Here is a 144179-nt window from a genome sequence, read left to right as displayed (position 1 = left end):
AAATTTTTACGGATAATTGTAATTTTCTCAATGGTCTCCTGAATGAAGTCTACTCCTAAGTAGCACTAGTTCCCGACTTCACTCCAACAAGTAGGGGAACAACAAGACCTTCCATAAAAAGCTTCATACGAGGTCATACTGATGCTGGAATGGTGATTGGACGTTAAAGGTAGAAGGAGAAATCAATTATTTCCAGAAGATTCTTAGTCGAAATGTCAATAACTTTGCAATTTTTTAACGTGCAGGAAAACTAAAGAATGGTCTATGGAGTTAGTTGTTATGAGATCTAATCATGGTTACAAAGAGAAAGATGAAACAAATTAGCAGAATCCTCGTCACATGATTGCAAAGACGGTCCAGTCATAGTAGCCCCCTTTGAAGGACTAGTTTATAGACATAGAAGTAGGAATCAGATTGTGGGGAGTTGAGAAAATTTTATTTATTTTCCAAGATTTCCATCTTAAATTTTATTTTCTGATTTCTCTGTAACAAAAAATAATTTGCTTTTCTTAATTTCTCTAGGATTTTTTTTTTTCCCTTTTGTAGTTGCACATGCGTAATTTGCTGTTATGACAATAAAAGACACATAACAATGCAACAAATAAAATATCAAGCACTACTTTTCTTCTTAAGTTCCTGAATTTTTGTGTAACTCTAGTGATGGATGGATTGCCTAGAATGAACCCTCACTAAAAGTTCATGAAAGGTGGTAGAGTTCGAAAAACAAAAAAAGGAGAATAATTATTGCTTACAGCTTTATATATGATAAAGACAAGATATCTTAGCCTATAAAGTTGCAAAAGCCATCAGCAGAAAACGTCAAAGTAAGCTTGAATCTTATTGCTCAAAGGTCATTCCTAAAAATAGAATCCTTCAAAGTCTCGCATGCCTGAAAAAACCTTGTTGTCTTTCCTATCAATTTAGTTCTATAAAGTATGAAGTTATAGCCTTATGGTTACCCCGTGAGTATTGGTAGTTTATATAATCTAAGCAACTAGACAAATCTTGCTTAAGCGAAAGTAGCTTAAAGCACTAAAAAGTGCAAACCCATAGACGAAAGAAGTTACAAGCCTAGCAAAATATTAAGAAGGTTCCCCAAATTCTCAGATGTTGACTCTTAATAAAAAAACTCAGGGTTAGCAATCAAGAGACCTTAATTCTATCAAAGTTGTCAATTGTTCCTTCAAAAACCCTGTTATTTCTCTCTTTCTAAATGGATCAAGAGTTTACCAATGGAATAAGTCTAATTAGCTTATTACTTTAGATGGCTCTCCACATTCAAATCTCCTCTCTCACGGTGCCTACTATAACCCAATTTAGATCCAAAAGGCAATAAGCCAACAACTATTGGCATGCATAAAAAAGAAGAATGTGATTCCATGTCCCTGCACCACTTTTTCACAAGTAGCGTCTAATTAACATATTACTTTATATGCCTCTCCACATCCAAAGCTCCTCTCTCACAGTGCCTACTATAACCCAATTCAGATCCAAAAGGCAATAAGCCAACAACTATTGGCATGCATCAAAAAGAAGAATATAATTCCATGTCCCTGCACCACTTTTTCACAAATAGCATCCGTTAACCAAAATCATGCCTCTCTTGATCAACTTATCCTGAATGAGAATGCATTCTCAAACCACTTCCCAAGCTAAAAATGCCACCTAGGGAGACTCCTTTACCTTCCCCACCAACTTCCACAGAGACCTTTTACTCTACCTATCCTTGCTAGTCTGAAAAGACAATACAATAAGACTGAGAAGAGTCTTTTAGAATTTAGGCTCTAGCTAGTGTAAGAAAATTTGATACAAATATTGAATTCAACACATCCATTCAAATATAATACTATCATAGCGTTGTTGAGAGACTTTTTGATAAAATCCTTAATTTGCTAATTCACGTCTTCTCTCTATCTAACTATTATACACAAAAATTTTAGAACTTTAGTTGATGGAAGACTCAAATGAAAGGAGAATTTATACTCCTTTTATAGATGAAAGAAGATGTCAGAGTACATTTATGATCATTGAATGTGTTGATAATCGTTTCTTTTATTATAATTTAATTCTCATAAAATTTAATAATTTATTTTAAGATTACTCACTCCATCAATATATTTTTTTCTTTATAATAATTATCTATTATTTTATGTGTCCTTTCTGTTAGCTTCAACCGTTATGAGTCTACGAGAAAAAATAAAACGTCAGGTTAATTGATTATCCACTTAATTATTTGAATTAATAACTAGTTTCATCTTTACTTTCCTTGGAGATCTCCACCTGTGATGCATTAAGAATCCCCACATAATCCTCCACCTTCCAATTATTTAAATTTCTTATCAGATCAACAACCAATTATCATAACAAAAATTTCAAATAAAAGTCCCCTTCTTCCAATCAACTGTCCTACATAAACTCATCCTCTCAACCAACCAATTCTCCATCAAATCCAATTCTAGAAGACTCACTCATTCATAACAATTCTATTCCACAACCGTATACCATACAGCCCCTTTAGAATTTTGGTATACCACCTCAAATTCTCTACCCAAATTTGGCTCCAGTTATCTTCCTACAGAAAGTCTCTCTTTCCTATCATGTTTTTGAACTGAATGCCTTTGCCCTTCATTGGCTTTCCACTAAATAAAATAATTCTAATTTATACCCTTAAAAATTTGTTATTCTTACCTGAAATAATACTCTAAGAAGGAAAAATAATTTATAACATAGTTACAAAATATTTAAACCATAATTATAAAAATATATACATTTATTACATTCCTAAAATATACATAGAAAGTATTAACTCTCTAATGACCTGTCCATATTAATTCTCTAATGAGTTGTCCACCTCGCTAACATCTCCCCCCTCCCCCCCAAATTAATGTTGGTAGATCAAGATGCATCAATTTGCCAACCAGGAATTGATGACGTTACCTAATCATGGATTTTGTAAGCACATCAGCTATTTGGAGAGCACTAGAAATATGTGAAAGAGAAATGACACCAGTATCCATAGCTTCTCGTATTGAATGATAATACATTTTGATATGTTTGGTACGCTCATGAAAAATAGGATTGGTAGCAATCTGAATAGCACCTGTGTTGTCTGCACGGAGAGGAGTAGGATTGGATTGACCAAACCCAAGTTCGGCAAGTAGCCCATGAAGCTAAACTATCTCAGAGCAAGTTGAAGATATGGCTCGATATTCAGACTTAGTGAAAGATTTTGAAACCCGATCTTATTTCTTACTCTTCCAAGATATTAAGGAATCTCCAATAAACATACACCAGCTAGTGACAAAATGACGAGTATCAGGACATCGAGTCCAATCAGTATTACTAAATGCAACAAGACAGATTAGAGAACCAGTCGAAAAGAATAAGCCACGACTAGGTGAGCTTATAAGACACCAAATGATGTGATAAATAGCTGTCAAGTGCAGACGACATGGGGCATGCATAAATTGACTGACCTATTGAACGACAAAGGAAATATCTGGTAGTGTAATAGTAAGATAATTCAAGCTCCCAACTAATTGTTGAAATGTAGTAGTATCAGGAAGAAAATCCCCTTCCTCATGACGATATTTCGCAATATATTCCAATGGAGTATCAACTAAAGAAGAATCTTAAAGACCAACTAAAGCAATCAGATCTTGAGTGTACTTGTGTTGATGTAAAAACACACTAGAAAAATCAGAATAAACGTCCAATCCAAAAAAATATGTAAGAGAACCAATATCTTTAATATGAAAAAAATCCTTAAGATGTTGTTGGAGACTAGTGATCAATAAAAAATCAGTTCCTGTGATAACAATGTCATCTACATACACAAGAAGAAGAACATAACTTGTAACTGTTTTACGAAGAGACAAAGATGAGTTATATTTATTCTGCATGAAAGAGAATTGGAGCAAAGTAGCCCGAAACTTGTCAAACCAACCTCTAAGAGCCTGTTTCAGGCCATACAAAGATTTTTTTAATTTACATACATCTGATGTAGGTGAGAAAGCAAACCAGGTGGAGGTTCATATAAATATCTTCTTTGAGATCACTATGGAGGAAAGCACATCCATCTAGTAAAGTGGTCAGCCTTATAAAGTAGCAATGGCAATAATAGTTCGCACAATTTTCATTTTTGCTACAAGTGCAAAAGTTTCCTTATAGTCTACGCCATACTCGTGTTTGTTCTGAAAACCAACTAAGCAAGCTTTATATCGATCTAGAGTTCCATCTGAATGAAGTTTAATTCAATAAAATCATTTATATCTAATTGGTCGAACAGATGGAGGACAAGATACTATGTCCCAAGTATGATTCTCTTGGAGAGCTTGGACTTCCTCCTTCATTGCTTTCTGTCAACACTCATGTTTGGCAGCTTGTGATTAACATGATGGAATAGAAATAGAAGATAAAGTAGAGGAATAACGATACCAATTAGGAGGATGAGATACTCTGGTAGATCATCGAATGATAGGCTCTGGAGGGATAGCCGCATATGAAATATAATAGACAAGTTTAGGAGCAATCTCGGGAAGGAATAAAGTAGGTTGACATTGTTAATAGACACATTCAGGTTTGAAATGCTTAAAAGATTGTGAGTTCTCAAAGGTAGGAAGAAAAATACCAACAGGAGATGACTCCACATAGGTAGAAAAAAAATATTGATTCTTAAATAAAACAACATTCCTAGAGATAAGAAATTTATTAGAGCTATGATCATAGCAAACAAAACCTTTTTGTGAAGTACTATACCCCATAAAAGCAAATTTAACAGATTGAGCAAAAAGTTTATGACGCTCATGGGAAGGCAAATGTACAAAACAAATACAACTGAATGTATGTAAGTAATGATAGGTATGATGTTTATTATAAAAATGATAGTAAGGAGAGTCAAGTTTTAACACCTGATATGGCAGTCTATTAATTAAATAAACGATTGTGTACAAAGCTTCAACCCAATATTTTGATAGAACAGACGACTCAATTAATAAACTACGAGTTATATCTAAAAGATGTCGGTTCTTACGCTCAGCAACCCCATTTTACTGTGGTGTATATGGACATGATCTTTATAAAATAATTCTCTTCTCAAATAAAAAATTAAGAAATTCATGAGACATATACTCTCCACCAGAATAAGATCTTAATACTTTGATACGTATAGAAAATTGAGTCTCAATATAAGCAAAAAAAGTCTTGAAAACAGAGAACACTTCATATTTAACATAAAGAAAATACACCCAAGTAAACCGGCTATTATAATCTATAAATGTAACAAAATACTTATACTTATCATGAGAAATAACAATTGTAGGGCCCAAAACATCACTATAAATAACATCAAAATATTTTATAGTTCGTTGACCAATATATGGAAAAAGAAGTGTTTTACTCTTGCCAAATTTACATGTAGAACAATCAGAAGAAATATTCAGAAAAGGATTTTTATTACTCAACAAACTAGAATTTAGCAAATGAGATAAAATATTAGAGTTTTGATGTCCTAAATGTTTATGCCATATTTCACTTTTACTATCAATAGTGGTATAAGCAAAAGATAAGACACGATTAATGAAAAAATGAATAGAAAATAATCTCCTGACTTTAGGCCCCTTCGTGATTGTTGTTCCCGACACCTAATCCTGTAAAAGAGAACCATTACGAGAAAAATGCACATCACAATTGTTATCTACCAATTGACCAACTGAAATAAGGCTAGCTGACAACCTTGGTGATATAAAAATATTTTGAAAACTTAATTAATATCCCCAATTTTAGTAATTAGTAAAGTACTCCCATTAGCAATCTCAATTTCTAATGAACCATAATACTTACGAACATTTTTAAGCATACGAGATGAGTTAGTCATGTGATTTGAAGCAGCAGAATCAACAAGCCAAAATTGAGATTTAATATCATTATCTTGTAAACTGAAAGTTGAAAAAGCTGAAACAATTATTTGTTGTACCATTTCAGGAGTAATTACAACTGGTCCAGCAGTTGATGGAGTTGTTGTAGGATTTATAGATCCAATTGGTGCAACAAATTGATTGTTGATACTTGCTGAAGCAAAATTATTTGAACTAGCTTCAAAAGCATTGACTTAGTGATTTTGAGGACATGTGGGACATTTTTTAAGAATGTGTCATTGTTGCTTATAGTAATTACAAAACTTTTTTTCATAATTGGTAGCAATATGACCATAGTTTTTGTAACTGTAACATTGCGTTCTGCTCATATCTCTATCTTTTCTTTTTTCTTGTGCTGCAAAAGCAAAATTGATAGTGTTATCTTGCTAAAAAGTGATTTGGGTTAAAATGCGTTATTCTTCACAAAGCTCCAAAGCAAACATCCAAGGAGGGAGAAGGAACACGATTCATAAGTTTGAGCAAATATTCTCAAAATTAGGCTGCAATTTCATCAAAAATTGATCTTGCTTATTATATTCATGAAATTTTTGAATTATAAATAGAGATGCATCAGGTATGTCAGCATAAACAATATCAGTAAATTAAGTCCATAAATTTTGAAATTCAAAAAAATAATCTTGAATAGAGAGACTTCCCTTAGAGTAATTAGTAATGTCATGCTCTAACTGAAAGTGTCTTGTACTGTTGTTTTGATTGTATACCTTTTTGAGATAATCCCACATGATTTTTTCATTCTTATATGGCTTTAGATTAAGTACAATAAGAGAACCAACTGACCCTAAAATCTAAGTCATCACCCTAGCATCTTTGACATTCCGCTGAAGTAACTTTTCGGGATCTATAGGAGCTGAATCACTTCCATCTATATGACAGACTCGAACGTAATCTTTTTGAAAGTCATCTTTTTGAAATAACAAAAGAAAACAAAAAAGTAACGAAGATTCCAAGATGAAGATCACAAAGATATATTAATTATTAAAGCACTTAGAAAAAAACACAGCTGAAAAATATCAAAACATTTATGAAAAAATACAAATTCATGCTCTGATACCATATCACGTTTTTTAGCTGAATGCCTTTACCTTTCATCGATTTTTCATTAAATAGAAATAATTCTGATTTACATCCCTAAAAATCTATTATTCTTAGCTGGAATAATACTAAGAAGAGAAAATAATTTACAGCATAGTTACAGAATATTTAAACCATAATTATAGAAATATATACAGTTATTACATTTTTAAAATATACATGGAAAATATTAACTCTCTAATGAGTTATCCATATTAATTCTTTAATGAGCTGTCAACCTTGCTAACATTTCCCTCATGAATTTATTAAGCCATTTGCCTTGGAGAACTATGTTGAGTTCAACCAAAGACCTCACTCCCAAGCCGCCATTTTGAAAAGGATGTTTCACTATCTCCCAAGCCATGAGGTGTTGTCTCCTTTGTCATTCATGTCACCCCACAAAAATTTGCATTTAATCGTCTCTAGTCTCTTTGCCACGTTCAAAGGAATTGTGGCAAAGACATGAAATATATGGGGATGTTACCATTAAGGTTTTGATAACGATGAGCCTTCCACCTTTCGAAGGTAAAACCCCTTGGAACCTGCCAACCAGTATGTGAATCTATTTACTACATGATCTCATTCTTAGTGGAAGACCAAGTATTTGATCTGGAGATTAAACTTTTTACAATCCAAATAGTATCTTGATGCTCATCTTCCCTGAATTCCCTCAACTACACCAATTTTGACTTGGCCAAGTTGATATTAAGACTACACAGCTTGGAAACTCAAGAACACACACTTGACATTGTGGATTTTTCTAGGAGGCAGCTCACAAAGTAGTTGTGTGTCATCTGTAAAAAATAAGTAAGTCACCTCCACCTCTTCGCTTGTCCTCCCCACCATCACCCCACCAAAAAGGTTAAGTTATCTTGCTTTGATAAGTAATTTGCTTAAAGCCACCATGAATAATAGAAAGAACAGTGAAGATAAGAAATCACCTTATCTTAAACCTCGAAAAGCCTAGAAAAAAACTGACGGTCCTCCACTCACTGTAACTGAAAAGGAGGAAGTAGTAATTCAAGTCTTTATCGAGGTTTGCCTCTTGTGCCTGAAGCCCAATATCTTTATAATGTAAAACAAAAACTCCAAGTCACATGGTCATATGCCTTCTCCATATTAAGTTTACATAAAACTCCACCAATCCCTATCTTTCAATAGATTTTCCACGATAACATTTGCTATAAGGGTTGCATAGGGAATCTACCTCCCTCCCGCAAAAACATGTTGGCGTTTCCCACTAAGTTCCCAATCACTTTAGCGAATCTCTTGTCAGGACTTTAGCATGTATTTTGCACACTCATCTCACTAAACTAATGGGCCTAAAGTTTTTGATAGTTGATGTTTCTTAGATTTTTGGGATAAATACCAAGAAAATGGGATTTTAAGCTTCTTACATGAGTACCTGAAAAATGGAATTCATCAATGATAGGCTTTGCTCACCCTTCAAAATGTCCTTGTTTGGCTGAAAAAAAATTTAATGTTAAATTCATTTGAATCTGGAGCTTTATTCCTTTTTGAGCTCATGATAGCCTCAAGAATTTCCTCTTCATAAAAAGTCTGCTTAAAAGCACAATTGTGATCACTCAGCCTGCTGAAGTTAAGCCCATCCAAAGAAGGCCTCCACAGCTCTACCTCTTTGTATGGATCTTTGAAAGAAGACTTAACACTCTCCCTCAACTCCTCATTCCGTTAGCACTAAATTAAAATCTCCTCAAATTACCCATGATAGGTCTCACTTCCTTTTACAATCCTCCCAAGTCCCTCAATTGATTCCCCCTCCTACTACTCTCTTCAAGCCTATGCACCCAAGTAAAAACCCACCTCGCATTTAAGCACACAAGAGGTGGAGCTTATTAAGAAGATCCTAAAGCATGAAAATCCTCAATCATGAAGCTTGATTGTCTTGATTGTTAGCTTGTCAAGCTCATTGTAATCCCCACACATCCTCCAAGAGTTGGCTTTTTCCTTTACTAGGAAAATGGCTAAGGAAAGTGGGCTAGTACTAGGCTAAATTATACCTACTGCAAGCAGCTTTAATATAATCCTGTTCAAGATTAAGCTTATTTTGTTGACCTCATTCACCTTTTGTCTTTGATCTTATATTGTAAATATTTTATATGAAAAAGACAACCTCTTAGTGAACTTTCATAAAATTTATAACAATTTGAAGAACCAGATACTTTCGAAGTTGAACGTGCACATAAAGAACCCGCCTCGCACTTTAGCCACTATGATATAAAGAATGACATGAACCCCCCCCCCCCAAACAAGATGTCAAAAGATTTTCTTTTAATAACGAAGATTTGTTTTCCCAAGAGAAATGACATGGTTAATAAACTTACCAAAAAATGAACTAGAGACAGCCTAATGAGCCATATTCTGACTTTTTAACATGCTTAAGAAGGCAAATTATTAGAATTGCAACTACTACAAGCTAATGCATATTCCCGAGCTAGAACAAATCATATGGAGCTTATAGGTTTATACAAATCCACATATTGTTACAACCACTAATTTGGAGGATCTAGTAATGGGTTTTTTGTGAAAGAGACTGTAGGCTCATTAAAACTGAACCTTTTAATTTCTTTGATAGGCTGGTTAGGATGAATACTTTGATCCCTAAGCTTATGAAAGAAACTCACACCTCCTAAAAAAATTCTGCTTGTTATTTAGTCATGAGAAGTACTGATCTATAACTCCTAGAAACTACTGATCTGTATACAACTTCAAAGACAAGGTACTATCCTGAACCTCCTAAAAGATATATAAAACTCAAACTATCTGGTTAACTCCCAAACTATTTGGAATAATTTCTTTCTATATCTAAGAAAAATGAAGAAATACAAATAGTTTAAGACATAAATAGTCAATTAGCTAGAGAAAACTTAATACACTTTTTCCTTATCACTTCCACGTGTAAATTGCAGATTTGATACTAAACATATATACTAGGAAATATCTCTTTATTAGCAACACAAGGTGGATATCAGTTTCAAAGAGATTATTTTTTTAAATGGAAAAGGCATAATAGTAGAAGAGGAGGAATAAATACAATTCTAAAGAATAAGGAGTCCTCCTAAGAGATAAGAAGGATAAGAAAGGAAAAAGCCAAAAAAAAGGATCAACCCACAACATCATCCTAGTCCCTCTGCAAAAAAGCCACAGAAATATCCCTACAAAAACCATGAGTCTTGGACCACAAAGCAGCACGAAGACTATCCTGGCCCATAGGAGATTGAGATGAAACAATGATCCTTACAGAATCTGGTATTGACACTCCAACAATACTCACAGGCTAGCAAATAGAACTACTTTACAAAGCACATTAGCTTTTTTCTGTATCGACCTCCCTAAGAAAGTGTGAGGAAACCATCAAGGGAAAGGGAAATGACTCCATGATACCAAAAGTCCAAATGCCTAGACTAAAGCCTCCAGACCACCTTATAATGCAAAAAGAGGTGGCCACCTACATCGAGAGTCATAATACAAACATCTGGAGAAAGTGCAAAGCTACCCTTACGAATTTATAATAAATCACTAGAGTTAACTTTGTTCAAAATAGATGTCCAAAAAAAGAACTTTAACCTTAAAAGGGAACTTTGGCCTTGTAAATGCATTAGTGAAAGTCTCATTGTAGGCACTAGAATTATGAGCAAAGTGAGAAAAAAAAGACTTGGAAGTATACAAATTAGAGGAGTCCACGGTCCAACTTCTTGCTCTCTTGATGTCAAGAGATGCTAAAAGGGGAAAGGATGTTCGAAAAAGAGATCATATCATTAAATATAAATCATTAAGGTTCCTGAAAAACAAAGACAAGAATTCTAAGAGAGTTGGCCATCTAACTGATTAAGAAACTGAATGATGGGAGCATTATAAGATAGAGAGCGCTAAAAGGCAAGGGAAAAGATTAGCAAGGGGTAGATCACCAACCCAAAGTCTTCCAAGGACAATATGTGGCACCCATAACCCAATTTCAAACAATAAAGAGAATGAAGATATCATAAAAGTAGAAATGGATTTCCAAGGGCTCTTTAGAGTTGTGGAACTCCTACCTATAGAATCCTAGCCATTCTTATGCAACCCATAGTTACTCTAGATCACCTTGTATCATAAAGAACAAAATTCAAAAGGAAAATATCATAGCCATTTAGCCAATAGCGATATCTTTTCAGTTAAAGATGCCCAAAAAACACACTCTCATCTCTTCTGAAAGCACAATAGATTTCCAGCAAATCAAATGGTCCCTCAAGGACTCACACAACCCAGACCAAAGAAAGTTGCTCATGATCCTTCCTAATTTTTTTGGTGCCCTTTTGGAGATACTACACAAAAAGAGGTAATAAAAGAATAATAGACAAACAAGCCTAGGCACTCTCAACCAAAAAAGATGATGAACTCGGCAATTTGTTATTATACAGCATTCTTAAGATCTTAAAGGCTACCAAAACAGAGGACCTCGGATATTCCTTCTCTTCAAATTGATACAGATTAAATTTCAAATTGATTCTCAAGGTGCAGAACAGAGGATCTCATATTCTCCTTCCTCTTCAAATTGCTACATATTAAATTTCAAATTGATTCTTATGGTGCTACATAAAATTTTAGTAGACTTTGCAATATTACCTGTAAGTTCCTTTGATTTTAATGTTCAAAGATGATGTATTTCCTAAATTGTGCTACAAGATGGAAATGTTCTTTTATTTTACAGTTAACAAAAATTCTTTTGAAATTTAGATTGCGGCTGTTGCCATGAAAATTGTGGGACATGATTGAACAAAATAGTCTAGTACTATGTTTGGTGATAAAAGATATGAGAATTTAACAGTACAAAAGTCCTAGTTAATGGACAATTTTATTCCTAAAAAATGGTGGAACAAATTTGTCACTCCAAATGTAAACGATACTTTTTCTTAAATAGCCTTCCTCTATGCTCTTCTCTATAATTAGTTTATTTTAATTTTTGCACTAATTAAAGCTTTGTTCTTTACTTTATTATCTTTCTGTGGTAAAGATTTTCACTTAATATTTGCAGCTTCAACACCATTGATAACATCAACGTTTCCTTTTCTTATTTTTCTAAAATAAATGTAACATTAACAAGGAATAACTATTTCTTAGTTAAAGAAATGTAAAATGATTTTATAACTTAAGTATAAGTAATTTAAAAATATATATATAAACTGTTAAAGAATACAAATGTATTTGAGTAATTATATATTGTGTTGTTTTGTCAATATTTATATTCACCAAAAAATTTATATAATGTAACAGATTAACATACGACGTTACTCTGAAAAATTGAAAGAGAACAAAGATTGTTTGAAGAAAGAAACTTGTCAAAACAAATCTAGATATGCAATTCTGGCATGTCTTGCACCATTACTAGTATGATAATGTTTAAGCAACAATTCTTTTTCTTTAAAAAAATTCACGCCATTTTATAACTTATTATATAAGAAAAGACGAACCTGGAAGAGATTGACTCTGTGTTCTTCTCCTCTTTCTACTTTCTTTCCTTGAGAGATCAGATAAAAATTTCGAAAGGAATTAAAGTTGATAAAATTTTTTTTGGAGATGATATGGCAGAAACCAATTTGCTCTCCAGTTTCAATAGGGTTGCCGATTGGACAGATGAAAATGTACGAATTAGGTTTGTGTGGGAAAAAGAAATCTATCAAGCCCGTTTCTCCTGAGAATTGAGTTGTTTCCATGGGAGATCAGAGCATCGCCTCCACCGTAAGAGGAGATAGAGAAATAAGTTTCTAAACTAACGATAGCAAAATTCTTTGCCCATAATCGAAAATGGTGGGAAGACTTGGACTCAGCTGTTTAAATGAAAAAGAAATTTTCAGCAATAACAAACAATTAAGCCAGTATTTTTTTGCATGAGTATGGTTGTCTATTCATTAAGTTATTCACATCTTATTTAATATTTGTTTTAATATACCTGATAATTTTCTATAATGTTTATTTTAAATAATTTAATATTTAATTTATTAGTGTATATATAAAATTAAAATAATTAAATTAGAATTTGGCATAACAAAAAAAAATTTAACCAATAAACTTTTTTAATAAAATAGAAAAAAATAAATAATACTTAATTCGACCTGCAATTTTATAAGAAATAAAATTAACAAATATTTTTTTCTTTAAATAAAACTGTGACATCTCATATGCTAATTAAGGCAAATGGGTGTCAGATACAGTAACGAGTGCATGAGAAAATTTTAAGTAGTAAAATAATTAATAAAAATCCCTTACAAATATATATGAGTTCATATTACATACATATAACTGAATCCTGAAGTAGCTATAAAATACAAAAAAATAAAACACAAAAGAGTACCACTTTTTTTACTATGCTATTGGACTTATTAAAGTGCAGAAATAATCATGCATTTAAATTTTGTAGATCCACGGGATCCTCATAAACTTTTAAGGTAGTTCAACCTGCGGTTCCTCATTTTCTTCCTCATCTAGGGGATGACATGAAAAGAGTGAGTTTCATATGCTTAGTAAGGAAAACAGTATTAAATTAATATCGTAAGATTTTAAATATAAATTATTTTAAATTAAAAGCTTACCATTTGGTAAGCACATAGACTGATTCTACATTATGAAAATAATTTATTTATTAAGAAAATAATACATTAATATGAACAAATTAAACATACATCATGTCAAATAATAGAAAAAATTAAATAAATCATGAAATGCTCAGATTTTCGTGTCATGCTTCGCGAAATCATTACAATTTCTATCTCTGAAGGCAGATATAGATTTCCAACTACCTAGGTGGAATGATCAGATCAAATACAAATACGGTCATTTGCTCAGGTTTATTTTCAACTGGTCAAACCATGATACGATTTACGACCACCACCATACTAACCATAGTGGCTCTATAAGATATCTACAGTCACGATAGTACTTAGTCAAGGGTGATCCCTAACAGATATTCGTATTACCACTCTCATCAGAGGGTACGCTGTCATCTACTGAGAGCGGTTCTCTTCTATATTTTCAAAACAAATGGGGGAAGGGGAAACGGATACCCCGAAGGATTAGAAAAATAGATACCCCTCAGAGATAAAAATTCTAATGAGACACTTGATGCAATCTGCATGTGAATACAGATATATATTTTGAACCATTCATGCTTTATTCTACTTTTCTCTTTTTTTTTATTATTCTTTATTTTTATCAGGCAATAATACTGATTTCATATTATATTTTATTACATGCAAATCATCAAGTATCTATAGTTCACATAACATGCTTGAAAATAAGAACAATTCGACTTTTCTAAACTATAAACGCAAAGACATACAAGCAGACAAAATCATAATTATCATATTTAATAATTTTATTTTATCTAAAAATATCCTTTAAGATGTCGAAAGAAATAACAAATTTCTTACCGAAACCTTGATGTTTTCTTCTTCACCGTTCCTGTTTTCTTTTCCTCCTTCTCACACTAGATTACTCTATCTCTCTTTTTCTCTCTTTAAATCTAGAAAATTTGAAGAATGGAAGCGTGGAGAATAATGGGATGGGAAGACTTATTTATAGAATTTTGAAACCATCATATTCGTGTTAAGTGAAAAAATCCAGTGAAGAGAGAGAAGAAAAAGATGTTTGGCACGAAAACGAGAGAGAATAGCCTCCTCCACCGGCGACGGAAGCACGCCGCCCGAGGCGACAGCGGTGCACTGGCCGAGGCAACAAGGCCCCGGCCGGTATGCAAGGCCTTGGCGCGATGGGCATCGCGCGCGCAGGGCCTATCCGCACGCAAGGTGATGCACGGACGACCCACCTACGCGCGAAAGGGACGTGCACTCTATGTGCACGTCCCGTGCATTCATGCGTGCGGATGGGACATGCGCGCTGTGCGCATGTCCTGCGTCTGCTGTGCATGGCATCCGCGCAAGTGGCTCTGCTTCCCCGCAGGAATTTTTCCTCGGGATTTTTTCCTGTTTCGTAGTTTTTCTGATTTTTTATAATTTTTTAAATTAAAATTAAATAAAAATTAAAAAATTAAAAATCAATCAGATTTACAAATTATAATAAATAATATATGTGTAATTCAATTAGTTTAATGCGGCCAAAGACCTTAATAAATAGGATTTTTCAAATTAAGCACAACGATAGGTGTAGTATTACAAAAATAACTTTATTTTCTTTTAGACAATAGAAAATTAATTTTTTTTTAGAAAGTGGTACTTTAGGACTTAAATTCAATTTATTAATTCTTTTGTAATAGTGTTGTCATATAAACTAGATAATTTATTCATTTTAAAATAATTTATTACTCATTCCTAAATACTAATATGAAATAAATTAATTATTTTAATAAAACTTTTAGTGTTGTGAAGTGTTTTGATATATTTCCATGCACATGTTCACATTTTTCAAATTTCTAATTAAATAAAAAATAGAATGAAAATTAAATCAAATAGATTATAAATGATTGACTAAATGCATGTAAAGTACTCGAAGAAAAACGAATGCATCCAAACTACTCAATCTTTTTTTTTTTTTTTGGGGTCATTATGAGGGTGAAAACCACCTTTTTTAGCTTTTGAATTCATGTACTTTAAAAAACTGTTGGGATATATGAGCACTCTGCTATTATGCCATGATAGTTTAATCTTTAGCTTTTGCTTAATGAAATGTTAAAATATCTAATTTTATTTATGTTTAATTTTTAAATTATAAATAGGGCCAAAGGTAAATCAAATGGAAGAAAAATGATTGAGTAAATGCTCTCCAATGTGCTTAATCTTTTTCATTTTGTTTAATTAAATGTTCGACATTTTTCAAACAATTAAATTTTCATTGTTTTCTATTATAATTTAGTTTAATGTCTAATTTTTATTTTGAACTCATTATTGTATTTAATTAGTTAGATCTATTAGTTATAAACTTTTAAATATTAAACATGGGTATTATGTGAAATATGTCATTATTTAAAAAATTAATGTTAAAATGTGAAAAAAAACAAAAAAAACAAAATCGTTAAAGAAATTAAATTACAGCTTCTCCCCTATCCCTCAAATCATTGTGCACCTCTTTTCAAAGCAAAATGCATAGTGATTAAGGAAATGTTGACAACAACTGTAGTTTACCTCGATTTTTTTTAATCAGACAGTGATTTACATTTTCTTTTATTGATTTTGATATTTTGTATGTGTTTAATATGATGTTTAAATATTGTAAATGATTAGTATATTATGTATTTTTTAATATGCCATTTGAAATGTAATATGATAGCAGATTTAATATTGTTAATATGATAGTTAAAAGAGACATTTAATTAAGTACACTAAAAACCTTAGACTCCATAAAACACAATAAAATATGTTTAGCACAGTGACTTAAAATCCAAATTAGAAAATGCAGAATGACGAAGGAGATGAGAGTGGCTACTATTACTGGCCTTGATTGTAATTTGCATTTTTATTATTGGTTTTGCGTTTTTTGATAATTTTTTAATATATTAATATGAATATTTTGAATGACATAATATGCAATTTGGTTTTAATGTACCAACTATAATCAGCCTTGATTTTAAGTGACAATAGATCAATATTGTTGGCCTTAATTGTATGGCAGTCCAAAGGGGATGAATTAGATTTTTTAGATATTTATATTTTTTTCATTATTTTTTTCTTAAGGGATGATCAGCCGTCTACAAAAATTTCACATAGCTAACTCGTCAAACACCTTTAGTTCCCGACCACTCTGTTATCACTTTAAATGAACAATTCAAATTACTATCACTTCATATTCAATAGAGCATTTTCGTTATATGGTGAAATGTTACTATCTTTTCATAATCCCTTTCCATGTTGCAATATAAGCATCATTACATTCAATTCACTAACCAATAACATTAAAAGAACTTTATACCATAGTATGAACATATATTGTTCTATGTTATAGGATGTTTAGACCTATGCCACTAATCTTTTATATGCTGAAGAGCAATTTATAGACAGTCTACACATGAACTAGTCCCAATCAAACACTATACTATAAGAGATTGAGTATAATGAAAAAAAAAATTGTTCAATAAATAAATAATTCTAATAACACATATTGATATAAGTCTATAAACTCAATAAACACACTATGATCAAGGTAAAAGAGTAAAGGAATAAAGATACAAATAAGATTTATAGAGATTCGACCACAATCCATGCCTATATTCTCTCTTCAAGTCACTACTTGATAATTTCACTAATAGTTTTCTCTGTTAAAAGGTCCTCTTGTACACAAACCTCACAAGCAAACTACTTACCCACAACATCCGAATCCTGAAGCAATGATGCCGAGATTCTGCCTATTTAAAGCTACAACCTCCAAATCTTAAGTTCGTAACCTTAACTTTTTTTTTGTTTCTTTTTTAAAACTATATCAAATTTTCCTTATTCCTTCAATTCTACAATATAACAAAAAAATAATAAGTTTTCACTTAAAAATACTACAAAAAAAAACCAAATACTGATTATATAGATACTAAATTAATATATTTAAATGACAAAATAAATAAAGATTAATGGAAGCAAAGATCGATAAATACCTCATGTCATTGCTTAATTTGAATAGTTGGCTTGTTTTTCCTATCTGTGTTGGATTCTTCTAAACACTCAAGAGCCTCACATAATGGAGCAATGTACCAAAGGAGTCTTTGTGCTTAGGGACCCAATAAACGTTGCTTCTATTTATAGACGTTTTTCTATTAAAAAAAATGTAACTAATGTGTAATAACAACCGAACCAAATAAATGTCATAATTGAAATACCAATTAATGGATAATTCAATTTTATAACGTTTTTCTCATTAAAAACATGATGAAAATACTTTATGAATGATTTGAATTATTACACAAACCATTAAAGAAAAAATAACTAACATTCTCCAACTTAGTTTGTATATCTCATCAATAATACTCAAATTTTACATATACTTTCTCTTAAAGAAAAGAAAGAAAATACACAAATTATGACGATAAATCCTCTAAAAATCGCGTGTTATCTTTCATTTATCACTATGCATTTTATTTCTTTGATTTCGCTCATTATTATTTAATGAATAAATCTTATGTTTATTCTACATTTAAATTTTAACAATATTTCTCAAAATAAAGAAACAAATGTGTATACAAGAATACCAAAATTAGAAACATCACAAACAAATAGAGTTTCACTAATATTTCATTCTTATAATGAAATTTGTGGAGTGGAACCAAGTCCTATTGACGTAGAGAGCTCCATAATAAAAAACACATTTGATCTTGAACCCACTATATTTAGCACATAGAAACTCATTAACCTAATCAACCCATCTCTACTTGAATTACAGTCAATATATTGAAAGCTTATCAAGGTAATTGGGAAATAAAGACAAGAATTGAAAAGACGTGATACAGGGAGCTTCAGGATAAAAAACACCATTAATCTTGAACCCACTTTACTTAGCAACAGAAACGCAATTACCTAAATCAAACCCTCTCTACTACGATCATAATCAATTTATTGAAAGCTTATTTGGTAATTGAAAAAAAAAACAAGAATTGAAAAGACACCATGTTACCCAATAAGCCAATTCGAGATTCTCCGACTCAATAAGCTAGTTGAAAAAATCGCCCTTGAAGAACACTCAAAAATTAGCAAAAGCTAATTAATCAGCAAAGCTAAAATTTTATTGATCTCTCAACTGAATTATGTGTTAATTACAGCCTAAAGTGAGGCCTTTATATAGCCTTTCATCGTAGTCATTCTAAATAATTATAAATACTTGAATCCTATCCAAGATTTAGACTTTATCTAAATCCTAATTCATAAAAATAATAAAATATTCCTAGTGAAAGAATTCTAATTAAAATAATACTTAAAAATTAATAAAATATTAAATAGATAAATCCTATAAATTTACCATAGTTTTCGTGTGCATATTTCTTTATGTAGACTTCAAGCTAGATGAGAATCCTTCTTAAAATTTTCAGCAATAAAAAACATGTGGAAAAGTGGCAGAAAGGAGGAGAAAAGAGTCCTTATGGAGGAGGAACTCCAACTCGCACGTTTCAGGTGCGTGGGAGTGCGTTTGTATACGCGTGACACAGTAGGCGTATGTGTCAGGCTCCATGTGCGCGCGACCTTGCCCGTGCTTGTGCAATCTCCTCTCGCGCACCACATGCATGTGCCATTTGTTGCCCTTCGCACATATGCACAACCTTAGCACGCGAGACTTCCTTATAAACGTGCAAAATGCATGTGACACAAGCACAGTGACAACAGATGCTTCGATAAAGGTAATAGACATGCTGACTTACCCGAAGGAAATAAAAGGTGCCCACGACAAACTAAGACCAATGGGAAAATAAATACAATAATCCATGGGACCAATCACACGAAGCCAGGTTTGAAAATTTCAAGACATTTTCAACCTGTTAGTGCATAAATAGATAAGCAACAATATCACTAGTAAGGCCCAAGAAATGGTCCAACGTAAGAAAAATTAGTGAAAGACACGTGTGACATACGTGGCCTACATTTGGCACATGTGTGACGGTTCCCACACGCATGAAAGCCCACTCGCACACGTGGGAACACTCTCCGCATGACAAGGGTGTGACGAGTGTGCGAGAAAACAAGTCTGCGTGCCCCACAGATGCATAAGTGCTTGTACAGCATGCGCACTGGTAAAGGTTGTGCGCATAGACACTTCGTAGTGCCCACTAGCGTGGCTAGCAGGTCTCGCTCGCAGGCAACCTGTATGTGCCCAGGCCTAACTGACCTGTCACATGTCTAGCCTGCAGCCGACCCAGGCACATGCCCAACGACCCAACGCCCAACACAGAGGCCAGTATGCAGGCCTACTCCATGCAACCTACAGTCTTTTTCGGGTCTACCCGCGCCCTTAACTCACAACTTGGCTGAACTTTTTTTCTGCTTGAGTACTTCTTGGACTCCACCTCCACATTTTTCACATATTTTTTTTAAATTTTCCCATATGTTTTAGATGGAAACACATGGGACATTTTTGACATGTTTTTTTTTTTTTAATTTTTCGATATGTTTTACATGGAAACACATGGGATAATTTCAATATTTTTATGTTTAATTTAATGTAAATTCTATATCTTAGGTTTATTTAATTTAAATTCTATATTGAAATATAATATTATTTTAATAATTTTCAAGCATTTGTAATCACTTAGAACTATCACAAGAAAACCTATATAAAGGCCTTTGTCTATAGGTTGTAAGCACAAATCACTTGAGATAAATAAAATTAAAAGTTTTAGCTTTTCTTCAATAATTAGCATTTGCTAATTTTTTCAGCTTCTTTAAGTTCTTTAAGAAACAAGAGTTTTCAAAAGTCTTGTTGAGCCAAGGAGCGACGATCAACTTATCGGTAAGTATGTGATGTTTTTCCTTTCCTTGTTTCTAAATCTCTGGTTCTTGTTTATGCATGCCTATTAGGTGATGCATATTCAAGTAGAGGGAGGAGTTTTCTAGGCGGTTAAAGTTTCAATATTGTATACGTTGTGTGGGTTATAGGAGTTGATTCAATGCTCTCCATACCCTCACCATTATCTGGTATCAAAATTTTGGCTCCTAAAACCTAAACTATCTTTATCATTCTTCAAAATTCTTATTCTTAAATTAACATTCAATTTTTTTTTTGTTAGTTTGTTTATATATTACTTGAATCCATTCTATCTGTTCGTTCGAAAAAATTATGTTTGTTCCATTATTCAAAAAATATAGATACAAAATATATAAAAATATCTCAATTGCACTCCATAAGGCAATTGATGTGTTGTTTGCATTTTGCATGACAAAAACATAATAGCTGCCTAACTGGGTGATTGGAAAACCTTTGAAGAATCAAAGGTAAAGTACCTCACCTAATATGTGCGAACGAAAACTTTTATTTCATTCCGATATATGATTCACGTTTAATTTTCAAATTGTATTTTTATAACCTTCGTCAACATTGCATGAAGAAACTTGATCGGTCGTAGAGCGTAACCGAAAAATTGGGGTAGTATAAATAGATATACCTTCTAATTATATCGATCAAAATTGATCAGATCCCTATGCATCAGTTTGATTTGTCATTATTCGTGATCTATGTTTCAATCTTTTATTTGTTTTTGTTCCATTAACGGAATTAAGTGACTAATTATTACTAGTTGCTTAACACACAAGAAACACACTATTCCTTTTTTTGTGTTTATTTTTGAGCCTTAATAGATATTAGATTCTTTTAAAGTTTTTTGTTGTGTTCTAAAGACTAACATGCATACTCGATCTAAGTGACTTTGATTATGAACATTCAACTCAACAGAAAAAGCTGTCAATTGAGAGATTGCAAGGTAAATACATGCAAAGGTGAGAGAGAGTCTTTATTTTCACTAATCCCTTCATGTGGGTACTTTAGTATGTCTCAGATCATTGCAAGAACTCCTAACTAGAGCAATACCCTTGTTCTGCAAAGAGCCCTCAACTGACAAATTAAGGATGAGGACCATGAACAAATAGAAAAATATATCCCACTCCTGCTGCCCGGTCAACAACAAAGTATGTAGTGTGATCATTGATGGAGCTAACAACGCCAATGTAGTAAACACCTTGCTCATGAAAAAATTAGGACTGATGTGGACCGCCCATCCCAACCCCTACCGATTGTAGTGCTTAAACGAGAGCGGCGATGTGACATCCCAGATATCTGGTGGGGTAAAAGAGAGTCTGATAACAGAACAAATACGAGTGCAATAATAAAAATATATATATGCAGTGGAAAATTTTAATCCCTTACGATAAAATTTGAGTTTCAAATTTCATCAACTGAGACTGAGAAGATGGCTGCAAAAATACATATATATATATAAGTTACGGAGAGTCTCTTCTTTCGTCACAGGTTGATTTCAAAGTGCGAACAAATAAAGCACTCGTAATCTTCCCAAAGATCCGTAAATGGATCTAAACAGGTTTTAAGGGGTAACTCAACGAGCAAATCATCATTTCCATTATCTAAAGGGAGATATTGGGGTGAGTTCTAAATAACTCAGTAAGGAAAGTAGTATTTAAACTTATACTTCTAAAGTTCATAAAGTTTATTGAATTTTAGAATAAAACACCTTCATTTAAATAAATGACTTGCCTTTACATCTTGTCGCATAGAAGATTTATTCGAAATATTAAGAAAACCTTTATATTTATTTTAAAACTAATTTTTTAAACATTGATATCATAACATGATATAAAGAAAAAATGGAAAGTAAGATAGTCAAGACACAATCAGGCAATATAATTGAAATTAATTGAACTAACTAAAAGTATAACAAGATTAAGATAAAATAGAAAGAAACATATCATTAGAACGTGAAATGTCAAACAATTCTTCTAGTTATATTATCATATAGATAAGTTTTATTAATGTCTTTTACAGATCTTCACGCGAAACCATTTTAACTTATATCAACTGAGGGAAGAACGGATCCCTAAACTACCACTATGAACGAAAAATATATTTATTTTCATATTCATCATTTTAGACATAAACTAATTATCATAGTTTTATTTCGCCACTGTAGCCCCTACAAATCAGATCGTGAATCCACTTTCGTTATAGGGAACACTAGTCTCATTCACAGGGAGTGGTTCACCAACATACTCATATTCATATTTAGATAGAAATAGAAACCCCTCAAAGATAACGGTCAAACAGATTTTCTATTGTTTTCATTTGTTTTATTGATTTCCATTTATAATCATCACACACTTAGGATCTGATAGAGGTCTAACAATATATTTTAGCACAAAGACCTATTTTACTTGGACTTGACCATCGAGACATCCTTTCAAGCCAAGGCCCAATAGAACAATCCTCTCCATCAATACAAAATGCAAAGCAAAGGGCCAACCTTATACATACTTCAAATCATCATACTTTGAGTCAATCATACATCTTAATTCACATTTATATTCATAATAATAACTGGAGAATCAGATTTTAAATTCATGTGTCAAGATCATTAAAAATTTCAAGCTAAATTATCTAGAAAAGCACTTAGGAATGTGTGAGAAGATACTCAAGAAATCCCTTACTAAAAACCTTAAGCTTTTTTATGTTAGTTTACTTTTTGGAACGAGAAAGAAAAGTAGTTTGATAGAGTCCTGTCGTTAAGTAGCTTTTTTAAAATTTAAGTGAATAAAGAGCCTAAAGGTATCCCTTTTTAAGATGTAATATGAAAAGAAAACCAATGAGGAAGGAAAGAGAATCATCGAGTGAAAAGAGGATAAAATCCTCTCTCTTCTAAGCCTTCTCCCCCTAAATCCTCTCTCTAAGCCTTTAGTTAAGTGAAGAAGAGAATAAAATGGAAGGAATGAAAGAAAAGAGGAAGTTGAGTGACCTTAAATAGCCATGGGAGGCAAAATACATGTTTGTCATGGGGCAACATATGGAGTCCAATGGCGACGAATGGGAGGGGACATAATGGACGTGACAGTTGAATGCACGTAGGCCGATGGGACATGAACTAACAACATACTGGCATACGCAGACGTGCGCACGCAAGCATTTGTGCGCACAAGTGCATAGGCGCATGACGTGACTGTGCAGCATGACCATGCAAACACACGTGTGATGAGATGTTGCTTGCGGGCTTGCGCACGGTCTGCCTTGTATGTGCGTGAGCGCATAGGCTCGTGGGCTCGTGGGCCATTTTTTGGGTTCATGAGATTTTTCTTGTTGTATTCTATTTTTTTGATTTTTTTTGTTTAAAGAATTAAGAATAGTTTTTGACAAAAATATAAAAATAAAAATAAAATAAAATAAAATAAATAAACTAAATTCTATAACTTTAATCAAGCAAAATATTAAAAATTAAAAACATACAAGTGACATAAATTTCAATATTCGATTGAAATTAAGTTAAAGGTAGTAATGCCTTGAAAATATAGAGTTTAAAACACCACATTCGAACACAAAGGGTTTAGGGTATTACATCTTCCCCACCTTATAAAAAATTTAATCCTCAAAATTTAGTCCAGTTTATACTTCTAAGGTTTCTAAAAAGTTGTCTATTTACTTCAAAATTTTAGGATCCGTTGCTTAGGCTTCCCAAATTCTCATAAAAAAAGTGGGCCAGATCCGAATTTGTTTAAGGTATACACCTTCGTCGTAATGGTTTAATCAGAGACCTTGGATTGTCTTGAGTATCCTACAGCTAAAAACCATCAATTGGGTTAATATGGTTGAGTCCTTTCGACTAAGGGCATCAACAACTATATTACCCTTACCTGGACGGTACAAGATCTTGTAGTCTTGCGTTGTCTTTCAAGACGTCCATCCAATACCTCTGTCTCATGTTCAACACCTTTTGAGAAAATAAATACTTTACATTTTTGTGATCTATATATATTTCAAAAGTCTGACAATACAGGTAGTGACATCATATTTTCAAGACAAAAATAATGGTTGTAAGCTCAAGATCATGAGTGGGATAGTTACATTCATGTAACTTAAGTTATCTGGAAGTATATGCTGTTATCCGACCATGCTATATGAGTATACATCCAAAACCAATATGATATACATCATCGAAAACTTGTAATCGTTTGATATTATCAAGAAGGATCAATACTAAGGCAGTGGTGAGTTGATGCTTAAGTTTGACAAAACTATTTTCATATTTTTTATCCTAATAAAAAATGTTACCCTTCCTGGTGAGACAAGTTAAGGGAGTGGTAATACAAAAGAACCCCTCAATGAAGTGTTGGTAATAACTAGTTAATCCCAAAAAGCTATGAACTTTTATGACATTGATCGGTTGATACCAATTAATGATAGTCTCGACCTTTGAAGGGTTAATAAAAACTCCATCACCAGAAATCATATAACCAAGAAAAGAAATCTGATCCAACCAAAATGAGCATTTACTTAACTTGGCATAGAGTTGTTGTTAGAGAGTATCTAAGACTTGATTTAGGTGAATTGTGTGTTCTTGGGGGCTCTTAAAATACATAAAATGTCATCAATGAAAATGATGATGTATGGATTCAGTGCAGGCTTGAAAACTCTATTCATAAGCTCTATGAAGACAATAGGGGCATTAATTAACCCTAAGGGCATGACTCTGAATTTAAATTGGTCATACCTATAGTGGAACGTCATTTTGGGAATATTCTCGACCTTAACTCTCAATTGGTGATAGTTTGACCTGAGATTAATATTAGAGAAGACTTATGCTCCCTATAATTGATCAAACAACTCGTCAATATGGGACAAGGGACACTTACTTTTGATAGTCACTTTGTTGAGTTCCCGATAGTCAATAGATAGCCTGAGGGTCTCATCATTCTTCTTCACAAATAAAACTAGGGCATCCCAAGGAGAATGACTTGTTTTGATGAACTTATTCTCCCTCAATGTTGTGATATGACGTTTTAACTCCAAAAGTTTCGTTCGGCCCATATGGTAAACGATTTTTTATATAGGTTATGTCATTAGGACCAGGTCAATAAAAAACTTAATCTCCCACTAGGGAGGCAGACTTAGTTGTTCTATAAGAAAAACATCCAAGAATCTACAGACAATGGGGATTGCATGAACTGATGACTAAGGATCCATATGCCTATGCATAATAGAAGTTAAAGAAAGACAAACAAAATTTTTTGAAAGAGAAATCCTTACCATGCAATTATAAAATCTTATAAACATTTGAAAAATATTTATTTATAAAGCAATATTTTCTTATAATTCTAAGATTATTTCCTTCTGGAAAAGTGCAGAATTACAGTTTTGTCATCACGATCAATGACAACTTGATATGTTTCTAACCAATCCATTCATAGTATTACATCAAATTTAGAAAAATCTAAAAGTATGAGATCTATAGGTAGTTATTTGCCTGAAACATTCACTATGTAGTTCTTATATACAACATGGGATTTTAAAAGTCATATAAAGTGTGTTTCTACTACTAAAATTCGTCTTAAAAGTTTTAGTTTAATTCCTAAGTTTCTTTTTAATCTATATGACACAAAAGAATGGTTGGCACCTATATCAATCAAAGCACAGACATTAGAGTTATAAAAAGAAAGCATACCCTGAATGATAATCGGTGTAGTTACAGCACCAGACTTGTCAAGATGGAAGACTATCCCACGTGCAATGTGTCTAACAGCATCCTGGAGCTTTTGGGAATAGTCCTTCAGAGAATGCTACGTGCTCTCGCACTTATGACAAGAATTATTCAAATGGTAGCAGGATTAGTTGCCATGATTTTGCCCACAATGTTGACATACTTGGGCAAACTGAACAGGGTTACTAGGACAGTAGTATGAATCATATGTGGTCATTTATCAATATGATAAGGACTAGAGCCAATCACTTTCATCTTCTATTATTATTGTGTATGGACATGATTAATATGCTAATATCGAGCTGCAATGAGTTTCTCAGCTAACTAGGCATGCACAAGAACCACAACATAAGAGTTGGGCTTCAATATAGCAATTCGGTCAAAGATATCTACTCTTAGATCCTTTAGAAATTTTTTAGCCTTCCGACTCTCAATGGCTACAACCTCAAGAGCAAATTGGGACAACTAGACAAGCCGGGTGGCATATTGGCTACTAGTCATGTTTCCTTTATGCATGTCTTGGAATTCCTCATCTTTCTTCTCTCGAACATAAACTGGAAAAAAGTTCTTGAAAAAGGCATCCATGGAATGACCCCAAATGGTCAGAGTTGGCAAAGTGTCCTTATTAAGTCCCCACCAATATTCAGCATCTCCAATGAATATAAAAGCTACTAAGGGAACCTTCTATTCCTCAGTAAAATCCAAAACAAAAAAAACTTCTCAATTTACAGAAACAATGCTTATGCAGCCATAGGGTCAGGTCCACCATCGAATTAAGGAGGGTTCAATCTCTAAAATTCTAAGATATTCTGGGGGATCATTCATTCTTGTAACACCATGAACCTTTTTGTGCTTAAACATGGTGTCAAACTCTATTATTTGGGCCTCATGGCCATTTAAATTCTATCCGCATTTTTATTTTAAAGTTATTTTTATTTTTAATTTTATTTATTAATTTGATTCAAATTTGTTCCTAAATCAATTTAAGATGTTTAAATATATTTTTAGGAAATAAAAAAAGAAGGAAAAGAAAAAAAATAAAAAAAACAAAAATTGGGGAAAATCTTCAGAAACTCGCATGAAGGGGGACTTGCGAGCACTTTGCGCGATCACATTGCATGGGCATGTGTGTCAGCCCTGCGCGACACTGTATGCATAAGCAGCTGCACGAACATACTTCCTACCGTGTAGACATGCCTCTCCGCACATAGATGTGATAACTTGTTCATCAGCGATCTTATCACTTCCGTGGGTACGCTGCCCCATGCTGCGGTAGCCTTTCCCTGAACTACCTGCCACTTGTCCTTCTAGATGGCCGCCACGTGATGCACATCCAAGACTCCTCTTTTCGTTATTTAAATAATATTTTCCCTCGTTTTTCTCACCATCTTTTATTTTTCTATTTTAAAAAAATTTAGAGAGAAAAAAATGGAAGTCTAGAGAAAGAAAGAAAGTAAGAAGGAAGAAAATGAGTAGGAAGTCACAAAGACTACTAAGAGTCTTTTCTTTTCCTTTTCAAAAGAAAAATTAATCTGCGATTATGGTAATGCATTCTTTTAGTATTTTTTTTTTTACATTTTTAAGTGTATTTTTCAAAAAGATAAAATTTAAATGTTGAATGATTTTGATGCATGAATTTTCTATGATGTTTGACTATTGTTCATTCCTACATAGAATATGGCAATGTTGAGTATGATGATTTTGAATGCCTAAATCTTGATGGTGATTCTTTAAATGTAAAATATAGAAATATTAAGCATGATGCACAAAAAAATATGATGATTAAAAATGCATACGAGTTGTCAAAGTAGGGAGGATGTCTTTTTTAAGATGCCACCAGTGCTCAGCTTCTCTAATGAATATAAAGGTTGCAAGGGGAACCTTCTACTCTTAGTGAGCTTAAGAATGACAAAGAGTTTCTCCATCTGCATGATCCATACTTTCTTTTTTAGGGCATTCCAGTTTAGAAAACTAAAATTTACTTTCCCATTTGAGCCAGTCCTGTTTAGGAAACAGAAAGATTTTAAAATTACTTGCCTGTTTGGGACGGGACCTGGAGGAATTCTCATGGATCCGCATCTGCGTGTTGTGAAGTGTCTTTACACTTGCTCGTGCGTGCTACATGTGTTTCTTCTCGTAGGACTGCAAACTCGTGGGTAATTATCTTATGGGAATCTTAGTTTTCACGGAATACCTCCTTAATACATGATTGATCCTTGGACTTAAACTTGGTTATATTGGATCACATCAATATGTGATATAGGAGATATGGGTAGGATCGTTTTGACTCCCGAACTCTCAAGCAATGCATGCAATAAGAAGACGTAACCACCTAAGTCTCCCTCCCTACTTGAATCTACACCCACTGATATGGCATGCAAAAATAAAATAATAAAATAATAAAAAGAAGAATGAAAGACACCACGACTTACCCGCTAAGTCGATCTCAACTCCTTAGTTCAACAAGACTCTTGAAAGCTCCCTAATTTTGAAGAACACTTAAAAAAATTAGCTACAACTAATTTTGAAGAAAATAAAAACTTAATTTTATTAATCTCAAAAGTTGTGATAACAATCTATGAACTTAAGCCTTTATTTACGCTTTTATTGACTAATTTTAATCGAAATAGGATTACAAATTTCTATCAAACCTCTTACATTATAATTAATTAGAAAATAATTACAAAAATATTAAAATAATTGAGTATTATCTTAACTTAATTAAAATAATAAAAAAATAATTAAAATAACTAATAAAATACTTTTTTCTTCCTTATCCAAATCTTTAAGTAGCTTGATCTTCCTTGGACTTCTAATTTGAGTTAAAATCCTCATTCAATTTAGCACTTGAAACACATGGGATAATTCTACAAATCTTTAGAATCTTAGGAGAACTTGGAAAAATAAGAAAAGAAGTTTAAAAGAACTTAAGAACAAGTTGTCGTGGGTAGCCTGTTGTGCACGCACGAGTTACATGTGGGCGCCGCTCGGGTTATACAGACTGGGCATGCAGTCGCGTTAGTTGGCCACGTAGGTCAGTCTCTCGTGGGCATTGGGCTATTGCACACATACGCTTAGGCCACACATGTGTCTTGCTATCTGCGCGTAGGTGAGTGCGCACTGTGGCACATAGGCTAGCAGGTCCACACATGTGAGAGTTTTGTGCATTAGGTTGGGCAAACATGTGCTTGTGTGTGCACTGTGTGACATGCATGTGCTGCTGCTCACACACTCCATATGCTTGTTCGTGCAAAGAAAGTGCTCGTTTATGCGAGTGTCATGGTTTACAAGTGTGAAGGGCTACACGTGTACCTAATGGGTATCTATACTCAAATCATGTTTTGAGAAACCTTTGGGTCGAGATTCATGGGCCAAGTCTTTTCTTGGTTATAAAACTTAATATCTTTCTTGTTCCCTGTATTTTCTTATTTTTTCTCTTCTCAGGCCGAAGTTCGGATCTGTTTAATCCTTTATAGGTCCCTGATTCATTACCGAGACCTATATTTGAGTGGATCCATCTTGAATACTTGTTGTTTGGTATACTTTCGAGTGTGTTCGGGAAACACATTATTGCTCAACTTTTTCTACCCTTTTGCTATAACAAGAACATCCTATTTGTCACTAACCTTTCCTTCAATTATTATCACATCAATATATTTTGTTTAATCTTCATATTTTGAAACACTTCTGTTCAATTGTTGATGCACTTTCCATCAATGTTCAATTACTGATGCACTTTTTATGAAAATTTAATTGTTGATGCACTTTTCATCAATATTTAATTATTGATGTACTTCTTATCAAAATATGCTATTAGCTCTCTTAGAGCACTTCTCTCAAATTTCAGAAAGGAGATTCTTCTTCTTAAACAAAATTTGCTTGCTCATTCTTCAATTTACAATTTTTTTGTATATGCTCAAATTTTTTTAATTAAAATATTATTTTATGGCAACAGTCTTTTTCATTATGGTTGTCTTTCTGGCATACTTTCTATGATGAAAATTTTTCTTTTTTGATGTTTTGGCAATGAAGACTCCCTCTATTTTTTTCATCTTTTTTTTCCCATATACTAATGACCAATAAAGGCTCTGATACTATTTGTTAGAGTTTTTCTATATGAAGAATACTTGAATTTCCATTAACTCCACAAAATTAACAACTGAATGTATCTTTAAATAGGTTTACATATAAATTAATATCCTAAAAATAAAATACCACTATCTATAAGATAAATATGAACTAAATCTCCTAAAATATAAATTTTTATTAATTATATGATATTTAAAAGATAAATATGGATTAAATCTGGGTAAAAGATAAGTCTTATTTGAATTTTAAAAATAAATGAAATAAATTATAATTTCTATATTAATCCTTAACACTTATAACATGCTGTTTGATCCACCCACTTAAAATATGAGCAATTGTTACTTTTCTTGAAATGGATACCGAAAAAACATCCTTCCAATATTTTCACATAAGTATATTGTCTTCATTGAGCTCTCACACCACATTAATATTTTCTCCCAGCTTCCATGTTGATTACTTGATATATCAAAAGTTTAATAATAATGAAAAAAAAAATTTAAATTTCTAAAAAGAGCAAAATGTAGAAGGGAAGAGATGAGGGCTATGAAGGTCAAGGTTTTATACTTTTTGGTTTTATTCATAAGGACAAAAACTTTTGATGTTAGAGTCTTTTAGGAAAAAACAAACATGAAGGATAGTAGATTGAAATAGAGAATAAAATAAGCAAAACCAAACAAGAAGAATGATAATGAGCTGGATGAAAAAGGTTGAGGGAAAAAAAGGGAAGGAGGATAAAGAGCAAGAAAAAAAAGATGAGAAGAAGGGGGACAAAGGATGAAGAAATTTTGAGAAGAATCTCGAAAAAGATTAGGGCTTAATTTTGGGAAATAGAAGAAAAGAATTTATTTTATTTTCATTATTTTTTTAATTATTAATGAGTAATTATTGATAACATACTTTAGATTTTCTAAAAATATTGAAATTCAGGGTGCTATGTAGATTCTATTGAGAGGTTACATATCCAATTTTGTTAATTGTTACTAGTTTCAGTATTTATTTAATAGGGGCCAAATCAAAAGATCCGGCCCTGTAGAAAAAGACCAAACTACTAGGGCTAAAACCGTAATTTATCTCTTTAATTTACAACGTTTGCCTTAGTGGCATCCACAGAAAAAAGTAATATAAAATTCGGTCGCTGGTTCTGTGCGGCTTTCCCCTTTATATTTCATGGAATCATCTTCATGTAGTGGGCTTTATGGAAGAAGAAGGCGGCGGAGGAGGAGAAGACGAGACTATTCCCGGAATCTGAGGCCACCACCACTGATGTCTGTTGGCCCTGGCCCTGTTAAACAATCATCCCTCGTAATTGATTAAAAGAGCTCGAGAAGGAGAAGAAAGGGAGGGAATGGGCAAAGGTACATTCTCCTTCCGCCGTTCTTCCAGTCGGCGTCGTTTAAAGAAGATGATACAGTTACCGGCTCAGCCGCCTGCTCCTGGAATTTCTTCTCCCTCACCCCCGCCGCGGCTCCCGCTGCCGAGTAGCAGCACTGGTGGAGCGGCACTTGGGAAGGGAAAAAAGAAGGCAGCGGGTGCGAGATTGTGGATGAGGTTCGACAGAATGGGGAAATCGGAGCTGGTAGAATGTGATAAAAGCACCATTATTAGGCGTGCAGCGATTCCTGCTAGGGATTTGAGGATTCTCGGCCCGGTCTTCTCTCACTCCTCCAATATTCTGGGTAATCGATTGACACGGTTCATATCTTTTTTCAATATGCCTTTTTCCCTTTAGCATTAGTTTTGAATTTGAATGCATCTTAACCGCATCTATCAGTTAGTGTGCCCGAATGAACATAGGAGAAGGTTCTTTGTTTTTTTAGATTCTTTTGTTCTAACTTGGGAAGATTTGACTCTGAATTGAACTATTCTAGTAGTGTTTTCTTTTTTCTGGGAAAAGAAGTTAGGGCCACGGGCTTACAGTGACTTGTTAGTTAGTAGTGTTATACTTCTCGCCTTACTTCTTGAAGGGGAGCATATTTGTTGAAAATTAGTAGTCTCCCTGTAACCAAGATTGTTTGTGTCGGCTGACAGGCAGCGTGGTCTTGGTTTTGATGCAGCAAAAGTTCTATGAAAATACCATACACCTTGTTAAAAATGAATTCAAGACACCACTCAAATTGTCCTGAATTAGTTTGTATGATAAAACACTAACTATGCAGCTTTGATAATCTCTGTTAGAATGAAATAACAATGAATTCTAAAGCTAAACCTGTCTCCGTGGATGGCATAGATCCTATGTGGTGTCTAGATAGTATGTTAGTTGAAGGGCTTCTTCCAAACATTTGCCACTAGATTCCAAACATCTAATCAGTCCTAGTGTTGAAATCAGATCTCTATCTGTTTGCTTTTGATGGATGTAATATATAGACAAGCAACAAATTTTTACAACTGAAGTTTAGTCTCTATTACAAAATATTACTTCCTCTTGGAAATCTTCAAAACTATGATTTGACTGGTTTATTATGTTTAAAACTTTTGACACTTATTCTTTGCGGAAATTATGTTTAAACCTTTAATATAACTACCTACATGATGGAAGACTATCATGTTAAAAATTGCAATATGGATAATGTATGTCTTTAATCATGCCACATCAGCATATAGCAATTAGTATGTAACGATCCCGGTTGGGTGTTACATAGTATGATTCTATTAATAATAGATCCTAAGGCTACAAATATATAACTCATAGACCAAATTGAAGAAAAAATTTGAACATGCTTCATTCATATCAAGCATAGTAGGTTGTTGTTAACAATTAGGTGGTTGGACAGGCTTGGACTTAGGTGGCTAAGTTAGTTAAGAAATGGTGGGAAGAAATCACGGTGAATGGTTATGCTAGCTTCAAAGTTTCTAAAAATATTTAGCATATTAAATCGAATATCAAATAGTGGAGTAAGGAGATGTTGGGGGATAGAAAGGCCAGAAGGGATTGGTTACTCGGAATAGAAATTATCTCGAATTGACAAGGATGAGGAAGGTGGGTCAGTAAAAAGGTTTCCAAGCCTTTTCATTTGGAGGAGATTGCTTGGAAACAAAGCTTTATAGCCAAATATTATCTTGTAAAAAGGAACAACAAGATCTGGAGTTAAGTGGGTAAAAGAAGGGGACAAGAACATTTTTTTCCATAACTTGGTGCTATCATATGAGATATAACTATGTTGAGAGAATGGATATCAATGGTAGGATGGTTAATGGTAACAGTGACATGAGGGATTCCACTAAAGATTTCTTTAGCAATCCATGTAGGGAGTCTTTCTCCTAAAGATTGACTCTTGATGGCTTAGATTTTGACACTCTGGATGGATTTATAAGGATAGACTTGAAAGACCCCTTTTTGAGTCTAAAATTCATGAAGCACTTTCGAGTTGTGAAGTTGACAAGGCGCCAAGATTGAATGACTTTTATGTGGTGTTCCTACAATGGAATTGGGCCACCACTAAGGAGAAGATAATGGGTTTGTTTTCAGAGTTTCTTACCAACAAGCTCTTCTCTCTTGTTGGAGAAGAAAAGAAACTCAAACACTGTAAAACAGAGAATAATACAGCCAGCAAGTATGAGAATATTAAAAGAGGAATTTTGTCAAACACTTGGTGGGCAAAAAGTGAACTCAAACTGTTTTTTGCATTCTGATACTTTCCATAACCAAAACAGCCTTTTTATAGGCATTACGTCTCCAACTGAACTCAACAAAGAAGCAGAGATACTCGCACTACTACAAACATGCTTCGACTGAAAGTAGAAAATAAATAACCAACTTTGACAAGTCTAAACAAAGTAAAAGTAAAATAACTGCTGTCAGTTTTGGATCACATATTAAACACTCACCCTTGATTCGAAATTGCATACACCAAATAGTGATATGAAATAGACATACTTCTGACATGAAACTGCTTTTGTGGATGTATTCGCTACTTGCTCATTAGTGTTACAAAACTTTAACATGATCTCTCTTTTTGCCACCAGCTCATGAATAAAATGAAAGCGAATTTCAATGTGCTTCGTTCTTCCATGAGATGCAGGATTTTTAACCAATGCAATTGTGGACTTATTGTCACAAAAAATTTCAGTTACCGTCTCTTGCTTTTGATGAAGATCAACAAGAATTCTTCTAAGCCATATGCATTGACAAGTTGAGGAAGTGGCTGCCACATATTTTGCCTCCGAAGATGATAATGCTGTTATGACTTGCTTCTTTGAACTTCATGTTATTGCACCTGATTCAAGGCTGAAAATATTTCTTGAAGTGCTTTTCCTATCATCCAATGAGCCTATCCAATCGCTATTGGTAAATCAAATTAGTTTGAAATTTGAGATATGAGAATACCAAATATCATAATCCAAAGTTCTAGCAACATGGCATAAAATCTTTTTTGCAGCTCCAAAGTGATGTTTTGAAGGATTGTTCATAAACCTTGAAACAATACCAACTGGAAAAGAAATTTTCTTTTTGAAATAAAAGGAAAATATTATTATGCACAAGGTACCAATGGGGTACCACTCGAATACAAACTAGTTACATATCAATTAAGTGGTTTATGACAGCACCAAAGTCCCACATGTCTTTGATGTTATGATTTAACAAAATAGAGCCAAAAGTATAAATCCGTATATCTCTAATTGTTGTAAAGCTAGTCTTTATACCATTAAAAGTTCTTCCATTCATTTCCTTCCACACTACCCAAAGAATTGTAAGTGGAATAAGGAACAATTTATGTTTCTTTTTACAAATGCCCACTCACGTCCACAACTCATTACTCACACTCTTAGTCATGACCCAATTTAACCCTAACAGCCCAAAAATAGAGCTCCAAATGTTGTATGTTACTGGGCAAAATAATAATAAGTGGTTGCATGATTCCTCAGCAGCATGGCATGAATAACATCTATTAACCAGCACATTCCCCTTCTTTTTTAGCATATCCAGGGTTAAGATACATTCATTGGCCGCCTCCCACGCAAAAAAAGCCATTCTAGGAGGGACTTTAGATTTCCAAATTTGCTTATAAAGAGCAAACATGTTGCGACTGTTATCCTTCTTAGTCAGATAGCTATATAAAGATTTCACCGAGAAGCCTTTCTTCTCATCAAGCTTCCATATTCTTTTATCATTTTTCTGTATTCAAATTTACTTCAATCAGAGACAAAAGCAGGCTGCTGTATTCATCAATTTCCCAGTCTTGCAATATTCTCTTCACCTTCACACCCCACACTCTATCCTCCCCCGCAAACTCACACATCTCCTCTACCTTAGCATCTTTATTGCAAGCAATGTCAAAAATTCTTTTGAATCTGTTTTTTAAAATGAAATTCCCCATCCATTCCTCATGCCAAAATGCCCCACCACCCCTACCAACTTTCCAACCTTATTGCAAGCAATGTCAAAAATTCTTTTAAATCTGTTTTTTAAAATGAAATTCCCCATCCATTCCTCATGCCAAAACGCCCCATCACCCCTACCAACTTTCCAACCCACACAGCTCTTGATATATTGGCTGTCATCCCAAATCATGCTCCAAAGGCTCATCCTGTGAGGCTTAGATTTACTCCTTCTCCCACTCTCCTTCTCCCAATCTCCCCATCTAGCACTTTCAACCTTCCACCACATTTCCCCTTCTCCTCAAGAGATCTTCACAGTCATTTTCCATGGAAAGCCTGGTTTGACTCCACAATAGACTTCAAGCTGAGGCCTCCCTCCCAAACTAGTTTTTTAACCTCCTCCCACCTAATCAAATGATACTTTTTGTTACCATCCTCATCACCTCAAAGGAATCTACATTGAATGTTTTCAAGTTCTTTTGTAGTGCTGGCCAAAATTGTTAAGATGGATAGATAGTAGATTGGTAAGTTAACAAGTGTGCTCTTAATAAAAGTGAGTCTCCCCGCTTTAGAAAGGAAATTCCTCTTCCAACCCGCTAACCTCCTACCAAACATGTCAATAATGGGCTCTCATGTTCTAACATTGGTATATTTTGCCCCAAGTGGGAGGCCAAGGTACTTAATAGGCAGATTAGTGACTTTGCAGCCCAAAACCATGGCCAAACTAACTTCATCACTTCTATCACCAATCTGAACCATTTCCGTCTTATTCAAGTTGATTTTTAGGCTGGAAACCATTTGGAAGCAACGTAATAAGCATCTCAAGTGAAAAATGGTATTAACACTAGGTTCACAAAAGATTAAGGCACCATCCGCAAAGAATAAGTGAGACACACTCATCTTCTCCCTTCCCTTCCCAACCTCTACGTCTTTCAACAAATTCAGCTCCTCCACTCTCTCCAACAATCTACTAAACGCCTCCATAACAGTAAGAAAGATAAGAGGAGACAAAGGATCCCCTTGGCGCAGGCCTCTAGAAGCCTTAAAAAAAGTTGATGGACCCCCATTTACAATGACCGCAAAAGATGTAGACGAAATGCATTTTCTAATCCACTTTCGCCATTTACTTACAAATCCCATTCTACCAAACATATAGTCCACAAAATCCCAACACACATGATCAGAGGCCTTCTCCATATCAATTTTGCAAATAAGTCATTGTTTTTTCTGCCCTACTAACTCATCAACTACTTCATTGGCAATCATCACCGCATCGAGAATTTGTCTCCCTTCGACGAAATCATTTTGATTTTCGCCAATCACTTCCCCAAGAACTCTAGATAATCTTCTTACAAGCACCTTCAAAACCAGTTTGTAAATACTTCCCACCAAACTAATAGGTTTAAAGTCCTTTAACTCCTTAGCACCCGCCATCTTAGGAATAAGCACTAGGAAGGTTGAGTTGATGGAGTTCACAAAGATTCCCATTCTATGGAAATCGTAGAAAATAACCAACATATCATTCTTTATCACATCCCAAAACACCTGGAAGAACTTCATATTGAAACCATCTGGCCCCGGAGCCTTATCCCTATTACATTCATCCAAACAAGATTTAATCTCCTCTTCTGTGAAAGGCATCTCTAAACCATCCCTACTACTTCGCATAACCTCTTGAAATTTAAATTTTCAAGATTGGGCCTTTGGATCATGTCTTCCGCATACAACTTCTAAAAAAACAACTTCGCCTTCTTTCTCATCTTCTCATTACCATTAACATTTTCCCATTCCAACATAGCATATCAATATAATTATTTTTCATTCTAAAGTCAGCTAGACACTAGAAGTATTTAGTGTTTCTATCGCCATCTTTCAGCCATTTCTCTCTAGCTTTTTGTTTTCGTGAGATCGCTTTCAGGTTCATGATGGAGGCCATCTCCCTTTTAATTTCCTCCCTTCTAGCCTTACCATGCTCACATAATGACCCCCCCCCCCATCCTTATTATCTAAATCAGCCAATTCTATAAAATACTCCTTGATAACCCTCTCCAATCTGCCCTCCTCTTGCCTGGCCCAACATTTGATAGCATTTTTCAAATATTTTAGCTTGTAGGCAAGCCTAAAACTACAGTCCCCTCAACAACCGCCTCTTTCCAATATTTTTCCACCAAAGGCCTGAAACTCGCCACATTCATCCATTTGTTATCAAGCCTAAAAGTGGTAGGGCCCCAAATGATGCCATCAGGCACAAGGCAATAGGGAAATGGTCTGAAATTGGCCGGGACAACATATTTTTTCCTCAAACCTGCAAGCTGCATTAACAACCCGTTAGAGATAAAAAAAAGATCAATTCTTGACCATGATAGGGTATCCCTTGATTTTGACCACATTCACCTGCCACCCCCGAGCGGGAGATCCACCACCTCCAGGTGATCCACCATCTCCTTAAACTCCTCAAATTCCCTACTGCTGGTACCCCGTCCCGATCTCTCATGCATGTGAAGAACCATATTGAAGTCCCCCCCCAATCACCCAGTTCTCACCCCATTTTATTTTACAACCACACAGTTCCTCCCACAGACTCATCCTTTCCTCTTTGTTACCTCTACAGTATACGCCAGAGAAAACCCATTTCCTCTCAATTCCCTAATTCTCAAGCAAAATTGATAGCGAGACTTTAACCCTCTCCACCCCTCTGCAAAAAAAATTTTCTTTATCCCACATCACAAGGATACCCCCAACAGCCCCATCGGCAGGTGTATAGACCCATTCCACCTTACTGCTATACCACAGATTACTGATTACCTGCATACTTATCTCCCCCAACTTGGTCTCTTGTAGGCAGACCGAGTTAGGCTTCCATCTTTCCATACAACCTTTGATGATCCTCTGTTTTTTCCGTTCATTTATTTCACTCACATTCCATGAAATGATTTTCTCTATTATTATTACATTTTGCTAGGCTTACCTCCCTTCCCCCCTTCTGCCGATTTTTTAGCTTCATAATTCAAAGACCACTCCAATCTTTTCAGTTGTCAACTCCCCCCTTCTCCCTTTTTGCTACTCCTCTTTTTTTCTTTTTTCTTCTCTCTTTCCGCTTCCAAGAGTTGTTCAGCCAACAGACTCAACACTTTATGCTCAAGGCCCTCAAAAGATAGTCCAAACAGTTTACTCACCTTGACAAAATTTTTCTGCACCTAGTCCGAGTACATTTCTTCCGCTCCTTGATCATCCATATGCATCAACTCGTAGTTGAGGATGTTGCTTTATAAGGGAGACACATCAAGAGCAGCCTCATCACAATCATCCACCAAGCCCGACTCGACCACAACCAACTTGTTACTTCTGCCAACCATACTCTCCCTTTCCTCTTTATCAATCTCAACCCCTTCAGCCCATCGTTTCCTCCCTCTGAATCAACCATAGATAGAGAAGCCAAATGTGCTTGACTGGAGCAAACCCAAACCATCTTCAACCTCGACTCCACCCACCTTCGTCGCGTCTACGGAACACGTCCCACCCACTTCCCCTCCAACCCTAGCCCTCACCAACAGAGTTGGGCTCTCTAAATATTTTTCAGACATTCACCCGATTTTATCCCTTTATACTGACCCGCTTGAACCGCAATTCTGGGCGAGCCGGACTTGACCCGTTTAGGCTGCCAAATCTTCCTCATCCCTTTTTTACCCGCAATCTTGCTCGGCCCAGGATCATTCACCCACTTGCCCTTTTCAGCCCACGAGAATTTATCCTTCTTTCCTCCCTCATTCGGCTTATTGTATGCCCTTCCCTTCCCTCATCACGTGACCCCCACTCTCCTGATTTTCAAATTTCAAATCTCTTCAACCCGACCCACGTTGATTCGCCTTCCCTTCCTGCCCTACCCGACTCACCTTCCCGACTGGTTGACTGAGGATATCAGCGAACGATGCCTTCTCCCTTTCCACCAGTTCAAGATTGCTTTTAGGACACTTAAATACAACAGTGCTTTGCACCATCTGCGGGAAAGATTCCCATTCAATTGTTTTTCTTTTTCTCCTCAACCACATCGGGGGAACCATTTTCACCCTAGCGATTTCATGGACGACATCCATTAATTTCTACCAACCTTCAGCCCAAGTCCTCTATGGGAAAACTAACATATTGGACCTTCCTCTTGTGCCATCTTTACCTTCCGATAACGCCAGAAATCTTCCTCGCCTATTGCAGCTTAGAACCAAGTGCAACGTTCTCCAACAACTTCTTCGAAGCTTACTCCAGACCACCTCTCCTTTCTCCCATCTGAACTCTCTAAGACTATTTAGGAACCATTCAACGTCTTCTTTTTGGAGAATAACAGACCTCTGAGAGTCCCTACTGTTTTCGTACACTCTTATGCCTCTACCTTCTTCCATTACACCAAAAGATTTCTATTCAACAACAAAAAATTTTCGTTGGCCAACCGACATGGTTGGCCGGTGCGCCAAACCTCCAAGCACCTAATCACTCAGAGGACTCTACAGATAGTGGAGCTCCATATCTGGCCAAGTAGGAGCCAAATAAATTAAACCTCCAACTAAATTTTTGAAACTTCTTGCATCTACTTTATCATTACCATCTTCAAGTTGCAATTTTTCATTCACATTCATGGGTGTACTAGCAATCTTGCAATTAACCATGCCAAACCTTTTGAGTAGGTTTGATGCATATTTCTTTTGCGTAACAAGTATTACATCTTCTCTTTACTTCACCTCAAGCCCAAGAAAATAATGCAACAAACCCAAATTTGTCATCTCAAATCTACTCAACATAATAGACTTGAATTCAACTATAATAGAGTGAGATGAGCCTATATAAATTATGTCATCAACATAAAGGCACACAACAAGAAAATCACCTTGCTTTCTCAAATAAAGCGTAGGCTCATTTTCACTTCTTTCAAAACCATTTTGCAGATAATAGGAATTAATTTTTCTGTACCATGCGTGTGGCGCTTACTTTAGCCCATAAAGTGCCTTCTTCAGCTTGTATACCTTTTCTTCTTCACCGTTAATCATAAACACTTCTGGCTGTGCAACGTACACTTCCTCTTCAAGCTCACCATTCAAAAAGGCTGACTTAGCATCAAGTTGATCAAGTGGCCATTTCAATTGAGCAGCCAAGGCTAGGAGTGTTCTCACAGTTTCAAATCGAGCAACGAGTGAAATGTCTCTCCAAAATCGATACCTTGCTGCTGTGAGTATCTTTTTGCTACAATTCTCGCCTTTGTTTTTGTACACTTCCATCTGCGTGATACTTTGTTTTGAATATCCACTTCAAGCCAACAACATTTTTTCCATCGGCAAATTGGTCAGCTCCCAAGTTTCATTTTTCTGTATTGCCATCAGTTCTTCCTTTATTGCATTTTGTCACTCCTTCATTTTTGCTGCTGCTTTATATGTTGTAGGATCTGCAACAAGTAAAGCAAATGTACAAGATTCATAAATTTCTTTCAAAGATCCAAATTTCCTTGGAGGTGTCTCACTTGAAGAGGATGAGCTGCTGTCTTTTGAAGTTGAGCTTGGTGAACTTGCTGGTTTGCTGGTATTTGAAGTTGAGGAAGAGTAATTTGTTGAATTTGTTGATCTAGGGGTCTACTGCTTCATGTAATGAATCTTCAAGATGAGTTTCAGCATTGCTGATACTCCAATTCCAGCTTGCTTTTGCATTAAATATGACATTCACTTCGCCACTAAGAGGGTATATAACCTGTATGATTCAAGACAATAACCGATGAAAATACATTTTTCCGATTTTTCATCTAATTTTTGGTGAGTTCGAGAGTTAACCAAACCATAGGCGATACACCCAAAAATTTTTAAGTGGCTTACCGAAGGTTTTGTATCTTTCCAAGCTTCGTATGGAGTTTGATTCAACGTAGCCTTTGTGGGAGATATATTCAGCAAATATACTGAAGTAGCCACTGCTTTAGCCCAATATTAATTTGAAAGTCCTTTGCCTTTTAGTAAACTTCTTTCCATTTCAGCAACGGTACGATTTTTGCGTTCAACAACCCCATTTTGTTCTGGTGTATAAGGTGTTCTTAGTTCCCTGCGAATTCCGTTTTCTTCACAAAATTGATTAGATCCATTCGATAAGAACTCACCTCCTCTATCTGAGTGAAGAGTTTTAATATATAGCCCACTTTGCTTCTCCACCAAAGCCTTGATTTTTCTAGAATTCGCAAAAGTTTCAGACTTGAATTTCATAAAATACACCCAGGTCATGGGACTGAAATCATATGTGAGAGTAAAAAGTCAGCATGAATTAACTTAAGACAAGTTGCTCTCCAAGCCTTTTCAATAGGAAACGGATTTCTACTTGTTTCCCATAAATGCGGCCCTCACATAAATCAAAAGAATCAATTTTTGGCAAGCCTAAAACTATACATTTCTGACCTAACAATTGCTACTCCTTGTAATTAAGATGTCTATACCTCTAGTGCCATAATTTGGAGTTGTTCTTTGCATCAACAACTGAAGCAAAATTTTCCACATTTGAGACTTCAAGTGGAAACATCTTGTTTTTGGTCATTTGGACACTAATAATTGTTTGACCTGTCTTTTTATCTTTAATAACACAGGCTCCATCATCAAATAAAACTGAATAGCCACAAGCCACCAATTGCCCAACACTCAATAGATTCTATGCCAATCTGGGAACATATTGGACATTATGGAGAAGTTTTACTTAACCACTGCTTGTTTTGATTGCTATCATACCTTTCCCTTCAACTTGAATGTTTTTATTATTTCCAAATTTGACTGTCATTTTTTATGTTTTATCAAATTCTTTAAATATTGTCTTCATGCCTAACATATGGTTAGAGCAGCCACTATTTACAAACTATGCATTACTTACAACTTCATTAGTATCATAATAAGGTATAAACAACTTACTTTCTTCATTAGTTGTCTCTGCATAGTTGACTTGCTTCTTTTTCTTTTTGAAAGAAAGTGTGAAGTGTATTAATGTAGGCACAAAGGGGGCGCCGCCCAAGTACAGAAAAATAATTACATGTCAGTAAGAATATCTACAGTGGCACCAAAATCATCACAACAATCAAGATTGTGTCCTAAAAAGATAGAACTAAAGAGGTGTAACCATTTATACCTGATGTTGGCAAAATTTTCTTCAATATCCTCAAACATTCTGTTGTTTCTTTCTGTCCAGATAACCCAGAAAATTGTCTGCGGTGTTAATCGATAATATTTATTTTTAGTAGCAATGCTCTTCCAAGCAGGGAGTTCAGCTTTCACAGAACCAGTATTTACCCATTGGATCTCCATAAGACTGAAAATATCATTCCAAAGACTGTAAGTGATGGGGCACCATAGTAATAGGTGGCTGCAAGTTTCTGGGTTGGCTTTGCACAAAGAGCATTTATTGGCCAAGTGAAATGCCCTCTTCATAAGATTGTCCAAAGTTAATATGCGTTCTTTTGCTGCTTCCCAAGCGAAGAAAGAAATTCTGGGTGATGCATGTCTCCCAGGTCATTTTATAGGAGAACAAAATGTTGTTTTCAGCATAGAAATTCTGTAGGTGCTTAAACATAAAGGTGATAGAAAAGGTACCATTTTTGTTCAGCTTCCAGTTGAGTCTATCATCTCTATTACTCAAATTAATAGCACAAAGATTTGATTTAATTCCATGTATTCCTCTAATTCCCAGTCTTGTAAATCTTGATTAACAACCACGTTCTCGACGAAGGAGGAATTTCCTTTGAAGGCATTCGCAGCCAGCATGTGTTTGTTTCTTGCAATAGCAAAAATGCGGGGAAAACGGGATTGAAAGTTGGCATTTTCAAACCACACATCTTGCCAAAAATGGGCTTTATTGCCCCTGCTAATGACCCAATTAGAGCATTCCTCAACAATGTGACTGAGTTGCATAAAATTTGTCTATAAACGCCTTCCATAACGGCTGTTATCAAGCTTTTTCAAATCATGTAGGCCATTACTGAACCACTTACATTCCATGATGTTTTTCCAGAGGCTGTTTTAGTCATTCTAGAATTTCCAGAACCATTTACTGTGAAGAGCTTTATTGAATGCAAGAAGAGATCTCAGGCCTAGACCACCCATCTTTTTGGGCTGTTTGACTTCATCCCAATTTACCAGATGGAATTTATGCCTGTTGTCAGTATCGTCCTAAAGAAAGCGCCTTTGGATAGCTTCCAGTTTATTTGCCGCATTAAACGGGATTTTGAGCACTGAAAGGTAATAAATGGGAAGATTAGAAAGAGTACTTTGAATGAGAGTTAACCTACTACCTTAGAAAGAAATTTTCCTTTCTAATTTGTCAATTTGTTGCGGAATTTGTCAATAATTGGCTCCCAACAGTTGCTGTCTTTATGCTTGGATCCGAGAGGAATGCCAAGTATTTAATGGGTAAAATACTAGCTTTGCAACCCAACACTGTGGCAAAAGAAGGTTTAGGGCAGTCATGGCAAAACTCAACGAAGTTCGGATTTGTCATAGTTGATCCTCAAGTCGGAGACGCTTGAAAACAAAGAAGTATATATCTTAGATTTAAAATTTAGTTGATGTCCGATTGGCAAAAGAAAAGAGTGTCATCGGCAAAGAAGAGATGAGAAACTTCAATGTTTTTGTTGTTGTTGGCCACACTTATGCTCTTTAACAACTGCAGATCTCTAGCTCTTTCAACCAATGTATTGAGAGCTTCCATGACAATAATAAAGAGGAGAGTAGAGAGTGGGTCACCTTGTCTCAAACCCCTAGGGGCACTAAAGAAAGTAGAAGGGCCTCCGTTGATTAAAACAACAAAGCTGGTTGAGGAGATGCAAGTATGAATCCAACTCTCCCATTTTTGCCCAAAGCCCAATATGTCAAGCATGTAGTCTGAAATTCCATGACACACGGTCAAACGTTTTTCCCATGTCAAGCTTGCAAAGGATGCCTTGACTTTTTTCCTTGAATGCATCGTCTACAATTTCATTAGCCATTAGAATGACATTGGTGATCTATCGACCATGAACAAAGGCTTGCTAGTTCTCCCTAATAACTGAATAAAGAACTTTTGATAACTGGGTAGCCAACACTTTGGAAAGAATTTTGTAGATGATTCCAATGAGGCTGATTGGCTTACATTCGTTGATCTGCTTAACATTCTTTTTCTTGGGGATTGAAACCAGAAAGGTAGAGTTGAGTGATTTCACGAATGAGGAGTTTTTGTGGAAGTCATTGAAAAAATCTAGAATTTCTTGTTTTACCACATCCAAGAATTTCTGAAAGAATTTGAGGTTGAAGCCGTTGGGTGACTTGTTTCTTTTTATACCAACAATATACTTTAACATGTCCGTACTTCTTACATTGATAATATTGGACTCCACTCTTGCTGCCTCTTTGTTCATTGGGAGTGCTTTTGCTCAAAACCTCTGCCTCGTTGTCTACCACGATTCTTTGCACCTCTGCTCCGTCCTCTTCCTATTGTTGTCTTGTCAAATTCTCTTTAATTGGATGCCTTCCCCTTCACTTGAAATGCTTTCTCTTCATGTTTTTCAGCTGGTCTGTTTAATCTTGCCTTATGGGCTTTTATAGAACCCATCAATTCATCAAATGAAAAATTAGATAAGTCTTTAGACTCCTCAATTATAGCTACAACATGATTAAACTTAGGAGTTAAGCTCCTTAAAATTTTTGCAATAATAGTTTGATCAGTTATTTGATCTTTGTATGATTTCATTTGGCTAACTGTTGCCATTGCTCTTGACAAAAAATCTTGCACTAATTCATTGCCTTTCAGGATTAAGTTTTAAACTCATGCCGAAGAGTTGGTAGTTTCACGGCTATTACCTTTGAGCCTTGAAACTTTGTTTGTAAAATTGTCCATGCTTGTTTTGAAGTCATGGCTGCTGTGATTTTTGAGAAAACCGTGTAATGGATTGCTTGTTGGATGAAGAACAATGCTTTGGAGTCCTTATTCTCCTTCAATCAGTTCTTCTCATTTGGATCAACAAACCCATTTTCTCTACCAAGTCCCAGAGGTCTTGAGACTTGAATAAAGTCTTAATTTTAATGCTCAAAAATTCATAACTCTCTCCTTTAAAAAATGGGGATGGCTGGTTGTACAATGTTTAATGAGTTTCCATTTGAAGCCATGGTGATTCCTTTTTTCTCACAAGGCCTTCTGACTCCCAACCTGCTCTGATACTACTGTTGGAGAAGAAAAGAAACTCAAATACTGCAAAACAGAGAATATTATGGCCAACAAGTATGAGAATATTAAAAGAGTAATTTTGTCAAACACTTGGTGGATAGAAAGTGAGCTCAGACTGTTTTCTGCATTATGATATTTTCCATAACCAAAGCAGCCTTTTTATGGGTATTACATCTCAGCTGAACTCAACAAAGAAGCAGAGATACTCGACACTACTACAAACATGCTTCAACTAAAAGTAAAAAATAAAAAACCAACTTTGACCAAGTCTAAACATAATAAAAGTACAATAACTGCTGTCAATTTTGGATCACATATTCAACATTTCTTGCCTTAACTCTTTATTCTTAGTGCTCATCCTAAGATTTGAAGATGCTTTTTCCAATATGAGGGACGTTTGACCTATCAGTTTAGTTGGATGTTTGATGTAGATAAGAAATATTACTACTACTATTATATGAAGTATTAATATTTATCCTAGATCTACAATGTTAAATCAGTTAGTGTTTTAGCATGACTTTAATTGGTGACTTATATTTTAGATTATTTTTGTGATGTGTTTTCTTATTTAACTAAATTTTTTTAAAAATAGTTTAGCAATTAGTTCTCTTTTTTTCTATAATAATTTTTTTGGAATAGTTTAAGAACACAATGAATATGCTAAAGCCCTATGAGTTGTAAAGTAGACACTTAATTCTTAATAAATTTTGTATTATTCGTCAATGAAGAATTTTCTTCTTGTTAGATTCCAATTTTTTCTTCCTGATAGATTCCAGTAAAACCCTAGTGGATTTTAGGTTATTTGTCTAGCTTGGACGTTTTCAAAGCACCACTAAACTAGAGCAAGCAACCTAATCCTATTTTTGTCTTGCATCAGTGGGTACCAGAGTCTAGTGTTTCCTAATTCGTTCCCCTTGCACTTATATTGCCGAGCAGACCTCTACCACCTATCTAGAAAAATTGTAAAAAACCACTACTAAATCCCTGAAAAATGTAGGTCTTAACCAATATTTGCAACCACCATCGCCAAAAGGCTCAGATAACATTGATTTGGACCCACCATCGACGAAAGATGCTATAGCATATGCAATTGCAATGATGAATGTGAAGGAAAAAACTTATTTTCCATGTCTTCAAAAAAATTTTCTCGCCAGATGTGATCCAATTTTTCATTGTAAGTGCAAAGTCAACTAATTGGTATATGATTTTATCATTGAGACTTGTATTAGTGATAAGCTATATGTCTTGGTAGGATACTTAATTACTAATTTAGCCACTTCATGCACCTTATCCATTGGATGATAATGTTAGAGTAAGTAAATTTTGTCATCTTTCTTTTTCTATTGAAGATTATTATGAGGATGAAGTGTATTATGATAGGATTGACAAGACATTTATTTATTATTTTTTATAAAAAATAATTAATATTAAGGACAAGATAAGATAAAGTCTGATGATGGAGGATAAGATATCCTCTTAAAGCCTTTTACTAGAAATCCAAAGCATAGACACAATCCTTCCCACAAAGAAAAAGCCAACGTATTGTCTTCTTCAATTCTTATGTAACATGAAAATAGAGATATCAATAGATTTGCCACGGTTCTTAGTCCATAAGAAGATTGAATCAGGAAGTTACAATTGCCAAAAATCTTATCATTCTGTTCCAACCATAATGTTTGCGGAACTGCAAACAAAGCACCTTTTTGGAGAGTTTTAGCTTCATTTCTCTCTCGCCCTCTATATAGGTTCAAACTCAAGAAACATGCAAAGGAGGAGCAACCCACACCAATCAAAATATATCATACAACCTCATCCTCAATTTTTTTTTTTTTTTTTAAATAAAAATGTAATGTGTATATTAACAAGGTACCAAAAAAAGGGAGTACTAATCCGTAAACATATAGATTTGCAAAGTAGTTAGTATGTCAATGATATCCCCAAAATTTTCATCCCTAACAATATCATGACCCAGCAAATTAGTTCCAAAATAGTTAATCCACGTATCTCATAATTTATACAACCTCATCCTCAATTCCAAGCCACATCGCATTGGAGAAGTAAATAATTATGTTTCTCTTCTCCTGTGGCACACAATACAAACATTCAGTGCAAAAGTTTGATTAGGCTTTTGAATTTCCAGCTTCTCATCAATGTTGAGCTTGTTTACGGTATTCCATGCAAACATTTTAATCTTAAAAGGAACTTTTCTTTTCTAAAATGCATTAGTGGAAGGAATATGATCGTACTTAGGGTTATGACTTGCATGATTGAAAAAGGATATACCAGTTATAATCTTGAGGATTCCAAAGTCTAGATCCTGTTATCAGGCTACTGGGAGTAATGGAAAGTCTCTAGCAAGCTTATAGGGTTGGAGACAGATTAATGTATTATCGTTGCCAATTCCAATGTAAGACGGGAACAGAGATATCAGTAAATTTCCCATGGGTCATATTCCATAAGGAGGTAATTAGAAAATTAGAATTGTAAAAAATCCTATCATAAACACCCTTTAGTCAATTGTTCCCATCTATCTCCAAACCCTTTTATGGCCGTTACACTCTCCAAGAAACTCCAAACCTAATCATAAACTTTTGTATAATTTGGATTTAGTACTAGCCTATTTTCTTTGGGTTTATGAATATTCTCCACCATTCCATTCTCATAGAATTTGTTGACTGCCTGTGAAAGCACTTCGGTTTTATGGAATTGTGTTGTTCAGAACCTTACTTAATCTCAAATATCAAACCTTGGTAATGATCTTATACAAACTTGTCACTAGATATATGACTATAATCAGATCCCTTTTTGAATTTGTCTTTTTGGGTATTAGGGTGATGAAATTTGAATTCATGCTCTTGCTTATGATCTCATTACGGTGAACTTCCTTGACCACCACCATCAAATCCAACCTAACAGTGTGCTGGCATGTTTTGAAAAGAGCTACAGGAAATCCATCCAATCCAAGTGCTATATTAGTACCTGGGGCGCAATCAACTCTCCTTCCTTCCTCCTCCTCGAATGGCCTCTCCAACCAAATCACTTTATCACTTTGAATAGAGTTCCATTCAATCCCTTAAAAAAAGGGAGGTACCTTCCTCATTATATACTTCTTGGTAAACTTTAGTGATATATTTCTCTATACCAATACTTTCCTACTCTAGGACTCCATTCTATAATTCCAACTTAATGGCGCTTTCTCCTTTGTGACTTTGTTCATTTGTTACCCAATGATACAAGCCCGTAGTAGTAGCCCTTTCCTTTTCTTGAATAATTTTTTTTTTATATAACAGTAGTAGCCCTTTCCTTAACCCACCTAATTATGGTTTTACCTCCAGCTCTGCTCTTCCTTCAAAAGCATAGCCTTAAGTTTATTTTTTAATTTAGATAACTGATTTATTTGAGTTTTAGAAATATTATTCTTGGATGCTGACTTATCCAATTGTATCATTTCCTTCATAATCTCTTTTTTTCCCCATACCTACTATCTAAACACTTTATCCAAATTCATATTTTTCCCCTTTAGGTATTGGGGTTTTTTCATTAATTTATATCCCTTCTAGTCCTCCACCTTGCCTTCATGCCACCATTCATTCGTCCTACTCTCGGAATTTGAGTGTTTCAAACATGTATTCTCAAAGCGAAAAGGATTATGAATCCATTTAATTTTTTTTGAGATAAAAAAGTATACGATGTATATTAAATTAACCACACCAGGGGTACCACCCATTTACAAGATATTTACAACTCTGTTAGTATATCAATGATATTTCCAAAATCTTCCATCCTATAAATGTCATGATTCAAAATTAAAGAACCAAAATAGTATATTCATCTATCCCTAGTTTTAGATATCTTTCCCTCAATCTCCTTGAAAGCTCTATTATTCATCTCTTTCTAAACTTCCCAAAAAAATAGTCGAAGAAATAAGATTTATAGATTTTTTCTTTTTGCATATCCCCTCCCAAGCCCATAACTCATCTGTCACTAGCCCCGTAATAACCCAATTAATCCATATTAAACCATATACCATTGTCCAAATATTGTACACCATTGGACACCAAAGGAGAATGTGATTACAAAATTCAACAGTTTTTTTGCACAGATAACGACCATTCACTATTGTTCTATCCCTTCTCATCAGCTTATCAATAGTCAGAATGCATTCTTTTCTCGTTTACCGAGCAAAAAAATTAATTCTTTGGAGAGTCTTCACCTTCCAAATCTGATTAGCTGGAAATCGGACCAACCCCTCCTCATCTCTTCCCACCAAATGATTATAAAAGGACTTGACAATAAACTCCCCATGGTTCTTCAATTTTTACACAGTTTGTTCCTTATTGTTATTGTTGATAAAGATTTCATGCTAAGTAGAATACTATATTATTTAGAGTTCTAATAGTATAATTATATCCTATAATTAGAGTTCAAATAAAATAAAGATAACTTGTCTATATATATTTTCTAAATGTAAGCAAAACATAAGTAATAAAAATTAAAAGTTTATTTTCTCCAAAAAACTTCATGGTATCAGAGCCAAATAAAATTATTTTAGAGATCTAATTTTAGAATTTTTCCCAAACCTTAAAATAGCACAATATACTAGGTTGGTAGCCTTTTATCCATATATACTCTCATCACCACCCAAAACGGATTTGAACCCGCTGATGTGTTTATGGTATTTACGGTGATTTTAAGCAGCAGTGGAGACTCTGATAAAAAGGTAGACGAGCCAAGCCGACTTTGGGCTGTTTTAGAGTCGAGTCTGAGCCGTTTCAGAACTAAACCCAAGCTATTTAGAGCCGAACCAGATATGGTTCCTGTGTTTTTGTCATCTTTCCAGTTTTTTTGGTCCTTTTTTGGCAACTTGGTGTAGATGGGAGGTCTCTTTTTCATTATTGGGTATTTTTTCTTCTTATTTTTAGCATTCTAAAATGACAGAAATAAAAGAGGTGAGTGTTATTAGTTTTGATAATTCTTCATTATAAATCAGTCCTATAAAACTTGATGGAACTAATTATCTTGGTTGGTTGAGATCTTGTTTATTGTCCATCAAATTTAGAGAACTACAAGATTACATTACTGGTGAGGTGAAGAAACCAGATGTTGGTAGTTTAGAATATAATAGATGGAACTTTAAGAGCTCATTGGTAATATTATGGCTCATAAATTCCATGCAACTTTATATTGGCAGAACATAATTATTACTTAACACTGTCGAAAAAATATGAAACGGAACATCTCTTACATATTTACAGATGGGTAATGACACCCAGATTTATGAATTTCGGAATAAAGTTCATGGTACAAAGTAAGGAGAGATGATTATTTCTCAGTATTTTTATGAAATAAATGGATTATGACAGAAGTTAGATTACTGTCAAGATTTTCAAGCAAAGTGTCCTGCAGATGTAGTCAAATTTCAGAAATTGATAGAAAAAGAGCGAATTTATAATTTTTTAACTGGTGTGAACACCGAATATAATTAAATACGGGTCCAAGTGCTTGGTAAAGATCCATTTCCTTCATTACAACAAACTTATGTTTATGTTCAGTAAGAAGAGAATAGAAGAAATGTCATGCTTCACATTGCACCAGTTGAAAAGGCTGAAGTAGTTTCACAATCTGATTAATTTAGAGGTATATGGAAGTGTAACTATTGTGGCAAGCCAATACACACTAGGAAAACTTGTTGGAAGTTGCATGGAAAACCAATTAGAGGTTGGGGAGGAAGAAAAGGTGGAACCACAAGAGCTCAAACAAATTTTGTTGAAGCTAGGGAAACACCTGATTCACCATTCATTGGAGCCTTTTCTACAGAAGAAATTCAAAATCTGAAATGCCTTCTGAGTTGAGTTAACTTTCCATCAACTGTTGCCACATTAAATATGGTAAAATTAGGTATTGTTCATCCTATTTCCACTTCTAATAAGTGTATCATAGGCTCTGGAGTTAACAGACACATAACAGGCTCTTTTAAAGAATTCTTGACCTATTCTTCTTGTACTGACGGGGATAATGTCTTTATAGCAGATGGGTCATACATCCTCGTGTGGGGAATAGACTCCATTAATTGTACTACTACTATTACACTGTCTTTAGTTTTACATGTGTTTAGTTTTTGTGACAATGTTTTATCTATTAGTGCCATAACTAGAGATGTCAACTGTAAAATTAAATTTTTTCCTGATCATTGCATCTTTCAGGATCTTCAAATCGAGAAGAGTATTGACACTGATAGACTGCAAGGTGGCTTATATGTCTTGGATAAACATATGAATTTAATTGGAAATCAAACAACCATTGGGAATAAAGAAGTCAATATGGAGATATTACAATGGTACCAACGATTGGGACATCCTTCTTTTTTTGTTTTAGAAAAATTATATCTTAAGTTATTTAAAAGAACTTTTATGGAGTATTTGTTTTGTGATACACACGAACTTGCAAAATATAAGATGAGCTCTTATCATTTAAATAATAATTGAAGTACTGATCATTTTATGACTATTCACTCTGATGTATGGAGACCTACTCAAAATACCTCTTTTTCTGGTCATAGATGGTTTGTTACTTTTATTTACTGTTGTACTAGATTAACATAAATTTATTTGTTAAAAACAAAATGTGATGTATTTTCATGTTTTCAATCTTTTCACAAAATGATATGTACACAATTTGGTATTAAAGTTAAGATTTTGCGAACTGACAATGGTACAAAATATATGGATAGTGGGTTCCGTGCTTACTTGGAGTCAGATGAGTTAATTCATCAGACAAGTTGTGCCTACACTAGTGAACAAAATGGGGTGGTTGAAAAAAAAAATAAACACATATTAGAGGTAACTCGGTCACTAATGTTCACCATAAATCTAACAAAGAGTTACTGGGGAGATGCAGTTCTTTCAGCTGTCTATCTTATTAATAGAATGTTTTTGCAGTTTCTGAATTTTAAAAGTCCTATGGAGGTTTTATAAAGAAAAAATTCCTACATTGTTCTCCCAAAAGTGTTTTGGATATGTGTGCTTTGTTCATACTAGAAATGTGGGTACTCTAGAACGTAGAGCTTTTAATTGTGTATTTGTTGGATATTCTTCTACCCAAAAAGACTACAGGTGTTATTATCTACCATGTAGAAAATATTTTGTAATTATGGATGTTACTTTTAGGAAGAATGAGTCTTACTTTAATTCAAATCCAACACCTTTTCGGGGGAGAGAGTGAGAAGGAAGAAGTGATACCTAATTGGGTAACGATTGAGAATCATATTCAGGGGGAGAATTCTATTACAGAAAGTCTTAATCAAGAAGATAATGTTGAACGTCTAGATAAACCAGACTTGAAAAGGTATTAAAGGAGAGAGAAGTCTAAAAACGCTATCATACAGTCTGTTTCAGGTTAAGAATCTTCTCTGGCTTCAGAAGATACTGGTGAGTTATTTTTCTCTTGTGATTTATTAGATAAACCTATTGCTATTAGAAAAAAACGAGAACTTGCAGTAAACACTTTATATCTAATTTTGTTTTCTATGACTCTCTATCTCCCTTCTATAGAGGTTTTATCTTGTTTGTTTCATTTGTGTCTATTCTACAGGATTGGAGAGAAGTTCTAGGAGATCCCAAGTGGAAGAAAGCCATGATTGAAGAAATGAGAAAATTGATAAAGAATGAAATATCACCTCCATAGGGAAAGAAGATGGTTGCAAATGGGTGTTCACCGTAAAACAGAAAGCAAACGGATCGATCGAAAGGTACAAAGCTAGATTGGTGGCTAAAGGATCTACTCAGACTTATGGGATTGACTATCAGGAGACATTTGCACCTATTGCGAAGATAAACACAATTATGATACTTTTGTCTTGCGCAACTAATCTTGATTGGGATTTACAACAGTTTGATGTAAAAAATGCATTCCTCCATGGAGGCTTAGAGGAAGAGGTGTACATAAAAATTTCACCTGGATTTGAAGATGAGAAGACATAAGGAAAAGTTTGCCGATTAAAAAAGGGCTTATATGGATTGAAGCAGTGTCCAAGAGCATGGTTTAAACGAGTTAGAAAAGTTATGATCTCTCTTGGATATCAACAAAGTAATGCAGATCATACCTTATTTATCAAACATTGTGAGGATAAAGTCACTCTTCTTATTGTTTACGTGGATGATATTGTCGTGATTGGAGATGATACAAAGGAGATGACTCGGTTGAAGGAACTTCTTGCTCAAGAGTTTGAAATAAAAAATTTAGGAAAATTGCAATACTTCTTGGGGATTGAAGTTGGCAGATCCAATAAAGAAATCTTCATTTCTCAAGAAAAATATATCCTAAATTTATTAGAAGAGACTGGTATGATGGGTTGTAAGCTGGCAGAATCACTTATTGAGAGCAACCACAAATTGCGAGCAGGTAGTGGTACATCAATTGACTTGGGAAGATACCAGAGACTAGTTGGAAGACTCATTTATCACTCACATTTCAGATCTGATATAGCATATGCAGTTAGTCTTGTGAGCTAGTACATACATGATTCTCGTGAGACTCATTTACTTGCTGTCTTCCGCATATTACGATACTTTAAGTCTGCACTACGAAAATGTCTGCTCTTTTTTAAGTATGGGCAACTTAAAATAGAAGCATTTACAGATGCCGATTGGGTTGGATCCCTAAATGATAAAAGATCAACTATAAGTTACTGCGCACTTGTTGGTCGCAACTTAGTCACATGGAAAAGTAAGAAACAAAGTATGGTTGCTCGCTCCAATACTGAGACAGAATATAAAGCAATGGCTCAAGAAGTATGTGAAATACTATGGTTGTAAAAACTAATGATGGAGTTAAAACTGCTTAAAGATGAGAAATTATCCCCGTTTTGTGACAATAAAGCAGCAATTAACATTGTTTATAATCCAGTTAAATATGACAGGACAAAATACATTGAGATTGATCGACACTTTCTACAAGAGAAGGTGGTTGGTGGCTCTCTATACTTATATTATGTATCTTCTGTCGAGCAAGTAGCTGACATTTTCACTAAGGGATTATGCAACAAATTTCTTCAGAACCTGATTTGCAAGTTGGGCATGTGTGATATCTTTGCGCCAACTTGAGGGGGAATGTTAATAAAAATTTCATATTAAATAGAATACTATATTATTTAAAGTTCTAATAATACAATTATATCCTATAATTAGAGTTCAAATAGAATAAGAATAACCAGTAATAAAAATTAGAAATTTATTTTTTTTCAAAAAACTTCAGTTATTTAAGTGCACAGTGGACAAAAGATATAGCAATGCCTCATATTATTCAATTTCTCAATCGTTGAGATTTCTTGTCACATTTACAATCCACTCTTTGATTCCATTCCCTTCTTTATGGACTTCCTCAACAATATTTTTAGATTGTGCAATGGAAAAAATCTTCAGGAATTAACTTTTGAGACTTCCCCTTCCAAAACCTAATCATCTACTCAGAATAAGATTTTATTCCCCTTGCCTAACTTCCATTTGGTGCATTGTTGGAATTTTTGTTTTTCTGTGCTTATCTTCCTCCATAACCCCATCCCATGCAATCTAACCACCTCTCTAGTGATCCCTCCACCATCAACAATCCCTCAACAAGCTTCAATAACTCACTTCCACAACCTTTAATCTTTCCTCATATACCTCCATAGCCATTTTTGCTTGTAGGGCAATATTCATTTCAACAGAGAATCTTAGCTTAATCCCTCTGCTTCATAGACAACTTCTCTTCCCACTTCACGAGATGATATCTCATTCTCTCCTCTCTGTTCCCCGCAAAGAAAACGACATTGCATGGTTTCCAACTTTTATGCTACCTTTGCAGGTATTTTCAAAGCAGACAAATAATAAATAGGAAGGTTAGTAAGTGTACTTTTTATGAGTGTGAAACTTCCACTCTTAAACAAGAAATTCCTCTTTTACCCATTAATCTTCTCTTAAACAATTCTATCACTGGTTCCCTAGTTCTCACATCTTTATATTTGGATCCCAACAGAAGGACAAGATACTTGATGGGTAGTTTTACTAATTTACAACCCAATAACCTCATCCCATGTAGTCTAACCACCTCTCTAGTGATCCCTCCACCATTAACAATCCCTCAACGAGCTTCAATAACTCACTTCCTCAACCTCTAATCTTTCCTTATATACCTCCATAGTCATTTTTGCTTGTAGGGCAATATTCATTTCAACAGAGAATCTTAGCCCCAATCCCTCCTACTTCATAGACAACTTCTTCTCTTCCCACTTCACAAGATAATATCTCATTCTCCCCTCTCTGTTCCCCGCAAAGAAAATGACATTGCATGGTTTCCAACTTTTATGCTACCTTTGCAGGCACTGTCAAAGCAGACAAATAATAAATAGGAAGGTTAGTAAGTATGATTTTTATGAGTGTTAAATTACCACCCTTAAACAAGAAGTTCCTCTTCCACCCGTTAGTCTTCTCTCAAACAACTCTATCACTGCTTCTCAAGTTCTCACGTCTTTATATTTGGATCCCCGGAAGGACAAGATACTTGATGGGTAGTTTTACTGATTTACATCCCAATACCCTTGCTAAGTTATCCTCATCCCTCCTATCTCCTATTCTCGCTATTTTTGAATTATTCAAATTAATATTCAATGCAGAAACAATTTGGAAGCACAAGAGAAGACACCTAAGGTTTAAAATCACCCTTTCCTCAAATTGACAAAAAATCAAAGTGTCATCAACAAAGAAAAAATGAGAAATCTCCACCTGTTGATTACCTCTACACACCTCCACTCCCCTCAACAACTCCAACTCCATTACTTTGTCAAACAACCTACTTAGCGCTTCCATAACAATGATAAACAAAAAGAGGGATAGTGGATCTCCCTATCTTAGACTTTTAGACGCTTAGAAGAGAAGACTATTCTCCATCAACCACAATTACAAAAGATAAGATGGTAATGCACAAATTCATCTACCTCTTTCACTTTTGCTTGAATGCCAACCTACCTAGCATTTAATTCACAAACTCCCAATTAATACATACGACTTTTCCATATTTAACTTGCAAAGCATCCCCTCCCTCCTGTTACCCACCAAATCGTCCACCACTTCATTCGCAACTATGACAACATCCAAAATTTGCTGTCCCTCGACAAATACATGCTGGCTTTCCCCAATTACTTCTCTTAACACCTTGGACGAACACGTAGTTAGAACTTTAGAAATAAGTTTGTAGATGCACTGCACCAAACTAATTAGTCCGAAATCTTTGATTTTTTTGACCTTTCCGCCTCGACAATAAACACTAGAAAAGTTGAGTTTAATGACTTCTCGAAGACCCTGATTCATGTAACTCACTAAAGACATTCGTTTGGGGTTGAAATTGGCCATGACCAATCAGTAAAAGAGAGGTTTAGGTTTGGAAGGGTATTCATGGGGATAAGAGTTAAACAAGATTCTCGGTCTTATCCGTTTGACTACCCTTTGAGTCATGTGAAAAAAAAGGAGTAAAAGAGCTTCTGAGAGTATAGAATGGTCTTTTGATAGGTTGAAAGATTCTTAATTTCATACTCTAGCTTTGTTGATTAGGGGTCATCCTCTCTGTTCTTGTGAGGATTTGGGAGACTTGATTAACGTGATAGTAGAATTATAAAGCTTTAATATATGGTTTGTGCTCTTTTCGTGCTTTAATACCATGCCATATATTTCAAGAAAAAGATAGAATAGACACCATGTGGTTACACTTATTCAAGTGCTTGAGCAGATCGCATGACTCCGCATAGATTTGGCCAGTTGTGAGTTGGTCGGATTCAGTGTGGCAAACAATGTTGTGAAAGAATTGGCAGAGATAATAGCATGCACTAGATTATCATGACCAAGTACTTACCTAGGTGATACTAGAAGCATGTATTTTCAAGACACACTGGTATAAAATGTACAGAAGGTCTGGGGTGTTGGAAATGGGCTTGTTCTCTCTTTGGGTTAGAATCAATTTAATTCTGAGTTGTCTGTCTAAGATCCTGCTCTTTCATCTATTCTGGTTCAGAATACTTGTATGGGTTGCTGAGAGAGTGGGGGATAACATGAGAGAGTTTTGTGGTATGGGGTAAGGGAGGATCAGAGGGATCATTTGGTAAATTAGAAAGTGTGTTGCCACTCCAGAAAGAATTGATGCTTGAGCATTGGGAATCTAGTATCTAAGGATTTATCTCTATTGACTAAATGACTTCAGCATTTTCTGCAAGAAACTAGTTTTCTTTGGCAGAAGGTGATCAAAAGTAGTCCACAGGAATGCATGAGATGCTATAGGAAGTGACCCTATTACACAAATGGAAGAATTCCTTCTTCAAGCTAACTTTTTCTTTCTAGCTTTTTTATTTTTGTTTTTTTCTGCTAAAAATAAGTATCCACAAAGCAACAAGTGTTCCTCCATTTTGTAATAGTTTAATTATACAATTAATTACAAGAAAGAAAATTTAAAAATTCTAGAAGTTTCCTTTTAGAGAGACTTTGACCTGTAAACCATACATATTGGATCTGAATTCTCGTCGCTTCTAAACTAGAGAGAAGAGGTTTTCTTTCCTTCAAAAAGTCACTTGCGTTGCTAGCTAAATGGACAAATGTGCTCTAGGTATATCAAAAGCTTATGCATGAATTTAGTTGAGATGCATTAGACAATATTTTCATGCTTGAAAGACATGTTTGAGATTCAAAGTTCTGCTGGTTTAGCTATTATGAGAACGATGTCCCAATTTTTAGTGATATTTTGATATGATCATTGTTAACCAATTTTAAGAATCTTGTTTCCATTTATCGCTAGAATTTGTGCAAACATGCAGTAATTAGGTTCTTCCTTTTTATCTTTTTTAAAGCATATATTTGTTAGTTTTTCTTCATATTATTATAGTTTCCTCTTCCTCATGGGTCAGATCTTGCATGTTTTTGCAGCCCGGGAGAAGGCGATGGTTGTTAATTTAGAGTTTATAAAGGCTATAGTCACTGCTGAAGAGGTCCTATTGTTGGATCCTCTTCGCCAGGAGGTTCTCCCGTTTGTGGATCAACTAAGGCAACAACTTCCTCATAAAGGCGCATTTAAGATTCATGGAACTGGTCCTCCAGATGTGCATGATAGTGAAATGCATGTTTCACCAGGTGGACAATGGCTACCTGTTCCAGAAGTTGTTGAGGGTTTACAATGTGAGCTTCCGTTTGAGTTTCAGGTTTTGGAGATCGCATTAGAGGTTGTCTGTACGTATTTGGACACCAATGTGGCAGACCTTGAAAGAGATGCTTACCCTGTATTGGATGAACTGGCTAGGAATGTCAGCACCAAGAATCTTGAACATGTTCGAAGTTTGAAAAGCAACCTTACACGTTTGCTTGCACGGGTACAAAAGGTATTTCTTATGCATGCTGTTTCTTAACATCGTACGATTACCCAATAATGTGCAGTAATGCCTTGGTGTAATTGCAAGTACTTTTCCTGCCCTATCATTGCTTTGGTGGGCGCTTGGCTTTGCATTGGTTCTTGAAAATGAGTTTGAATTACTTTCAGGAGAACAATGTGCTGCATGATTACTATCATTTTGCTTTGTAGTGTTTGAGTTTGATATCATGCTTGAGGATGAAAGAGAGTGGCAATTTGGGATAAACAGCACTCCTTTGCTGCCTTGTGTTAGACACTACTATTTTTTTAATCTTAGAAAGAAGTTCTTAGTGGATTCACTTTTTGAGTTTGGAAAAAAATAAACTCGGTATTGTACGCACCTAAGACAGTTACATTTCTCCAATGCTCGAACATAGATGTTAATCGTAGGCCAGATTTTACACTATTTTGAACTTGGTGAAATGCATTTCAAGCACATGATCATTGACTGTGTAGAACTCGAGCATAGATGTTAATTGTAGGCCAGATTTTACATTATTTTGAACTTGGTGAAATGCATTTCAAGCACATGATCATTGACTGTGTAGAATTTTTGGCTCATATTCAGTATTTAATCTTCACAAATAGATCTTGATAAAGGAAAGGAATTATTCTTGTAATTTTGAGTTCTCTCCTTAATCCTCTATAAAGGAAAAACTCTACTTAAGATTAAAATTTTGAAGGTAGTTCGACTTCTATACTTCTATTTTACAAAAAAAAGGTTTGAAGGTAGTTCTGGAGAGAGGGCACACTCTTCAGCCATGTTTAATCTTGATGTTCTTAGCACAAATGTTATTTCACTACAAGACAGTAAGTGAATACCTGTTCTGCTTCAATATGTTGTTTTTTCTATTTTTCTTTAAGGTTTGAGTTTTTTATTTAAAGGTGTTTTTTAGTATTTGAATGACTGCAATGCTTCAAAGTTTCGAAGTTAGTAGTTAACAGTTCCAATCACATATAATATAGGCACCTGCTCTCCCTTTCTCTCTCATTTTTTTACGGGACTTTGATGTAAAACAAGAAGATTATAATTTGGAATAAATCTTTTATTAAAAATACTTCTGCAATTATTATTTTTTAATTCATTTAGGTTATTTAGGTCTATTTTAGGCATTATAAAATTTTAGTTTTCTTTTCATGCAGATCTTTTAAGTATCATAGACATTAAAATCTTTAATTCAATAATTTTCTTTATTAGTTATGATTAATGACTATACCAAGGTAGTAGCTACCACAAAAAAGAAATGAATTAAGAATTTCTTTGTTAGGGTTTTATTCTTTGTTCTCTTTGTTTGTTGATTCTTCTAATTATTGTTCTGCATAACCTTATCTCGTTTGCTCTATTTCTCCCAATATTTTTTCACCTTGATCTCTAATTTCCTCTGGCCTATTTTTATTCCTCTGATTTTCTCCTAACTTTTCTCTATTTCTAAACTGACCAGGAGATAAGTTAGTTTAACCAATAGTCATCTTGCATCAGATATTATTAAATGTTCTTACATGACGCTAGCGGCATGAGATGTTATTTGACTTGGTCATATGTGGGGACAAATAACACTTGTTCAGAAAATTTTGTAGCATGGACAAGATAAAGTTTCAATATTGTTTTGACTTGAGAAAAATGTTTGAAGTGTGGTTCTGTCTTGAAGGATTAAGGAAAGGATGAAAGAATCCTTTTTTGATCTTGAAAATCTTTTCTAAAAGGTTTCCTTTTTGTTTCTTAATTCATACAATATTGTACACATCTATTGTTTTATATTATTTTCATTTTACATTTTTGAAGAGAATTGCAGTAACTAATGTGTTTTAGACTACGTTAATAATTTCTTTCACTTTTCATCTTTATTCAGTATTTGTCTACTATAATAATTTAATGCTGCAATGGATGAAAATAATAATAGAGAAGTTGATCCTAGGAAAAAAAATACTATTTATTAGATTTGAGATGTGATAACTAGGGACTGAAACAAATTGAACACAGCGAACACTTCTAGTTCATTTTAACTGAATACTGCGAGGTTTGAATTTGGCTTAAAATTCAGGTATGAAGTTTTTATGAGGTTCAAATTTATTTCATGTAAAGAATGATAAGGTACAACTTGCCTAATGCACATCAAGAAAACTAGCCTCATTAAGCATCAATTCAAGCTTAAATTTGGCCAAGTTGAATTCAAGAAAAAAATTTAAGATATTATTGTTTTCAATAAGATAATTAAAGAGGTATATAGGGATGGCAATGGGGTGGGAGACCCTTCCTCAACACCTTCCCCACTAACTAGTCGTCCTATATTCGTTATGAATAAAGAAATTTGAATCCACCCCTGTGCCTTGCTGTAGAATTCTTTACCTGCTGCATACTTGCTATTTTTTCTTTTTCAAATCTACACCTTCACTAATTTTTTTTTCATAAACTTACCTTTCTCATATAGGGCATAGTAGGATAGTTTAGCGGGCCTCCCGACCCAATTGCCATCCATTGGCGGTACCCCTTTGGTACTTTGTTAATATTTGTAGTTCACACTTTTATTTTTTAAAAAATAAATATATGTAAAATGTGGAAATATATATTTTTATGTTAAAACAAGATAAATATGCATTTATTTATAAACTTAACAGTGATTAATACATTTGGATATGTTTTGTGAGCTTTGAGCTGAATACACGTGACTTGCTTTGGGCTTGCTAAGATTTAAATGTCTATCAAGGAGCTTAAATTCGCTATGAAGTTTGGTCCAGCTGAGTTGAAAGTAAATTTCAAAAGAATGGGGCCTTAACCATTCAGTAACATTAATGTCTTGGTGGAAACATTAGTCACATTCGTGCTCATTTAACACTCTATAATAAAGTGTTCTAGAAAGGATTTCTGGTCTAGCTACTCAAATTACTCATCAACACTTCGAACTCTGAACTGTGTAACATAGAATGCTTTAGTAACATATATCAATGTTATTATCATTATTTTTACCTGTAACTAAACCTGAAACCTTTTCTTTTACATTATTGTTGTTCATCTTTCGTGGTAACCATCTTAATAAATTCTTCTTGATGGGGGGATAAGTTTGAGTTGCAAGAATAAAAGAACAAGTGTAGCTAAAAAATTAAGCTTTTGCTATATAAAGAGTAACAAAAGTTGCATGATTATTTTATATATCATTATCTTATACCAGTTTTATGATAAGCGTGCATCTAACCTCAGGTGAGGGATGAGATTGAACACCTATTGGATGACAATGAAGATATGGGGCAGCTATATTTAACAAGGAAGTGGATGCAGAATCAGCAATCTGAAGCTGTATTAGGGGCTTCAGCATCAAATGCCATTGTCCCTACTGTGTCTAGTCCAAACAGAACTGCTAGTTTGGTGACAAGCAATCTCGACAATAATGATGTTGAAGATCTGGAAATGTTGCTTGAGGCTTATTTTATGCAGTTGGATGGAACGCGTAACAAAATACTTTCTGTGAGTACTTCTCTCTCTTCTTTGTAGGGCCTTTTACATGCATGTGTAACTTGCAATAGATTTTCTAGGAGATTTTGTTATGGAACAAATCAGTAATTGACACATGTATACAACAAAAAAAAATGTCGATTAAGTTTTCTGCAGTTCCTTGGCAGATTGTGTTTAGTTTTTGTATTTTTTCTTTATTAGCTGCAAGAAGTTACTGTAGATAATTTGGGAGTTAACTAAGCAATTTGGACATTACCTATTCTTTAGTTGGTAGCTTTAGGATATTATCTTCGCTTTTATGTTGTATATAAATAATCTGCAAAAGAAAAAGGTCATCAGCAGAGATAATTTAGTTAACAAAAATAGAGTTCCATTCTAAACTCGAAGCGATTGAAGAGCTCTTTCCTAATTAGCCCTTACCTCCAAGATCTCAAAAGGTTCTCTCCTAATGAGTCCTTACCACTCTATTAACATAGGAAATTAAGGAAGTAGTACCAGCAAACTCTCTAGATGTTCACTAGAATTTGCAGATAGTGCACCCATAACCAGATCGTATTTAGGGACCTTAACTGATTTCTTTTTAGATCTTGTTGCACAAAAATCATAGGATATTGTCCAAACAATTGCAATTCCAGTTTGTTTTGTTCATTGTTGATAAGGGTGATTTTACAAGTTAGAAACGATAGAGCAAGTTTTAACCTTTTGTGAGTCAATTCCTGGCTCGTGGGTCTAAATCTCATCATAAATTAAAGTTGGATTGTGATTTAAAATGTGAAGCTAACCTGCGGATATGCAGATATGAATTAACATTCAATTGTTACAAGACAGAAATATAGAGTTGTAATCTAATAAACTTTAGGTTGAAGGATCCTAGTAACACAAAAAAAAATGATATTCGTGGTGTACACAATAGAAATTAAATATAAAACATATTTTCCCCTTTACTCCGCAAGCTGTGCAGGGTGATATGCAGAAATTGGAGTTCAAGTGATAGAACTTTGTAGAAGAAAGTTCTTTGGTGAAAATGTTATCTAACTGATCTTGATTGATAATATATCGTACTATTGGTTGTTGTGCTTGTACCTTATCTCAATAAAATGAATATCTAGTTCAACATGCTTAAAAGAGGCATAATTGATCGGATTAGAAGCCGTATAAGTGGTGCTGATGTTGCCATGAAATTTGTCCTATCTCATATCTTACAATGAAGGTAGTATGGTCATCGAACATCTGACTATTCCTTTCCAGCCAAATACACCATTGTCCAACAAAAATTGCTCCTTCCCATAGAGGCTTAGCTTCTTTCCTCACCCTTAACCCTCAGTAATGGAGGTACAACCTAGTTCCAGTCGAAGTAATCAGATTTGTTCACGTCTTCCAGGCTAAGCTGTAGGACTTTAGGCACTACATGATCCACCAGCACTTTTTAAGCGCTACATCTACTAGGACTTTAAGCACTCATGATGCACCAGCACTTTTTACCATTGACATTAAGAAGCAGTGACAACGATTATGCTCCAATCAACTCTGGTAACCAATCAGTTATCCCATATGATCAAAAACTCGGCTGATGCCCTTAGTGATGGGGAGGACTATCCAGTCCAATCAACTCATCACCTTTAGCCATTTGTTATTCAATATGAAAGGTATAGGTCCCCACTGTATGCCATCTGAAGTAATGAAAATAGGGAAATAAGACAATCATAAGAAATCAAAAATCGATCAATTCTTGAACGTGTAGAGTTGTTCCTTTGATTTGTCCACATCCACTTCTCCCCCACAAGAGGGAAGTCTATCGGCCCTAAGTTGTATAATGCATCGTTGAATTCATTGGCACAAGTTTTACAGAAATGCTCGCTTGATCTTTCTTTGTCCTCAACATCATATTAAAATCCCTACTCACAACCCATTTGCTTCCCCATCTTTTCTTGGACTCCTCAAGTTCCCTCCACAACACTCTTCTCTAATTCTCTAGTACCCTGTAAGACACTCCAATAAATATCCCCTCCATACTCTCCTTGACAATTCTCAAATAAACACGAGAGAGATGATTTTCCCATTATAACCTCCTTACTTGATATTTTATCCTCCCTTCATAGCAAAACAGTGCCTCCAGTCGCCCCTATTGCTGGAAGAACACGTCATGCTACCTCCTTCATTCTCCATAGGCTTTTTATTTCTCTCCGAGATTGCCTCCATTTTTATTTTCTGAAGGCAAATAGCATCTGGTTTGTATCTACTCATACAACTCCAGATCACTTGTCTTTTCTTTTTCTGGTCATTAATCCTCCGCGCATTCTAAGAAATTATTTTCCCAACATTTCAACGAACTTCCTCAAATCCCCGTCATTCTTGTTACTCTTCTTCCTGCAGTCATAATTAATTAATGACTGCAATTTTTTCAACTCTCTTGATCCTCCCTCTACCTGTTTCCTCCTTTCCTTTCCCATCATTGTCCCTCTCTTCTTCCTCTCCTTCCTCTTTTTCTCAATTTCTAAAAATATTGATGTGGGCATGGATATGGAGCATGAAAGGGACGAATAAGCCCAAAAGAATGGACAAGTTGGCAGCCAAGAGAGGAAGCATGAAGAAGAATGCAGCCATGAGGATCCGACCCGCAGCAAGGCCCAATCGAAAGGAGATGACGTCGGCCGAGGAGCAAGTATGGGAAATTTACATAACTTAGATGGATTTGGGTCACTTGGAAAAGATATCACAATGCTAAGTGGGCCCATTACAAGAGGAAGAGCAAAAAGACTACAACAAGCCTTTCAACTCTTTATCTAAGCATAAATCAGTGAGAAAGATGAGCTTGGATCTATTAAAAAGGTTTAAGGAAGAAGACCAGCCCAACAATTTAAGGACAAAATGATACTTACATCTCAATCCAAGTGCAAGAGGAATACAAGAAAGGAAAAGGAAAAGTTCGCAAGAGAGAAATCGACCAAGATGGAAAGAGGGATATTCCCCACGAGATTTCCTTTCCTTTTCCTGTAGGAAATCTTCTCCTTAAAGGGGAGAATCGGCCAAGGAGAGAAATTTCCTTGTAAGTCACAATTAATCCTCGAAGAAGAGAAAAACACAATTAAGGGGGCAAATCTCATAGTTTAGGAAACTTATGGGTGGCCATAATTCCTCTTTATTGGCTGACCCTAATTTTTCCTTTTTATTCCCCTCAAATCTTCCACCATTAAAATCTTCCCTATTCAAAAAGGTTTTCTAATAAGAAGATCATATCTATTTTATTGTAATTGTGATCTTCTTAATTTTGTTAGTTTTCTTATTTTACTGTAAATTTAATTTCCTATATAATTTTGTCATTAAATTATAAGATTATTTTTTTTATTATTCACAAGGGATACACCATAAATATACTATTAATTCACAATTGTTTTAATTCAAGTTTACAGTAATAAAATTAACGAGTTATTTTCAACTAAGTGAGGTGTCTTCAACTCTTTAATTTTATTGTTGTAAGTTTGAATGAATACAATTATCAATTGATGACCTATTTATAGTATAGCACTTCTGCCTCTATTTAGCCTATTCTCACATAAATTCCTTGGCGCAGTCCTTCCTCCACCACCAAAACGACCTCCATGCCTTTCGTTTTGATAATATCCCCTTCTATGCATGTGCTTCCCATTTTAAAATTCAAATTTGACCTGCTCTGCTTCTTTTTTGGGCTGTATCTTTCCTACCTGATTCAGCATCTCTCCTCCGCTTTAGATCACCTTTGCAAATGACCTCTCGCGTATCACTTCCATCGTGATATGGAGATTCACTTGGCTGTGAGGGCACTTAATATCTCCTTCCTTTGTGTGGTCTCATTCCTTTCGTCCCTCGTATCCATACCCATAACTTCCTCTGTTTGGTATCCGGACTAACCAAAGACTAGTATGGAAGTTTGTACACTAATCTCATCACCTTCCACTAGCTTCGTGTTTCGTGTCCTTCTGGAATAAAGTCTGTTTCACTGTTTGTCCTATCTCCTTAGCTAGCACCAAGAATCTCCTGTTTCGGTTTCGTCCCAATGCCACCAAAGTTTGTGGTTTTTCTTGGTCGTGTGCTTCCCCCACATTTTCCCACCCTTTCTCTAGTAAAATTTGGCAAACACATCCATTTACTACACCTCCTTCTCCAGCGAAATCGACATTGGAAATCCTCTTCCATTCTCACTAGTTTTCATAATTCCATCTTCTTCCCATCTCGTTCTCATAACGTCCGCTTAAATTCTAGAATAGTAGAGAGGATTCTTGGTATTGCACTAAGCCTGTCTATCTCCTAGCAATGGGAGATCAATCCCGTTCAATTAATGATGATCTCCCAAAATTGTTATGCATAATCCCAAATGCATGTCCACTTGATCTTTTTGAAAGAAAGAGGACCATGTGAAAGATCATCATCAACCACAAGCCATGGAAAATCCCAAGTCTGCCTAATCCTGGTAAACCTCCCTTGAAAGTCCACTGCCCCAGCTTTCCCTTTTTTTATACATCCTTGTGCAAATTGAATGCCTAATAGAGCCCTTAAAGTCCAAAGTGACACGCACCACAATGTATACCCTTTAACGAAGTCAGGTCTTCCTTCCTTTCACCGCACCTAGATACTGTGAGATGATGCCATTTGGTGTCCCTTGATTCCTGTAGCACTTTGGCTATAAGTTCTCTAACCCTTTAGCCATAAGATCTTTCGTATTTTTCATTTTGTTTTGTAGCAAACATACGACATCACCACCCCATCTTTTCATAACCCTTTTAATCACAACTCTCTTGGCAGTATCACTTCAACCTTTTAACATTCTGAGAAAGAATTTTAGTTATCATGCTCAATAGGCACAAGTAAATTCTCTACTCCCCCCCGGCCTGATAACCCATTTCTCTCTTTCTCATAATTGGTCAAGCACTCAAGTTCATTCACTGCTTTTCCTTAGTTACAAAATGATCGGAATTTCTGGATTACCGCTTCTTTGAGGTGGATCTCGAGAAGCATAGGCACTATCTTCAGTGTCTATACGAAGTGCCCTGTACCTAAGTTGGGCAATTGGCATAAGATCTTTGACTGCCTGAGCAGTTAATAGTTTGTTTGATGGTTGTAGGAATTTATTTCCTGCAAGATTGGGTATGACACAAGATGCTTATTGCTAATTCTTCTCTAGATGAAGGGTTGGAGGACCTCTAGGAGCAGAGAAAGTTATGGCCCTAGCTGTAGAATCAAGGGGAACATTTGGTGCATTTTAGATACAGAAATGGTTAGGTGGTGGATTTCTAAAGTTGGCTGCTTGTGTGGGAGTGGGCAGCGGAAAATCATTACGTCTTTAATTTTTAATTGGCCAGAGACAGTGAAGAATGTTGTTAGTTTTGTACCTCCTCTTGGAACACCAGCTAGCTAGGACATTGGCAGCATAGTACTTGTGGTGCCTATTCTGGCTACATACAAAACTGTGAATGGTCTTCCTGCAATCTCTTAACAGAGGTGGGAATCCTCTGTGAAGGCCATCTATCACGATCTTTTATCCCAAAATGATTTTACTTTGAAACTGACACAGGAGAGTATGAGGAGGATCGTTTTGACTCCAGAACTGAGACCAACGTATGCAATTAAAAAACTTAACCACCTAAATCTCCCTCCTATTTAAATCTACACCCACCTATGATATACAAAAACAAGATAATAAAAGAAATAAAAGAAGAAGATAAAACGTTACAGCTTACCCGATAAATCTATTCTAATTTTTTGGCTTAGTAAGACTTTAGGAAACTCCCTAATTTTGAAGAACTCTGAAGAATTTAGCCAAAACTAATTATTAAAAAAATCAAAAGCTTAATTTTATTGAATTCTGAACGTTGTTATTACATACTAAGAACTTAAGCCTTTTATAGGATTTTATTGACTAATTTTAATCGGAATAGGATTATAAATTTCCATCCAAACTCTTAAGACTATAATTAAGTAGAAAACAACTACCCCTATCCATACTTAATAAAATAATTTAAAATATTCTAAAATCAATATTAAAATAATCTTCCTTTTTTATCTAAATGTTCAAGTAGTTTGTCTTACTTGAACTTCAAATTTGAGTAGAAATGTTCCACCAATTTTGGCATTTTAATCGCATGGAAAATTTGTAGAAGTCTCTTGTTGATGCAGAACTCAAGATTAACCAGTGTGATCAGGAACTCATATAATTTCATTTAAAGGCATTAAATGAATTGATTTTATAAAAACTTTCCCTACTTAACTCGCTATTAAGAATGATAGGAAGTAAGATTACTGGAAATGAAAGAAATAGAATAGAAAAATGACATAAGATCGTACCTTGATAAGTAGATTTACTTTTTGCTTAATAAAATGGTACAATAATCTCTTTTAAAAAGAAACACGCTTAATATTATTGAGATAATTTACAATAAAAATTTGATGGTCTATTTATATGGTAAGTCGTGTGAATAAAAAAAAGTAATAAAAATTTTCTAATTTAAAATTACAATTATATAAGAAATTAATTAAAATTAAAGTTTAAATCTCTAAGTGCGCGCAATTACATAAGAAATTAATTAAAATTAACCGGATACAATCACTTGGGAAATTAATTAAAATTAAAATCTAAATTCCTAACTATGATAAATATAGTTTTCCTCATTTTCTTGGCTGATTGCTTCATTTTCTTACCCCTTTCCATCATGTGCTTGAAACAAGTTGGTAAGATCATATGCCCTTAAGTTAATTGGTTGGACTTGTTTTCATCTTCCTTTGAATGAGACCTTCTCTTTATAATCCATGTCCATACTCACATCATCCCTTTCTCCTTAAAAAATGATTCGTTCTCGAATCGAACACTTCTTATGTGGGGGTTTCACTATTTTTGTTTTCTTTGAAAAAATATTCTACAAAACACCACCATTAAATAAAGAAGGTTTGAGGTGAGTTAATATTTTTTTCTTGAAAGATGGCATTCTTAACTCCTTTTCTATGTAGTAACATTCTCTTTTCATGTTGCTTAATCCTTCATTTTAGCTGGAGTTTATGGAGTTTTTGAGTTGCTGTTGATCTTTGAATACCTTCTCATTTGATTGCAGTATAAGCGTAAAATTCTAACTGTTCATGTTAAAGGAATAATGATTCTTATGGCCATCATAAGTTGCATGCTTATCATATTGTTAGGGTCTTCCCAATAAGATGTAACTAGCATGCATGGGCACAACATAACAATGTACTTTATCAATGTATCACCCAATAGAGAAGGAAGCTAATACCTGCTTAATCATTTTCATCTCTCCACAATCAATCAACCACTGCAACTTGTAAGGGTGAGGATGATGTGTGCATGTTAAACCAAGTTTATAACGATGGTAGTACTAGCAACGTTAGTGCAGCTACCGCCATCTATAATGAGACTACATACCTTTCCATTTATTAGATAATGAGTGTGGAAGATATTCTCTATTTGGTTACTTTCTTCAAGCTTGACTTGAACATTCAGAATTCTTCTAATAACCAAAGCTTTCCATTGGGCTGGATTCCATTCAACACTTTTCTCAACATTCTCTAGTAGTGATATGTTATCATTTTCTTCGCTCTCACAATCACTGGTACTATCAACTCTACTATCATCTCTCAATAGTATGATCTTCTTATTTGGGCATTGAGAGGCGATATGTTCGATTCCGAGACATCTAAAGTATTTAATTATATTATACTTTTGAGATGAGTTAGGTGTCTTACCTTTTGTATTAGTTGGTGCAGAATTTTCCTTTTTCTTGACTGTTCTCTTGTTTTCTTTTTTCTTAGGCCATTTTGAGCTGTAGGTAGGGGTGACATATGATGTGTCCCTCTCTTTGTACCTGAGTTGTTTCTTTGATTTTTATGACCATGTGTACCATGTCTTCCAACTCCACGTAGTGTTGCAACTCCACAACATTGGCAATTTCCTTATTAAGACCTCCTAAAAATCTTGTCATGGTTGTTTCGGTATCTTCTTCAATATTGACCCTAGTCATGACCATCTCCATCTCCTTATGAGAGTCCTCAACGGACATAGATTCCTGTGCCAAGTTGCAATTTTTGTTGCATTTCTTTATAATAATAAGAGGGTACGAATCTTTTTCGCATGATGAACGTCATCTCTCTCCAAGTAAAGACTGGTCGTTCCTCATTATACTGTTTAGTGAGGATTAATTGATTCCACCACACTAAGGCATAATCAGTGAATTTTACAGCTGTCAACTTGATCTTTTTTTCTTTACTGTAGTTGTGGCAGTCGAAAATCAGCTTTACTTTTCTTTCCCACTCCAGGTAGGCTTCTGCATCATTCTTACATTTGAAGGGTGGTATTGTCATTTTGATGGAGCTAATATTATTGTCCCTCCTATCTTTTCTCTTTCTAATCCGATCGTCTTCCTCATCATTACAGGACCCAGCCTAATTTTCAGGATGTTGAGTTCTAGGCCGCCTTGTTTAAAGGGTCCAATGTCTTACTTCGCTTCGACCACTACTCAAGTTGTCTACCTTTTGACTAAGCTGTGTCAATTCTGCATGCATAACCTCCATAAGGAGCATTGTGTTGGTGGGGTTTTGATGCTCACTTGATATTTTAAGAAAATTTCTTGCAAAAAGATTAGTAAAAAAAAAAAAATTTTCCTCACCAGTTCTCTCGTATTTCGCTCACTTAATTCTTATCATCTGACAATCTTACATACTCTTGTCATACCTTTCTATCTCCCACCCTCAAGTTGAGTGCCGAATATATCCTTTTGAATCAAAATATTCTCAAGTATTGTTTTAAAACACCGCAAGGAGTCCTATAAAACAAATACCGCACCAATACTTGAAGTAAGAGTGTAACACGTAGAGAAAGAAATAGTGTGTTACCAATTATGCTAAGTTCTAAGTTGCAATTTAGATGCTTAGATGTATTAGGCAACAAAAGTTTAAAACAATAAAAGAAACTGAGTAGAAAAAAAAATTGACAGTTTATAGAAGATGTAGAGATTCAGTGTTGCCCCAATGGAAAATTCGAAAGATATTCCTATCAATCTATTCTTTGATGTACGTTGTGTTCTATATAAAACTTTAATGAACTGTGTAAGTATGAATGCACCTGATTGCAAAAAAATTGTAGAGTAAAAGAGGATTTTGTCTTATGAATAGTTGGTTCTTGCACTGTTTTAAAAAAAGATGGTTGAGTACCAAAAATGTTAGTACTTTCCCAATAAGTATGTTACTTGATCGAGAATTTTTTCTTTGTTTCCTTTCTTTTTTCTCTTCTTTTCTTTTCTCTTTTTTTTTTTTGCACAGGAAACAAAATTGGAAGAAAGTAGATTAAAAAAAAATTGATACTCAACAACGATTTTATCAAACCAAAAAAGCATCAATTGATGTTATGTTTTACTTGGATCGATATATGAGATAATTCTTTTTTTTTGTATAGATGAACCAAAAAAAAAATAAATGGTGTAAAAATTTAAAAGTACAAAAGTAAAATATAATAGGTTTAGATGGAGTCAAATCTCTGATACCAAATGATGTGGAACCCAAGATTAAGTAATGTGATCAGAAACTCACATAATTTTATTTAAAAGCATCAAAAGAATTGATCCTATAGAAACCTTTTCTACTTAACCCGCTATAAAAAATGATAGGAAGTATGGTTTTTTTTTTTTTTTTTTTGAGATAAGATAGGAACTAAAATCAATGGAAATGAAAGAAATGGAATGGAAAAATGACACATGACCATTCTTTGATAAATAGATCCACTCTTTACTCAATAAGATAGCAGAAAAATCACTCTTGAAAAGAACATTTTGAGGTAATTTCTAAATGTTTACAATGAATACTTGATGGTCTATTTATAGGGTATGTCATGTGAATAAAAAAAAGTAATAAAAATCTCCTAATTTAAAATTACAATTATATAAGAAGTTAATTAAAATTAAAGTTTAAATTCCTAATTAAGTGCAATCACATAGAAATTTAATTAAAACTAATTAGGTGCAATTACATAGTAAATTAATTAAGATTAAAGTCGAAATTCTTAATTAGAATAGATGTTGTCTTTCTTATTTTATTGGCTGATTGCTTCATTTTTTTTACCCTTTTCTATCATGTGCTACAAGCAAGTTGATGAGACCATTATGCCCATGGGTTATTTGATTGGGCTTGTTTTCCTCTTCCTTTGGATGGGGCATTCTTTTTATGGTTCATGTTTATGCTCACATCATTTGTAGAATGGAGTTCTTGGAGAGCTTGGAAAAGAGAAGAAAGAAGTCCAAAAGGACTTAGGAAAAGGATGCCACGCGAGCAGCATGCACGGGTGGCGTGTGTTTGCCGCGTGGGTTGGCGTAGGCTGGGCACGTGGGTTGGGTCAGTTGGTTGCGCGGGTTAGTCTTCCGTGCGCACAGGGATTTGGGCGTGCGCCTAAGTTGTTTCGCACATGCGCCTGGGCTGCACATGTGCCTTGCTGTCTGCGCACATGCATGTGCACGTTGTGGCATGCGGATGCTGCTGCTCGCATGCCCTGCGGCTGTTTCACGCGGGCAACAATCCCACAGGTGAGTTTTTCCGCACAGGTGACGAAGGTAGGTCACATGAGAGGCATGTGCTTTCCGTGGGTTTTCTGGGCCTGATAGCTTTTTTCGGGCCTTATATTGGGCTTCAATGGTAATCTTGTTATTCATCAACTCTTGAACCAAAAGATTGAAAATATTCTTGAATTTCTTGACCCTACTTGTAATCAGACCTAGGGGCAATTGGATTTGATTTCCTGTTAGCCCTAGCTCATCCTGGACACTTGTATCTTTCCCTTTGTGAGACTATCTGTCTTTGACGTCCTTTTGCGTATTTGTTGTGCCTGGAATCACATTAGAAACTCTCTTGGAAGCAGATTTTGAAAAAAAAAAAAAAAGCTTTCCTGACATTCATTCTTTTGCTGGGAAGCTGCTTGAGGCAAATTCGCTCTCTAGATGGTTGCTTTTGTGTATTCATGCGAATGAATCTGCCAACCATCTCTTTATCTGGAGGCAGAAGGTGTTGGGATTCAGCCTTTAGAGTCCTAACTTTGTCTTTGTGGTTTGTGGAATGTTGGGCTTCTGAAAGTAATGGAGCTGTGAAAAGCTAGGAGGAAGCTGATCTCCCTAATTCCTTGGACTATTCTTTTCCTTATTTGGAAAGAAAGGTAATAGAAGTCGCAAGCATTCATTCAAGACATTCACTATCTTTGTTTAGAGATTTTTCTCTCCTCAATGAAGTAGATATATGGAAGCTAATAGATATTTTGTCTACTACTGAAAAGATGTAAAATTTCACTAGTAAATGAGCTTTTTATTAGCAAATTGACATTTTCTGTATATTGGGTCAGGCAATTTTGATGTTTTCCTTTTTTGTTTATAGACCAGGCAAAGTTTTATTTTCCATTGAATTTTTGCAGGTTCGTGAATACATAGATGACACGGAGGATTATGTCAACATCCAGCTCGACAACCAGCGAAACGAACTTATTCAACTCCAGCTGACTTTAACAATTGCTTCATTTGCTATAGCTATGGAAACCTTGATAGCTGGGGCATTCGGAATGAACATTCCATGTCAATTGTATAAAAAAAATGGGATATTTGAGCTTTTTGTTGGCAGTATTACCGCAGGTTGTATAGTGCTTTTCATCCTTGTCCTCGGATATGCTAGATGGAAGAAGCTGCTCGGTTCATAAGCCCATTTCAGAATTGTCTTATACATGAGATGAGTAGGAGGTGTTAGGTTGCCTCATTCTTGTAAATGGAAAGGGAGGACCCTGAAGGCGTGGGTAGACAGATTGCTTCAAAAAATGTGGGCTATGCTTACAAGCACAGTAAATTTGATAACTGAAGCTTCTATTCTATTGCTGTTACAGATTTTTATGAAAACCAATTGAGAATCATATTTGCAGTCTAACTTCAATTGCTGTGAATTTGTACATTGTTTGGGCTCTTTGGTTCTCTGATTCGTCTAATGCTTCTCTTTTTGTTGATTTCAAGTGTACATCTGGAGCATTTCATTCAAGTTTCTATTTTTTAACTGCACCAACAAAAATGTTTATGCATTTAATGAGACGATGATGTGCTATTATATATAATAATTATTTAAATCTTTGGCTCTAACATAAACAGTTTCTTTTAAAAAAACAAATTATATAGGTGGAGAAACTGAGGTGGGCGCATGAGTTAATCCCCTAACTATCTAATTGCATTAAAAAGTTTATTATAATTTTAAGCTTGTAAAATAATAAAGGTCTATAAAATATTATGAGATAAACTCCCTAATTTATAATACTTTGTAACATTATTATTAATTATTTTGTTCATTAAAAAAAATCATTATGTGGGTATATTGCACAATTAAAAGAACAATACTCATTCAATAATTTTTCATACCCAAAGAAAATCCAACCTTAAGTTTCAATTTCCATACATGTCGTTTCCTAATTTGATATTTCAAGTAATATAAAGTGGCACCGCACTTATCTTGCATTTATTTTACTTAATAGTATGGTTGGATAATAATGGGTATTCTACTTCTCTTTTTCTTACATACATAATAATGGCTATTAAACTAAACAACTTTCTTTCTATTTGCAAGTGGTGATTCAATTTTTATGCACATGCATGTTGGATTTAATTATTTATATACATTTGGTGTACTTTATGTGTGGAGTTGGTTGTCATCTTTTTCTCTTTATCATTATTCACAACTTGCACAATTTTATTCTTACGTATCTTCTATACATATACCTAAGTATCCATATTTACACTCATTTATTATAAAAATGAACATTTATATATGTGAAAAGGACAAAATATTTAATTTAGTTATTTTTTTAAAAGAGAAATTTATTTGGCACATGTTAGTATAGTAATTTAGTTACTTTAAAACTATTCTTTCATTCATTAATTTGTTATTAAACACACCGAAAATATATTGGATTAATTGTTGAAATGATGTTATCTATATTTTTTAAAAAAGTTTAATCTATCATGCTGTATGTATGTATGCATACATCCATTTATGATCATGCAGCATACATAGGACGTGCCAAGGATATTTTATGAGCTGTCATCTAAGGGTGAAACTGTGATATAACAGAAGCTTCAAAAACAAAATTAAAAAAAAAAACCTGAAAAAAATGGGTTTTTTACTTTTTATAGCTCAATCCAGCCCCCATTCAGCCCCAGGCTTCTAAGAGAAGAGAAAGAGCAAGAAGTCGGAGCCTTGAAGAAGAAAACCCTAAAGGGTTGAAACCCTTTTATTCGATTTGTATCATTTTCGCATTTCATTTCGCGATCTCATATTCTTCAATTTCCGAAGGTATGCGGTATTTTCATTTCGGAAATCACGAATTTGAGAAATGAATCTGCTTCTGTTTACTCATTAGTCTCTTTGGTTGCAGATTTTCTGATTTTTGCTTTATTATTTTATACATTGTAAGATTTTCTCGCTAAAACATCTAATCTTTGTAATAGGGATTGTCCTCCGTCTCTCACCAGCCCCATGTCTCTACATGTCCGTACATTCTGGGTTTTTCTTGCTGTTTGGGTTCCAAGGAAACCTGAGAATAGAAAATCCCAGTCAGCTGATATTATTTTATCATTTTTAGTAGGCTTTTTAGGTGGGAATTTCATTTTGCGGGTTGTAGAAGAGCATTTTGGAATTTTAATATATTATTGAATAATAGATACCTATGTACTATATATATGTTTTCTGGAATGCTTTCTTTCTGAGTTAAATAGAGAAACCGAAGATTTAGGGAACTAAAAAACTTATTTCTTGAGACTGGCGTAACTCTTTCCAAATTTTACTGAATAAAAGGGGAAAGCACCATTTGCCATGTAATTAGTGCTCATAGAAAACCTTACAAGGACTAGCTTTGATCTGTTTTTTGTTTAATAATGATACGGGAAAGGTGTTGGGTATGTATCATGTAAACACATTTTGATGATACTTACCGAGGTGTGTGCTTTGATGTGTACACAAGAACAAGGTTTTCATGGAGACTTTTTTTTATTCTCCAGATTGTTGTCCTTGGATTTTTAATTACAATGAATTGAAGGTAGCTTGTCCTTCCACTATGTATCATCTGTCTTTCTAATATCATTTTTCTTTATCATAAATAAAAGAAGAGTGGAGGATGCATTGTTTTTTCCCGTCGGCTATGAGCATTAAAGAATTGAGAACTTTATAATTATGGATGATTTGCTTTTTCTTGGAGTTATGAGATGGGATCGTAAACTTGTTCCTTAAAAAGGAAAAGGAAAGGTGTTCATGAGGTCCAGCTTCAGGGTGCTGCTTTAGTTCATTGTCTTATGCATGATTTTACTAGGCTGTGATTTTCCTGTTTTATTATTGGTTCCTTTTCTTAATAATCATTCTCTGTGCTGGTTGTAGTGGTATTGGGTATCAATATCACATAGTATTATACATTCTCTTATGCACGATTTTACTAAGTTTGTGCTTTTCTTGTTTCATTGTTGCTGCTTTTTTTTGTTATTTGTTCTTAGTGCTCGACAGGATTGCATATCATAAACATGATGCATTTTGAAGATGAACCCTGAGACATTTACTTTAGGGGTTAGATGGAGATATTTTTCTGGCTTTAGATTCTTGTTCTTCTTCTGCCTAGTAATTTCAAGATCGGAGGAGGAAGCGTAGTTTATGTTTTAGAAACTATTTTCATAATGCTATTCCTTTCTTTTCGGGGTTAAACAAAAACTTTTTGTGATAGTTGTAATTCTGCTTGTCTAAGAGCTATCAGACGTGATTAAAAGGTCTACAACTTTGTTGTTGTGATTACATTAGAGATCATTCTCATGTGCATGAATGTACTAGGTTGTATTTTCTTGTTTCATCTAGAGTGATATTATCATGATGTATGCCTCTATTTTTCATACAACTTTATGTAGTCATGCAAGTGATCTCCATTCTAAACATGTCTAGCTGGTGTTAGTCATATATGGTTGCATTTATATCTAGTTTTTGTTGTCCTCACTTTTTGCCTCGAAGGTCTTCTATATTTTTTCTTGAGGTAGCTATTGAGTGTGTTTACAAGACAGAGGATTTAGGATATTCATGCTAATTTGTGCTTTTCCTGGTTAATTTTATATCTTGCTTACTTTTCTTTACAGCATTAAATTATATTTTTAGTGATGCTGCATGTTGGCTTGTTTTATGTTGGTTGAAGTGTTTCTTTTTAATTCTTATGGTATCTTTTTATCTTTCAAATGACCACCTTTTACCATATCATTGGCAGTGGTTCTGATTTGGTTATGGCGAATTCCAAGGGGTCGACAAACATCAGGAGTTTGATGTACTCGGGAAAGCATGCTTTACTTCCTCCAAAAAGTCCATTTCCTAGTGTTTCACCATCATATACTGATTACATTCCTAGCAGTTTAATTGGATCAAAGGCTGTCCAGAAGCCTAGAGAGGGAAACACTCACCATCAACGTACTTCCTCTGAGAGCCTTCTGATAGAGGAGCAACCTTCTTGGCTTGATGACCTTCTCAACGAGCCAGAGACACCTGTACGCAAAGGAGGTCATCGGCGTTCATCAAGCGACTCCTTTGCATACTTTGATGTATCTAATACTTCTATCACAGATTATGCGGCTCAGGATGAAAACAAATATAGAAGTATGATATCTGTGCCTTCTCAAGGATCACAAGAGTTTGATTATCACAGAGATGCTCGACATACCTCTTTCTATCCTGAGGCCAGCTTGCTAAAGCAGAAGAATAGGCCATGGGACTCATCATCAAGTGCCGGGGCTCATTCTAGTAGTCTTCCATCTGCCAGAGAGAGTATTGCTGTTCAGAGCTCAGGATCATTATGTGCACCAAGAGAGTTGGAGGCAGTCTCATCTTCAGCAAGTGAGAAACAGGATCCAGCAGAATCTGGTTCTCATGATCCTGCAAAGGCATCTTCTGAGAAAAAGGATAATACTCATAACAAGGCATCTGGTTCTGATACTGATACAAAACGTGCAAAACAGTATGTGGTTCAGTCTTTTCCTTTTGCTGCTGTTTCATTTTTGTTCATATATTTCCTGCTGTTTTATTTTCATGTAATATTGCACTGCTCAAGCCATATGTTATACTGTTTCCAATTTCTTTTTAATAATTTTGTCATCCCGTTAATAGTCTTTGTTCAATCTGATTAGATTATCTACTAGTTGTTGCATGTAATGTTAAGATGTTTTGATGATAATGTTCTTTAATGACGAAAGTTATGAACTGTTGAGTTTTGTGGCTAATAGTCAAAGAGATTATCATTCATAAAAGCTCCTGATTTTCGGAGGAAACCTTTTATCCCAAGTTCTTATGATCATTGTTTTATCCTGGAAATGTTATTGCAGAATTACTGGGGTGCCTCTCAGTGAAATGTTCTTGGTATTATGCGTTGTATTATTATAAATTTAGGTTTCCTCCTTAGTATACTATATAAAGAAGAAACACTACTTGTAAGATTCAGTTATTTAATAGTCAATTCAGTTATTTACTTGTCGAACCATATTAAACTTTCCGTACCTGTTGTGTTGGTAAATTCACTACACGGACAGTCTATTGTACTATGCATTCTCCCAAGTTCCTAAAAAGAAGGGGAATGCTTGATCAGTTGAATGATTTGAGGGGTAAACATAGGAGTTTGACTTAATTGTTTGTGGTGTTCCCTGGAGTGTTGCTGATATGCATTGTCAATTTACTATTTCTCAGATCACTTATTTATTTGGTAATTTCAATATTTGAGAAACCACCTTTTTTAGGTGCATGTTCCTGATTTTAAGAAAGGGAAACTTAAAAAGTCTTAAAGTAATTTCAAGTGCAATTTAATGTTCTTCCTATATTTACCCTTTCATAGTTTTACCGACTTCCCTCCTTTCAGATATGTGTATTATTCTTCTGACTTAATTTCAAAGTGCAGTTTAATTGCTGTCTTGCGTTTTGCCTTTGTTTGCACAGTTCTTTTCTCCCTTTGATATCTGAATTTATTCTCTTGCGTTGCTCAGCGGTGGAAATATTCTGCTGTTCTGAGAATGAAGGTCGATATTTGAGTGATTAAAGAAAAAAGAGGGGTCATTCTGATTTGTAGTCTGTTTCTGGAAGACATGCTTTCCGTTTATTTTCCTAGAAACTAATGTCAGATATCTCTTGGCATACCATCCCTTACCACAGCTAGCTTCCTCCCCTGTCATCTTCTTTCTCTCTCTTATTCTCCGCACCTCTTCTGTTGACCTCCCATCCCCTCTGGCACTATAAAAATTGTGAGGGGTTGCTATCTATGTTTAAGATGATCTTAAATAAGGCTAAATTTTATTAGGAGTCGAGAAATCAATATTCAAATCTATTTAATTTTCCAAGATGTAGTCCTTCATACTACAAAATTTCCTTCATCTTGCCTAATGCTTGGCTGCACTTGTGGACTGTTGTAGTAATTAAAACCAGAACAAGTTAGGATTAATTTGCTTACTAAAAAACATAGTCAAACCTAGATTTCACATCCAGTGCTTCTTAGACATTAGACATAAAAAGAAGGTTCTTAAGTTTCACATTTAAGATTTGATTGTACCCTTTTTCAGAAAAAAAGAAATTTGATTGTATTGCACAGTCAAAAATATTGAGAAAATTCTCAGGATACATTTACTAAAAAGCTGAACTTATCTCAAAAGTTCGACTACAAGGTATTTATAGTGTTTTAATGTAATATTAATCTATCTCTCAAAAGAAAATGCAATCCTAATCTAACAATAGTTGAAGATTCCTAATAGAAAATTTAATACCTAGAAAAATTAAACTATAAAATAAAATCCAAATACTATTAAAGTTGTAATGACATAAAGAAATAGTTAAACTACTTACCTAACACTAGTCTTAGATTGCTACTGCTAAGGTGCTCTGTCTACCCAAGTATGAGGCATTCAAATTTTGTGATGGCATGCAATAATCAGATGCAAAGCTGAACGGAAGGGATTGTTTCCTTTTTCTTTCCACTGTATATTTTAATGTTGTTAAAGGATCTAATGGAAAAAGGTGCTGAGAGAAAATGACGAAGACCAACTATCTTAGGAGAGAATAGCTGGTCAATCACTATATAATATAGTTAAAGATAAATCTTTAATGATAGAAGCCAAGAGAGAGATTTTATCCCGAAGACTCTTTTGGCATTTCTCTCCAACCAAATTGCCCACATCCCAGTGAAAAGGCCCCCTGCCAGAGAGCTTTAACCTCTTTCATTCTCATACCCGAGAGAGTAGAAAACCATGGATTGTACTGGGGAAACCTAAGAGACACCAAAAGTACAAAATCTGATGTCATAGATGCCAATCTACAGCACGCTGCCAATCCACATCACACTGCAGAAAAAGATTGACTATTCAGGGCTCCAAATGTATCACAAAGTCTTGGATACAGAATATAATTGACTCCGAGCTTGAAGCATGTTGTTAGCGTTAAGTCTGCTTATCATAGTGATCTATACAAAAACTTTAACCTTAAGGGGGTGGTAATCATAAGCATATGCAGAAATAATCAATATAAGAGGCAGGATTATGAGTAAAGAAGCCAAGGTAGATTGTGCATGAAAAAACCCCCAATTAAAAACTCATGAATGATGAACTTAGTTATTATTGCTCTCTTTCTGATTGAAAGAAAGCTATGTGGGAATTCATTATTGCACATTGATAGAATGTCAGTTATGCATTAGGTGTGTCTTTACCGAACAGAATGTTAATTTCACTACTGAAATATGAATATTTGCACTATATCTGTTTGGAATTTGATTATGCTATGGACTAGTGTAATGTATTGGTCATTAGTTGTTATGGGGAAGGGTATGTCAATGAATATCTGAGTTCTCTCCCCAAAGTGCTGTAAAAATTAATCAGTGTTCATATCTGTTCACAATTTTTTCTGCGTAAAGCACTTTTTACTTGCCTCCAGCTAGTGTATAGATTAAGCTAGACCTTTTTGTTTTTCATTTTCATATAAATAAAATTTCTTTTTTCTTTTAAGGATTCATGGTGTTATATCCTGTAGGTCAGATTTTTGCTTGCACTCTTTCACACATACAGATGCTTTGATGTGTTTCAACTTTGATACAAACAATTGCTTAATCATTCAACTTTCCTTATATGTCAAAATTTTGTGCTAATGATCTATGTTTCTGTTGATAAAGCAATTTAAATTATTTACATAGATATTTCTATTTGATCTTGGCGACCTTTCATATTAAAAATGGATTTATTGCTGAAAGAATAGAAATGCGCACGATAGAAACAAATAATTCGAGAATCTGGTTTTAAAGATTTGATGTTTCATAGACAAACTTACTGCCCATTTCAGGCAATTTGCTCAGCGTTCACGGGTTCGTAAACTTCAGTACATAGCTGAGTTGGAGAGAAATGTACAAGCTTTACAGGCAAGGATCAATGGAAGCTGAAATATTGCATTCTATTGGAATTCCTTCAAGAGTTCAAGAGTGATCTGCTTTATTGAAATGTTATGACATTAGAATTGATTGTGTCACTTTGCAGGCAGAAGGCTCGGAAGTCTCAGCGGAGCTTGAATTTCTCAATCAGCAGAATCTTATCCTGAGCATGGAGAACAAAGCTCTTAAGCAGCGTTTAGAAAGTTTATCTCAAGAACAGCTTATCAAATACTGTAAGTTTCTAAGCTTCATGGTTAAATTTTATTTTTCCTTTTAAATAAAAAGTGTAAAGAATGTATTATTTACAAGCACCAAGTAGTGCAAAACCCATTTACAAAAGAATTTACTATTATTTCAAAAAAATTAATTAGATTGCTGAAATTCTCAATGGAAAATAAATGTTGTTTCATTGTCAACAAGCCAAAGGACTGGAACCATCTCTCTCTAATTCTTTCTATACCCACTTTCTCCCTTTCAAAAACTTTTTTATTCCTCTCATTCCATACAATCCAAAAAATAGCCAAAGAAATGACCACCAAAAACTTCTTTGACTTGCAATACCCTTCCATGCCCAAGTTTCATCGTTGACAGTGTCCGCCAACACCCAGTTATACCCTAGGGTACCAAAGATCACAGACTATAATGTATATGTGATCGGACACCGAAGAAGAATGTGATCACATGTCTCCGCCGCATTCTTGCATGGACAAACACTAGTTCACCATAGTCTTTCCACGTCTCATAAGCTTGTTTATAGTCAAAATGCTTCCACGAGCAGCTTTCTAAGCAAAAAAGGCAATTCTTGGTGGGGCATTTAATCTCCATATTTGTCTGCAAGGGAAATTTTCTTCATCATTCTTCCTCTTGGTTAGAGGTTTGTAGAATGACCCCATAGTGAATTGACCCATAGAAATTGGGGTCCACAAAGGTTGAACTTGATCCTCATTGAGTGAAATTGAATATAAAATATTTAGTAATGGTTCATATTCTTCAGTCTCCCAATTATTAAGATTACGCAACACATCCAGATGCCATTCACTCCTCCCTTCCCTTATTGAACATTTTCCTAAGGGATCTGTTTTTATCACGTGGTATAGCAAAAATCTATGGGAGCCTCACTCTTAGTGTTTCATCATCAATCTAAATGTGGGACCAAAAGCATACTCTCTCCCCATCGCCACTCTCCATTTAATACACTCCTGAAATTTCTCTATCTCCCAGTATCCTCTTCCGTAACCCTGTCCCATACGGTCTAGTCGATACCCTAGGATATCCCCCTTCATCCATGGTACTGAATTTTGCCTCAATAATTCTCCTTCATAAAATATATCCTTCAAAAATCGCCACAACCACTTTCGCTGCAGTTCTTGGTTCATCTCATAGATTGATCTCACTCCTAGCCCTCCCTGATTCAGTGGTCTTTTAACTCTGTCCCATGCCATCAAATGATATCTCCTCTTCTCTATGAATCACCCTCTTGGTTAAATTTTATTTAGCTTTGTTTTCATTATATTTCCCTTTGTTTACATTATATTTTTCTTTTTCAAACCAAAATCTGTACCTAGTTAAATGGGAGTAGTTTCATATATGATTTCTATAAGGACATTCTTATGATCAGAGTTGATTAGTTTCTCTGTTCTGTAATAGTTTCTACGCATGCCAAAGCAGAGGAATGGTAAATGCCTTGCATGGCACTCAATTTACAAAAATGTAAAAAACTAGTTATATGGATGCAACTTTCAAGATGGCTGGACAGTGTAGAAGAAATTTCTATAACTATGTCAAGATTACTTTTAAGAAGTAAGAAATCTTGCATTTCAGAATCCGAAATCTTGTAAAGTTTACCAAATGTTATAGAATTACTGGAAATTCTAGATTTCTGAAGTTAACATGTGAAAGTCCATTTTGTGGAAATGAATAGGGCGTTACAGGACAAGTGACTGTGGAGATTCTTAGTCGAGGAGGGGAGAATGTGGTGTCGGGTCATCGAGGTGAGATGGGGGAATCTTGTTGGGAGGAGTAGTAGAGTGGTGATTAGCACACATGGGGTGGGGCTTTGGAGGAAGATTGGGTTGGGGCGTACACAGTTCCTTGATTGTATTCATTGGAAACTTGGGAAGGGTAATATCATTAACTTTTGGGAGGATGTGTCGATTGGGAGGAGCAATCTTATGAACCAATTCCCAAGAAATTATACATTACCTCTAAGGAAGAATGTGGTGGTGAAGGAGGTCTTCAGTGGGGAGGAGGGGAGGGGTGGGTGGAACTTGTGTCTGGCTAGAAACCTTAATGATTGGGAGGTTGATGAATTTACCAGGCTTCTGCAGCTTTTGGCCACCATGCTCCTGGATGCTAATAAGGATAAAGCTGTTTGGAAATTGAAGAAAGACAGTATCTTCTCTGTCAAGTCCTTTTATCATTATTTGACCAAGAGAGATAAGGATGTTGCGTATTTTCCAGCTCTACAAATTTGGAAAGTGAATGCTCCTCCAAGAATTGCTTTTTGTGCTTGGGAGGCGGGTCGGGAATGTATCCTCACCATTGATAAGCTGATGAGAAGAGGTCATATTATAGCCAATGGTTGTTACCTTTGCAAGGTGGCTGTGGAATCTTGCAATCATCTTCTACTTTGGTGTCTGGTGACTTGTAGTTTATGGAACATGGTTTATAGTCTTTTGGATATCAATTGGGTGATCGGTGGTTTGGTAAAAAATGGCCTTTGGGCTTGGGATGGGATTGACAAAAGACCGAAATTTGTAAAGCTCATTCCTTTAACTATTTTCTGGGTAGTGTGGAAGAAGAGGAACAATAGAGTGTTCAATGGGCATGTGGGAGATTTGAGAAGAATTAGAGATAGATGGTTGTATTCTTTTAGGGCTCTAATTCTGGAGCATAATATGTATGGGTGGGATGATTTTGGGAAGGTTTTGGATGTTTTAACTAATGTGTAAATACTTTGTACAGGGGCGACACCCCCTTGGTGTCAATTACATAGTACATATTCTTTTTATCGCAAAACAAAAACATGTGAAAGACAATGATTGATAGAGGTTCTTTCTTGCGACATGTGGTTGAATCATTTATTGTCAAAAGGCATCATCTGTCATTGCATGTGGAGGCATGAAATAAAATGTGCAGTTGTATTCTCATTTTCTGAGGGGAAAAGAGGGAAGTAACCATAAGAAGAGAACCACGGAGGTGACATCTATGTACATAAGGAAACAGTTACAGAGATACAAGATCAAAGAGATTTTCACCTGATATGGTGATGCCCATACGAAATACAGAGGGTTCTATACCACTGACCTTTGATGGACACAGAGATAGGAACTCACAAAAAGCTCAGCACTTCCTCTTTTTCCAAATATCCAAAAGATAGATAGAGTTATGAATGAGAGACAAGAATTTTATCTGGTGTGTGGTAGTCGCAAAACCCTCCATGCCTGAAGTTCGTCCGTAAACAACCTGCTAACTACCAAAGACAGGTTGAGGAGAGAGTGTTAAATCTCAAAGCTTGTGACTTCCAAACAGTGAAGATGATGGTTTTGGGAATTCACACTCAATAAGATGGTATGGACTAAGGAGGCAGTAAGGGTGTAACCATTACACAAAAGGTCTTACAATTCGCTCGAGTAGATCAAACAGATCAACAAAATCAGTGCCTCTTTATAAGATTATCATTGGTCAATCCATGATGTGTTCCAAGAAAATTGAAAAAAAAGCAATTCTAGCAGCACCCTTTGTTTTTGAGAATCATCTAAGTGAAATCTTCCAAGACATTGTTAGGGATCTGCAAGCTGTTGCTAGATCTGACCAGTGATTTTCTCATCCTTGCTATATGAGTGAAGGAGTGCCACCTACTCATCTTCTTCTAGTTGTTTAAGTTGCAAAGAAGGGGAGTACTATGTATGGATCCTGCCAATCTCCACCAGAAAACAGTAACACACTTCCAACCTAATGAAACACCAAGGATCAAGCCAAAATCTAATGGCCCTACCATTACCCACCTTGAACCAAGTACTAAAAGGACAACATCCTGGTTCTTGCCAATCCACCTCCATGAACAATGACTATGAGAACCATGACCTGCGTTAGAGCGCCATTCATTCGAATGAAAGTTTGGCTCTAAGGAAGTTCCACCACAAGGCACCCTAACCAGCAGTCGGTCTCCACTGCTGCTAAAACAAAATTATGATCTCTTTTATTTGGTGCTGATGAATTATTGAAGTGTGAATAATAGTGATTGAGAGTTGTTTTTCTTACTTTAAAGCCAATCTTTTCTTTGGGATATTAGTTTTCATTCTATTAACAATGTGTTGATGGTAAGGAATCGTTTTCTTTCCAGAGTGAGAAAACTTTTTTAATAGAAAAAGAAATGTTATTAGAAAGGGAATGAGAAGTACAACCCACAGAGGGGTATCTATCCTTCCAAAAGAAAGAAAACAAAATTAGAAGAGAAAGAGAAAACCCGACAATACTTGATGGATGATGGCTGACTAAGTAGTTAATTGGAAGAAGAAACTAGTAGGAAATTGAAAGGTTAGCCAAAATGCTTTTAACGAGAGAGGGACTTCCCTCCGAGAGGAAACCCCTTTCCAGCTGACAAATCTGCTATCAAGTATATTAATCATTGGGTTCCATATAACTTAATAGAATGGCAGGATTGGGGATCTCTTTGTTTCCAGGAGACAATTTGGTGGGTTACTCTCTTTGTTTTATTGCTATCCTCATGCTATTGTCATTCCGTCCATTTAGAATATCCTTATTTCCACTTTGTTCTTATTCAGAAAGCCACATCTTGGAATTTATTCTTTTTAATAAATCTTAATGGCTATGAAAAATTAGACATATCTTTGTGTAACCTTCTTGACCTTTCAATTCTGTGTCCAAACTGGATTATAGATTGCGGACGTTAGCGTCCGGGATGTCTACACTTCTATGTCTCTTTTATGGTTAAATTACACAGAGATCTTTGGTATTTGGGTATAATTAAAACTGGATTGATTATTTCTTTAAAAATAATAGTCATTTTGTAAAATTAAAGTACTTCTTTTAATCATTTGAAGAATATGTTCTTGTGCACAAATTTAGTTATTCTGCCCATTTTTTTTCTTTAATATATAAATTAACCTTTTGTGTGTCTGTGTGTGCGTGTGTTTTTCTTTTTCAAGCAGATTGCTTGTTATCTTGTTGTTTATTATTATTTTATGTAATGTGCTTTATTAAGTTCAAATCTTGTGGCCACCTATTTCTTCATCGCGAGGTTATGTGGAGGCTTAGGAGAAGGCTTTTTTGATATCTTTGGTGTGAACCCAACTCCTTTCACTTGGAAGTTTTCATCACCTCTTTTTTGCATGGGTTCGTAAAAATGAGGATAAAAATGTGTTACATGGAAGGGCTTTTTTTTCTATTTTTGGTTGCCGAATTTGTGGTTGGAAAGGAAGGCCCGGAGTTTTTAAGAATTGGTCCCAATTTCCCTTCTCCGGGTCCAATTGGTGTTTCTCACTTCACTTTGGTTGAGATTTCTAAGGTCTTGTTAGCCGTTCTGTGAGGGGATTGGATAACTATCTTATTCTGATTTTTTTTTTTAATTTTCAATTTCATAGGAAAATATCTTACTGTCCTATGTGTAATACCTTTTTCTCTTTCTAGCAGTATTTATTATTTTATTTTCTAGGGGATACCAGCTCTGTATAAAAGATGTTTGCATCTCAATAAAATACGAAATATCTATAAGGCTTCCTGAAGTTTCCCAGTTAAAGGAAATATGACGTCTATACATTTAAGGCAACACTGAGCAAAAGATCTATATTCTATTTATAGGAGAGGAATTGCTCACAAATAATTTACTATTTCTTTCTTTCTATATCAACCAAAGTTAGGGATGAGGGAGATAAGTTTCTTCCTCGCATTGCTGGTACCGTCCTAAGTCTAAATCAAATCTCTCGTTTTTCCCTAATCTTCCAAGATGTCTATGAGATGAGGACTGAGTCCCTAAAGCTTCTAGTCTTCAGTCACCAGTGGAGATGTTGGGGTCTACATTTTCATGAAGACAGATAGGGAAGCTATTGATTAAGAGTCTTCTTATACTGTTTCAAGTCATCAATGTTCAGAAATTTACCCCACACAGAGTTTCCAATCAAAGAAACCATTGGGAGCTTTCCTTTCCAATCTCTGGTTCAAAGGGAACCCTAATACATCATTTTGGGATAAAAATTTATGATAGAAACTTCATAGATAATATTTCTTCTTTATTCCATAGTAAGAGACCTCATAATATGATTGTTCGTGGAGAGATCTAACTTGCAGGTAGCAAGATGTCAATATCCCACTCTTTCTTTTTCTGTTTTTTTGGAAATAAGTCAATCTCCCACTCATTAAGGTGATGTTCAGGTGGATGTTTCAGCCATCAACCTCCTAGTAATCACTCACCATAGCATCCTTTTTTTTTTCGAAATAAAAAGTATAGTAAGTATCATTAAATATAATCACCAAGAGGGTGCAAATCCATGCACAAAATTATTTACATGTCAGTGAGGATATCAATCTGTTCTCCTAAATCCTCCATGTAGTACAAAGGTTTACTCAGAGCCAAAAAACAAAAGGGGTTTGGAACCACCTTTCTCTAAGTTTATCAATGCCCTGCTCAATCCCATCAAATTTTCTCTTATTTCTTTCTTTCCACACTGCCCCACTCACCATAGTGTCCTTGTTCCTAGATAGACAATAATACCCTGGACTTGAGCTTTTAGGGGCTACCAGCATCTACAGTCTTCCTAAAACCCATCCTAGTGTCACCTGAAATGCACCAAATATGCCACTACACTCTGATCTCTGCCTTTCCATTTATGGAGGCTACTCACAATAAACCTCTCTACTGTTGTCTGTCCTCACCCTCTCCTAACCAGGGCTTATAAAGCCATAGATCATCTTCGACCAGACAGTTCTTGAGGCATATAGATCTCCATAGCCAGTTGGCCAGATATGACTTATTCAAGTCAAAGGTCTTAAACCTTGGACACCTTTAGACATAGGACTTTTGACCAAATTGCAAAACTAATAGGATCTGATGATAAGGCAGGTTAAACCTATTTGTGATGCTTGTAGGTCAAGGCCATTTATGACCATCTATGATGGGTGGCTTTGCAATCTTCACGTTTAAATTCTTGTAAACGTCTTGCACTTACATGTATCACCTTTCTCGACAATATTGTTTTTGCTTTCCTGTAGTCATACATTTCCCTTTTGTACATTTGCTTACTGAGATGTAAGGTAATTCTATTATCTTCTTTCATAAAAAAGTAATTTTAAAGGTGTTTGTTAAGGACATTTGTTGGGATCTTTTTTTTTTTGAAATAAAAAGTGTAACGAATATATATTAACATGGTACCAAGAAAACAGGGGTACCACCTATTACAAAAACTTTACAATGTAGTTAGTGTGTCAATGACATACCCAAAATTCTCATAACTTATTATGTCACGTTCTAAGAAAATAGACCAAAAATAATGCATCCATTTATTTTTTTAATCTATACAAATCACTCTCTTTACCCTCAAAAGCCTTAGAATTTCTCTACTTCCATAGAACCAAAAAATGGTTAATGAAATCATTTTTGACAGCTTTCTATCAAAGTGCACACCCTCCCAAGCTCACAATTTCTACCTTACAGACCCAGCCACTGCCCAATTAATATCAAGTAGATTGTAAATAAGGCTCCACAACTCAAAAGCCATAGGGCACCACAACAACACATGATTACATGATTCTTCTGCTTTTATGCATAGATAACATCTGTTTGGAATGGAAAACCCTCTAATTTTTAATGTCAATAGTCAGTATACATTCGCTGCAAGCTTCCCAAGCAAAAACCGCGATTCTTGGTGGGACTTTTGTTTTTTAATCTGCCTCATGGGAAAATGATGTATCCATTGAAGATTTTTCCTGGTGATCTGACTATAATAGGACTTCACTGAAAAACTACCGTTTTTTTCCAATTTCCAAACAACTCTACCATCCACAAGATTTATCTGCTGTGAAGTCAGCAACTGCAGTAAGCTTTCATTCTCTCAGACTTCCCACTTTTGTTTTTTAATCTGCCTCATGGGAAAATGATGTATCCATTGAAGATTTTTCCTGGTGATCTGACTATAATAGGACTTCACTGAAAAACTACCGTTTTTTTCCAATTTCCGAACAACTCTACCATCCACAAGATTTATCTGCTGTGAAGTCAGCAACTGCAGTAAGCTTTCATTCTCTCAGACTTCCCAATTTTGCAAATTTCTTGAGACATTTATCCACCAAACCACACTGCCATTATTCATTCTGTAAGCATCCTGGACCAGCATGTTTTTTGTCTGCGCAATAGTATAAATTCTCTGGTATTTACTCAAGCTCTTATTCTCAATACAGACATCATTCCAAAATTTTATTCTGTTACCCCTACCAATTTTCCACAACAGATTGTCATGGAAACTAGGCTATTGCATCAGGATTTTTTTCCACAAGCTTCTACCATGCTAGTTCCCAGATCTCTCTCCCCTTTTGTATCCCAATTTAGATCACCCCCCCTGATTGCAACTATCCTCCTCCATAATCTTTCATCCTCCGTACAGAATCTTCACAACAATTTCCCCTGTAGAGCCACATTTAAATCTACCAAAGATCTAATTCCCAACCCCCCATATCTGGGATGCCTTTTAACCTCTTCCCACTTAATTAATGAAATTTCCGGTTCTCCTCATCATCACCCCACAAAAACCTATTTTGAATGGTTTCTAATTTTTGACAATATTAACTGGAATTGTAAGAGTAGATAAGTAGTAAATAGGTAAGTTGGCCATGGTGCTTTTTATAAGAGTGAGTCTGCCTCCCTTGGACGAAAAATTCCTCTTCCAATTAGCAAGTTTCCTTTCAAATAATTCGACCATTGACTTCCAAGTAGATTATCTTTATACTTGGCACCCAAGAACATCCTTGAATATTTAGTCGACAAAGAGACCTCCTTGCATTTCATCACATCTGCGAACAGTCTACCATTCTCTTCTCCCTTGATTCTGACCAGCTCCGTCTTCCGCAGATTTGTCTTTAATCCTGAGACATCTTGAAAACATAACAAAAGACATCTTAAGTGTTGTAAATTCTTTATTTCAAATTGACAAAATATTAGAGTATCGTTCGCAAAAAATAGGTGAAAAATCTCAATATTCGAACTGCCTTTTCCCACACTAACCCCTTGAATTAATTTCAGATCTTTCACCCTGTTCAATAATCTGTTAAGGGCTTTCATGGCCAAAATGAACAGTAGCACTGATAGGGGATCACCCTATCTCAGACCCCGGGATGCATTAAAAAAGTTTGACGGTCCTCCATTAATAAGGATCGCAAATGATGTTGTAGTCATACAAGTATGTATCCATAATCTCGATTTGTGGCTAAAATCCATCCTACACAACATATAATCCATGAATTTCTAAGTAACATGATCATAAGCTTTCTCCATATCAAGTTTACATATCAAAACTTCTTTTTTTCCAGCCACCATGTCATCCACCACCTCATTTGTCGTCATGACAGCATCTAATATTTGTCTCCCTTCCACAAATGCATGTTGACTTTCCCCAATAATCTCTCCAAGAACCCTTGAAAGCCTTCTAGCCAAGACCTTTGCGATGAGTTTGTAAATACACCCCACCAGATTTATTGGTCTAAATTCATTGAAAACCTTGGCATCTTTCTTTTTCGAAATGAGGACAACAAAAGTGGAAGTTAAGGATTTCACGGACTTACTGGTTTTGTGCAAGTCCCTAAACATCTTCATTACATCATCTTTTATCACATGCCAAAACTTTTGTAGAAACTTCATGTTAAATCGATCTAGTCCCGGTGCATTCTCACCATTACATAAAAACAAGGACTCTTTAATCTCTTCTTCATTAAATTCCATCTCAATCATCTTCCTGCTGTCCTTAGACAGAACCTTGAAGTTAATTCCATTAAGAGTGGGATCGAATTCTTCCTTATACAGATTTGAAAAGAAAACCCTGGCAGCATCTCTTAACTCTTGATTACCTGCCACTTTTCTGTTATCAACCCATAAATCCGCAATATAGTTGTTTCTCCTTTGTTGGTTAGTCATGGCATAGAAATACTTCGTGTTTTTATCTCCTTCCAGAAGTCATTTCTCCCTGGACTTTTGTTTCCAGGATATTTCTTCTCCTTTTAGATGATTGTACAGCTTTGCTTTCAAATTATCCCTCCTATCCAACTCTCTGCCTCCTTCAGAAAACCTATACCCTCGTTCTGATCAAAGCATACCATCCACTTTTTCCCCATCTTTCTTTTTTCTTTAGCCCATTTCTTAATCCATGCTTTCAAAGCTTTCAGCTTATAGGCGATTTTGAAATTAGATTTACCCTTCACCTCAGTGTTTCTCCATTTTTCTTCAACAAAAGCACAAAATTCTTTATCAATAAGCCATTTGTTATCAATTCGGAATGGAATGGGACCCCATTGTAGACCATCCGTTTCTAAACAGATAGGATAATGATTCGAGATAGGGCGTTGAAGGGTTTTCTGCACAACACCCGAGAGTTTAATCAACATAATTGGGGAGAGGAGGAACCTGTCAATGGGTGAATAGGCAGATTGATTTCTTAGGTTTGTTCAACTCCAGGGTCCCCCAAACAACGGTAAATCAGCCAGCTCCAAATTGTCAATCAACTCTCCAAACACTTGGGATCCTAAATTTGAATTTGTACCATCATTTCTCTCCTCTCTCCACAGGGTGATGTTGGAATCAGCTCCAACAATCCAATACTCACCCCGTTGCTTTCTGCACACTTCAAGTTCTCTTCCCAACATTTCCCTTTCTTTCCTATTCCCACAACAATAGACCCCAGTAAATGCCCACACAAAATCCCTATTATAATTTCTGAAAATACAGGAGAGAGGTTTCCCCTTTCACCACATCAATAAATATTACTCTATCCTCCCTCCACATAACAATGATGCCCCCAGCAGTACCACTCGCAGGTATACTATGCCAACCTTTCTTCTTTAACTGCCATAAATTGTTTATGCACTCCACATAACAAGTCTCCACTTTAGACTCTTGCAAACACACAATATTCGGCTTCCACTTAGATAGACAACCACTGATAGTAAGCCTTTTGTTTCTGCAAGTTATTCCCTCACGTTCCATGAAATTACCTTACCTATCATTCATAAACAATGTACTCTTCCCCTCATTGTTCCTAGCTTCGCTCCTCCCTTCATAATTTACAGATGTTTCCAACCTCTTCAGTTCCCTGGGGGTTTCGTCAGTAGTTTTTTTCTTTCCCTTAGATGCCACTGTTCCCAGAACCTTTTTAGCTATTCTTCTTTTTTCTATTTCAGCAAAAAATAGGTAGGCTTGAGATTCCATACCTTCCATTGATATTCCCATCATGCGGCTGGACTTTTGAATGTTCTGAGTAATCCACTGTGAGCAGTCCACCGGATATCCGTTGACTAGGGTAATACCTTTCACACTTAGGGCTAAAATTTCTTCCATTTCCGGGTCGACTGAGGATGTTATCGCCTGGGCCTGAACTTCTTCTTCATGTAAAACCATTGCTAAATTGATGTCATCCCCGTCACTGTCTTCCACCTCCGATTTTGCAATAGAAGATAGACTGGCCATTACTTCATTTTCCTCTTCCTCTCCCACCTTAAAGTCATGCGTCTCGGCTGTTAGATCTTCACCTTCCTCCACACTCCTCTTCGATTCCTCCTCTAGGGCATCCACAACTTTGAACTCTCTTTGTGTCTCTTCAGTGTTGGGTGAAATGATTTACAAACACTTTAAATCGGATAATTTGCCCATGGTTGGGTTGAAACTAACAGGCCGCATAATGTGATTTAAACAATTTCCTCCATGGTCTTCTTCAGTTGGGCTGGGCTTTGCTATCTACTTTTCTTTTTCAACCCATGTATAACGTTTTCTGCCCAAAGTCCTGGCTCTATTGTTCTGTGCTTGGCCCACCAAAGGACTGACACCCTCCCTTCTAACTGTATGCTCTAAGAAAACATTGGGCCTCCTGGATTCAGAGTTGGGCCGAACGCACCCTCACCTGCCCCGCCAAGTGTGTCTGCCCTACACCGCTTCTCCTTTCCTTCCTTCGTTTGTAGAGCCGCGTATACAACTTCACACTTCCTGCTTCCCCCAAGAAGTGTATGGGCTCCGAGCAATGGGAGGATGCAAAAGTGGCTTTCCACTGGGACCCCAGCGATGCCACACTCTTAGCAAGCTTCTGCATATTTCTCTTTGCTATCGATTTGGAAACAGGAGCACGAATATGTTTTTTGGCAAGTTCAAATACAGCAACCATCAACTTCCACCAAACCTTACCCTCTTCTCCGCCTAGGAAAAAAATTCTTTTCGCATACCTGTTCCACTTGATCGTCAATGCCAGATACTGCCTATGGAACTTTTTACCATATGAAATCCAAAGCTCATATCTACTACGCACCAAATGTTTTGCCCAAACACCCCTCTTACACCTCCAGCAAAAATCTTCTAGTGCGTCCAGAAGCCATTCAAACTCTATTTTGTCTAGATAAATCGCTCAAGAGAATACATATGTTGTGATCTTGTTATGGGTCTATTAATATAGAAGTCAGAAGCTAGAGAAGATGAAAACTTCTTGTATCTGCATCCTTTATTCTCTATTATTTAATATCAATACAGGTTAATTAAGAGAGAACCTAATGATCTTGAAGAGTTGTGGTACTCATTAAACTTTTCTGAAATTCTTCTCTGGTAATTTCCTTTACTGCAGATCAGATTTTGTTCTTGCAAGAAGCTGGAAAATGACTGCTTAGGAACTTTTTTATCTTAATGTAGCAGTTAAAATAATTTATGCTAACCTGATAACCCTCTTAACAGGTGGCAGAGAAACCCAAAAACTTAACACCTGACTGACACGCACAAGATAAAACAGAATGGTATTACATAAGATAGAATACTAATCTAACTACGTAGCTCCTTTTTTTCATCTTCTTCTTCTGCCGATAGATCTGATTGGAAGATACTATTGTCACTGTTGAATTGTCGGAGAAGTGTTCATAATGTCTTCCACTCTCCAAAATGCACTTGTCTTTGAGTACAACATTTGGAACACTTTTTAATCTTAAAGCTCAGGTAGAATCTGAACTGCTCTCTGGAGGTGCAAACTTCACTAGTTCTTCAAAAACCTCTAGCCAAAAAGTTTGTTTCAACAGTTACCTGGTGTAAATTTTATCACACTTGAAGTTAAGATTCTCCAGCCCTTGTTTCTTCAAGTATCATGCTGGCTGAGGCATTTAATCACTTTTTGCCAAGAAAAAGGAGCAGGACCTTCTTTTAGTGGTAGAAGACTACCATTGACAAAGATCTCCCTGGTGTTCATAAAGTCTACCCAGATTCATGGCGGTTGTGAAATATGTTGGTTGTGTTTTTCCACTTAATTGAAGATTTAGTCTTGAAATTCCACAGAAAATCAACTTCTTGATCTGAGCAAGAGAACTTGCTCTTGCTTCTAAATTTTCAACTTGGCACTTGTATTCTTTCACCAAACTGGTTTTCTTCAATTTCACCAATTCTGATACCTTGTTGCTTTGGATAGGAGACACAAAGGGTATGTTTCTTTTATGTTTAAAACCATCCTATGAAATGGTTGGTCTATCTCTCCAATTTCAAAAGTCACGATGGATCTCTCCCTTCCAAATGGAATGCCAGCCAGACATTTTCTTTGTAAGGTGTATGTGTCTAACGAAATGCTCACACCTATAATCCATCTCAAGGTATTTATCTTCCGATCATATTTGGGAAAGTCCAACTTAAAAATCTTTCGGACAAACTGTTTTGCCTCATACATTTCAGCCCCTGTACCTATTCTATCTCACCTTTCCTCTGCTAATGCTTCCCTCTAGACTATCGGCTCTGCCTTCTGGAGGTCCAGTAAGTAGATCCCTTGATGATTCATGCAAATATCCTGACTACTTAGCTCCTTTATGTCTCATTCTTCTTCTTCCCATGGTAGACCTGGTTGAAAGGCACTATTTTCATAACTGTATTTGACTGACCAGCATTCACAAAGTTGATTGAACCATAAAAAGAACTGATGAATTGACAAGCTGCTTACTGAATTTCCTTTTGACAGTTTTTTTTCTACTCCAAAACATGATTTAAATAATGGTAACCTAACTTGTGTAAGTGTGATGTTCAGTGGAGCAGGAGGTATTGGAGAGGGAGATTGGAAGGTTAAGAGCCTTGTATCAGCAGCAGCAGCAGCAGCAACGGCAATTACAGACGCAGCCACAGCGACCATCATCAAGCCACCATCGTAGTAACAGCAGAGACCTGGAGTCTCAATTTGCAAAGCTTTCTTTGAAACACAAGGATGGCAATTCTGGTCGTGATTCTGTGACTGGCTCACTTCGCATCTAGGTATAGGATTTTAGTCAGAGGTGTTTTATGCCAGTGGTAGCACTGCCACGTTGACCATAATTTGTTGCTTCCTGCTGAGATAAAGCCAAGCTCTTGCTGCCTTGGTTCCCAGTCTGCCTAATTTGCGTATTTTGCTTTTCATTGTTTCTTGCCATTTTACTTTGACAAGCTAGCATCTTCATTTGCACCTGGTAGTCATTGCCTGAAAGTTATATATTTCAGGCAGATGACTTACCGGAGGTGGTAACTTTAAGAACATGTTCTATATCTCATTCAGTCTCCTGTATCAAGTTGTTATAATTCAGAAATTCTGTATGCTCCATTTTTCTTCCATCTAAAATATCCACTGCCACAAACAGATTCTAACGTAGTGTAAGGATCTATAGAGATGTTTGGAGATTTGCATCGGTCAGGATGCATTGTCCTATAAAATTTGTCTCGTGAAATCCATATATATATATTTTTTCTTTCTTGAGATATTTGTCGGTCTGCATATTTTTTTCTTAGCTGGTTTTACAAATGCCATATTTTCCAATTCCTGTCTGTGTGGTAGCGCCAGCGAAAGTCAAGTCGTCTGAACTTCCTCAAAGGTTCCACTTGGTTTGTTTTTATTTTTGGTTTTAGATTTTGTGTTAGTTTTAGTATGTATAAAATCTAAATATCTTCTTTTGTTAATATTAGACACTATTTTTCACCATCCTCTCTATTGATCAATGTTCCGGCCTTTTAGTCCTTGTAACCGTATATATATTTATTTTCTATCAAGAAATATGTGTTATTGGAATAAAATTTATTACTTGTTTTGTGTGAATTTAATTTTCGCCATTGAAAAATTTATGATAAAATAAGAATTGATTGTAGTTAATAATATTCTAGTTGTGTACTAAGACAAATATGAAACTAGAATTGATTAGGAACTCGAACGAATCTTATTCTCGTCATCAAATTTTTTGATGGGCAACTAATGGGGTTTTGTACATATTATTATTTCATTTTAGTTTTAAAAGTATTATATTATATAATTGAATATGTATATACGACGTATACATGCAAGATTTGCCAAATATTATTAGTTTATTGAATGTCTTATTTCTTCATTTGATAACATCTAAAAACTTATTCCATTTTTTATTTATATATTTAGAAAAACCGTTGTTTAAACAAATGTGTGGAAATCAAACTATCTATGTTTTTTATTTGTCTTATTTTCTTTCTGTAGGGCTTGTTGAGGGTGTAAAGTAAATTACACATGTTTGGTTACAATGTATTTTAATGCAATAATCATCTCAATTTTCGTGCAAATTCGTCGTATACAATATACTTTATACTAAAAAAGATAATTATTACATAATAATAACATTAAATCATTATTATATGAAAAAGAATAATGAAAAAAAAGGAAAAGAGATAATTAGGAATAAGAAAAAAAGCAGCGTTTGGTAAGGTGGGGTAATTATCTGGAGAAGGCATCACGCACTCATCACCATTGAACAGAATTCTTCTTGGGAAAACCCATCCCTCTCTGAACGTAAAAATCTCTGGGTCTTTGCCAAGTAAAATTTCTGTTTGCACATTCCCATTTTCCCCTGCTTGCAGCAGCATCTCGTTGTAGTACTTAATTCCCCAAAACATCCCTGTATCATCTGCATGTACATATACATACACATATATATATATATCTCTCATTAAGAAAGATATATCAATGATGAAAATTGAGCGTGGTACTAAAAACTTACTGATATAAGAGTACTGGTTAAGTGGCTGGTAGTTGAAGCTGAAAACTTGAGTGACACTCTGTAAATTTGGATGCATCACCACCAGGTTCCATTGTGAATAATTTCTGATGATATTAAGATTGGTTACTGTTATTTTAACCCGCCAATACTCTCTATAACTTTCTTTTACGTGCCAATGAACCCGAATTGGGCACATATGCTGCGAGCATTGCACCAGTGTATTAGATTCTTCTTGTTCTTGTAAAATGATTGGATTTTCCCCATATCTTCAAGACAAAAAGACAAGAATCAAATTAGATCGACATATATAACTACCAGTGTTTATGTGCTAGTAATTAATTACTCGAGGCATTTGGACCCAGGTAGTCCTTGGCAATTGCAGCTGCACTTGGTGCATGGAACAACTGTGCTGTTATAAAATGTTGATAGTGAAACGCAGCATGTTGGGGCCGGCGAAGATAGAAACTGAGAGTACATACAAGTCACATTCCATGTCCCTGTAATACAACACGTGAAATTATATTATCATCAATGATCAAGAATAAAGAATTATTAGGTGTTCTAGGAGTATAAATAAGTTAACAAACTTCGTAAAATCCATTAATTTATTTTACGTTTTATTAAAAAATAGTACAATTATATTTTATTTTGTCAAAAAAAAAAAAAATACATAACCATAATTTAAAAACATATTAATTTTATTTTTGAGTCAAAGAAAGATGATATAACTATTTCTTAAGAAGATAATAGTTGCTTATTATAAGTAAAACGATTCTGTAAGAATCATCCTTTGGTTAAATGGTTAATATTTCTACAATTTTCTATGAGCATTTAGATTTTAAATGTCATAGAACAACTAACAAAAAAAAAATTAATAAAAAGATTTTCTCAATTCTAACGGATATAATATAATGAAGAACCTTTTATAACTATGACAAGAGTTGTAGCTACTTACTGAGAGCTTGTGTCCATCTACGGCCTCCATCTGTGGTGAATCGAGTAGGTTGAACTTCAACTGCTGGGGCACAGGAATAACCGGGTAGGCCAAGAGTGAAATTTTCAGGCATTTGAAGATCAGAATAGTTAACAGCAGCTCCACCAATGTTCATACTGAAAGTGGCTAAATAATTGGAAGAATCTTGTGTAATTGAAGACAAGACACCTGCCTTGCAGCAATTAGAAGTCTGAATGTTGTAAGGAGCTCCAGGAAGAAGATCAACAATGACTGGTTTTCTCTCGCAGCAATGAGGGACTTGTCCTCCTTTGAATGCTGAGCAATCTCCTTGTTCAGTTGCCTCTGCTCCCCACATTCCCCATATCACTTCTTTACCTTTCCATGCCCAATTCAGTCTCCATCCTGGCTTTTCTATGTGTCGGTATAGCTGATTGTTCACTATTGACACCCTTACCTATAATATATACACAAATACACATATAACTGTTGAAATTTTTTATGTAAAAACTTAAGTTTGCATTGATTTTATATTTTTCTCTCTATATTTTTTTTTGGTATAGACTCATAACCAAAAACTCTTATGATACCATTAAGATAAAACAAATTTTCTAAAAAAATAAAACTTTCACTAACTAGATGATAAATATAGGTTAAATCTAGTTAAAAAGTAAATTTTATTTGAATTTAAAATAAATTATAATTTGTATATTAAAACTTTAACAATAACAACAGCTTTGTAATTCTTCATTCTCAAATCTTTATTGGGTTACATATGGCATTTGAAAAACCTCAGTCTAATTGATGACATGGTGCAGTGTAATAGGCGTGAAGCATGTACCAAAAAAAAAAAAGAGAGAGAGAGAGAGAGAAAGAGACAAAGACAAAGCAAAGGTGGCTCTTTCTTTCTCACTCGACCAGAATCCCAATAATTTTTGGAAAAGAGGGTTAAAGAATCAGTTGGGTGTTAATTTTATAGGAAAAAAAAGGGGGTTCATAACATAATAATTAAAAGAAAAAAGGAGGGAATTGAGTACTCACATCATCTGTACCAACAGTAGACTGCAACAGATCCCACTTCACTGTTATGCTGCCCTTGGGATCCAATGGATCATACCCATCTGCATTTCATTTCATTAATTTTTTTATAAAAAAAAAAATTGATGCAAGAAATAATTAAAAATTAGGGTAAAAGAAAGAGATGCTTACAGGAAGGTGAAACTGAACCCATAACATATAAGAAAATCAAATTGAAAACTACACCCATCTTGTTTGGTCAACAAGAAAATACTAAAACCTAAACCCCCACTTACATAAGAACACGAATAGCACAAAAGAGACAGAGAGAAAGAGAGAGAATCAGAATGTGAATTATTACTGTTACATTGCTAGTCTTATTTTTTTTTAAAAAAAAAAATAATAAAAATAAGAAAATGGAAATTAATTAATGTGAGAAGAGATTTAATTTGTTACGTTGGGAAATTACCAAATTTGTTGGTTGGTTGAATGGGATAGAAATGGAATGGTAAGATGAGTATGTGCTGGTTACAGTTTCAAATTCAAAGCTCCACGCGTTTAATACTCCGTTCACCCAGCTTTCTCACTTTGGTTTCCTTCCTTCCTCAATTCTCTTTTTTTTTTTTTTTTTATCATTAATTTTTTACTTCATATTCATCTAAGATTTTAAACAATATAACAAAAATTTGGTTCAACAAGAATAGTGACAAAAAATAAATTATAGAGCCAAAAAAGAAAAAATTACAACTTAAGTTAGATATATATATATCATGTATACATATATATATATATATATGTATACATGATTTTAAATTTCGGAGTAATATACCTTAAATACTAATCACTTATTTTTTTCATTATTTGAAAAATCTTCTACCAACTCATAAGTAACATTCAACAGCAATAATAATTATTTATGGAATATTGATCAGCATCAGCATCAGATAAATATCATGAACGTGGATTTCCATTTTTATAGTATTGTTTTGAATTTATAATATTTAGTCAATTCTTTGGTATATATTAATTCCAAATTTCAGACTTGATTCTAATAATTCCATTTTTAACCATATACCATTTCTAAAAATGACTGTTTGTTTTATTTGAAGTCATCTTCTATTTATATACATATTCATGCTTAATTCAATGTAGTGGAAGAAAATAAATTGAAAAAAGGCCACTGCACTCTCATCTTTTAAGTCGATAGTTTTGCTATGAACTACAAGTATTTAAGTAGTGTTATGTATCGGAATTAAGCGTAAAAAAACCCTTCTTATTTATAGAGGATCAACGATCATTCATAATATTTTATTAATATATTAAGTTATTTTTATTTAAAAATTTTAATTGCTGATGAATTAAAATTTATATTTGTGTTAAATGAGATGAGATAAAAGAAGTAACACATAATACAACCAATTGAATAATGGTATATCTAGAAATATCTAACTTTACATTTATACACCTTTTTAGATCAAGTTTTAAGTGTCATGTAGTTGACCCCTTATTGAAAACTTATCATTCACTTGCTTCTTGCTTATCTTTATCCATACACTACCTCTCATCAGTTTTTATAAAGCATTTTCTTTTATCTATATATCATGTATTTATTTGATTTTATGTCAAATTAATCATTATATCTTTAAAATATATTTAAATTAATTTCTCTCATAAGTACTTATTAACTTCGTTACTACATGTATCACATATTACTAAACTTAAAATGTGATATAATTTAATTAGATATTTTTTCATATTGGATAAAATGTGATGTTTAAAAATATAAAAGAATATACTAAATTTTAAATCAGTCTGCATCGATCTAAATTTATTGAAAAAATTGACATTAAATACCTCATGTTTCCCCACCCTTCGTCTCTTCTTCCTCATCTCTATCTTCTCTCTATCTTCTACCATACACAGGGGGGATCAGAAGGAGTATCCAAGCCTGTAGTTTAGGAGCCTCGGATGGGTTCACACAATCTACAATTATTGCATTGACTATGCAAGTCATATAGGGACATCTTAATTCTCTCTTCTTCATATTATTTCATATATTATCAATTCTATTCACCTTTATCTATTATTTATTTCAAATTTCAATCACAACATTTTTCTTTTTCTCAGTCTTAATCTAAAATTAATTTAAATTAAATTAAATTTGTATTATCTGTGACGATAGCAGCAAAACCATGAATTTTCATTTCCAAACTAGTCTTCTTTCCAATTTATTCAAATCCATTCTTGCATGAATTTTTTTTGCTTATTTTGTTTACTATTTTCTGAGTAAAATCCAAATATATATTACATATATGTGTATGTATATATTAACAATTTTGAATATCTCAATTGTAATGACCAGGAACTTGAACGGAAATAAAATCATAAATTGAATACGGAAGCGAGATAATAGAGTTAGGTTTTATATTCCTTACACAATAATTTAGAATACCTAATAGGGTTACGAGAATGACCCTTTTAAAAGAACAAGCAAAAAATCAAGAAATAAATGAAAAGTAAACAATTAGGTATCCTAAGACGACCTTCACTAGCCTTTGAAGAGAGTCCGGGTGGTGAGTTATTCACAACCCCCTTATTGAACGGGATTTGGATCTTGAGGCTCTTGATCTGAAATAGTTAATGAAAGGGTGAACTACACTAGTCTAGTAAGAATATCACATTATTTACCGATACAGAAATAAAAGTTGGTAAAAATCATAAAAACAACTAATGAAGCTCTTAAATTAAGTAAATTTATTTATCATAAATAAAATCATTTATTGCATACTTACCGTAGTAAAATTTATAAAACCAACCTATAGAAGTAATAACACAAACAACATCATAATCTTATATTCAATTAGGCAGAATAATAACCTTTCATTTTTTATTTGCTTACTAGTATCCATAGGGGTCCATAGGGATGTTCCATCACGCGTGAACCTATAATAAAACTTGTCAACTAACTGGCCATCTCCATACTCCGTCTGGTATGAGCACCAAAAGTACCATCCCTCAATATCTCGTCCGGTATGAGCGCCAAAAATATCATTCCTCGATACCCCGTCTGGTATGAGGTAACGTTCACGGTAGGGTTTCCTATATACCCGGTTCATCGATCATCTCTCAGGATATTCAGTAAGACAACCATTTCATTAATTCACTTAACCAAACAATTTTCTATTTATATTTAATTTTCAGTTTCATAATTTAATTATAAATCATGTAAGACAAGCAATACATGCATCAAGGAAATACAATTGAATCATCTTACCAATTCTAGTGTATTATCATGCATTTAAAACTATAAAATCAAACAATCAATTGAAACAGAACAAACAGTAATAAACAACCAGTTCTGTCTCTATTAGTAAGCTATAATTAATTATTGAAGTTTTTTTAAATTACTCAAAATACCGTATTATTTATAATTAGATTTCAATTCCATAACAGGAAATAAGGTGATGGATTCTTACCTGAATTGATGTCCGAAATACTGAACTTTCTACTATGCTTACTAACGGTCCCTGAGTTTCCTGAATTTTCATGCGGAGGTAAAAACACACTTCACATACCTAAAGATACCCTAAAAATCCTAAAATTGGTGTTAAAAATCTTTTCTGACTAATTTCAAAATTCCGACACGACTGCAGTGCTCTAGCGACGACACTGCCATCTACGGCGGCGATTTGCCTCGGATTGGTTGTTTTCGGGCAATTTTGGCCCATTTTGTCCAGTTTTATACCCATCATCATGAGAAAACATGTTAAGGGGTCTCGGTCAGCTGAAAAAAGTCAAAAAATAAAAACTTACTAGCGACGAAATTTTCTGGTGGGACGGCTCTACCGGCTCACTTTCGCAGTTGGGCATTTTTCTTTAGTCATTCTGTAGAAAACAGAATGGTGAACACAATGATGGAAAAATCGCACGAAACGGGAAACAGGAAGGGGCTCATGAGAGGCGATTTTTTATTTTTCCTACGGTACCACCCCCAGGCTATACCTGTTGTTTCCAGCTCATCTGCCTTTTCTTTTGCTCCAATTTAGCCATGGGGGTGTTCAAAATCAAATTATGAGAGAATACAAGAATTTTTACCTTTTTTGGCGGTCAGAGGTGGCTCCGGCGCGGCAGTGGGTGTCGGTCGGCTCCCTTCTCCGGTGATTGGTTCTTCTTCTCCGGTGGGGAGCTGGCAGCTAGGGTTTGGGTTTGGTGTTAAGTGAGATATTTATACCCATCTTTCCTAAATCTGGACCGTTCATCGCGTTTGATCTCGACCGTCCGATCGCGTTTAAAAAGAAAATGAATCTTAATCGTTCATCGCGATTTGATATCGATCGTACGATCGTATTTAAAGAAGAAACGAATATGTACCATTCATTGTGTTTAATCGCGACCGTCGGATCGCGCCTGAGGGGGGAATGGATCCGGACCGTCCACACGCGCGTGAACGCATCCAGACTGTCCGATCGTGGGCACAGAGATTTCTGGCATGGCCTTCCGCATGGCACCGAGTCAGCGTTCCTTGCCACGCGGTGCGCTCTACTTCGTCGGGGCTGCTGACTGGGCGATCCTACATAGCACATTTTTTCTTAATTGCATTTTGACCCTTAGTTTTCGATTTTTCTTTAAAAAATATCTCCTGAACCCAAATTTTCACATTTTTAAAAAAAATTATTTTCAATATCATCCTCTACCTATTTTTTTCTAATTTTACATTAAATAAAAAATTTTATATTTAAAAATTATATTTATATATATATTTATTTTAATTTTAAAAATAATCCCGGGCCAAATTTTAGGCTTGGGTATTACATCAATTCAGACATTAAATGTTTGTAAATATAATTCATGTATCTATTAGAAGTTTGACGTCTTCCTTTATGTCTCACAAAAGATATCTCAGTAGATAGTGAGGAGGAGAGAGATGAGGAAGAAGAAATGGAAGAGAGAGAAGCATGGAAGAGGAGGTATTTTTTAGTTTTTTAATTCTCAACTAATTCAGACTGGTGAGGGTTTTCATGGATCCGAAAGCAGACTAGATCAAACTGAAATTTGAAAAGATTATGATCAAAGATCATTTTATTTTCCATCCGGTCAGGTCCCCCAATTCCATGAAGCACACACAAACACTTAATAATATCAAGTTTAATTTAAGTTTTTGCAGCAGTTATCATACATCAAAATTCATCTATTGTAATAAAATATTGCATCAAAATACATGAGGCTCAAATTTTAACATAAATAGTTATATGTACATTTTTTAGAACTAGAATTTGTATTCACCTCATAGTAGTTTTTCACAACTTCCGAAAATCAAGATAGGCCCCTCTGCACTGTCCCTTACTAATCTTGTGTTTAGTCTTAGTTTTCTTGCTCTATAACGCCATAGTAGATTTTGGTGAATTTTACAAATTCAGTAAGAAAGTAGTAGTAATCTAATAGAAAGACCTGTTAAAATATTATTTTATTTTTCTGTAAGCCTTTATTTTAATATTTACATTTCTATAAGCCAAAAAAATTTATTAAAAACTTAGTGTTGTATAAAACAATATTAATTAATTATTTATTTTAAAATTTTCCTAGTGTGAAAGAAATCCTTAAGATAATATTGAATTTCAGTTACACACATAAAATCCCTTCATAATAGATAGTGGAACGGATTCCATAGTTTTCACGATTTCTACTTCACTTTATGGAATTTTATAGATTTCATTAACTCTTGAATCCCAAAGCCTACGGTTATTGATTATATACTTATTATTTTATTTGGGACTTTTACATTCTCTTTTGTACTCTTATAAACTCTAAACTCCTACTTATTAATACAAATTTTCGAGTTCTTATTTAAAGATAACATGTTGAATAAATTAGCATATTATCCTATTTTAAAATCTTACTCCTTACTTGTTTTCTAATTTATTTTAAAATCTTCATCAATTTCTTTATTTTATGTTCTAATTTTTATGTCCCATGGAAATTTACTTTCGCCTTAATACTCTAAATTTCTACCTCCGTAAGACCCGCAGATAAATCGTAATTACAACAATTATAAGAAAATTTTAAAAAATTAAATTAAGCACGAAAAAAATATAAATTAAGGGTTTTAGGGACCTAAATGAAGAAAAACTAAAATTTTGTAGGCATTCTGCAATTAAAAAAAATCAAAATGAACTAAATATGCAAAAAAAGGGGCCAATCTATAATTTTTGAAAGGTTGGACACCTCAGTGAGTGAGGTATCAATGATGGCCAATCGAGTAATGATATTTTATCCACGTGGATTACTTAGGTGGGCGCGCAGATGAACGACCTAGATAATGTGAAATGAATAGTCCAGATTAAGGGGTGCGATGAATGACCCAAATCTTCTGAAAAAAGATCGGACGAATGGGAGTGTGGGTACTTAAGGAAACTCGATTAGGATTTTCTTGAGAGGAGACGACAGTTAGGGAAGAGAGGGAGTGGAGCGGCCAAAAGAAAGAGAAAGGGAAGAGAGAGCAGACAATAGCAGGCCGAGAGGCGAAGGGAGAGGCTTTGCCGCGTGGGGGAGAGAGAGGAGAGAGAGACGCGCGACGAAGAAGGAAAAAGAAGGAGAAGGAAGAAGAAGGAGAAGGAAGAAGAAGGAAAAGGAAGAAGAAGAAGCAGAAAGAGAAGAAAAAGAAGAAGAAGAAGAAGAAGATAATGATGATGATGATGATGATGACTAGCATTATGTGTAGCTGTCCAGTAAAGGAGAGGGTCGTAGTGGCCAAACAAGAGTAGAGCTATTTGTGGCACCACCAGATTTATGTGGCTAAAGGTGCGATGACTTGCTGTGCTCAGTCTTCCCGGATCTATATATGGCAGAGAAAAGTTCTGCATATAGTGGAATCATGGTGGCAACATGGTCATCATGGAGGTGTGGTGGCTTTATACAGATTTGCACTAGATCTAGAATCCCCACGATTCTGTGGGATTTCGACCAAAGTGACGGTGGTGTGTGGTGATTCTGTGGTGGTGCATGTGGTGGCGCGTGTTAATTCTAATAGTGGTGCATGTTGCAAACATGATCTCAAAAGGCTCAAATTTAGTTCTAAAGATGTCGTTCCGCATCGAGAAGGAATCTGTAACACCCCATCAATCACTGTGCTTAATTTATTTAGAAAACCCTATTTATTCGGGTTTTTAGGCCATATTGAACTCATTTAATTTAAATATTATCGTAATTCGTAAATTATGTTGATTTTAATTTATTTTGATTTTATTTAGTTTATTTTATTTTATTTTAGTCTAATTATTTATTTTTAAAAACAAATTTTGAAAAAATGGAAAAATGGGAGAAAATCCCACAGGAAAATCCCGTAGGAAAGGGGTTGCTCGCGCGGGCGCCTGTGCATTATGCGCGCGCATGTCTCATCCATGCGTGGGGTGCAAGGTCAACCCTGTGCGCATCATGTCGTGAGTAGGCGGGCTATCCATGCATCACCTTATGTGCGGACAAGCCCCTGTGTACATAGGGCTCGTATGTAGTAGGTCTGCGCGTGCGACGCCCAGCACGCCTAGGCCCTGCGCGCACGGCAAGGTGGATCGTGCACCTACAAGCTAGCCTACAGTGTGCCGAGCGAGGAGGCCACTACCGCCTCGGGCAGTGTGTCGCCGCCCACCTCGGGGGGCATGCTACCACTGTCGTTGATGGAGGAGGTCTTCCTCCTCTGTTTTTTGCCCCGAGCTTCTTTTTCTCTCTATCTTCACTGAATTTTTCCACCTGGCACAAATCCAACGGCTCCTAATTTTTATGAATAAGGGTCATTCCTTTCCATTTTTCCACACTTTTATTCTTCCACCTTTCAAGAATTAAAGAGAGAGAGAGAGAGAAAAAGTGATATAGAGAGAGAAGAAAAAGAAGAAAAGAAGAACAGTGTAGAAGAAATTATCATGATTTCGGTAAGGAATTTAGTATTTCTTTAAACATCTTAAGGATTATTTTTAGACAAAAAAAAGATTAAATTAATAATTTGTAATTTTCTCTATTTTTGCATGCTTTTGTGTTTATAGGTTTAATAAGTTGAATTTTTCTTGATTTCAAGCATGCTATGTGACGTATAAATACTTGATGATTTGCATGTATTTAAAATAATGTGAAACCAGTAAGGTTACCTGAAAAATAAAAGAAACAAAATAAAAGAGAAAGGTGGAATAAAACATGAATGGTCTGAATTATGTATCTGTATTGGCATGCATAATACATCAAGTGTCTCGTTAAGCTCTTTATCTCTGAGGGGTATTTGTTTCTCCCTCCCCCATTTGGTCTGAAAAAATATACGAAAACTACTCCCTGTGGATGATAGTGTACCCTTTGATAAAAGTGGTGATGCGAATATCTGTTAGAGGTCACCTTTGGCTAAGTACTGTCGTGACTATAAAATATCTGATAAGACCACTATGGTTGGTACGACCATGGTCATAGATTGTACCATGGTTTAACAAGCTAGAAATATGCCTGAGCAAATTGTTGTATCTGTATCTGATCTGATCTGATCATTCCACATAGGCAGTTAGAAATCTATATCTGCCTTCAGAGATGGAAGTCATAATGACTTCATGAAGTATGATATGAAAATATGAGCATTTCATGATTTATTTAATTTTATATATTATCTGGTATGATATGTGTTTGTTTGATTATATTAATGTGATGCTTTCTCCAATAAATAAATTATTTTTACAAGGTAAGATAAATATATAAAGTAATCAAATGGTAAGTATTTATATTAGAATAATTCGTCTTTAAAACCTTACGATGTTATTTAAATACTATTTTTCTTATTGAGTATATAGAACTCACTCTTTTCATGCCCCTCCCCCAGATGAAGAAAAAGAGGAACCGCCAACTGACCTACCCATTGAAGTTTATGAGGATCCCATGGATCTGCAAAACTTGAGTGCATGATTGTTCTCGTACTCTAATGAGTCCAATAGCATAATGAAATAAATGGCCCTCTTTTGTATTTTGACTTTATATTTTACAGCCACTTCTGTTATCAGTTATTATGTAATTAGAACTTATATATATTTGTAAGGGATTTATATTAATTTGCTCAGCTGCATATAATTTTTATCATGCACTCGTAATTCTGATTCTGTATCTAACACCCACATGCTTTAATTAACATTGGAAGTCACAGAATCCCATGATAATTAAGATTCCCGTAAGATAATTACCCACGAGTTTGCAGCCGCACGAAGTTGCACGCATGCAGCACAACAAACGTGCACACATAGGCGCAGGCCTGCGTATATGGGAAAAGGAAAAATCCTTTTCCTATGAGTATTTCGGTAAGTCTCATCCCAAACAGGTACACAATTCTAAAATCTTTTTATTTTCTAAATAGGATCAACTCAAACATGAAAGTAAATTCTAGTTTCCTAAACTAAAACGTCTTAAAAAAGAAAGTAACTGTATCCCTGTCTACTTTCCTATACGAAATTATTCCAAAGAATGGGGTAAGTTTATTTAAAGGAAGCTTAAAGCCTAAATGAGATCAATGGGCTTGAAGAATTACTAGAGAGTCTGAGTGTTAGCCTAACTTGAGAAGAGACCAAGCCTTGGTCAAAAAAGAGTCAAGGTCTCACGACCAAGGGGGCCTACAACCGAAGTATGCAACTGCCTTAGAAAGCCTTTGCCCGCACATGCACTTGCACATATATGCAGGATGAACAACCTGCAGTTATGGCTAACCCACAAGTGTAGAAGGAGCATGGGCTCACAAAAGGATTTTTACCGGACAAAAGGAAGCGTTCGCTTGTATAAAGCACCATGCTGCACACACGATAACCACACGCATGGGAGGGAAGCTTCCTTTCGCATGGGTGAAGCATGTAAACAACAAGACAAATCCAAGAAGGAGTCCTTTAAAGACTCCAAACCTACAACATATAGAAGGAAAACTTGAAGAAGACTCCTAACGCACAAAAGATCTAGGGAAAAGAAGCTTCCAAGTTGCACGTGTGAAAAAGATGGAATTTGAGAAGGACTCCTTAATCTTGTCCTTTTTCCCATGTGTTCCATATGTTGAAATTCAAGAAAACTTTAACCCAAATTTGGAATCTAAGTGGATAAGATCACAAGGAGATTTGGCCAAGAGAGAAAGAGTTCTCCTCAAGTAATTACCTTAATTATTTTTTATTATTTTATTACGTTTATATTAGGATTTAGTTATTTTATTATTTTGTTTAAGTTTTTAATTTAATTAAGTTTAAGTGTTCAAGTAGGAATATATAATCCTACTTCTATTCGCATTAGAAAAGTGGAGTCTATATAAAGGCTTCAATTCTTAGGTTGTAAACACAATTCTTTAATTCAGAAAATTAATAAAGTTTCAAGTTTTTGCTTGCTTTTTAAAATTATCTTTTGCTAATTTTTGAGTGTTCTTCAAGCGTCTTCAAGGTTGAGAGCTTCAGAAAATTTATTGAACTAATGAATTCATAATTGACTTATCGAGTAAGGTGTGGTGTATTTTCTAATTCTTTCATTTTTTTCTAGTTACCTTGAATTTACATTCCATAATGTTGGGTGTAGCTTCAAGTAGGGATCTTAAATTAGGTGGTTAAGCTTTCTGATGTTATGTTGTGTGAGGTTTTGAGAATCAAAACAATCCATCTTCGTTCTCGCCATGTTAGTGGCAACTCACGTGCTGATTCCAATGATGGCGTGTGCGACAACGCGTGGTGATTCTAATAACATGCGTGTGGGGATGCATGGTGGTTGCGATGACTTGAGACCACATGTCCAAGGTAAAATCAATTTTTCTTTCACTTTATATCATTTTTGATATTATTCATAGTTAATAACATGTATATTTTATTTGTGAATGAGGGAAACATTCGAGTGGTAACTATAATTGTGAAATGACTGTAGACCCAACCTAGTGGGGATCCCATCACCTTTTTTGACCAAACACTAGGTAAGATTTGGGTTAATTATGTACAGAGACATATTATTATGTGTATAATTTATAAATCGTATGTATAAAATACATATGTGTAAATTGCTAGTGTGCGTGTATATGTGGTTGTGCGTGTACGTGTATAAATATAATTGTGTGAATAAATTGTATGAGTGTGTTATATATATGGAAATATGTGTGTGTAAATGTATAATATTTGTGTGTGTGACTGTATATTATGTGTATGTGTATGCAGTAAGGGTAATATGGTAGTATGTGTGTGTGTGTGCATGTGTGTGTATGTGTACATATGTTGTTATGTATGTGAACTGTGTAATCAGTCTATGTACATGTAGAATCTGGGTAAACTGCAGTTACTTTGTGATCTAGTACACATTATACTTGCTGTGTAATCTGGTATAGTTGTGCTAGTGATCTGGTACAAGATGATTTGTGAAGTGATTTGAAGTGTGTGGCACTAATGTAGCGTGATGATATTATGTATTTTTTGTATATTTGTATATTGTTTTTGTAAGAGTGTATATATGTAATTAGACGTTGTATATATGTTTGTTTAACTGTATATGCAGGAATTAGGAATTCTAAGTTAATATAGATGTTAAGTTTTAGAATAAGCATTAATAAAACACTTAATACGTTAACCGTGAATCGACGAAGGGAGGGTGTGTGTCACTGAAATTCAGCAAGTAATGTGGTGAACCTACACATGGATGAATATGTAAAACCTTGTTGATGTGACCACATAAGAGAATGATTCCTATAACAAGTGAGAATACCATATAGAGGAGTATTTTTACAATCCAAGTACTTGCGGATATGAAGCGATAAGAGACTGTACACAATTATGCAATAGGTTCCTGAAAAGTGCGCTAAGAAGTGTCCTCAAATGGAGATTGTCCATAAAGAATTGCACCAAGTCCACGTGAAAGAGTAAGACAATTCGAGGTATGTTTTGTTTCCTAAATTGAATTATCCAAAACAAAAAAGTAAGAACACCCTTAAATTTCCTAAACGGGGTCATCAACAAAGTAAGACCAAAACAAAGAAAGATAATGGACTTGAGGTCTAAGAACAAACCCGTGGGCTAAGAGGCTCGCATAGAAGGAGATGGACCAAGCATTGGTCCAAGTTAAGGGAGAATCTAGACCTCACAGACAAGGAGGGCTATAGCCCAAAGAAGCTGCACTAACAGGTAGTAGGTCAGGTTATGTTGTAGCCTTGGAAGCTTGTTGTATGCATGTGCACTTGTGAACTTGTGCAAGGTGATCCGCACGCACCCATGAGCAACCCACATGCGTGGGAATGGCTTGAGCGCACAGGAGGTGCTTTGCTGCACAGTAGGGATGTGAGCTTGTGCAGGACAAACAAGCCACACACATGGACAGCTGCACACATGAAGAGTCCCACATGCACAAGCCATTCATGTGGGAAACCTTGCCCCTGTAGGTGAAACATGTGGGCAAGGGAATTTGATGTCGAGAGGGAGTCATTTTTGAATCTTTTTCACATGTGATATTCATGGTAGATTTTTCAAGGAGATTTTTGCATTAATTAAAAGTCTACATGGAGATTAAAGGCACATGGGAAGTATGATAAAAATGAGGAGATTTATCTAGTTAATATACTATTAATGTTAAAATTTATCCTTAGGATTATTTTATTGTTGATTTGGTGACACATGAGGGGATGGGAAGGATCATTTTGACTCCTGGATCCTCAACCCAACACATGCAATTTAGAACCTTAACTGCCTAATAAACTCCTTCCTCTACTTGAATCTACAACCAATTATTTGGCATGCAAAAACAAGAACTAGAGAAATTAAAACAAGGAAAAGAAAGACACCATGATTTATTCGATAAGTCGATCCTAACTCCTTAGCTCAACAAGACTTCAAAAAGCTCCTTAACTCCAAAGAAATTGAAGGTGCTAAAAACTAGCAAAAGCTAATTCTTAAAAAAAAGCTTAAAGCTCAATTTTATTGATAAACTAAATTGTTGTGATTACAAAGCTTGAACTTAAGCTTTAATATAGACTTGTATTTTCTATTTCTACTTGAAATAAGATTTATGATTCTTATCTAAATTCTAGGATCTAATTTAATTAGAAAACAAATAATCATAATTTAAATAAAGGGAATCTTAAACTAATCATAATTTAAATGCATAAAATAATTAAGATAAATAGTAAAAATAATATTTTATCCCTATCTAAATCTTCAAGAATCTTGATCTCCCTTGGACTTTAATTTTGAGTAGAATTTCTTCTATAATTTTGTCATTTAAGTCACATGGGAAAATTGTTGACGAAGCCCATTTGAATTGGAAACCTCGTAGCATTTGAAAAAAAAGGAAAAAGGAGTCCAAAAAGAACTCAAAAAGGGGTTGGCATGCTGGCAGCAGGCTGGGTGCACGCAGGTTGCTTGTTGGGTATGCGGGTGGCGTACGAGTCACACGGATGGGCCACATGTGCGCTTGGCCCCTTGAGCACATGCGCATTGCTGTGCGTACGCGGCGTGCTGTGTAACACCTCGAACTTTTTTGCCCTTAAACGTGGTTTCAAACTCTATTATTTTGGGTCTCATGGCCATTTAAATTCTGTCGGTATTTTTGCTCTAAAGTTATTTTTATTTTTATTTTTATTTATTAATTTAATTTAAATTTTTCTTAAATTATTTTAAATATTTTTTTAGAAATAAAAAAAAGAATGAAAAATAAAAAAAAGAAGAATTGGGAAAATCCCCGAAAACCCGTGGGAAAGGACCCACAAGAACTGTGCGGGAACACACTGCAAGGCCAGCATATCAAGCCTATATGGCACTATGTCCGCACAACGTAAGACATGACCAACCTCTGCACTAGTAGCTGCACGGACATGCTTATTGTCGTGCAAACACACCTTCCCACATGCGGACATGACAGTTTGTCCTATCCGCAGTCTCGTCACTTTTACAAGCATGCCGCCCCATGCCACAACAGTCTTACCCCATCAACCACTCGCCATGTGTTCCTCTGAATGGTTGCCACGTGACGCACATCTAAGACACCTCCCTTAGCTATTTAAAAAGTCATTTTTCCTACCTTTTTCCACCATTTTTCCATTATTCCATTTTAGAAATTTTAGAGGGATAAAGAGAGAAGTCGAGAGAGAAAAAAACATGGAGGGAGAAAAGGAGTAGAAATTCTCAAGGACCGGTAAGAGCCTTTTCTTTTCCTTTCCAAAAGAAAAATCAGACTATAGCTACGGTAAAAGATTCTTTTTGTATTTTCTCTTATATTTTTAAATGCATTTTCTAGAAAGATAAATTTTAATGTTGAATGATTTTTGATGCATGAATTTTCTATGATGATTGGCTATTGTTTATTCCAATATAGAATATGGAATTGTTGAGCATGATGATTTTGAATGCATAAAGCTTTATGGTGATTGCCTATTTGTTTATTTGAATGTAAATTATGGAAATATTGAGCGTGACGCACCAAAACATGATGATTGAAAATGTATTCAGGTTGGCCCCTCGCCTCACCGTTTGGTATGGCAAAAAGGGTTATTCTAGTGGGCCTCAAGAGGATAACCCATAGGTCAAGTCCGGATAAATGGGCCTTGGGCCGAATATATATTTAGATGCCCATCTAAACACTTGATTAATATGAATAAACATCGACTATGATAGAGGAAAGAATGAAAATCTATTTAACTGTTATCTTTGAGGGGTTTTTATCTCTCCCTACTCTGAATATGAAATGTTAGTGAATTGCTTACTATGAATGATCGTTATTTTTCTCTTATGAAAGTGAATATGTGATTTGATATGTAGGACCACAGTGATGATGTATAGCCGTGGTTATAGATTATACCTAATATAGATATAGAATTGACCCAATATAGAAATGGAATTGCTTTGGTCATTCACAGTGGTAGTTTGGGATTTCCTCTGCTCTCAGTGGATATGTGTTGGAATGGCTTCGCGCAGAGGTCGGTAAAAGATTTAGATAAAACACAAACATGACTAGGATAGTTGTTGATACTCTATGGTGATTTTATATAATGGTTCTTCTAATTTATCCTAATCTTATTATGGTCTTGATTGGTTCAACTAGTTTCTATTGTTATCCTTATTTATGATTGACTCTATACTTTCTCTTTCTTTATTATTTGATATGTTGATGATGTTCATATGTTTTTATAAAAAAAAAATAATGGTCTTTCTAAATATTTATATTGAGCTCATTCTATGGAGATTTTTGAGATATGTTATTTAATTGAGATATGATGTTTTATTATAAAAGTTAATCATTTTTATAAACCTTAGCTGTGTAGTTTAAATACTATTTTTTTTATTGAGTTTATTGAACTCACCCCAATCCATGCCCCTTCTTGGACATGGAAGTGATGATTCGCTCACTGAGTTGCCTCTTGAAACTTATTTGGATCCCTTCTTAGATCCTTAGGATTATTACAAATGCTTTATTTTATTCGCACTCTAATGACATCTGTTTGTAATTATTAAAATGACTCTCACTTTTGTATATTCATATTTTGGTAGCTAACTCTTGGCCTCAAGTGTAAAACAAACCTTTTATTTTTTTGTAAAGGATTTTTATTTTTCGATGCATATATTTTATTTCTTGCACTCATAGTTGTTTTTGTTATTAGGCTCCTTTTACCACACCAGATATCTTGGATGTTACAATTGGTATTAGAGCATGATTCTTGAAAATTTTCCTTACACTGAGGCCTATTGTTTAGACTTAGAAAAAACTTTAGAGAATTCTTAGAGTTAGAAATGATCTTCTCTCTAGTCATCAAGCTTCTTGTCTCCCTTTTGTAGGATTAATGACTCAAGGGAGACCATCCGTAGAACATCCTAAGGCCTAGAATGCTTCGAGTTAGGCTGACTTCACAGAATTATTATAAGCCATCCAAGGTTTAACCGCTACTGTAGGTTTAACTGAGATCAGACTCCCTGCCAATGATTTTTGTCATGTAGAAAAAACCATTGCTAAAAAATTTTCTGAGTTTAGGAGACTAAATCCTCCTTCCCTTGATGATGGATTCGATCCTTTGGTTGTAGAAGCTTAGATTTTGTAAATAGAAACGATTTTCTCTATTTTGAACCTGACTGAAGAATAAAAAGTCTTTTTACCTACTTTTATGTTTACTGGTGAAGCCGAGCATTGGTGGCGTCTTAAGAAAGATGTCTTGCCCAACACTACCACCTAGGATATTTTCATAGATGTTTTTTTAGAGAACTTCTTCTTGGTTTATGTTCAAGAGAAAAAGGAGGAAGAATTCCAAGACCTACATTAGAAAAATATGACAGTTAACCAGTATGTCGCTAGATTTGTTTAGTTGTCCCGGTTTGCCCCTATGATGGTTACTGCTGAGAGTCGGAAGGTTCTAAAATTTTTGAAGGGTCTTAGAGTGGATATCTTTGACCATATTTCCTTACTAAAGCCCAGTACCTATGTCGAAGTTTTTGAGCATGCCTAGTTGGCCAAAGGACTTATTTCAGCCTGACATCAGCATATCACACATATCCGTATAGTAGCACATAACTAACACTCACCCCGACTATGTTGATAAGAAATCCCGTATAACATTTAATCTTGCTTTGCCCCCATCTCCTGTAAAACCCTTTCAGTCTGCTTAGGCCTGTCCTCATTGCGGACGAGATCCTCGTGACTAGTCTTGCTATTGTTTGAACAACTCCTGCTACAAATACAGGAGCACACAACACTTCATGAGGGATTGCCCCTAGAAGCTCTGAGATGTTGTGGGGCCCATAGCACAAGGAAGAGTCTTCCATCTCGACAAGTCTAGTGCTATTACTACACTGACCGTTATTCAGGGTACGTTTTCTATTTATAATTCTACTGCTCATATCTTGATTGATACTGGTGCTACTAATTCTTTTGTATCTTCTAAATTTGCAAAGAACTTAGAAATCAAACCAGAAACTTTATGTCAAGTTTTAGTGATAGAAACACCCCCTAAAGGACTTTTGGAAAGCTTGTCTTTTTCATAAAAACTGTAAAGTGAGTGCTTCGAGTATGGAATTAACCTTAGATCTAATACTTCTAGACTTTTTCAGAATTGATATAATTTCAGGAATGAATTTATTAGAAAATTATCTAGCTATTATTGATTGTGACGATAAAATTGTAACCACACATTCACCTAAAAGAAAACAATTTAAGGCCATAAATGAATTTTTGTTTTGAATAAATATTTCTTTGAATATATTTACAAAGATTTCATATAAAATATAACTGTAAGAAAAAAGGGGACTATTTCTAACATCTGTGATGTATAGGCAAATGGATCCTGAGCCATCAGTTCAGATAATTCTCGTTGTCTGTGACTTTTCGAATGTCTTTTTGGTAGAGTTACCAGATTTATCTCCCTGACGAGAATTTGAGTTCTCCATCAACTTAGTCCTTGAAGCACAACCTATCTCAAAACCCACTTACTGGATAGGTTGAGCTTAGATCTTGGAATTAGGATGCCATATTATAGCATTAAGAAAGAAAAAGTTCATTAGACCAAGTCACTCTCCTTGGGGTACTCCAGTATTATTTGCAAAAAGAATGATGGAACCCTTAGGCTCTGTGTGGACTATCGGGAGCTAAATTACGTCACCATCAAGAGTAAGTACCCTCTGTCCCCTATTGACGACCTGTTTGACCAATTGCAAGAAGGATTTGTCTTCTATAAGATTGATCTTAGGTTCGGCTATCACTAGTTGAGGGTTAAAGGCAATTAATATTCCTAAAACTGTGTTCCCCTATAGATACGACTAGTTTGAGTTCAAGGTCATGCCCTTCAGGTTGACTAATGCCCCCGCTGCCTTGATGGATATCATGAATAGAGTTTTCAAGCCTATACTAGATCAATATGTCATCGTTTTTATTGATGACATCCTAGTGTATTCTAAGAGCCCTTAGGAACATGCATTTCACCTTGCTCAAGTGTTATAGACTCTCCGTCAGCACCGGCTCTACGCCAAGTTAAGTAAATGCTCCTTTTAATTTAACCAGATTTCTTTTCTTGATCACATGGTTTCTGGTGAGGAAATTTCTATGGATCCTTTCAAGGTCAAGGCTATTGTTAATTCAAGCCAATTGACTAATATCACAAAAGTTTGCAGCTTTTTGGGACTGACAGGATATTATCGGCAATTCATCAAGGATTTCTCATGTATTGCTGCTCTCTTAACCAGTCTCACCAAAAAAGGATTTTTTTTTCAATTGACGTAAAAAGTGTGAAGAAAGTTTTTCAAACTCAAGTGTCGACTCACCACTGCTCCAGTGTTGATCTTCTCAGATAACATTGGATGATTTTAGGTTTTTTGTTATGCGTCTCATATTGGTATGGGATGTGTACTCATGCAGCATGGTCAGGTAGTGCCTTATGGTTCTAGACAATTGAAGTCATATTAACGTAACTACCCCACACATGACCTCATGCTTACTACTATTGTCTTTGTCTTAAATACATGGCGCCACTATCTGAATGGTCAGATTTTTAAAATCTATACTGATCACAAAAGTCTAGAGTATATGTTTTCCCAAAAGGAGTTAAACATGAGATAAAGGTGTTGGATGGATCTCTTGAAGAACTACGACTGTAAGATCTTATACTATCTTGGTAAGGGTAATGTAGTTGTAGATGCCCTTAACTAGAGGAATCGACCATGTTGGGCCATTTGTTGGCTTCTAATTGGAGGATGCTCGAGACAATTAAAGGTCTTTGCTTGAACCACTATGGCAATGGTGCATACCTTGCCCAGATTCAGATCTAGCCCACACTCTTCATGAGAATTTAGGAAGCCCAAACGATGGATCAGGAGATTTTGAAGCACCTTGAAAAGTTTGCCTTCGAGGAAGTCCGTGATTTTAGAATAACTGATGATGGATTGTTTAGATTCTAAGATCAAATATGGGTACCAAATGACCCTGATCTCAAATTATATGTTCTGAAGGAGGCTCATGCTTTCAAGTTGTCCATCCACCATGGGAGTACCAAGATGTATCCAGATTTGAGGCACCGTTACTGGTGGCCTACTATGATGAAGGATATTATTAAGTATGTCTCTCGGTGTCTCACTTATCAAATGATCAAGACAGAGCATTAGAGGTTAGGTGGCCTTTTGCAAGGTCTCCCCATCCCCGAATGGAAATGGGAGCACGTGACCATGAACTTCATTACTGGTTTGCTAAGGATAAATTCATATTGCGATGCTATTTTGTTCATTATGGACAGACTAACTAAGTACTATCAAGACCACATACTCAACTAGTAAGTTAGCTTAGTTATATGTTGAGGAGATTGTTCGAATCCATGGTGTTTCTGCTTCTATGGTTTCAGACATGGATCCTTGTCTCACTTCTCACCTTTGGGATAGCTTCTAAGAAGTTATTGGTTCCAGCTTGTACTTTAACACTGCTTATCACCTCAAACTGATAGATTTAAAAAGTAAATAATTTGAATAATACTTTGTATTTCTCTTACCTCAGAAAACCGTCATAAGATGAAGATATTTAATTATTTAGAAAACTCTTTTGTCTTTATTAAGAAAATCCAGTAAAACAGTTACATAACCAAGCTTTGAGTACCATTATTCAACATCTAAGCATGCAATTTATATCACTTTTGGCATATTTGAATGTATCAGATATCCAATAGAAATCAAACAAACAACGTACTCAACAAATAGAAAAACCATTATACAAATCATCATCAAGATTCAAGTATCACAAGCAGCGTACTCAGTAAACAAAAGAACCATCGTATAAATCATCATGGAGATTTAACTATTACAAGCAGTGTATTCAGTAATAGAATAACCATCATACAAATCATCATAGAGATTCAACTAATACGAGCAACATACTTAGTAAATAGAAAAACTATCGTACAAATCATCATAAAGATTCAATTAGTACGAATAACATACTCAGTAAATAGAAGAATCTTCGTACAAATCATCATAGAGATTTAACTGGTACGAGCAACATAGTTAGTAATAAGAAGAATCATCGTAAAAATCATTATAGAGATCTAATTAGTATGAACAACATACTCAGTAATTAGAAGAATTTTCGTACGAATCATTATTGAGATTATATTAGTACGAATAACATACTCATTAAATAGAAGAATCATCGTACAAATCATAGGAGAGATTCAGCTAATAAGAGCAGCATACTCAATAAATGAAAGAAGCATAGTATGAATCATTATAAAAATTCAACCAGTATAAGTAACATACTCATTAAATAGAAGAAGCATCGTACGAATTATTATAGAGATTCAACTAGTACGAGCAACATACTCAGTAAACAAAAGAAGCATCATGCAAACCATTATAGAGTTTCAACTAATACGAACAGAATACTTAGTAAGCAGAAGAATCATCATACGAATTATGATCTGCACCCTTAATTGCAACTAGGTTTTATTAAGTCTTTTACTAACCTTCGCTCGAGACCGTTGCAACATCTATCCACTAAAGGCAGAAGGGATCCCCGATTACTACTATAAATCACTAACCCATCCTTTGGTCCTTATCATTTCCCCATCTAGACTCTAACCATGGCAATCTATTCGTCATGATGGTCCTATATATGTCTAATATGTATCCTCTCTTGTTAGAGGGAACATCGATCATCACAGTGAGCGGTTCACCAACACTTATTTAGAGGAGGGAGAAATAGAAACACCTCAGAGATAACATCCAAACGAATTTCTTCTTTCTTTCCATTTGTTTATTTCATGCTCACAACAATATCGTATTCTTTTTATATGCATACTACATGTTTAATGCAATCGTTTATGAATCCACAGGGATTCCATAACTTATCCGACCCATAGGCCCTTTTTTCACAAATCTAGCTTAAAGACTCATGTTTGGCTTGAAGGCTCATTCTACATATTCGGCCCGAAGGCCCATTTTACTCGGACTTGACCTTTGGATCGTTTGCTTGAATCAAGGTCCACTAGAATAAAGAGCTTCACCATTACTAAGGTAAGGTGAAGGGACAAACCCGTATGTAGTTTCTAATTATCATATTTCCATGCATTGTGTTTAATATTTTCATGTTTAAACAATGATCAAACACCATAGAGACTTATACATCAAACCAACATGTTTAATAATACCAAATATCAATCCTTGTAGGAATTCATGTATCATAGTCATACAACACACTATCACATCCAAAACTCGATGGGGGTTCAACAGCATGTTTGGCCAAAAGCCATTATATCCGGATTTGACCATTAGGATATTATTTAAAACTGGAGCTCCTTAGAACAACCCTCTTTACCATTATCAATGGTAAGACAAAAGGCGAATCCCACATGTATCTCAAATTGTTATTATGACACATTTATCATGAACGATTATAAAAAATAAATCACCAAATTAATTAAGTAAAAAGAGCACTTAGAAATAGAGATGAAAATACCAAAGAATCTCTTACCGTAACCGAGTTGACTTAGCCTTTAAAAAGTGGAGGAAATAACTTTTAGCATTACTTGGTCAAGCTCCTTAAACTCCTACTTTTTCTCCTTCTTTCTTACTTCTTTCTTACTCTAGAATTTCCTCTTTTTCACTCTAATCTCTATCTAAAACGTGAAAATGGAAGAAAAAATGAAGTGCGTGAAATGAGGAAGAAGAGAACCTTTAAACAGGCATGGAGGAAGCTTGGATGTGTGCCAGATGGCAAGCATCCAAGAAAGAAGAGTAAAGGTGAGTGAGGTAGGGGTGTCTGTGGGACCCGCAGAGTGGGGGGAATATGGGGAGGTACGGGGCTGGGTATGGGGAAGACTTTATCCACCTTTTTAGTTTTTCTTTCTTTTCTTTCTTTTTACTATTGTCTTATTCTTTTAAAATTTAAAAATATAAATTAAAGGGGGTATGGGGGAGCATGCCATGGTATGGGGGAGATCCTTTCTCTTTTTTATTTTTGGTTTTCTTTTCTTGTCTTTCTCTTCTCTCTTTTCATTCTCTTTTTTTTAAAATTCAAAAATATAATTTAAAGATAAACTCATAATTTTAATAAACAAATACCTATTTTTATTTTACCTTTTTAAAAATTCATAATTATAAATTAAAGATGAAAATCAAATTTAAATATTTTAAATAAATAAATGCCATATTTAATAAAATAAAACATGATAAAAATTAAAATGTAAAAATATTAATAATTTAAAATATGAAGAAATTAATTACCAATAGAAATTTGAAATGACCATTAGAACCCAAATTAATAAAGGTTTTTTATGGTACACGAAATTGCAAAGATTCAGGATGTTACAAATATTCTCGGACCTCATGAACTAGATTTTTGAACCTATCCTAGACTAGTATGTTCTTGTCGACATCATGATATAATGGTATACTTGAGGAACTCCTAAGACCACGCTTACCACCTCACTCATGTGCTGGAAACTCTTCATCAGCACCGTCTGTATGCCAAGTTCAAAAAGTGCTTTCTGGATGGACTAGACCTCCTTCCTTTCTTGGCCATATGGTTTCTAGTGAAGGGGTTTCCAATGATACGGCTGTGATTGAGAACATCATCTACTTGGGCCAACCTATCAACAACAATGATGTTTATATATTTTTGAGATGGGTTAGGTATATTGGCCCTTCATCTGGGATCTTTCTCGCATTTATGCTTCTTTAACGAACATGGTCAAGAAAGGATTCTACTTCAATTGGGATCTCGAATGTGAAGGAAGCATTTTGGAGATTAAGCATCCACTTTCCACTGCTAGATGTTAGTCTTTCTTAACAACAACAACTACCTTCGAATATAAAGCAACGCATCCCATATAGGATTGAAGAGTATGCTTGTACAACAAGGCCGAGTTATAGCTTGTGGATTTAGGCAATTAAAGGCATATGAGCGTGACTACACCTATGATGACCTTGAGCTCGTTGCCATTGTTTATCCTTTAAAAATATGGCATCATTATCTGTAAGGCCAAACCTTCGAGATTTACACCAATCATGAAAGGCTAAAGCAAATATTCTCCAATGAGGAATGGACTAAGAGAGGGGAATATTGGACAGATCTTTTGAAAGATCATGATTGTGCAGTCTTACGACATCCCAGTAGGGGAAGAAAACTCGATGATGGCCTTGATAAAAAAAAAATGAGTCTTGTTGAAATGACTACTGATATCCAAGTGGAAGATGCTAGAGACGATTCAAGAACTTCAAGTGAGTTAATGTGGCCATTATATCTATCATGCATAAATACGGGAACCTAACGTCCTTGGCAGACTTTGGGAAGCTCAGGCAACAAACCTAGAGATTCTGGTGCATAGGAATAAATTTTGCTCGATGGGTAATAGTAGCAGCAATGGTCACTTCACAGTGACTAACGATGGACTATATTGGTTCTATAATTGAATTTGGATACCTAAAAACCCATTGCTCTGAGCAGATATTCTAAGGGAGATACATGAGTCCAAGCTACCCATCCATCCCAATAGCACCAGAATGTACTGCAATCTGAAACGCCAATACTAGTAGCCCAGTATGAAGAAGGATATCACTGAATACGTCTTCTGATGACCCATGTGTCAAAGGATCAGGGCCAAGCATCTGATGCTCTGTGGTCTTTTACAAAATCTTCCTATCCCCGAATGGAAGTGGGAACACGTTTCTATGGAATTCATCACGGGACTAACCAAGATTGATGTAAACCATGATGCCATTTGGATCATTATAGATCAACTGACCAAGACAACTCACTTCCTTGCCATTAGGACCACTTATTCAACTATGACTATTTGTTGAAGATGTTTTCCTACTTCATGACATTCCTACCTCTATGGTGTTAGACAGGGACCTCATTTCACACCACATACCTTCCAGAAAACTATCGGTTATAGTTTGAACCTTAACACTACTGAATATTCTCACACTGCTAGTTAAATTGAGTAGATTATCTTCACCCTGAAAGACATTTTACGCGCATGCACTTTGGATTTCGATAGCTATTGGGATCAACACCTATCCCTCTATGAGTTCACTTACAACAACTATCACTAATCTAGCCTTGACATGACTTCCTTCGAGGCCCTCTATGGTAGACCTTGTCGATCCTTAACAAGTCGCAATGAGGTTGGAAATAGACACCTTCTTGAGTGAGACTATGTTTATAGAGTTTTTACAAAGGTTAACACTATCTGGAGACACCTCCTCGCAGCTATGAATCGCCAGAAGAGCTACGCAAACAATTGGAGATGGCCCTTAGAGTTTGCAATCAATGACCACGTCTACTTCAAGGTTTTGCCATGCAAGGTAGGAGAGCATGACGGGCAGATAATAAGACTAAGTTATCAATTCGTTGGACCCCTAAAAATTTCAGAATGTATAGGCCCCATAGCATATAGTCCTGCTCTGACCCTTAGGTATACTACCCTGCACGATATTTTTAATATTTTCATGATTCCAAAATATCTCTGTAACCCATCCCACAACATTCTGCCTCTAAGAACCCTTATCTATTCGGACAACACTTATGCATCATATCCTATGGAGATCATCGAATGGGCTGAGGAGATGATATGTGATCGAGAAGTTTCCATGGTCAAGGTATACTAGTAGCACCACACTCAAGAAGAGGCGACATGAAAGGATGAAAAAGAGATGCAAGATTTATATCTCGACTTGTTTTAAAAAGCTCTTGTAAATTTGGAGGACTAAATTTTTATTAGGTGGGGAGATGTAACGCCCTAACTTTTAGCGGTTAACGAATTTTAAAACTATGATATTTTAGGCCTTCGGTCGTATAAAATTTTTACTGAAATTTTAAGCTCTTTTATTTTAATTAGTTTTCCAAATTTTTATCCAAATTAACTGAAATTTTAGGAGATAAATGAAGAAGAAGATAAACGGTTTAGGAAAACACAGCCCATGGCCCTAGGCTTAACGATTGTGGACAGCCCACATTGGGTAGGCCCGTGCACTGCGCATGCTTGCCCATGCACTACGCACGCTTGCACGTGCGACTATGTGTGCAATACGTACGCGACTGTGTGCACAATGCACAACACAATGCGTATGCAAGTACGACAGGTAGCCTGCGCGAGCACAGTATGTGGCGCAGTCGCTTGTGACAGCGCACAGCTGTGCGCTGTCACCGAAGGGACAACCTTATCCCTTAGTCAATGGCCACTATTGGTCTTTCTTTTCTTCTTTTGGCCATACTTGGTGGGCCTCAAATCCACCCTTTCACTCTACTTCACTGATTTCCACCAAGTGACTCAAATTTGGCCTTTTTTTTTCTATTTAAACCCCTTCCTCTCTATTTCCTCCACACCATTATTCCCTCTTCACTTTTCCAAAGTTTAGAGAAAGAAAGAAAAAAGACTTTTAGAGAGAAAAAAGAGGAGGTTTTTAGGAAGAAAAGGTTGAATACCTGTGCATATGATTTTCATAAAGACAACCATTTTCCATATGATTAAATGACTTCATTCTGGGGCAAAACCCGAAGGTAAAAGATATAATTTTTTTATTTAAATTGCTTACTCTTTAAAAGTCATGTGATCTCAAATACTGTTTTCCTTACTAAGTTTACAAGGAACTCATTCTTAATCCATGCCTCCCTAGGTGTTGGGAAAGTTAAGGGTTTGCTCTCTAAGTCACCTCTTGGAGTCCAAATAGACCCAATTCCAGACTCTTGATAATACTCTAAGACATAATTCGAGCATAATAGTTACTCTGCACTCTGATGAGGATTCTTGTAAGGATTCTACCTTGTATTTAACTGCCATCTTATGGCCTTGTTGTAAGGAATTGAAGATAAATCAAACTATGGTTATGGTAAGAGATTTTGTTGGTATTTTTTCTTATATTTCTAAGTGCATTTTCTAGAAATATAAATTTAAATGTTGAATGATTTTTTATGCATGAATTTCCTAAGATGATTGACTATTGTTTAGTTCAATATGGAATATGGAATTGTTGAGCATGATGATTTTGAATGCATAAATCTTTATGGTGATTGACTATTTGTTTATCTAAATGTAAATTATGGAAATATTAAGCATGACACACCGAAACATGATGATTGAAAATGCATATGGGTTGGCTCCTCGCCTCACCATTTGGTTTGGCGAAGAGGGTTATTCTAGTGGGCCTTGGCTCAAGAGGATAACCGGAAGGTCAAGTCCAAGTAAATGGGTCTTGGGCCGGATATGTATTTAGATCCCACCGGGTTCTAAACGCTTGATTAGTATGAATGAACATTGACTATGAAAGAGGAAAAATTAAAAATTTGTTTAACTATTATCTCTAAGCAGTTTCTGTCTCTCTCTATTCTAAATATGAAATGTTGGTTAGTCGGTCCCTATGAATAATTGGTGTTCCATCTTATGAAAGTGGATACATGATATGATATATAGGGCCACAGTGACGACATACGATCGTGTCATAGATTATACTCAATATGGATATAGAACTGACCCAATATGGAAATAGAACTATTTTGGTCATTCATAGTGGCAGTTGGAGATCTCCTATGCCCCTAGTGAATATATGTTGGAACGGAGTAGGATAATTGTTGATACTCTATGATGATTTTGTATGATGGTTCTTCTATTTTATTATGTTCTTGTTTGGTTCAATTAGTTTTTATTACAATGCTTGTTTATGATTGACTCTATACTTTTTCTGCCTTTATTATTCGATATGTTGATAATGTCCATATGTTTTTTCTAAAAAAAATAACAGTCTTTTCTAAATATTTGAATTGAACTCACCCTATCAAGATTTTTGAGATAAGTTATTTTATTATAAAAATTAATCACTTTTATAAACCTTAGCTATGTAGTTTAAATACTATTTTTCTTATTGAGTTTATGAAACTCACCCTAATCTATAGCTCTCAGATGATGGAAGTGATGATTCGCTCATTCAGTTAACCCTTGAATCTTGTTTGGATCCCTTTTTAGATCTTTAGGATGATTACGAGTGCTTTATTTTGTCCGCACACTCATGACACCAATTTACAATTATTAAAATGACTCTCTCTTTTGTATATTCATATTTTGGTAGCCAACTCTTGGTCTCACGTATTAAACGAACCCTTGATTTTTTTGTAAGAGATTTCTATTTTTTGTTGTATATATTTTATTTATTTTATTTGTATCTGTTTCTGTTATTAGGCTCTTTTTTACCCCACCAGGTATCTGGGATGTTACATGCTTCCTACGCGCGTTGGGCATGTGGGGCTATTTGTCCACACATGTGGGCTGGTTGCGTATGCAGGTAGCTCCTCGCACATTTGTGTACACGCTATGGGGCATGCAGGCATTGCTGCGTGCACGTCCCATGTGCGTGACCATGTAGGTGATGTGTCTGCATGTGTGGGGGCCATATTTCCCATGTATGAAGACCCACACATGTGTAGGCCATGGGTATCCATACTCAGACCATGTTTTGGGCTTCCTCATTTCCCTATTTTCTGATTCTGTTCCTTCTTAAATCGAAGTCCAGGTGTAATTAATGCAGATTTACTGTTTTGGGCTTGTACCTAGATGGATTCAATTTGATCATCGTTTATTCGAGAATACTTGCGGATATGTCCAAGAACTTTACTGTTGTTTAGTCTTTTTCGCCCTTCATTGATCAAAGAATCCTACTGATCATTATTGGCCTTTTTCTTAGTTATTATCACATCATTCCCCCTTGTTCGAGAGGATTCCTCCTTGAATATGTATTTTCAAAAACTTTCTCTTCTAAGGACAAAGAGACTAAGCAAAATATTAAAGACCTCCCATGCATATGGAATGTTAATTCTTTCCACCCTCATGACTAACATCTTTGTCATATTGCCATGATCTTCCTAGCAATAAATGCACTGCTTGCATAGGAACAACATCGCACAATATTTCATCCTTATATCTACCAACAGAAAACAAAACTCGTACTTGTTTGGTGATACTAATCTCATTACATTATCTAACCAGTGTAGCTTATAGGGATTAGGGTACGGTATACAAGTCAGCCCTGCCCTGTTAACTAGTAAAGTACTGGCAACATTAGTACAACTATCCCCATCAATAATCACACTAAAGATCTTTTCGTTAACCAAGCATCTTGAGTGGAAGATGGTCTCTCTCTAATTTGTGTCCTTTAACTTGACCTGCATATTCAGAGTTCATTAAGCCATAAACACATCTTCCTTTACTGGCATAACAATACTCTCTTTGCTAGATCCAAATGATGGCATGTATTTTTTATCACTTTCACAATCGCTGATGATATCCCCATCAATCGTTAGGATTATAACATGTTGATTGGGACATTAGGATGCAATATGCCCAACCTCTAAACACTTGAAATACTTAATAGTGCTTTGTCTTGCAACCAGTGCCTTAGGGTTACCTACTGGGCTGTTGGAAGGTTGCTTGCACTTTTTGTCGTCAACTTTCTTATTTTTATCCATTTAAACCAATATTTGAGTAGTTTGAGGGGTGGCACTGAAAAACCCTCTAGTAGTTCCTCTACCTTTCAACTACCTCTCAATCTTAATAGTCTTATGTACTATTTCTTCAAGGTCAAAATAATTTTATAGTTCAAAGATATTGGCAATCTCTTTATTCTTGCATTCTAATAACCAAGCCATGGTGGTTGCTAGGTGTTCTTCAACCCTATCTCGAATCATGATTATTTCCATCTCATTGTAATACTCTTCCACAATCCTAAGCCCTAAGTCAGGCGCTGTCACTTCAGGTTCATGTTTTTTTTTTTCAAAATGGGCTGGTACAAAACATTTTCTCATGATGGATCTTAACTCTCTCTAGGTGGTGACTCGTGTATCTCCATCTCGTTCTCTGAGAGCAACTAATTAATCCCACCAGATTGAGGCATATTTAGTAAATCCAAGTGTTGCCAACTTGAGCTTCTTTTCCTTACTGTAATTACAACAATTAAAAATGTGATTGATCTTTTATTACTAATCGAGGCAGGCCTCGAGATCATTCTTCCCTTGAAAGGTTGGTACCTACAATTTGAAATCATGGAGATCTTCATCCACCTCTTCTCGGCGACCTCCCTCTCGATCATCAACATCATTATCCCAAGACCTTGTTTTATCATGCATTACGTGGCGTCGTGCACGACTGCGATGGCCTCCTCATTCTAGATGATCTATTCATGTAGTCATGTCTCCTATTTGGACACTTAATTGGGTAAACATGTCTATGACGTTTCCCATTTAGACACTATAACACCCCGCCTATCACTGTGTTAAAATGATTTAGAAATTCTATTTATTCAGACTTTTGGCCGCCTTAAATTTAAATTAATTTACGCTGCTCTTGAGATATGTGATTTTAATTTTTTTTATTTTTTATTTTTTATTTATTTTTATTTTATTTTATTTTGTTTTAAATTATTTTAAATTATTTTATTTTATTTCAAAAGAAAAATTTAGAAAAAAAATCAAAAAATGGCAAAACGGGAGAAAACCTACTCGCGAAAAAAATCCAGCAAGAAAACGGTTGCTCGCGTCAGTGTTGGGCACTCTATGCAGGCACATTCATGCATACTGGCCGTGCGCGTGTGCACAGCGCGCAAATCCCATCCACACGCTAGCATGCATGGGACAGGCGCACAACGCGCATGTCCCCTCCACATGCACGCATGCACACACAGGATATTTGCACTGCGCACACGTCCCATTCGCGCACACGGCGAGGGGTCAGGACTTACGCGCACATCCTGTTGCATGCAGGCGGGCGGTCTACGTAGCAGGCCTGTGCGGATAAGCCCTGCACGTATGGGACTTGTGCGTAGTAGGCCTGTACGTGCGGCACCTAGTGCATCAAGGCCCTGCGCATGAACAGGCTAGCCCCTACGCGCGCGACAACAGGATTGTGCGCTTGTAGGCTAGCTTGTAGCACGCCGGTTGGGCTCTGCTACCTCGGGCAGGGCTCTGCTACTGCCTTGGGCAGTGTGCCACTACCACTGGTGGAGGAAAATTTCTTTCCTCGTTTTTCATGCCAATAATCTTTTTCTCCTATCTCTTCACCAGATTTCCCACTTGACATGAATCCAACGATTCTAAAATTCTATAAATTGCCCTCTCCATTCCCTTCTTCTCTATACTTCCATTTTTTCTATTTTTCATAGGTTTAGAGAGAGAGAGATATAGTAAATTAGTTAGAAAAGAAGATAAAGAAAGAAAAAACAGTGAAGAAGAAAACATCGAGGTTTCGATAAGGATTTAATATTACTTTCGACGTCTTAAGGAGTATTTTTAGATAAGTAAATTTAATATGATAGTTATTTTGTATGTTTTGCATGCCTTTGTATTCAAATAAGTCGAATTGTTATGATCTTCAAGCATGCTGTGTGATTTACTGACACTTAATAAATTTATATATAATAAATGTAATATGTAGTTCATGATAATAAAATTAAATAAAAGAAAAAGAAAAAGAGAAAAGTGGAATGAAGCCTGTCTGGTCCGAAGTGTATCTATATTGACATGCATATTGCATCAAGTGTCTCGTTAGACTTTTTATCTCCTAGGGGTATCTGTTCTTCTTGTCCTTCGGGGTTTCTGTTTTTCCCTTCCCTATTTGGTCTGGAAAGATATAAGAAGACTACTCCTAGTGGATGACGGTGTACCCTCTAACGAGAGTGATTTCGCACTATCTGTAGAGGTCACTCGTAGCCAAGTAATGTCGTGACTATAAACTATATTTAGGACCACTATGGTTGATACAACCATGGTCATAGATCGTACCATGGTTTGGCCAACTGGAAGTGGTCCTGAGCAAATTACCGTATCTGTATCTGATCTGGTCATTCTACTTGGGCAGTTGAAAATCTATATCTGTATCTGCCCTCAGAGATGGAAATTTGTAATGGCTTCGCGAAACATGACACGAAAAATATGTGCATTTCATGATTTATTTGATTTTCTCTATTATTTGGCATGATATATTTATATTTGATTTTCTGTACTAACGTACTATTTTGATTTTCAAATAAATGATTTTTTCCTAATGATGAGTTAGGTAAATAAGGAAGCTGAACGATAAGAAAAATAATAAACTTTTAAAATCTTACGATGTTAATTTAATACCGTTTTTCTCACTGAGTATATAGAACTCACTCTTTCCATCCCCTCTCCCCAGATGAGGAAGAAAATGAGAACCTGCAGGTAGACCTATCCTTGAAAGTCTATAAGGATCCTGTAGATCCACAAGTCTAAGTGCATGTTTGTTTTCGCACTTTGATGAATTTCAGTAGCATAGTGAAAGAAGTGACCCATTTGTTTTATATTTTGTAGCCATTTTTGGCCTTAGTAATGTATGTATTTGGAACATTATATATATATATGTAAGGAATTTGTTAAAGTTTGATTCCGCTGCATAAATATTATCATGCACTTGTTATTCTCAATCTGAATCTGTATCTAACACCCATTTACCTTAATTAGCACTTGGGATGTCATAGATGCTTAATTGGGTAAACATATCCATGATCTTTTCTTCCATAGTGATGGGTCTACTGTTGGCGCTTTGGTGAGACATAGTGAAGTCCCTGCAAAGACAAAGGTTTGTGAAAATAATTAAACTCACCCTCAACTTCGCTCGTTTTTAGCTCACAATCTCTTAAACTACAGCTTTTTCTGTCGAGTTGAGTATTTTGAATCGGATTCACTTATATCAGGACCTGTGCGTTAGCTTTCTAACATAAAGAATCCAAAAGAAATATGATTTCTACATAAGCTCAAAAATAAGCACACATAAGGAGGATTGGTGGGCTTTTATTTATACACTAAGTAACTAGGAACAATTAGTCATTTAGATATGTAATAGAACAAAAGCACAATGAAATAATAGAAACTTAGATCACAAAAAAGACATTATGGACTCACAACGTAGAAATCTGATCAATTTTGATGGATATAACCAAAAGGTGTATCTTAATTATATTATCCAATATCGATTATGCTCTACCAATGATCAAGTTTCTTCCTTTTTATTTTATGCAACATAATGAAAACTAAAAGTTTTCACGTGTACTGAGTAGGTGATTTACTCTGCCTTTGACTCTTCAAAGGTTTTACAAGGCAATTACTATGCTTTTGAATGCAAGAATGTAAACACCATGTCAATTGCCTTATGGACTGTAATTGAGATATTTTTGGGTTTTTGGATTTTGTATTTTTTTACTATGGTAGAAACACAACCACCTAAATTAAACAAATAATTATGAATTCAACAGGAATACAAGAAGAATTAACAATTAAATAAATTTGAATGTTAATTAATTAACAAGAATGCTAAAGTAATTTAAAGATAACAGGTTCACTAAGAGCCTAAGCTCTAGTACCACCTTACACTGGAGGCTATGGGAAGGACCATTTTGACTCTTGAAACCTCAACCTACCGTATGCAATTCAAAAACTTATTGCTTAATTAACTCCTCCCTCTACTTGAATCTACAACCAATTATTTGGCATGCAAAAACAAGAATTAGGAAAATTATAATGAAGAAAACAAAGACGCCACGACTTACCCAATAAGTTGATCCCAACTCCTCAGCTTAACAAGACTTTAGAAAACTCGATAACTTCGAAAATTTGAAGGCACTAAAAATTAGCAGAAGCTAATTCTTAAAGAAAAGCTCAAGACTTAATTTTATTGATAAACTGAACTGTTGTGATTATAAAGCTTGAACTCAAGCCTTTATATAGGTTTTTATTTTCTATTTCTACTTAGAATAGGATTTAAGATTCCTATCCAAATTCTAGGATCTAATTTAATTAGATAACAAATATATAAATAATAAAATTAAGGCAGTCTTATTTTAATCTTAATTTAAATGAATTAAATAATTAAGATAAATATTAAAATAATATTTTATCCTTATCCAAATGTTCAATAATCTTTATCTCCCATGGACTTAAATTTTGAGTAGAACTGCTCCTCTAATTTTGTCATTTAAATCACATGGAAAAATTGTTGATGAAGCCCTTTTGAATTGGAAATCTTGTAGCATTTAGAAAAGGAGTAAGGAGTTCAAAAAGAACACAAAACGGGGCTTTCATACTGGCAGTAGGCTGGGTGAGCACGGGTTGCTTGTTGGGCACGTGAGCTGCATGCGAGCCACGCAGGCGAACCACATAGAGCTGGGTTGCGCGCGTGCAAGGTGCTAGGCATCCACCTGGCCCCCTGTGCACATGCATATTTCCATGCGTATGCAGCGTGATTCTTTCACATATGCCTGCGCATGCTGGGCATGGGGGACTATCTGCCCACACATGTGGGCTGGCTGCATATGCAGGTAGCTCCTTGCGCACTTGTGTGCCCATTATGAGGCGTATGGGCGCTGCTACTTGCACGTCTCACCTGCGTGGCTGTACGAGTGATGTGTCTGCATGTGTGGAGGTTACATCTCACACGTGTAAAGACCCACACACATGCAGGCATGTGCGCAGGAAGCACGCCGCACACGCATGGCAACGCACATGTGCACACGGGGTCCAGGTGCACGTCCAGCACCTCCCGCACGATTTAGCTCTACGTGGCCTATCCACACAACCCGTAAGCCACCCACATGCCTAGCAAGAAACTTGCGTGCACCAGCCTGCTGCTAGCGTGATAATTGAAAATTAAATAAATATATTACTTGATTAATTCCTTTTTGTCAACTCTCTCCCAAAAACTTTATGCTTTTCTGTTTCACTTTTTGCATATGCTATTGTGACGTGGGAGGGTATAGAGAGGATTGAATTAACTCTTATAACCCACTCAACGTTATAATATACTAAAATTTTAACCACCTAGATAAACTCCTCCCTATAATTGAATTTACAATCCTAAAAGGAATGTAAAAACGAAGACTAGAAAAAATAAATAAGGAGAAAAAAAACGTCATAGACTTACCGATAAGTTGACCACCGCTCCTCAAGCATGCGCAAAAGAATCATTACACACTGTGTGTACACCGTCCATGCAGCAAGCTTGCCCGGATAGGCCTCCGCGCATAGTAGGCCTGCGTGTGCAGCACCAAGCGCGCCTAAGCCATGTGCGTGCACAAGCTAGCTCCTACGCACGCAGCAGGGTTACCCCTGCACCTGTAAGCTAGCCTGCAGTGCACCAGGTGGGTGAGGTTATTACCGCCTCGGGCAGTGTGTCGCTGCCCACCTCGAGCGGCATGCCACTGCTCCTGGCACTGTTGCCGATGGATGAGGTCTTCCTCCTCCATTTTTTGTACCGAACATCTTTTTCTCTCTTTATTCATCGGATTTTGCCACTTGGTGTAAATTCAACGGCTCTCATTTTCTATAAATAGGGGCCCTTCCTTCCCATTTTCTCCACACTTCCATTCGTCCACCTTTCAAGAATTAGAGAGAGAAAAAGAGAGAGAGATCTAGAGAGAGGAGAGGAAGAAAAAAAATGGTGTTGAAGAAATTTACCAAAGTTTTGATAAGAAATTTCATATTTCTTTAAACATCTTAAGGGGTATTTTTAGACAAAAAGAAAAGATTAAATTGATAATTTTTTATTTTGCCTGTTTTGCATGCTTTGTGTTTATAGGTTTGATAAATTGAATTGTTCTTGATTTCAAGTATGCTATGTGAGTGATAGACACTTGATGATTTGCATAAAACTAGTGAGGTTACCTGAAAAAATAAAAAGAACAAAAAAAAAGTGGAATGAAGCATGAATGGTATAAAGTATGTTTCTGTATTGACATGTATAATACATTAATTGTATGGTTAGGTTTTTTTATCCATGAGGGGTATTTGTTCTCCTAACCCCATTCGGGGTATCTGTTTTCTCCTCCCCTATCTGGTCTGGAAGGACGTAAGAGGATCGCTCCCTGTGGTAGACGTTGTACCCTCTAATGAGAGTGGTGACGCGAATATCTGTTAGGTGTCACCTTTGGCTAAGTATTGTTGTAACTATAGAATATCTTATAGGATCACTACGGTTGGTACGGTCGTGGTCATAGATCGTACCATGATTTGACAAGCGAAAATGTGCCTAAGCAAATTGTCGTTATCTGTATTTGATCTAATCATTCTACATGGGTAGTCAGAAATCTGTATCTGCCTTCAAAAATGGAAGTCATAACGACTTCGTGAATCATGACACAAAAATTTGAGCATTTCGACTTCGTGAATCATGACACAAAAATTTGAGCATTTCATGATTTATTTGAATTTCTCTATTATCTGGTAAGTTGTGTGTCGTAGTCTTGAGGACCACAGTGGTTGACACGACTGTAGGCATAGATCATGCTATAGTGTGGCGAGCCACAAATCAACTATACTGTAGCGAGCCATAAATTTATTGTGGTTGAGCTAGTTGTAAATTATCGTTAGTGTCACCACAGTGGTAGTTGGGAGTCCATATTAGCTAGTAGATAAAAAGTCATAACGGACTTCACGCGGAGTATGGTAAAAGACTTAATAATAGTTATTGTCTGATTTATTTGATTTTCTCATTTGATGAATATCTTTATGTTATTTGATGATCTTGATATTAAATATTTTTCTTCCATCAATGAATCATTGAAAAATGGTAAGCAGAAAAAGGTATTTTCTTAAACACTTTTATAAAATTTCTTAGTTATGTCAATTTAATACTGTATGTCTTACTGAGTCTCATAGAACTCATATTTTCTATGTTGGGCCCTCCTAGATGACGTTGAAGAGGATGTTTACAATGAGTTGTCCAAGTTATCCCTTAAAGCTTGCCTGGATCCCGTGGATCCATGATCGTTGACAAGTGCACTCTAGTTCCGCACTCTGATGAGTCCATTTACATAATGATAGAAGTGGTCCCTCTTTTGTAATTTTTCACCACTTCTGATCTCAGTTGTATATGTAATTGAGAATTCATATATTTTGTAAGGGATTTTGTATTGAAAAATTTCTGCTGCATATATTTAATTTAAATGCACTCGTATTCTGTATTAGTATATGACACCCTTATACTATAATTAGTATTAGGGATGTCACAAAATGTGTTAATTAGAAAATGAGGGAAATATTAATTCTATTTCTTCAATTTAAAGATAAAAATTTATTTTGGTGGTGTTTAAAATATTAAATTGACGAATTTCAAGCATCAAGGTGCAAGCAAATGAGAATTGATAAGAAAATTTTTTTTGTAATAAGAGGAAAAAAATTTAAAATCAATTTGAGAAGTAAGAAATTTTAAGAAAATTACAAAAAGTTTTAAAAAATGAAACAATGTATATTTTTCAAGAAGTGCAAAATTTTATGGATACGATTTTTATTATACGTCTGGATGAATTGGACCGTTTCTTTATAGATTCTTATATGAAACTTTTGTAAATAGCATATTAGGAGAGGTAATTGGTAAAGATAATAATTTGGACAAATAAAAGGGATTTGAAATTTGAGAAAATGATGTAGAAGATATTGAAGTATTAATATGAAATAAATTTATAAAGGTTACAAGAAATTGAAGAAAAGAAAATTTGATTTAGTAAATTAATTTAACTTAGAAGAGGAAATTTGTGAGAATATAAGTTGTGAGAAAAGTAACTAAATGATGGATATAAATTTTTGGCATCTCATAGGTAAGACGTGTGGGAATATTCAAGGGTAGAATGGAAGAGGAGCGAATCTAAATTAAATTTACAGAAAATTTGGTAAAATGCAAGAAATTTAAAATTTGGTAGAATAATGAAGGATTTTTGAGTAAATTAAATTTATGATAGTGTAAAACAAAGAAATAAATCATAGATGACATTATAACAACCCAACCCTAATCTCTGGAGGTGCATATGTTTGCACACTATTTACAACTAGTGAAACCAACAAAGATGCTAAAATGTGCAATGGTTTTCGCACATTGTTATGCATCCTTTGTAACAAAAAAAAAATCTGAGAATACATGAGACATAAAAAATTAACTATAAAATGCTTAACTTAAATTAGTTTTTATTTATAATACAAATTTAAAAACCAAAAACTAAAGGCTTCTTTCAATGTCTCCTAACAATCCTAAGCTTGCTTTTGATCTTTCTAAAGTCTAAAATGGGATGTGAATTGGAGTGAGCCTCATGAGCTCAATAAGAAGGAGGATTCTATAACAGAGACTTACATATACACATTCACGTAAAAATATATAAAACAAAATGCAATCTTAACATCAACTAAAATGCCAAGCCAAACATCATAAAGGGCATAAACAACAAAATGCGCATTCACCATTCATACACATGTACACACATAATGATACATACACTGACACACACAAGCATATAGACATTCATGCACATCACATTTGGGTCCAACTCGGATCTCTTACACACACGCACACATATTCATATGACTCAAACTTTATATTTTCACATATTTCGTCTTTTAAAGATTATTTATGGCTTCCATCATGTGATGTTGTTATATCACTATTGAAGAGAGGTGAGGATCCCCCAATAGCATGTATAACACACACATCTCACATCAATCATAATAGCAACACTCATAAATACATATCAATGTTTGGACTAGTGATGTAGAGAGCTCCAAGATAAAAAAAAAACAACTTGATCATGAACCCACGATACTTAACATACAAAAACTTAATTTCTTAAATTAAATCCATCACTACTTGAATCACAATCAATAAAGTGAAAGCTATCAAGGTAACTGTGAGGAAAAAGAATTGAAAAGACATCATGACTTACTTGATAAGTCAATTCAAGATTCCCCAGCTCAACAAGATGGCTGAAACACCCACACTCAAAATTAGCAAAGCTAATTTAAAAGCAGCTGAATAGTCTTATTGACCAACTAAATTAAATTGTTAAATACAACCTAAGGTGAGGCCTTTATATAGGTTTTCAATGAATAAATTGTACTAAAAAAAATACTAGAATCTAATTAAAATTTTATCCTAAATCTAGACTTATCTAACTTAATAATAAAATAATTCTTAGGATAAAAATTAACATAAATATAATATTAACTAGATAAATCTCCTCATTTTACCATATTTCTCATGTGATGTGATAAAGAGTGAAAAGTTGTCTTACTTCCCTAAAGATAGAAAGCGACTACGCAATAGTATGAAGAACACTCCTGAAGGTTATAAAAAAGAGGAAGAATCGAAAGGTGCCTGAGACAATTAAGTTATTGGGTCTCATGGCCAAAGAGAGGCTTGGTTTAAGAATTCTGCCTCAAGGGGATGTCTAGAACCTCGTATGGATATGGGTGCTTATCGGGTATACCTTTGCAAGTTTGCCCGTGAACATGGGGGAATACCTGTAGGATTTTAGAAAGTACCTACACTCAAGGGATTTTTTGCCATGAGTAGGAAGTAGGTAGGACATGTGAAAAGCCCTTCCCCCGTACATTAGGCAGTGTACCTATGCGGAGCACCCAAACGCACCCGTGCAGGGAGACTACACACACGAATACCATGCTGCACGTGCATAGGGGCAAGTGAGACGTGTTGAAGGTGCATGCACAAAGAAGATCGCGCACGAGCATAGGAGAATCACACAATGTACGCAAATGGCGAGTGCGTGCACAGCACGCTCAAGAAGATGTTGCATGCTCGAGCAAGTCACGTACGTAGGAGTAGCACACACGCCCGTAGCCTGACACACATGTGGACAGCCCTCCCACATATGGGGCATGCGATGTGTGAATGTGAAGCAGCCTGACCGAGAAAATTGAGATTTTTTTTTCAAATTTTTCATGTGATTTTATCCAAAAATAACATGTGATATTGGTTGTAATATTTTAATATTTATTAATATTTTACTATAAATCTATCTCTTAGAATTATTTAATTAGTATTTTTAGATTAAGATTGAGATAGAGTTTTAATTTATTATTTTCCAAGTATTTGTGATTAATTATAATCATTTAGATGAAAGGCTATAAAAAGGTCTCATCATAGGTTTAATTCATAACTTTGTAAATCAATAAAATCAAAGCTTTTGCTTTAAATTAGTTATGCTAATTTTAGGTATCTTCAAGGGTCTTCAAGTTAGGAGCTTCAGACTACTTCATTGAGTCAACAGATCAAAAACGAGTTATCAGGTAAGTTGTGGTGTCATTCCTTATTCTTTTTATTTCCCAATTACTTAGATAAGTCTTCAATACGTTGATTGTGATTCCAGTAGGGAGGGTTGGATTTAGGTAATTAAGTTGTTAACTTGTTGAATATAGTGGGTTCATGATTGAGGTATTTTCGATCCATAGAGTAATCTATCTCTACCCTGCGTCACCATGTGCCATTAATCTTCATGTAGACTTTTAATTGATGCATAATTCTTATTCAAAAGTCTACCATAAAAATCACATGTGAAAAAGGTTCAAAGAAAATTCCCTCTCAGCATCCAATTCCCTTGCCCGCACATTTCACCTGCACAGGTAAGCTTTCTCACATACACAACTTGTGTATGTGCGACTCCTCATACGTGTGGTTGTCTGTGCATGTGGCTTGTTTATCCCGCACAAGTTCGTATCCCTAGCATGTGACAAAACATCTCCTTCATGCTCAAGTCCCTCCCATGGGTGCGGGTTGCCCATGGGTGCAGGTGGATCACCTCGAACAAGAGCCCAAATGCATGTGCGAACAACGGGCCTCCAAGGTCGCGACATAACCCGACCTGCTACTATTTATTATGGCTTCTTTGCTTCATGGCCCTCCTTGACTGTGAGGTTTAGTTTCTCTATTGACTTGGACCAAAGCTTGGTCCATCTCCTTCAAGATGAGCCTTTATGCCCACATGTTTCTCCTTCGACCTCAAGTCCACTATCTTTCTTTATTTTGAGCTTGCTTTATTGATAACCCTATTTAGGAAAGTTTCTAGGGGTGTTCTTACTTTCCTGTTTTCGGATAATTCAATTTAAAAAATGAAACATACATGGAACTGCCTTCCTTTTTTATATGGACTTGGTGCGATTCTTTATGGACAATATCCATTTAGGGACACTTTTTATTGCGCTCTTGAGGCATGCTATTGTGTAATCACTTACAACCTCTTGTCGCCGCATATCCATGAGTGTTTGGATTACAAAAATATTCCCCTATGTGGGATTCTCACTTTTCGTAGGAGTTATTCTCTTCCATGGTCACATCACCTCCTCCTTTTAAAAAAATATTCGTCCTTGAATCTAAACTTCCTGTAATCATCTACCGTAAAGATATGGAAAACAAAGATTGGGTTAAGTAATCTGCATTGTACCGAGGTATAGCTGAGCACTCTTACACAAGGAAACACTTATTTGTCTTTATCTGTGAATTATCCCTCTTTCCTTCTCTGACAACAAATTTGTCATAGAACTTCTTAATCATAAGCTGGTCTTCGTATACCTCTCTTCGTGATGGTGGTGTCATAACATGGGTTAGACTTTTAAATGAAAGGAGTATTGATTTTTCGCACCATTATGATTAACATTCCAGTGATACTATCATGGTCTTCTTAACAATAGGTAGACGCTTGTATAGGAACTACATCTATAGTACCTTATCTTCATACTTATCAATGAAAAGTAAAACTCAGACTTGCTTGATGACCTTGACTTTTTTATTGTCATTCTAAGCAAAGTAGCTTATAAGGGTTAGGGTATTTTGTGCAAGTCATCCCTACCGTAACCACAAGTAGAGTACTAATTACATTAGTGCAATTCCCTTCATCAATGATCATGCTATAGACCTTCTCTTTAATGAGGCAACTGGAATGGAAGATGTTTTTCCTTTGATCGTTATCTTCTGGTTTAACCTACATGTTTAATGCTTGCTAGAACATAAATACATCTATATTGATCGGGTTATGCTTTCTTCATTTTCTCGCGTTAGTAACAGATCTTCTTAGTTTCATTGTTACTATCATGATTGTCGACCACATCTCCATTATCCCGTATGATCATCACTCTTTGACTGGGATACTAGGATACTATATGCCCAATACTAAATCACCTAAAACACTTAATAGTACTTTATCTTGTAATAGGTGCTTTAGGTTTACCTAGCTGACTAGTAAATGGTGGTTTATCCTTCTGTTTTTCAACCTTCTTATTTTTATCCCTCCTAGATCACCTAGAATTAAACTGAGGGGCAGAGCTGGTAGCTCCTCGGGTTAGCCCCTTGGACTTTAATTGTTGTTCTATTTTAGTGGCTATGTGAACCATATCCTTCAAGTCAATGTAGTGTTATAATTGGAGAATGTTGGCAATTTTTTTATTCAGACCACCTAAGAATCAAGCCATGGTGGTTTCGAGATTCTCTTGGAACTCTGCCCAAATCTTAGTCATCTCTGTCTATGATATCTTTTTACCGACTTGGATCCTTGGGTAAGGCATTGAAGTTTTTTGTTCATAACCCTATCAAAGTAAGATGCCACAAATCTCTTTCTCATGATAGATTTTATCTCTTGGCATGTAGAAATAGGTTTACCTCCAACTCAGATTCTGAGAGCAACCAGTTGGTCCCACCACACTAATGCATAGTCAGGAAACTTAAGGATTGCCAATTTAGTCTTCTTTTTTTCACTACAATGATGGTAATTGAAGATGTAGTTGAACTTCCGCTCCCAAGATAGTCCTCAGTATCATTCTTCCCTTGGAAAGGCGATATCTATATTTTGATGGTGCTAACATCTCCATCCTCTCTCTCCCTTCAATATTCTCTTCTATCACTGGCATTATCGCCATAAGACCATATCTATTCTTGCACTATTTGGCGCTAGGTTTGACTGCGGCTTTCTCCTGTTCTAACCAATCCATTTTGGAAATCATGTTCCCTATTTGGACACTGAGTTGGGTGAATATGTTCGTCATTCTCTCCTCCATGGTAGTGAGTTGGTTGTTCTCACTTGGGTGAGACATAGTGGAGTACCTGTGAAGAAAATGTTAGTAAAAATAAATTTTCTCCCTCATATTCACTTGTGTTTATCTCACAATCTCTCACACTCAAGCTTTTTCTGCGAAGTTAAATGTTTAAAATCAAATCCTTTTAAATCGAGATTTGCACGTTAGTATGAAAGACACAGTAAGGAGTCTTAAAAAGGATCTTGTTTCTAGAAACTTAGAATTAAGCACACAAAAGAAGAATTTATTGTGCTTTTATTAATTATATGCTAAATATCTAGAAACAATTAGCTACTTAGATGCGTCTTAAAACAAAAACACAATTTGAAGACTTGAAACTTAGAGAATAAAGAAAGAACTATGGACTTAAAGTTTAAGGGATCCAATCAATCTCGATGGATATAAATGGAATGTTATTCCTAGTTATTCTATCCTAATTACGACTATGCTCTACAATTGATTAACTTTATTTATGCAAAGTATATGTAGACTAAATGATGCAATGTTTTAAAATTGAAATATGGAGTAATAGTTTTCACGCACCTTTATAGGTGGTTAATCTTTCTTGTTCATGCAATGTAAAAACAAAGGTTCTCTGCAGACCTGGAAGGTGAGGTAATCTTCATTTGAAACTCAAAGGTTTTCATCACACTGGTAGGTGATTAATCTTCCTTCATTTGTAAATGCAACAAAAAGATTCCGAATTACCTTGTGATGTGCAATCGGTTTTCTTTGATTTTTGATTTTCTATTTTTTTACTAATTTGGCAAACGAACTTCCACTTAAAAGAATAAATTGGATAAGATCAAGTGGGATGCAAAACAACGAATTAGCAACAATGTGTTTTAGTTGCTAATTGTGCAAGAATAATATGCAAAACAACTGAAGATAGTAGGCTTAGCTAGGTGCCTAAGCTCTGAAACAATGATGGGAGGAGCTCGAGGATAAAAAACACCTTGATCATGAGCCCACTATACTTAACATGCAAAAACTTAATTTTTTAAATTAAACCCTCCCTACTTGAATCACAGTCAATAAAGTAAAAGCTATCAAGGTAATTGGAAAAATAAAATGGAATTAAAAAGATGATGCGACTTGCTCAATAAGTCGACTCAAGATTTTCCGGCTCAACAAGATGGTTGAAGTAACTTCCCTTGAAGAACACTCACTCAAAATTAGCAAAGCTAATTTAGAAACAACTGAATAGTTTTATTGATCAACTGAATTGAATTGTTTGGGTTTTGTGATTTAGATAAGTCTAGATTTGGAATAAAATTTTAATTAAATTCTAATATTGGCTTTTAGTAGAATTTATCCGGTGAAAGCCTATATAGAGGCCAATAATGATCTAGAGGATTCTGTGATCAATGAAAGGTCGAAAAGGCTAAACAACAATGAACTTCTTATACATATTCGTAAGTGTTACTGGATAGATAGTGATCAAACTAAATCCATCCAGGTACAAGCACAAGGCAATAAATACGCATTAATTACATCTGGACAAAATCAGAAAAGATGGGAAATGAAGAAGCCCAAAACATGGTCTGGTATGGATACCCATAGCCGATGATGTATTGTGTTGTTATAATACTTTTAATATCTTTTTTACTTAAATTTGAAATAATTTTTGAATAATCTTGAGTTAAAATTTAATTTATGAGTAAATTTTTTATGTAGGTTGAATTATTGAAGAGAAGATAAAAAATAGGCTGAAGAAGAGAATAAGAAAAAAGGAAAAAGGCCAAAACCCATATCTATACCAACCTAGGCCCATATCCATTCAAACCCATTCTCAACCTTCCAAAATGATGTTGTTTTGAGTCGGGGAACCAGACACCAAAATGGCATTATTTTCAAGAATGAAAAAAGAAATTACAGAACAAGAAGAAGTGGCTAGAAGGGAAAGAAAAAAAAAAGATAAGTAAAAAGAAGCAATTACGAAGCGACAGTACTCAAGCCCACTCTATCCCTAACCAAATATCAAACAGTAAGGCCGAATCCATCAAACAGAAACCTTAACCTAGAAAGAAATGACACCCATGGGGTACACATGTGTTGCAATGCACATATAGGGAACATGGCCATCATATATGCTAGTATTCTGACAG

At 35.2% G+C, this 144179-nt stretch overlaps 4 protein-coding genes across 14 annotated transcripts; 3 read left to right on the top strand and 1 right to left on the bottom strand.

Moving 5' to 3' along the window:
- The first annotated feature begins 31412 nt into the window (after nt 1–31412).
- Nucleotides 31413–74593, top strand: MGT6 (magnesium transporter 6). Of its 8 annotated transcripts, XR_015817119.1 has the most exons (7): nt 31802–31940; nt 51981–52114; nt 53368–53524; nt 58719–59167; nt 62393–62656; nt 72871–73817; nt 74070–74107. XR_015817119.1 is itself a non-coding variant. In XM_088213558.1 (4 exons), exons 1-4 carry the CDS (start codon nt 31610–31612, stop codon nt 74346–74348), a joined length of 1323 nt encoding a protein of 440 aa, XP_088069684.1. In that variant the 5' UTR covers nt 31417–31609; the 3' UTR covers nt 74349–74593. The 8 variants fall into 8 exon arrangements, 1 of the variants encoding a protein (XP_088069684.1); XR_015817121.1 differs by lacking the exon at nt 51981–52114 and having other exon boundaries at nt 31801–31940; XR_015817120.1 differs by lacking the exon at nt 53368–53524.
- A 1177-nt stretch (nt 74594–75770) lies between these two features.
- On the top strand, nt 75771–97041 carry LOC110816393 (uncharacterized protein At4g06598-like). 4 transcript variants are annotated; one of them, XM_088213556.1, is made up of 5 exons: nt 75771–75979; nt 77919–78659; nt 82007–82082; nt 82198–82324; nt 84013–84143. In XM_088213556.1, exons 2-5 carry the CDS (start codon nt 77935–77937, stop codon nt 84045–84047), a joined length of 963 nt encoding a protein of 320 aa, XP_088069682.1. In that variant the 5' UTR covers nt 75771–75979; nt 77919–77934; the 3' UTR covers nt 84048–84143. The 4 variants fall into 4 exon arrangements, with proteins under 4 accessions (XP_088069682.1, XP_088069679.1, XP_088069680.1 ...); XM_088213553.1 differs by lacking the exon at nt 84013–84143 and adding an exon at nt 96344–97041 and having other exon boundaries at nt 75774–75979; XM_088213554.1 differs by lacking the exons at nt 75771–75979; nt 84013–84143 and adding exons at nt 76140–76280; nt 96344–97041.
- An 877-nt stretch (nt 97042–97918) lies between these two features.
- On the bottom strand, nt 97919–100629 carry COBL6 (COBRA-like protein 6 precursor). Its single transcript, XM_022044556.2, has 6 exons — nt 100462–100629; nt 100294–100373; nt 99256–99709; nt 98644–98797; nt 98301–98566; nt 97919–98207 (listed from the first exon to the last, which is right to left on the bottom strand). Exons 1-6 carry the CDS (start codon nt 100517–100519, stop codon nt 97924–97926), a joined length of 1296 nt encoding a protein of 431 aa, XP_021900248.2. The 5' UTR covers nt 100520–100629; the 3' UTR covers nt 97919–97923.
- A 22286-nt stretch (nt 100630–122915) lies between these two features.
- On the top strand, nt 122916–126247 carry LOC148268847 (uncharacterized). Its single transcript, XM_088212201.1, has 6 exons — nt 122916–123003; nt 123210–123449; nt 123676–123733; nt 123821–123932; nt 124413–124538; nt 126182–126247. The coding sequence occupies exons 1-6, from the start codon at nt 122916–122918 to the stop codon at nt 126245–126247; spliced, it is 690 nt and encodes a 229-aa protein (XP_088068327.1).
- The last annotated feature ends 17932 nt before the right edge of the window (nt 126248–144179 follow it).

The sequence above is a fragment of the Carica papaya genome, chromosome 2, assembly GCF_054855325.1.
Source record: "Carica papaya isolate Zhongbai chromosome 2, ASM5485532v1, whole genome shotgun sequence".
Lineage (NCBI taxonomy): Eukaryota > Viridiplantae > Streptophyta > Magnoliopsida > Brassicales > Caricaceae > Carica > Carica papaya.
This window is presented reverse-complemented; position numbering and strand designations above follow the sequence as displayed.

Excerpts from the sequence above, each read along its gene's own strand:
- COBL6 (XM_022044556.2), bottom strand. The coding sequence starts at position 100,519 with ATGGGTGTAGTTTTCAATTTGATTTTCTTATATGTTATGGGTTCAGTT. Across the intron at positions 98,798-99,255 it reads TAGATGGACACAAGCTCTCA|GGACATGGAATGTGACTTGT; the intron begins GTAAGTAGCTAC and ends GTTGTATTACAG. Across the intron at positions 98,567-98,643 it reads CCTGGGTCCAAATGCCTCGA|ATATGGGGAAAATCCAATCA; the intron begins GTAATTAATTAC and ends TTTGTCTTGAAG.
- MGT6 (XM_088213558.1), top strand. The coding sequence starts at position 31,610 with ATGGGCAAAGGTACATTCTCCTTCCGCCGTTCTTCCAGTCGGCGTCGT. Across the intron at positions 31,941-58,718 it reads TCACTCCTCCAATATTCTGG|CCCGGGAGAAGGCGATGGTT; the intron begins GTAATCGATTGA and ends ATGTTTTTGCAG. Across the intron at positions 59,168-62,392 it reads TGCTTGCACGGGTACAAAAG|GTGAGGGATGAGATTGAACA; the intron begins GTATTTCTTATG and ends ATCTAACCTCAG.
- LOC110816393 (XM_088213553.1), top strand. The coding sequence starts at position 77,935 with ATGGCGAATTCCAAGGGGTCGACAAACATCAGGAGTTTGATGTACTCG. Across the intron at positions 82,083-82,197 it reads GAAATGTACAAGCTTTACAG|GCAGAAGGCTCGGAAGTCTC; the intron begins GCAAGGATCAAT and ends GTCACTTTGCAG. Across the intron at positions 82,325-96,343 it reads AGAACAGCTTATCAAATACT|TGGAGCAGGAGGTATTGGAG; the intron begins GTAAGTTTCTAA and ends TGTGATGTTCAG.
- LOC148268847 (XM_088212201.1), top strand. The coding sequence starts at position 122,916 with ATGGTCAAGAAAGGATTCTACTTCAATTGGGATCTCGAATGTGAAGGA. Across the intron at positions 123,450-123,675 it reads AGACGATTCAAGAACTTCAA|ATATTCTAAGGGAGATACAT; the intron begins GTGAGTTAATGT and ends TGCTCTGAGCAG. Across the intron at positions 123,933-124,412 it reads CGGGACTAACCAAGATTGAT|GTTAACACTATCTGGAGACA; the intron begins GTAAACCATGAT and ends GTTTTTACAAAG.